We start from the raw sequence: 144,179 nt of genomic DNA on the forward strand, positions 1-144,179 counted from the left end.
AAGTGAAGAGCTGATCCAGAAATGCTGATACAAGCTGAGGTCTTCATAAACTGAACACTGTGTGCACGTCATATTCAGTGAAAAGGCCACTTCAGTATGGTCATCGTACTTATTTACCCTGCGTGCCTTAGATGTTACTGTGATCAAAGAGCCTCAACAACAACACGCTGTTCAAAGAGACAAAGATCAATGCAGATGCACAATTCTACACAAGACCTGAAAGGCTATTCTGAGTACCCCTTACAGCCCAGCACTCTCTGTCCTGGACCACAGAAAAGCCCCTTTGACCACAATGGTTTTAGCCACTCTCTATTCATGAGGGCTACAGCAGAGTTTTACCTGAGGGCATGGGCGTGAAATTATGCCCAATCTGGCCTTTCTCCCTATGGCTCTGCCCCCATATCACCGCTGCTTTTTCCTGGATTGTGGAAATAACAATCCTTTTATATTGAACTTAATTACTTAATTATCCCAATCATCTATATGATCTGACATTTTAGAGAAATTTAGTGATGAGCTCACTAATTATTTTGTTTTTGCATCCCTGTACGGTGTATTGTCTACAGTGGTCTAATCTCGGACTGAACCCTCTGGTGAGCAGAATTAATTACCTACTGTAATTAACAGAAACTGCGCACCCATTGGACCCTCCAGGAATGGAATTGCCCGCCCTGGTCTAAATATAAACCGAAAAAACTTATAATCCACAAATTTCAGTCACTTTTACCTTTTGAAGAGACACATTTGGTATGCTTTGCCCATTCAGAAACATGTCACTGGATCATTAGAGCTTACATGCATTAAGAGGTTAACAATTATTAATCAACTATGGATTCAACCACAACAAATATCTGACCAACAAATCTCTTCATTCTAAAGGTCCATCCACAGCAAAAAATAAAAATTACTGTAAATGCCTATGTTATTTTAAAAACCGCTATAACTGAAGTGGGTGGCAGAGTGCACCCCACAACTATAACGATGTCAGCGACTTATCATTGGACCACTTTCAGAGCAATCTTTTCCAGCTGCTTGAATAATAAATCGCTGACACTGGCATGGAAGACCATGTCCACACACTGCCCGGACTGGGGATGAATCACATGAAAGACCATGTCCACACACTGCCCGGACTGGGGATGAATCGCATGAAAGACCATGTCCACACACTGCCCGGACTGGGGATGAATCGCATGAAAGACCATGTCCACACACTGCCCGGACTGGGGATGAATCGCATGAAAGACCATGTCCACACACTGCCCGGACTGGGGATGAATCGCATGAAAGACCATGTCCACACACTGCCCGGACTGGGGATGAATCGCATGAAAGACCATGTCCACACACTGCCCGGACTGGGGATGAATCACATGAAAGACCATGTCCACACACTGCTTGATGCTCCCAAAAACCCCCCTCAAAAATAAAACACAAAACAGAAAGTCACAGAACTGCCAAAAGACAAAAATCGGAGGTCAAAATCCTTGAATCCTTGACACCCGTGACTTCAGTGACAGCCATAAAACTATGAACAATTATTTCAACAGTTACACAATGGAGTCTGGTCTCTGGCAGAAACACAAAATCAAAACATTTTGACTGCAGAGATTAAGGCAGGATTCTTTTGGGTGTACACAATTATGTTTACAGAACAGAATGTACTTTTTTGAAATTACCACAGACCAAAAATGATTGCTTTTCATTTTTTATTTTTACAAAAATATACTTCTTTTATCTTACACTACAAAAACATGTACACAACCAAAATACACATACAGTATCAGGAAGTAGACAAATACAACAGCTAGACACTTCTATGCTCTTACAATTAATCTTATTTTAAGAAGCAAAACATTTCAGAAAGAATAGTTGTGGCCTATAAAAATGAATGTCCTTCTCACTGGGTATAATACAGCAGGTTCAGTTCTCTATTTCTCTCTAGTGTTCTTTAGGCAGTAAGCAGTCTTTGAAATGAAAATAAATGTAATACATGTGAATCCATTTCTTAAATCTATGGACCACATCTTATTGGGCTCTATGGACCCACCTGAACACATGTTCCAATTGCCAACCAACAATATTTAAAGCAAAGTGTTGTACTAAAAATGACAGAGAGAATAAACTCTCATGATTGAGGAGAATGGTTGGGTTGCTTTTATAGGGGTCTGAGTTATGATGTAGAGCAATCCCAATTATAAATAACATTCCAATTAAAATTCTAACAGGAATAATTGGTGGTACTGTTTTTTTCCATGAAATCAATCAATTAAAGAAAGAATTGTGTATGTGATAAGAAAATGGATGATTCAATGAAGGCAGCAGCAATATTAATATACATTACTGATAGTACTTTTTTTGTTAATTTTTTTATTATTTGTCTTTAAAATGACTAATGGCATATAGTATGACCAATTACCTTTTGTAATGTTAGCTGCATTAAATCACAAGACACAAATTGGTGATTTCAAAACAAATCAACACAAAATATAACAAATTAGTAACTTAGTGTGTACCTATAGTGAGCATTGCTTCTGGAGACAGAAATTACACTGCATTTTATCCATATTGGCAACCCTGCATTCAAGCGCACAGTGTCATGGGCAACGTACCATGTGCTGTATGTCATAACAAGATTTAACAACCTTACTACATTGTAAGTTCAAATATTAATTATAATATGTTCAATTCTCTCTTCAGTCTCTCCGAAGGTGTAAATGAGAACTTGTTCTCCATCAACTTGCCTGGTTAAAGATTGGAACATATAAATATAAAGTATAAGTAGAAAACCATATTGAAGCAGAGAGAAATGTAAATAGCATTGTGACAGCAAGGTGTGGAGATGAGTCCTGTTCATAATCAGTCCCCCAATTAAAAAAAAAAAACACAGAAAGGTGAATCACTGTGGCCACAAAGCAACAACAAGGCCTCACAACCACTAATTCTTAGCCTTGTTGAAGAACCTGAGTGCGAACATAACATTCAAATCATTAACAGGTAACCTTGAAACATTGAACTACCCTGAACTCCAAGAACCTATCGCCATCTTGCTGTGTGCAATACAACAGTAATGTCATCGGAAAAAAAGTGGCTAAATCTATTTGACTGAGTCTAGGAGCATGTCTTCTGTTTGAGGGAGGAGACCTGACTGAACACACAGATTAGTGCAGTAGTTAAAACAATACGTCTAATCTTTCTCCAATACGGATTACTTGAATAACTTGAATGGCTGGCATTTTCACATTTAAAATTAAAAAAAAAATTAAAAAATTAAAATGAATACCTACGTTCATTCTGAACCATCCTAATTTGCAATAACAATATTAATTATTGGATAACTACTTGACTGCTCTGACTTGTGCTCTGTAGAATGTAGAGTCATTGTCAGTTCTTTTATACATGTATTGTATGTTGGATTGATGTGTAGTAAACATACATTACTACAACATACCATCTATCTCACATGACCATGCTGAGTTAGATATTTTCCTTAATTCACTTTCCAGGCTAATACAGTACAGCCTGAGTCAGCTGGTAAAGTGCAACTTAAAATGGTTGAGACAAATTATGATAATCAAACATTTGCGCCATTTTCAATACAAATTATACAAAAAATCATTTTCTGTGACGATTAAGGGTTTTATCTGTAATTTGAACCAAATTTAGAGCAGTGATCCTTTTAAAATGGCCAATGTTTTGATTTGCTTCCAGATCTGAATAGTTTCTCCCTCAAAATCTTTTTTTCTGACTCATTATCCATAAAAGCTGAAGAGGGCAATTTGATTGAGTGCGACCTTCATTTCAGACTCATATTCTAAATGAGGCACTTTTAAAACCGAGTACATGCTAAGATTTCCTTAAACACACAATGAACAGAGATGCACAGGGCTGTCTGGAAAGAATTTATGGAAGAAATCTTCATGAAACTGTCCGTTCACAGTTCACACATACCCTCTATGACAATGCCTTAAGATAACAAACAAACAAACAAACAAGATAACAAACAAACCATGATCTTTATGCTGATCAGTGTTAAGCATACGGTCATAGGAACTATGAAGCAATGTTGATGGCTCCAACATTTTAAGGTTGAATGTTTCAGATAAAGACATTACCTCAACTCCTATGTATTTCTGCTGAAATATTTACTTACTGGATATTGGCCTGCATTGCATCAATAACTTCCATGATTTATGCTTCAAAATAATTGTTGCAAAAGAAACTTGCATTTATTTGTCCAAATTGAGTACTGATTCTACAGTGAATCAATTAAATCTGATCACAAACAAAGAACGACTGCCGTCCAAAGAAGCCAATGAATATAAATATATTATCAAATAATAATAATTCAAGTTTGTCTTGTACAAACAATTCTAGTAATGAAATTGGTTCCACTTATCAGTGCAAGTTTGTCCATGGACTTGGTTCCACAATACTTAAAACAAAATCATCCATCTAGTGTTTAGGTGCACATGGCAACCAAACCAAAATGTTCATGCCTTCCTAATGCTACGTTGTTTGTAAGTTATACCTTAAGCTGTACCTTAATGTTTCAGGGTGTTTCCCAAAATGTTCTTAGTTAAGTATACCTTCTGTAAGAGATGGTAAGGTTGGTCTGGACCACTCTTAGCTATTCCTTATCGATGTTGTCAGCTCACTCTGCTAGTGGCCACCACTGTTCTGACTGCAAGCCTCTGAAATCAGCTGTTGCAACTAGTTGCATCTCAATCTGTTAAGCAATATGTACCCCAATAAGTCTACACTTGTAGTTGACTAATAATGTTACTAAAATACCACATGAATGGGTATTTTAATGTTTTCATGCAAATAATAAAAAAAATGCATGTTGCACTTTATTGAACATGTAGCCTAATTGCCTTTTCAATTATATTTCCCAAACTGGCAAACAATAGTCAATACATAGGAGTTATTATGGTGATGATGAGTAAGACCAAACTATGGCAGCGATTAAATCAAATAGTTGTGCTCAATCAAAGATGACATTTAGCCAAATTGTCCGGAAGAACTGGCACGATTTTGCAAGTGTTGCAAAAGTATGAGGTGCCTGGTTTGGTCTGGTTTGGTCTGGTTTGGCCTGGTTTGGTCTGGTTTGAGAGCATGATCCGGTACCCTCACCTGCTCTAATATCTATGTTCCCCGAGTTCTCCTAGAGTTGGCAGCGCCTTCTCCTCATTATGGGTGAGGGCATGTACAGAGCTGGGCCCACCACCCGTCCTCTCCCCATTACTCCATACTGCGGCACCTCCTACTTTCACAACACCTGTAAAATCATTACCTGCCACTTCTTCCGGGCAATTTCCCTCTCTCTCAGTGGGCTGGAGCTGGATTCTGCCATCTTCCTGGTGATGTTTAACCATAGTTCTTTCTTTGTTTTGTTGGACACCATAGTTGTCACACTGGAAAATAATGGTTACTTTGCAGTGTTGTCTTTATAAAGAACACTGCTTTCAGAACGCAGTCAAGCAGATGCTGAATGGAGTGAATAAACGATTCTCCAGCTGTCGATGTTAACCAATTCAGCACCCTTGCTATGGACAGCGCCTAGTAAGGTCACATAGAAGCTATCCCTTAAGCAACCTCCTAAGGGATAGTTCGGGAAACACGCCTAGAAAAGTAACTTTAGTAAGATATACCTCTTGAGTCTTCGTAAAACACTGAGAGACACCATTATCGGAAACGCGGCCCAGAGCAACATAATTATTTGACAATTTAAATTAAATACAATATTCCAAATACCCTGCTTTGCCAAAATTTTACACCAAAATACCACCTGGAGTTAATAATGTATATAAAACCTACCCCACAGACAATCTTCAGGTAGCTGTTAAAAGGGAAACTTAATTTTCGTTAGGTAATGGGGATAATTAATTAAAAATACATATTGCTATACTATTCATAGCCAGTAAGTACAAGTGTGCAAAGAATAAACAATACAGAAGAAATAATTAAGCCTGTTCAAAGCAGAATACCCATCAGAATGTATATACAGTATGTGCACAGATATTTATCTGAACAGGCATCCATTACCCATCATATATGTACACTGTAAGATAGGTCATCCACACATTGTTCAGTACACCAAGTCAAGAATTCCCCCTCAGAGACCAGGAGAAGTATGCTACCAAATGTTACAATATTTACATGTAAAATATTTTATACAGAAGAAAAACTGAAATACTGCAATACTGTTCCTCTATATACCCATAAGAGAGGTATTAAAACTCAGTAAATGAGTTTGGCTTCAAAATTTCCACAAAAAGCTATGCCCTAATAATCTGTTGGCCGAACTGCGAAAAACAATTCTCAATCTCTTCATGCTTTTCAGATGTTTAGTTGTGCCAAGGGACATCAGCACCTTTATAATGCCAATTATGAGTGAAACCAGGTAGCTCGCCACAGCCGGTAAAAGCTGGGCACCAGCCACCAGCCAACACTGCTGTTTCTGGTGTCTCTGGACCTACATCACTCATCCTTGTTGCAGTGCAGAAGTGGACTTTGAACGGTCAAGAGAGGAATTGCAGCAACCAACATGCTCAAACCACAACACTGAAAATTTTAAGATGGACTTCAACCTGAAACAAGTTTATTTGTGTGTGTCTTGATTACTCTTTCCCTGAATTGTGCTGTAGTAACAATAGACTCACCCCGTACTACACTTGCGGTCACATTTATTTGGACACACAGATCTGTCACACTGTTCTGGTATGCAGTAATGTGAATGAGTCTGGACTGATAAGACTCGGCAGGGCACTATGGTGTGCCCTGTACTGGTGTAACTCTATGGTCCTCTACTGGTGCGACTCTATGGCCCTGTACTGGTGTGAAACTATGGTCCTGTACTGGAGTGAGTCACTGATGCGATCATGCCATTACTATAGCCACACCTTTACAATAACTGTGTGCAGTACAGTAAAGCGGAATATGATTCACCAGATAAATACCCTTTTAGTATCCATGGTACACTGTGTGAAAACACTGTTAGAACAACAGACATAAATATATTCAAATATATCTTGTTCACTGAAAAGGTTTTTCACGTCCTGCCATTTGAATATTGAGCTAAATCAGTAAGCAATGTTGGTAAATGTGTTATATATATGTTCTTGTTTTGTAAGCCATAATCAGTTATTGAATGTTTAATACATCACTTTATCTCGCCCTCTCAGGCACACACACTCTCTCTCTATCACACACATATGCAAGCAGAAACAGGAGGAACAAATGAAGATTGGGTTCAGGTAATTTCTGCTGAAACTGCTCATTGTGTTATTTTGGTTAAATGTGTGGAAGTGTAGGGCGGCACGGATGGTGCAGTGGGTAGCACTGCCGCCTCACAGCAAGGAGGTCCTGGGTTCGAATCCCCGTCGGCCGGGGCCTCTCTGTGCGGAGTTTGCATGTTCTCCCCGTGTCTGCGTGGGTTTCCTCCGGGTACTCCGGTTTCCTCCCACAGTCCAAAGACATGCACGTTAGGCTGATTGGAGAGTCTAAATTGCCCATAGGTATGAGTGTGTGAGTGAATGGTGTGTGAGTGAATGGTGTGTGTGCCCTGTGATGGACTGGCGACCCGTCCAGGGTGTATTCCTGCCTTTCGCCCAATGTATGCTGGGATAGGCTCCAGCCCCCCTGCGACCCTGTTCAGGATAAGCGGGTTCAGATAATGGATGGATGGATGGTGTGGAAGTGTGCAATGACTTTAACATTCCCATATACAATAGGACTCCATTCCTTTTGCGATTGTATCTGGTTACACAGAAGTCTGACAAGCATCTATGAGTCAAACTAGTTAGTTTGCTTTCGCACACAATACAGGAGAGTGATGACCTCGTCTTCCATTTTAAGTGACCTTTCCGGCAAACGTCTAAAAAGCTGAGGATGATCACTAAAAATGCTTTGCCAACACTTGTCAGTTCCTCTGTTTGAGCTGGGAGAAAGTGTACTACATTCAGCCCACACTGATTAAGTGGCATTACTTTCAAGTCCAGGAGTGTGCCACCCTTGTAAAATGTCTACATAGTATGCATACTGCTTTCTCTTCCTGAACACTAAAAAGTTGAGGAGCCGTACGCGGACACAGATTCTTCTTGCTCTTCAGTGTTTGTAGGGAATTCCCTTTGTTAAATATTACCGTACAGTAAGTACAGTTCATATTGATAAAAAGTACTGGGTTACTGTAGCACTGGGTCAGATCTGCACCGGAGCGTTCATCATCTGAACTCGTGTCTCCTGGATACTGCTGATGATCTTCTTCTGGTGCCCAGCGAGGGTCACCCCCACCCGCCTCAGATCACTGCCAAAAACATTGGTCAAAAAATGGTCAACCACTGAGACAATCTTTTTAACCCTTTTTAACCCTTTTAACCCTTTCAGCCGCAAGCCATATATGAAGTGGCTCCACCAAAATCCCAAGGGCTTTTGGCTTCGGTTGAGAAAATGTAGAAAGTTCCGAAAGTTTAGCAGGGTTATAGGGGCTCAAAACAGTAGTATAGCAGTGATTTTGATCACTCTTGGGACTGAAAGGGTTAAGACAAAACCTATGAATTTAAACAATTAAAAAGTAGTAATATATTATTTCATATTTACGGAAGACCTGAAGGGCAATGTGAAAAACAAACAATGACGAGAAAAAAAATTGGGGGCACAATTGTACAAAATACAAATTAATCTTAAATCGTTTACGCTACTCACTAAGTAATTTTAACAACTTATTTAAGTGGTTCAAACAACACAGTAAATCATTCACACGACTTATTAAGAGGTTCAAACAACTTCCTATGTCATTAGAATGACATAAGTTAGTTATTAGTTTTTAGTTAAAGGTAATAATTGAGTACATAATAGGGAGTGCATAATTTTAACCAAGTGTGCTGGTATTGCTGCGGGCCGTTCCACTAGATCCAGTAAAGTAGATTTTTAAATTGCTATTTTGAACAGCTGAGATTAAGGCTTGAGCTAGTTTGTTTTTATCGCTGTGTTAATCACTGAAACTGGTTGCCTACCTGTTAAGTGATTGAATATTTGTTTTAATAGCACTGGAATTTGTCAGTAGATTAGCCTTGATTTTTTATTCCTTGTAAGTGATTTTAGTCAATTGAAATAGGTGTGCTCAGAGCGGCGTCGCTCCATCCCAGTTTGTTATGTTATGCTTCACCCCATCGCAGTCTGCTCTCTCCCTCGCAGACACCCCCTGCGACGTGGGCCTCCATGGCGTCGGAACCCCTTGGTATCCGTTTCCGATAGGGTATTTTTGGGAATAAAGTGGCACAAACTGGCTGTATTGCTTTACTGAGTCTATTTCTTATATAACTACCCCCCGCTGACCCCCTGTGAGGTCCTACCACTGCTCCACTCCTTCGACCTCTCCCTGCAACACTCCTCCAACCCACAAGGCAGGTAATGTCCTAGACATTGCTCATGCTCCAATTTCACGGTTACCCCTCTGCATACATCTAATCACCACTTCATCTCATTCTCCCTCCCTCCCTCTTTCTCCCCATCCTCCCCCGTTCTCCCACCCACACTTCCTCAGCCCGCCGTAACCTCCACTCCCTCTCACCCATCCTTTGCCACTACTGTCACCACCGTACTCCCCCCTCTCGAATCCTTCTCCAAACTCCCCACTGACTCTGCATCTGCCACCCTCCTTTCATCTCTCTCCTCCGCCTTTGACTCATGTTCTCTGTCCCCTTGTCTCAAAGCCAACTCGCTCCTCCCCTCCCAGTCCTTGGATATCTGACACCCTCCTTACCTCCAGGGCCAGCCTCCGCGCAATGAAGAGGAAGTGGGGAAAATCCAGAGACCCATCAGACCTCACAACCTACCAGTCTCGCCTGGCCGCATTCTGTTCCGCTGTCATCCGCCAAGGTAAAATACTATCAAACACAAATTCAGAACTCCACTTCTAACCCCCGGAAACTGTTCTCTATTTTCTTGTCTCTCCTCAGCACACCGCCTCCTCCACCTCAGTCCTCCTTCGCTGCTGATGACTTTGCTGATTTTTTCGATGAGAAGGTCATAGACATCCGCAGATCCTTTGCAACCACCGCCCCCTCTCTGTGCCCTTCCCCCCTCTAGGCCCATCCCTTCCTTTTCCACTTTCTCTCCCCTTACAGACTGTGATGTTTCTCAACTCCTGCTCTCCCACTGCCCTACAACCTGTGCCCTTGTCCCCTCTTCTCTCCTCCAGACTATCACACCTGACATTCTCCCAATTGTCACCTCCTTTGTCAACTCCTCCCTGTCTTCTGCCTGTTTTCCATCATCCTCCAAGAGGGCCAACATCACCCCGTTGCTAAAAAAGCTGGATCCCTCTGTCATCCAGAACTACCGCCCGGTATCTCTTCTTCCTTTTCTATCGAAAACAGTCGAACAAGCTGGTTCTAATCAACTTTCTACTTTCTTTTTCTAGCAACAACCTGCTAGACCCCTATCAGTCTGGCTTCAGATCTGGCCACTCGACAGAGACCGCACTGCTCTCCGTCAGTGAATCACTCCATGCCGCACGAGCAGCCTCCCTATTGTAAAACCCCACGCTAACCCAACGACGGAATTTAGTGAGGGCTGAAGGTATCAGCGTGCTCGTCCTTCTGGTGTTGCTGAAAGAATACTAATAGGGTTAAAAATGAGTGGCCCCTATGCGGAGATTCTAGATCAGCCAATAAATAAACCACAATACAAAGGCAGTAGTACCACTCTGCCTTCCGCTCTTTACTGGTCCGGGCTGACCAAGAATCTCCACAATAGGGCCAATATATTCACCTTCGTTTATCTGACTCCATTTGAATAATAATTTAGATTAGTTGTCCACATTTAGTGGATGTCTTATTTATAATTTTGACTTGATCGTTATAGGAATCCTGTACTGAGAAGAACTCGCTGAACAATCCTCTGCTGGTACCACCGCATGTCACATCGCGCGTTATGTGCATTTCTCACAAACTGACTAGCTATCTGTAGTCATTACAGAGGTCGCAGGAATAGCTACTTTCGGGTATATCTGTTTACAGCCTAGGGACCCAAGCAGACCAACATAGCTACGGCTGTGCTCGACATGAATGAACTACCATGTCGAGGCGAGGGATTTACCAACATAGGTCTACAGGTGCTATACGCCGTGATACAGTAAGTGGAAATAATCATCCTCCCTAGACTAGTTTGAGGGGGTAAACCACGCATTTCCTGTGTAACATTAAGTGTCAGTAAGGAAAACCAAACAGATCAAGTTTTAACAATTTTATTTTACCAGGCAGGTTACATACATGTAATTACATACTAGTTCCAAATCAAAAAACATTACAACGGAAACCAAATTACAGAGTCTTAAAAGTCATACCTGGTAATAAAAGCTACATACGGGAGTCTGGCTACAGACACCCTGTATGTAGAAATTACGTGCACTGTGTGCACGGGAGGCTGATTGCATTCTCCCAGATTGCTTAGTTTACTGTCCTTAAATCCAAAATCTGGCCTTTGAAGTTAACCCTAAAAATTTGTCACCCATCTGTAATTTGGAGCCACGCCTCCCCAGGAAATGCAGGGGGGTTGAGGCAAATGGCTTTCACTGGGGCAGAGCTCCACACAGTTTCTCTCTGGCTCCTGGTTGGTTATGATGTCCAGGGTTTGCTGTTGCAGAAATAAAACCATTGCACCAGTCGCACTGAAACAATCAGAATAATACCAAACATGAATATTATCTAAACTGACTTTGTCATGAAACATCCAATGCTGTACACATCATTTAGTGACTGAGTAAAGAGGGAGAGAGCAATAAAGGGGGGTTCAGGAGAAGGTCAGGGCCTAACAGGCCGTGCCCTCTGAAACCTTCCCGTGCCGTAAAGGATGTTGCCCCGTCGTAACGAGTTTTACGGCTGGAGGCCTGAGTCTTCCCCCACAGGCTCCTGCCCGTATGGGTGCGGAGATAGTGGGGGTTAATGGTGCATGCTCCTGGGTTAAATTACTTTACAGCCACATTTTGCCACAATACCAGAGGAAGCCAGCAAGCTGACCAGCCCTGAGTGATAATGCCAGATATTAATAATTTCCGTCTTACACTCTCCTCTGTCCTCATTCTTCTAGATCTCTCTGCTGCCTTCGACACTGTGGATCACTCCATCCTCCTGTCCTCCCTGTCAGCAATGGGGATTTCTGGCACAGCCCTCGATGCCTGGGCTGGTACGGTATCAACACCTCGGCCCTTTGCCACAGGAGTTCCCCAGGGCTCAGTCCTGGGCCCGCTTCTTTTCTCTCTTTACACTCGTTCTCTTGGCCCTGTTATCACTGCACATGGTCGATCCTACCACTGCTATGCAGTCGATACCCAACTCTTCATCTCATTCCCACCATCTGATACAGAGGTTTCAGCCCGTATCTCTGCTTACCTGAGTGACATTCAGAGCTGGATGGACAACCACCATCTAAAGCTCAACCCAGGTAAGACTGCAATGATATTCATCCCTGCTACTACCTCTCCCCATCTGGATCTCTCCTTTTCCCTCGGGGATACCACACTCACGCCATCACCCAGTGCAAGGAACCTCGGCGGGGTGATGGACAGCAGACTGTCCCTCTCCAAGAACATTGTGGCAGTGACCCGGTCATGCAGGTTCTTCCTTTACAACATATGGAGAATCCACCCCTTTCTCACCCCCTACTCGTCCCAGCTCCTGGTCCAAGTGATGGTTTTGTCCCGCCTGGACTACTGCAACTCCCTCTTGGCTGGCCTCCCAGCGTCCACCATCAGACCCCAAACATTGGTGCTAGCCTTCCAAGCAGTTAAGGGGTCTGCCCTAGCTTACCTCCAAAAAATCCTCAGACCCTACACCCCTGCCAGACCACTTTGTTCCTCAACAGGCCGCTTGGCACCTCCCCCTCTCCAAACTTCCACCTCACGCTCACAACTACTGTCTGTTCTGGCTCCACAGTGGTGGAATGAACTCCCCATTGAGGTCAGAACAGTAGAATCTCTTCCCATCTTCAAGCGCACCTCTTCAAGCTGCACCTCTCCCTGTCCCTCCCTACCTCCCTGTGAACCTTAATTGTTGTGTTTCTGTGATTTACTTGTGTATCAGGATGTTTAGTTTGTCTAGGTAAGCAGTGTTTGGCTAGATAAGTGGTTTGTTTATACATTTGCGTGTTGTGGTATTACGATAAAAAACATTTTTTTTTTAAAGATAAAATAGGCCCTGGTCCTTATCTTTGTTGTGCAGGTAGCAGTTGAAATTGTACTTCCCTCTAGGGTCTTTCCTCACACTCATCCCTGGTTATGGGTATGCACTTTGCACTTTGTAGCACATCGCTCTGGATAAGAGCGTCTGCCAAATGCCATTAATGTAATGTATGTGAGCTTTTAGTGAAAATGCCAAGCCATTTGTACACTGCTATTTTCAAATGCTGCACTAGAGACTCAGTAACTAATCACACAGAATTAAATATCATTTGAATGTAGATTAACACATTAAACACATATTTCTAGAGCAATCTGGGTTGTAATATGCTGTTAGTTTCCCTGCATGCATTGGCTATTTATTGTACGTTCCATATGTTTTCACCTAAATAAAACACGCAGCACCTTTTTAATTATGCTTCTGCCATGTTCCGTTGTGAATGTGAGGTGCACTCAAAAACAAACAGCTGTGCCAGCATATTTGGCGATGTGGTTATCCTTGGTACCCGTTTCCGATAGGGTATTTTTGGGAATAAAGTGGCACAAACTGGCTGTATTGCTTTACTGAGTCTATTTCTTATATAATTTCTTTCAAGGGTGGAGTTTGAGCACCCATTACATTCTGGGAAACACAGGCTGGAGATTCAAGCCAAAAGTCATTGGACGTGTTTGTCCTTATACGTTTTTCTGCATATTTAGGAAAGGGCTACACTGAAGGCAATTTTAAAAAGGCCTACACAAATAATTTAAGCATTTAATTAGAATAATCTCAACTGAAAAAAGTGTGAAAATGTTCCTTTAACGCTATGTCGTTCGTAAGTTATACCATAAGCTGTACCTTAACATTTCAGGGTGTTTCCTGAAACATTCTAAGTTAAGTATAGCTTCTGTAAGTGATGGTAAGGTTGGTCTGGACCACTCTTAGCTATACCTTATCAATGTTGTCAGCTCACTTTATAGATGTTGTCAGCTCACTCTGCTAGTGGCTACCACTGTTCCGACCGCAAGCCTCTGAACTCAGCTAGATACATCTGTTAAGCAATATGTACACAAATAATTCTACAGTTGTAGTTGGCTAATGATGTTACTAAAACACCACATACATGGGAATGTTTTCATGCCAACAATAAAATTGTACATTACGATGGATGCATGTTGCACTTCATTGAACTTTTAAATATTGATATTGATATCATCTGTTATGGTTCAGGCTCCTTTAAGAGCCTCTGTTGATAGGCTATAGTGATGTACTGTGCGTGCTACGTCATACGTGCTTGTAAATGACAACATGCCGGATTAAAGAACTCTAAAGATCTCTCCGTATCTTATTAAGCCAGTTTAACAGTTAAGACACTACATCATCCCAAAATGTTATCAGCTGGCGAACTATTTCGCCACCCATAATGATGTCTAGATTTAAAAAAACTGCTATTCTCCGCATGACTACTCCACTGTGTTTACATTGGATTGAGTAGTTTCCAGTTTCAGCTGTCAACGACTTGACGTCACACCTTAGTCAAGTATTCCGCAATATGTCTGATCAATTAAGTGTTACGGGACCGACACAGTCTGATAAAATAAATGAAATTTACGAGAATGGGAAAAGTTATTTTTATGATATATTGAACAGATCTAGGCATATGCTTGTTTTGGGTACAGGTACCCATGGGTGAAATTTTCCATAATTTTCAACAACTAAATTAAGTAGTTCAAATGACATAGTAAGTCATGTGAATCACTTAGTAAGTCCTTCGAATCACTTAAGTTGTTTGAATCACTTAATAATTGTTTTTAACAAAATAAAATATATTGAATTGTGCCCGCAAATGTATTTTTTACGTTGCCCTTCAGAGCTTCTGTAAATATTTAATTATTTTTCTTTAAAAATATATTGAAAAGACAACAATCACAATAGTGGCGTACCACCATTGTCATTATTTTTTTTAAATAATGTGGTCACTGTTCAGTAGATTTTTCATCTTTGCCTGAAGTTATGTGAATGTAGAGAGTTGCAGCACTACTTAGAAAAATTAACGGGGGTATTTGTTCAATTGTGAAATGGGGATTGCATAATTTACACTCAAAAAAGAATTACCTACATCAAATGCTGAAAATCTGAAAGCAGTTCAGTCACTCTGTGGCCGTAGTTCTACAGAAAGACCATCAGCAGTAGAGTTTAAGTAAAGGTTGCAGTAACTGTAGCCTGATTTTGTGAGGGAAGGTAATGCACATTTTGAAGAACCATACATTGGGGAAAGTTTTTCTGCGGGAAGAAAATAAACTTACTCTGAGGTCATTTGAGTCACCACTTCCAGAGTAGTGTACCCGCTTTCCATGAAAAGCTCTGTGTATCTGCCCATCTTTATGGCTTCTAACCACTCCCCGACCGACCGGTAGATATTGCTCTCTATGGCCCCGTACTCCACTAATAAATTGGAAGACCTGTGAGGAAGACACAAGCCAGCGACAAGCAAATCAAACAACAGTCTCACAGGAGTCACACAGCAGTCAAGACAGGCAATAAAAACTGCAATTTTAAATTTTTGACCAGGGGTGTCAAACTCTGCACTCTCTCAGTCTGCAGGTTTAAGTCTAGTCCTGGAGGCCGCAGTGTCTGCAGGTTTAACCCCAGCCCTGGAGGGCTGCAGTGTCTCCAGGTTTAACTCCAGTCCTGGAGGGGCACAGTGTCTGCAGGTTTAACTCCAGTCCTGGAGGGCCGCAGTGTCTGCAGGTTTAACTCCAGTCCTGGAGGGCCGCAGTGTCTGTGGGTTTAACTCCAGTGCTAGAGGGCCACAGTGTCTGCGGGTTTAAGTCCAGTCCTGGAGGGCTGTAGTGTCTGCAGGTTTAAAATAAGGCCTTGAGAACAAGGTGTCTGGACTCTTTAGCCAAAGACAAATCCATTGCTCCTGCTGAAACATACCAAAAACCTGCAAACACGAAGTTTGACATCCCTGTTGGAGACTGTCATTGTACACGTGAAGTTGCCAAAGAGAGCAGAGTGAAGAGTCAGACGCCCTACTCACCGTTTTGAGGAGTTAATGAGGGCTTTGAGGCTGCACGGGTTGCGGATGAGCTTGTCGAGCAGGCAGACGATCTCCTCAAACCTGGGTCTGCTGCTGCGCTCGTCCTGCCAGCAGTCCATCATGAGCTGGTACAGGGCAGCAGGGCAGTCCATGGGCCCAGGAAGCCGATAGCTGTCCTCCACCGCCTTAATCACCTGGGGGAATGGAGGTCACAGTCATAGCAGCCAATCACTGTATGGCCTTAATCACCTGGGGGAAGTAAAGTCACAGTCATAGCATTTAGGAGACAGTATGACTTCTAATAGGGTAAGAAAAAACATCATATGAACGAGATAAATAAACTGAGTTGTCAACATAATGTATCCTGTCCACATTTTAAACTTTTTTCTGTGATTGTAATAAAAGTCAAATGTGAATGCAACAGTTGTAAGTGCAGTTCTGTTCTTCACTGGAAAATGTATAGTGTATAAAATGTATAAAATATATAGTTAATAATCATAACATGCCAATATTGCCAAAAAGTTATAAGTTTCTAAGAACATTGAAATTTCCATTTAGTGCTTTTCTCAGCTTGATTATGCACACTGGCCCAAGTTTGACCTGTCCTGCATGCACACACAACTGTTGGGAGCATTCTAAGCCATGATTGGCTTACTGGCTTCATTCTCATCATCAACTATTTAATGTTGCCATGAGTGCAGTGTGAAGCTGTGTGCATCCTGTATGCCCTAAAGCAGCTCAGTTTTGTACCCCATTAAAAAAACAAAAAAAACAATAAAAAGTATTGGAACAAATACTTTCAGTGAGTCACAGGAAAGACTGTGGTTCATATCCCAAAGATATCTGAAAAAATCATTTTGAAAGCATTAAATCAAATATAAAACACTTTTCCTGTCCCCAGTGTAAGAAAAAAGACGCTGATGCTGCAGAATAATCATACGCTGTGAATGCAGAAGGAAGGGAAAAAAGAAATCAACCAGTTTGATAAAAACACAACTGGAATGCACACCTCTTGCAGAGACAAATTAGGCAAATAGATAACATAACATAAGGTAATGGTAAGAACAGGCCATTCAGCCCAGCAATGCTCGCCTTTTCCTACCTCTAAGTGTACCAGTGGAGGCTCCTCCATAGAGGTGGAGGAGGCCTGGCCTCCCCAATAATTTGAGAGAAGAGAGAGATTTAAAAAAAACAATAAATATATTTATTTTATTTATTTATTTTAACAAAAAACATATTTTTTATTTTTTATATTCATATTATTTTAGTTTTGTTCATAAATCTAAATTTTCCCATGGCTAAAACCCAATATTGCAATTGTAAAGCAACAGGCCAGATTTCCCTATCAGTTTGTATTAAGGGAGGCCAGGCCTCCCCTAGGAAATTCGCTTTTCATAGAAGTCAATGTAATGCATTTTTTTTTATGCCAATATGTGATTGGCCAGGTCACTGAAAATGGGTGGGCAACGGAGGCCTGGCCTCACCATGCATTGTGTCCAGGGCTGAAAGATTGACATTTTGTTCGTCCAATCACATGCTACTGGTTCATTTGGAATCAACTGTCCTTTCCTTTCCTATTCAACACAGAAGCCATTTTGAGAATTCGCTAGTCACTTCAGTCAAACAAACACTCGCCATAGTGGCTACGAGTGTCCTATCAACTTGTGCTTTTCAGGAAATTTAGAGAACACCCCTGGCTATCATCCCTGGAGTTTATAGCTCATTTGGCCAAACACTTTTGCTTAAAACTACCTCGGAAGTCGGCGAGATTCTAGCGCAATTTGAGATCTTGGGCTGGAGATATGCAGATTCCAGATACTAGGGAGTGAGAATGACATTCAATAGGTCATGTTAGACACCATTTGGGATTTATTGAACAGTTAAGTCAATTTAATAATCTTCCATATCAAATTACCGAATTGTTGCTCTGTGAGGAAATTCACTCTAAATACGAATAGAGTGCTGCCCTCTAGTGGATAACGTTAACGTTAGATAAAGCCAACTGGAACCATATTTTTACATATTTTATATTAAATATATTGAATAAAACTACATATGATAAAGAAAGTGTTATCTTATCTTTTTTATATGCTAAACTTGATTAAATTGGTGATTACATGTTGAAGCTGTAGAAGAATGAAAAATGTAAGCTAAACAAAATTGTTTTTAACTACATAATTAAAATTCCTGCCTTTTACACATGTTCACTTGGCATTTATATTACATCCAAATGTCATTTCTCAGCTTAATTATCAGGCAGGCTCATAGACTTACAGCAATGTCATTTCTTCAGGAAGGCACAAGGCTAAGCTCTGCACAATGAATTTCATCAGCCAGAACTTTCTGACTGTAGCTTACACTCCAAATAGTATGCCTTTGGCCAGCACAAAGACAGATAAGAGAACAGGGAACATTCCATCGCGAGTGAAGTGAGCAAGCGGAAAAAAATGGCCTCCTCAATTCTGGAAGTCACCAGCCTCCACTGAAGTGCACCTACTGCCTAAATTGCTTAAAAGCTAAATAGAATCTAACATCGTAGCAAGCCTGATCTTGAAAGCCCCCAGTGTTTCTGCCTCCACTACATGCACTGGCAAGAATAAAAATAAATAATTACTTCCTAATATCTGTACGGAATTTCTCCTTAGCCAATTTCTACTTGTGTCCTCTCGTTTTGCTAACCATCCATTGCTAAGCATCCTAAGTCTATCCTCGTAACTCTTATCTTTTATACATGGAATCAATCTGGTTGCCCTTCTTTGAACCTTTTCTAGAGCCTCTATGTCCTTCTTATAGTGCATTGACAAGAACCCAAAAGGCTTTTTCCACTAGAGCACTATCCAATTTTGTGCCCCCCATCAAGTAATCCTGCCTTATATTTTTATTTCCCACATGTAGAACTAGTTTATTTAGTTGTATTAAATTCAATTTGCCAGGTTTCCGCCCACTTCTGGACTCCTTCAGTAGAGTCTATACTAGCTAAATATCAGTGGCCCCAGCAACGATCCCTGTGGGACTCCACTTCCCACAATACCCTGCTCAGATAAGGCCCCATTTACTAATACTCTTTGAGTCCTTACCTATAGCCTATTCCAAACCCACTTCGAAATGGCTCCAACAATTCCTACCGTCCTCATTTTGATAATGAGTTTTGTCATGTGGTACCTTATCAAATGCTTTTTGGAAATCTAGGTATACAATATCACAAGCCCTGCTATCATCAAAACACTTGATAGCTTCCTCAAAGAATGCCAAAAGTTTTGCCAGGCATGACCTACCCTTTTGAAAACCATGCTGGCTATCCCTTTGGGATTGCATTTAGAATCATCTGCAATTTTCCTTTCAAATTGCCTTTTGGCTAAACTTAGTTATTTTTTAACCTTAGGATGCATATTACAATATTCAGCTTTATTACTCTCAATGCTGTCCTTTTTATATACCTGATACAGGTTATTCTTTATGCGCAAACTGTTACGTATAACTGTATTTATCCACTGTGGATTTTGTTTTCTGCACCTTAGAAATTAATTTACACTGTGCATCAAGTATAACCCTTTTTAACCTGCTCAAAGTTTTGAAAGTTGGCCCCTTATTGTGGAATTGTCACTTGTCCTGAAAATTCTGCCTGAATCATTACATTTTACCAGATCTAAAATCGATTGCCCTCTTGTAGGCTGACTGACGTACTGTGTCAAAAAAGCTTAGTTATAACATTAAAAAATGCCTCCTCGTCACCAAATTCCAGTTCATATTTGGGTAATTGAAGTCTCTCATGATAATACTCTTGCCTCCCTGGCAAGCTTGTTTTATATTTTTAAAGAGCATTGTATTTACACTACTATCTGAAGCTGGTGGTCAATAACAGATAAATATAGCAGGCCCTGCACTGACACATAGCAATACTACCATTACATTAAACAATGATCAGAAATCAACCACATTTGCACATGAGAACATTTAATGTGAAACGAACCCCAATGGATTACACCACCATTTTGAAACATTTTGTGTTGGGGGGAAATAAAAACAGTCACACCATAGGTCAGCTAAATGTACCGAGGTGTACTCATTTGAATTTCCCTGCATTTTGGGCTACTGTGTGTTTGTAATCACTGGGTATCGACTGGCTCAGAGCATTCAAAACAACCATGCCCTCTGGCATCCATGCGCTATGCACAGCTGCACTGGATACCATGAAATATTTTCACCAGTTAAACAGGGGAATAATAAAATGGACAGATTGGGAGGCTTCTATTCACCACAAGGGCGTTTAACAATCACAGTAAATCAGGACCTTTTGAGTCGCATCAGAAAGACAGTTTCTGCAGCAGTTAAGCGAGACACTGACTATGCTGGGATTATGGATGCTGGGTTTTTCTCCCCTATTCTGACCTAGCAACACCCCCAAAATCTACTGGCAACCTGGATATCCCATTCAAGTGCTAACTGAGCCTAGCTTTACTTAAAATGATACATTTTTATAATTATAATACTCGTCATATGCTAGTCGTGCCATGATAGCACTGTAATGCACTATTCTATATGTGTATGTATTGTTCAGTCTCTGAAAAAGCATAAAAGAGATCTCAGAATGAAAAGCCTGACACATACATAACATGTAGTTGATGGAAAATGAATCAATTTCTATATTTGTAAAGGTTTGTTGACTGTGTGTATAACAATACATTTATTTTACTGCAGGGTCTGAGACAACGGGCAGGTCCACAGCCATCCCCAGCCCAGTGAAAAGTTTGCATTCTCTAAGAATCCTGTCTGCTTTGATTCCTCCCTTCACTAATGCAGACCCTGTGAGACTCACCCAGTGGGTCTTCTTCCACAGAATCAGACAGTTCCTTCATTCCTTTTACATCGTGGTCTCAAGGCAACCCCCCAAATCCCCACTGGCCATGTTCAATAATGCCAATATGGCACGGAAAGTGTCTCATCTCTGATTTCTATTAATAGTGAGCAGCCACTTCTGTCCATTATCCCCCTCCCAGCCATCCAGATCCCACTAAACGATAAGAGACTTCAAAGGCAAAGCTTAAAGAGATACTGCCTGTTCAGTGATGTGTAAGGCTGTGCAATAGAGTTCAGCACCTCTGAGCAGAATCAGACTGCGTCCAGACTTTATATGAATGAACAAACGACAAAGCCAAACATCACAAACAAAGCCAAGTGGCTGATTATGATCATGGACATATGATTCAAATAGCATAGAATGTAACACAAAAATTAGTTGCTTTGCAAATGATGAATGCATTGTTAAAATAAGTTACCTTGCTAAGCAGTTGCTTGTTAATGATGGATTTATTGTGAAAAAATGTTGCTTTTCTAATGATCGATGTATTGTGAAAAAGAGCTGCTTTTCTAATGATGAATGTATTGTGAAAAAAACTGTTGATTTGCTAATGATGACTGTATTCTGAAAAAGAGTTGCTTTGCTAATGATGAATGGATTGTGAAAAAAGTGTTGCTTTGATGGTGATGAACATTGTTGGAATACAATTACTGTGAAATCCTGATTACTTACATCCTGGTTGCTCATTTCCCAGTAGGGTCTCTCACCGTACGACATCACCTCCCACATGACGATGCCGTAGCTCCAGACATCGCTGGCGGAGGTGAACTTCCGGAAGGATATCGCCTCAGGCGCTGTCCACCTGATGGGAATCTTACCCCCCTTCACAGAAGATTATAAAAATACAATACTCAAAAGAGAATCCAGGATTATTACAGCTAAATATGCGGTCCCTATATTCTGCCTGTCTGGCTGCTGCCAGGGGAGAGGTCTGTATTGTGGAGAGTGTGAATGAAGGGGGACCTCACATTGGAGGCCTCAGGTTCAGGCAGCAGCACTGCTAATTGGATACCCCCGAGTTTGTGCTTTCACAGGCTGACAGAGCGAGCTAGCGCTGCCTTGGCTGCCTTGCAGAGACACATCTTAATTTGCAGCCTTGGCCGCCCAGCCTAGGAGATGACTAGAGCACACCATTCACTGTCAGCTTCAACTGCATCTGCCTGAGGTGTTGATTTGGAAGTGTGGATAGAGTGAAAATAATCAGGTGATAATCACGGTTTTAAAAAGCCCAAATGTGTAATTATCTTCTTCCCTTTTCAGGTTTCCAACAATAAGTTCACATTGTAAATACCACTCTGTATCAGGTTTCTTCACTACAAATATCAACTGAATATTGCTACTGGGATGCAGAGTGAACATATTACTGTATAAATCAGAGATCAACTCTGGCCCTCAAATCCAAATCCAGCCCTGGATTCCATTACAGATCGGGAGGTTAGAAACATGTCTGATCTGACACACACACACAGAGACCGATCAGGGGGTTAGAAACAGGTCTGATCTAGCACACACACACACACACACACACACACACACACACACTTATGTAGTGTATAATATAGATGGATCAGGAGGTTACAAAGCTTGATGAGTTTTTTGCCATCAACAGCCTCAGCTGTGTTTCTGCATGTTACTATTGAAGCGAACTCCGTTCTACCCTCTAAACTCGGAGTCGCTCCAATGGACCTTTTCAGTTAAGCTGACCTTTCCCCAAACCCCCTGGACTGTTATAATTTCTGTATCATTTTTTTTTTTAAGTGAGAGAAACAAAAAGGAAAATAAGGAGCAGGTGAGACTTGCATGCAGAAGAATTAGCCCCCCCCTAATACTAATATCGAAACTAACAGAAATTTACCTGACCTCTAAATGGTACAATGTTAAACAGACATTTCTTCAAATTTTAAAGTAAGAATACTTTTTATTTACATTTTAAAATTAATTTTCAAAATAATAAAAAAGGCCCTGTGCAAAAGTTTGGGAACCCTGTCAGTTAGTACTCTAACTCCTCAGGAAACTATAACAGTTTGTAAACTCATCCTGTAGCCAGCTAAAGCTATTTCAATTCTCGCTTTTGGAATTTGTCCCCATTCTTCCTGGCAGAACACCTCTAGCTCAGAAATAGGCTTTGGCCTCCTTGCATGTATGGCATGTTTGAGATCTCTGCACAGGTTTTCAATAATATTCAAGTCTGGGAACTGTGGTGGCCATTCAAAAACTGGGGCGGCCTGTAGCATAGTGGTAAAGGTACATGACTGGGACCCGCAAGGTCAGTGGTTCTAATCCCGGTGTAGCCACAATAAGATCCGCACAGCCATTGGGTCCTTGAGCAAGGCCCTTAACCCTGCATTGCTCCAGGGGGGATTTTCTCCTGCTTAGTCTAATCAAGTGTACGTTGCTCTGGATAAGAGCGTCTGCCAGATGCCAATACTGTAATGTAAAAAAAACCTTAATCCGTCTTTCCTGGAGGTACTTCATGGTTGATTTCGAAGTATGCTTTTGACCATTGTCTTGCTGGAATACCCAACCTCTCTTCAACTTCAATGTCTGGACTGACCTTTGAACATTAGAATTTCTTGATATTTAGTGGAATCCATTCTTCCTTCCACTTGCCCAATATTTCCTGTTCCTCCAGCTTCCACACAACCCCAAAGCATAATGGATCAATCTCCAAGCTTCACAGTTGGCATGGTGTTCTTCTCTATAAAGGCTTCACTCTTATCTTCAAACATACCTTCTTTGATGGTGGCCAAAAAGTTCAATTTTGGTTTTGTCAGTCCGAAGCACATTGTTCCACAAGGCTTAAGGCTTCTTAATGTTTTCTTTTGCATACCGATGCTTAATTTTATGTCATTTATGTCATTATTTCTGGCTACTCTGCCATGTTGATCTTTTTTTTGCCTGTGAAGACTTTATTTAGATAAACCAACATGAAGACCAGAGAGCTGTCTTTTGGAGAAAAGCAAGCCATTTTGAAGCTTAGAAAACAGAGCCATTGTACAAGTATTGGGGGTAGTTTGTACAACAACATTGAATGTCCTGAAAAAGAAAGAAACCGCTGGCATACTGAACAACAGACATTGAACAGGTTGACCAAGGAAAACAACAGCAGTTGATGACAGAAACCTTGTGAGAGCTGTGAAGAAAACCCCCATTAACATGACAAACAATATCCACAGGGCAGGGGTGAATGTATCTCAATCAAGAGAACAGCACTATAGAGGCTATACCACAAGATGAAAACCACTCATCAGTAGTAAGAATGTTCTTCATTATATAGTGCAGTTCTTGTGATTACAATCTGTTATTGTATCGACGGTAGCATATTAGTTTAAAGCAGATCATACTGATAGCCTAGAAACGTTTGCTAACGTATCATAGCCTACTGCCATGATAGGGGATATAAAATTGATAGTCTTCATCATACATTGCAGTTATGGCAATTAGCTAAGTTGATATTGTTATTGATATTGATTGGAGCCAGCGTAAATAATGAAAAATACGTCATCAATGCACACCCAAAGACGTTAAAATAGTTTTTGAAAACATATTTGAGGAACATTGTCAGTTATGTATGTCATTACTTTGACAATGATAACTCAGAATATTTAGCTCAAACAAATAAGCCTCATGTGCATCAGTCAGTTTGAAGCCCCCAGTCACCCCCCCCCCCCCCCCCCCCTTTACGCCCCTCTGTCGGCATTAGAGACAAACACACTAACCACAACACCAAACTTGCTGGGAGCCAGAGCTGCTGTATACAAAGCTGCCCTCTCCATTTTATTTTTTTCCCCTGACTGATTCGCAAACACACAGGCGTGAGATTACAACGCCAGATTATACTTTTGACACGGCTGTCAGGGTGCTGTTGAAGGCAAAAATATAGCTCATCAGGTCATCAGTCTGATCCAACACACACACCCATGTAGTGTATAGCAGAGGTTAGAAACAGGTCTGATCTAACACACACACACACCCGTGGAGTGTATAAGAGAGGTTAGAAACAGGTGTGATCTAACACACACACACCCGTGTTGTGTAGGCAGCCTCAGGGTCATCCTCCAGGACTCGGGACAGGCCGAAGTCGGACACCTTGCACACCAGGTTGCTGTTGACCAGGATGTTGCGGGCGGCGAGGTCTCGGTGCACGTAGCCCATGTCGGAGAGATAGCGCATTCCGGACGCAATTCCCCTCAGCATTCCCACCAGCTGGATCACCGTGAACTGTCCATCGTTCTTCTGCAGCCAGGAAAAACAGCCATGGGTAGACAATGACGTGGCATGCCCAGGCTGGTTTCTACTAATTTTCCCCAATTAAATGTTTTACTTACACCAGGGGTGTCCAATCTTACCCATAAAGGGCCAGGGTAGGTGCAGGTTTTTGTTTTAGATCAGCACTAACACAACTGATTCAACTAATTAACTAATCATGGTCTTCAGTCAAGTAGAATCAGGCACGGATAAGACACGTCTGACTCAGTTGTGGATAAACATAGTGAAAGTCTGTGTATGTCCTTACATCACAGGCTGGCTACTGTTATGTTCCTTTGTTCTGTGTGTTAGTGTATCATTGTTTAGTATTATTTATTCTTGTAATTTATTATTTTTCATATTTCATGTCCGGTTCTGTTTATATTCGTTAGTCTTTGCACTCGTCTTCCCCTGTGATGTCTGAGTCTGAATGTTTTCTAGCCCAGTCACTCCCTTGTCTGCGTGCCCCACTATTTGGGTGTTTAAGGTAGTTCCGGGTTTCAGTCTTCCTTCCAATCTTACATTCCTTACTTCCTGCTTTCTCTCCATTTCATGTTTGTACATAGCACTAATATACTAATCCCAACTAACATAGAATTTGTACAGTACTAATTATACTAACACACTAATATGTTTGTCAAACTAACAAACTAACATTCACTAGTTTTGGGTATTTGTAATTTAAATCACTTAACTAACTTACTAATGCATCTCCAGTTTCAATTCTGTTCTGTAACTCCTCCTCCCTATTCTATCACTGATGACTTGCTTAGTTTCAGCAAAGTATTCGCACCTGTCTCTTTTTATCTCTGCATCTCCTGATTCTCTGAAATTGTCTACTCTCTAGTCCGGAGCCGTTTGTATTACATGTGTGTCATTGTGAATCCAGTCCGCGTTTTCGTTTCCCCCTCGTTATTGTCCTATTACCCTTTCATGTGTCTCACCTGATGTTTATTTGTTAGACCGCCCTCACTCCCATGCCCCGCCTAGTTTGTCTCATTCCCCTGTGTATTTATACCTGTCCTTTTCAGTTGCACGCTGCTAGTTCGTCTTGTCCTGTTCTATTCCCGAGCCCTTGTATTCCGTCCCCCAGTTCTAGCCTCCTTGTTGCCCTTGCCCTTGCCCTTGCCCTTGCCCTTGCCCTTGCCCTTGCCCTTGCCCTTGCCCTTGGTTATCTGGTTATCTGGTTTTCTGGTTTTGACCCCTGCCTGCTTCCTTTGTGTTTTGGATTTTTGTACCTCTGCCTGTTTGGACTAACCCCCTGGATTTGGACCTTGGCATGTTTTTCGACTCTGCTCTGTCTGCCCCTTTTGATATTAAATAAAAATATTAAAACCTGCCATTTTTCTGCACCTCTGTCTGCTACTGGTTCCTCTGTTCCCCCCGGCATAACAGGCTACAGTCTGACATCGTTACCTAACCTTAGCTCCCTTTTTGTCATAGTTGATGTCTCCAACAGTAAGACTAATCAAATGTTACCACATGTTGATACGGTTTGATAGTTTTCTCACTATTACTGTGTCAGATGACAAGTCTCCAGGTTTACACCCCCAAGCAAACCAGCATGCATAACTTCGTTTAGATTGGAACTTAGATTGGAGTATGAACTGTTTTTCATTTTCTAATTTCCCCCGTATTCTCAGGTATTTCACTGAATTGAATTGTGTAACAGAGTACATGAGAGTAATATTAATAAACCATTTTTGATAATAAAAAAAAAGACTTGGCTTACGGATGAATTCAGTTGCTTGACTGACCTATTGACCTATTCAGAACTATAATATTGCCAAACCTATCCCTGCCACAGTTATGATTCTTGTTCTATCATTCTTGTTGTTTGAAAGCTATGGTTTATACCAATGTTACTGTGATTTCATATTTTACAATACGCCTTTAAATAAAATGTGCCAAAAAAATGTACCTTCAAAAATGTGTCAAGAGATCCATTTTCCATATATTCCGTTATGATCATCACCGGTTTACCTGGATGGATTAAATATTATTTTTGATTAGTATGCTTCCTTTTACAGTTTCATCAACTTTACATTATTATATCCTAAATAACGCTCACAAGCTTGAATATGAATAATAGCCACAGAAGAATCACAAATTGTTTTCATAGCACATTTTCCACTTGCTTACCACATGCTCTAAGACTTATTTAACACACTGATCTCCAAAGGCTTTTTTTAAACTTGTGAAGGCTCTAAATAACCAATAATACCATAATAAAATAAAATCGTATTATGTGGAGAATGTATTAATACTTATCATAAATCAATGTGACATACAAGAAAATATTACATTATATTATGATAGTCGCAGCAATGTAATGAAACTTAGAATGTGTGACTACAATATAAAACATCCTGCTCTGCAGAGAAAAACTGGGTCAGTGTGGGAGAGAAAAAAAATACAAAAGTGCTATATCACCAAGATGCCACAGAAGACCCATTTATAATCAATAAGTTACCCAAACACACCAACCACAGTACTGCAAACAGAACCAAACACACCAACATCAGTACTGCAAACAGAACCAAACACACCAACACCAGTACTGCAAACAGAACCAAACACACCAACACCAGTACTGCAAACAGAACCAAACACACCAACACCAGTACTGCAAACAGAACCAAACACACCAACACCAGTACTGCAGACAGAACCAAACACACCAACACCAGTACTGCAGACAGAACCAAACAGAAGTAAATACCACTATACCACTATACTGAAAAGCTGGCCTTACACGGTTATGTCTGTAACTTTACACCAAAAGGAAATCCATAATAAACAAAGTGCCTGTAACTTTATACCAAAAGGAAATCCATAATAAACAAAGTGCCTGTAACTATACACCAAAACGAAATCCATAATAAACAAAGTGCCTGTAACTATACACCAAAAGGAAATCCATAATAAACAAAGTGCCTGTAACTATACACCAAAAGGAAATCCATAATAAACAAAGTGCTTGTAACTTTACACCGAAAGGAAATCCATAATAAACAAAGTGCCTGTAACTTTACACCAAAAGGAAATCCATAATAAACAAAGTGCCTGTAACTTTACACCAAAAGGAAATCCATAATAAACAAAGTGCCTGTAACTTTACACCAAAAGGAAATCCATAAGAAACAAAGTGCCTGTAACTGTACACCAAAAGGAAATCCATAATAAACAAAGTGCCTGTAACTTTACACCAAAAGGAAATCCATAATAAACAAAATAGAACGGCAAAAGAGGGTCATAAGACCCACTGGGCACCTGAAGAGGTGGTCCACCAGTCCACCAGTCTACAGTCTACCAGTCCACCAGTCCACCAGTCTACCAGTCTACCAGTCTACATGATGGGAGGGTTTCTGCTGTTCTAACCACAAAAGGAAGCCCATTGCACCAGCTGGGGCCAGAGCAGACAGGAAACGTGACCCGGAAGTGCTTTAATACACTGCATGATATCAGGAGCCCCTCCACAACAGACCAGCCACTTACTTTTAGTCACCACACCTTCCAGGTGGATGATGTTGGGATGGTCAAACTGGCCCATAATGCTGGCTTCCCCCAGGAACTCCCGCCTCTGTTTATCAGTGTATCCAGCTTTCAGGGTCTTTATGGCCACCAACACCTCTCTTTTGCCAGGGAGTCTGAGAGGCCCGCTGCATACCTCTCCAAATTCACCTGGAGCCCCAACCAACAAGCCCATGGCACACATTAGATTTCACACTGGCTTCTCTCTTCAGGCTGGCATTAAACTGCCATTATACGGGCATAAATTACATGCAGTAAGACCAACGCAAGACTTTTGAGACAGTTCAATGAGGCTCACATGAGCGTTAGATGCTATTAATCATATTTAGAAAGACATCTAAAACTACTGCTCTAAAGAGCTTGCCATCGCTATTTTCAGAAATACAAATGTCCATGTGAGGAGAAACCAATAACTGCTGACTATTCTGATTTATTAAGATCTTTATTAAAAAAAGAACTCACCAGCTCCTATTACTCTCTCGATTGTGATGCAGGACACGTCGATCTCCTTGGCAAACTCGTGCACGGCTTGGTTTGGATCTTCATAAGTGTGAGGATCAATGTAAGTACGTATCCCCGAGAATTTTACTGTGAAGGGAAGAGGCAATATTTTTGTATTCTCTTTGTAGCTTTTACATGGACAACATACATGAAACAAATCTTTATGAAGTGTGTGCGTGTGCGTATGTGTACATGTGTGTGTGTATGAGCAAGTGTGTGTGTTTTTGTTTTATGCCCACTGCATATATACTCATTACTGTATACTCAGAAGTAATTGAGCATGTGGATATGACCCTGGCATTACAGTATTTACTGTATGTTGTACTGAACATGTTCATTTATATACTCTGATAAATGAATGTGTACTGCTCACTCTCATTATGTGAGATGACAATTTATGAACATGACTGGAGTAAATTACCACCATTCGATGTGCTGCCATGTTAAACAATAAGCATTGCAATGATTTCCTGGACTTAATCATAAACTTTACTCAAGTCTTTGCGAGTACCAAGCGGATGACTTACTGTGGCCATTGTGAAAGTGCATCTTCTCCTCATCAGGATCCTGTTTAGCCTTACTGTAGCCACAGCGACTGGAACACAAACAAAATGGCATCACTTTCACTTTAGATAAGATGCTCCAAAAGCAGACTGAAGTTTGGTGGTATTCCGCTAATTGAATCTGCTGAATCGATAGTGTCCAAACTCAATACAATGGAGAGATATGCGAACAATGGCTTCATCTCACACTCAGAGCAGCAAAACAGAGTGGCCACTGATGTCATCATGCAACATATACCAGTGAGAATCCGCTGCTGTTGGGTCTAGATATTAATGTAATAGGAACGGCAGTTGATATTTGAATTTCACTCCAGGTCGCTTACGAGAAAGCAATTCTAGTTTCATAACATGATTAGACCACTGTGTGTATGATCCTGTGCCATAGAGTAAACATCTATTTCAACAGTTTAGCCACTCTGAAGCAGGTAAACTTATAGTGTGTTGTAATTCAACGAAGAAAAAGCTGATTTGAAGAAGCATTTCGTCTATGACTTTGTATACCTAGTCAAAGGGGTTTATTGGTCTATAAATGTCCCTGGATTTCCAACCTACATTTCAATTTATATAATCCCAAATGGGCATATTTTGTACAGGGTGGGCTAAAGCAGTCAATCAGTATGGTGGCTATTTAAAGATTTTGGCATTATTGCAAAACAGATTTTGATATACTATATATAGCATCTTGTACTGAACGGGCCATCTGTAACTTTATTTGGTAGCATTTAAATAAGTCTCCTACAGTATGGCACTGCTGCTACCTACATGAAATTTATATATCGACTTTTATATAATATTATTTATATAATTACTTATATAATCACATAATTCTTCTCAAAAATGATATTTACTTTGATAAGTTTTGAAAATGAGCTTGTCAAGAATGTTAGGACCTGGTCCAGGGTCAGGCCGTGACAGGGTACAGGATGGGGAGATGGAGTGTAGAACGGGGAGGGGGAACAAAACGAACACTGCAGACCAATGAGTAACTCCAGTCCTGTCTGCCTAAACAACTCTATATAACCCTCAGCTAGTCTTTGAAGGTTTACTGGGCTCAAAGTGGCGTGGAGCCAACCCCCAACCCCCAAGTCTCCTACCAGGATCGGCTTAAAAAAAGAAATGAAGGAAAAATAACAAAGGAAAATAACAAACAGTGTCCCGTTGGAAGGATGTGTAGATGCTCTAACTCTGCTGGAGTCACTATACAGCGAGTAGAGGGGCAAATCAAACTCATAACAGGGTTGAGCACAACTGAGGCACTGGGGCGAACAGATCAAAAAGGGCTGGGCAGTCGTAAGGGATGCAAGGGTCAAAATCCAATCAGCAAACAGTTCAAAACGGGTCATACACAAGCCAAATCCAAATCCAAAGTCACAAATGCAAAAATGCTACTCCGATCGGTTGGATTGGCAGAAGGCAATGACCGGCAGAAGGAACAAACCGGAAATTGCCCAACTGGCAAACCGGAAGTAAAACAAGATGGTTGTGCATCCAGCTGAGATGCACAACCTCCAGCACAAAAGCTTACGAGAGATTGTAACAAGAAACAAACTCTCAGAGGACCTCCAAGAATGGACACCAAAACTATTTTCTACCTATACTCCAGTACAGTATTTGAACAGACACATTATTCTTGAGTGGCGTCTAATCTCTCTTGAAGCTGCTGGGTGCTTCCGAGGTGCTTTTCTATGGCACACTGTTTTTTTTCTTTGCCAGTGACAACATGAGATTCGTCAGATTAAGTAGAGTACCCCAGCACAAGGACAAATGTGGAAGGGGACACACACGGGCAGAAAGACACCAGGAAGGGAGATCGGTTTAAACGACTTTCCAAAAATAATGAATTGAGACATACTGTAAACAGCACACGCTTTTTATCTAGACCCCAGTTCCTGATGAGTTTATTTAGGAAATATGTTAATAATATAAGATTTATGCAGATGATTAGTATAAAATAATGTAACTATAATTGTGTCCCAAAATGAATTCCACTCATAATGATTTTGTTTAAAACTTGTGTATTTGTTTGCCCGCTTTTTTTCCCCCAAAAATATGCATTTCTGCATTTTTTTCTAACTTTGGGGGAATGAGTACAGGGTAACAGGGAAAGATGGGATCTTAGTACAGAGTGTGTCACAGGGTGGTACATACATGGGCTGGGAGTTCAGTTTATTCTCAATATGTGCTATATGCATAGACAGAACTTCAAACAATAATGGACGATAGGAATTGGTAGGATAGGAGTATTATGTAGTATAGGAATTATACTACTGTAGTTGGCTCATTGCGAGACTGTGTGAATGAGTACAGTGTAACTCGTGTTACCTATACTGTCATACAGTGAATTAATATGACGTTACCTATACTGTCATACAGTGAATTAATATGACGTTACCTATACTGTCATACAGTGAATTAATATGACGGGTCGTTTTCTTACACTGAAGGACAAAGCCTAAAGGCACTAAATAGCTGTAGTAATTGGAGTTTAGAGCAGTTTAAGAGACATTAGCTGAGGATAACAGCAAATGCTGTAGCTACAATTTTCAAATCAAATTAGCTAGTTAGTTTATGAATTAGCTTGGTAGATAGCAATTTCATATTTTATGGCTTACAAGCTGTCTGTTACAGTACATAACTTAAACACTGAGATAAACTTGACATAATGGCCTATAAATTCAACTTTAAGCTCACACTTGTGTAACAGCTACAGTAGCCATCAGTAGAGCAAAATTTGAACATTTTAATTAAACGTATATTTTCATTTCAAATGAATAATGGTACATTTAAGAAGCAGCATAGATGTATTTTTTCATCTGATCATGTTTCAGAGAAGAGCTAAATCATCCCCCAACTCTGTAATGGTGTTAACCACGTGACAAGGGTTGCAGATTGTAGAATTGTGTTATGTACAACAATGGTATAGCAATGCTACCTAAGACACCTTGTGTGGAAGAGTCTTAAAATGGTGACATCCCAACGCGAACTAGGCCATTTCATGCTAACTTTATGCTTCCTGTTTGGGATTTGTAGAGCATAAGCATGAGCACAATCTTTCAATAGTGTCTCTAATACAAGACTGCGGCTTTTCATTTCCCTGGGCAGTCCAGACAACAAACGCAAGGAATAACAGATTGGTTTTCCTTTCTGGTCATTTGTGTATACAAGCAGGCATATAATACTACTGTGAAAACAAAAGCATAACCTCTGCTTTCACTTCAACAGTGTTGTAGTCAACCATAAATTGGGTATTTTATGTGCTATGGGATAAATTATAGAACGTGTGTATGTGCATAGAACACATACAAGCAGACTAATAATTGGCCATTTCAACTCCAAACATTCAGATGTAACATATATGTAAATGGTTGGCATTTATATAGCACCTTTATCCAAAGCGCTGTACAATTGATGCTTCTCTTTCACCCATTCATATATACACACACACACACACACACACACACACACACACACCAACGGCGATTGGCTGCCATGCAAGGCACCGACCAGCTCATCAGGAGCATTTGGGGGTTAGGTGTCAGGGACACTTCGACACAGCCCGGGTGGGGGATCGAACCGGCAACCCTCCAACTGCCAGACGACTGCTCTTACTGCCTGAGCCATGTCGCCCCCGACATGTTTTTCCACAACTGTTTGGCTCTACCCTCCTTAGTTATCTCTGGATTGGCAATCCTCTTTGCAAAACAGAGACAGTGGCAGGAGATAACAGATCTTGACAGATTTTGAGAAACTGTGTGAACACAAACTTGAAAGCTATGAGAAACTAGAGTTTCTTCACTCTCTCCAAGTGACTACACAGTTCCCAATTCACTTCCATTCATTTTTTTTCAGCCAGTAAAAGGCTGAGCACTCCTTTGTAGCAAAATGACCCACAATCCACAGTGTGGCTGTTCATATTTAATAGCTTAACTGTAGCTAGTAATCGGGGGGCAGTGTTACCGTCCGCTCAGCAGGAAGCCTGTGACGAGGGCCAGCAGAATGACTCCTACGATGACAGACACAGCCACAATGGGAGCCTGGCTCTGGTCACTGGATGCAGCTACTACTGGAACAGATAGAGCACACAGCCCTTAGGAGAGAGAGCGCACAGTATTACAAGAACAGAGCACAGCCTTTAGGAGAGAGAGAGAGAGAGCACATACTAGTACTAGAACAGAGAGAGGACACAGCCCTTAGGAGAGAGAGAGAGCACACACTAGTACTGGAACAGAGAGAGCACACACTAGTACTGGAACAGAGAGAGCACACAGCCCTTAGGAGAGAGAGAGAGCACACACTAGTACTGGAACAGAGAGAGCACACAGCCCTTAGGAGAGAGAGAGAGCACATACTAGTACTGGAACAGAGAGAGAGCACAGCCTTTAGGAGAGAGAGCACATACTAGTACTAGAACAGAGAGAGGACACAGCCCTTAGGAGAGAGAGAGAGCACACACTAGTACTGGAACAGAGAGAGCACACAGCCCTTAGGAGAGAGAGCACATACTAGTACTGGAACAGAGAGAGCACACAGCCCTGAGGAGAGAGAGAGAGAGAGAGAGCACACACTAGTACTGGAACAGAGAGAGTGCACAGCCCTTAGGAGAGAGAGAGAGCACACACTAGTACTGGAACAGAGAGAGCATACAGCCCTTAGGAGAGAGAGAGAGAGAGAGAGCACACACTAGTACTGGAACAGAGAAAGCACACAGCCCTTAGGAGAGAGAGAGAGCACACACTAGTACTGGAACATTACATTACATTATTGGCATTTGGCAGACAGAGAGAGCACACAGCCCTTAGGAGAGAGAGAGAGAGCACACACTAGTACTAGAATGGAGAGAGCACACAGCCCTTAGGAGAGAGAGAACACACTAGTACAAAATGGAGTGAGAGCACAGCCTTTAGGAGAGAGAGAGAGCACACACTAGTACTGGAACAGAGAGAGGACACATCCCTTAGGAGAGAGAGCACAGCCCTTAGGAGAGAGAGCACAGCTTTTAGGAGAGAGAGAGCACACACTAGTACTGGAACAGAGAGAGCACATACTACGACTGGAACAGAGAGAGGGGATGGTGCAGGTTTTTATTTTATGCATCCAACATAATGATGCCTGATCTTCAATCAAGACCATGATAAATAAAATGAACGGTGTTAGTGCTCACACACACGCACATACACACACACACACATACACAGACACACACACATGCACATACAGACACACAGACACACACATACAGACACACACATGCACACACAGACAAACACACACACTCACAGACACACACACACACACACGCAGACAAACACACGCACACACATACTCACACACACGCACACGCACACAGACGTGCACACACGCACACACGCGCACACGCGCACACACGTACACGTACACACACACACACATACACACACACACGCACATACAGACACACACACGCACACATACACACACACAGACACACACACATACAGACACACACGCACACAGACAAACACACACACACACACACACACTCACACTCACACTCACACTCACACTCACACACACTCACACACACACAGGCACACACACAGACACACACACACAGTGTATTCACTCACGGAAGGGGCTGGTCTGGAACTCAAAGCGCCGGCTGAACCCGCCGTATCCCGCGGAGGTGCGCGCGCGGATCTGAAACACGTACACGCAGGAGGGCTTCAGGCCGTCGGCCAGGACCTGCGTCTCCCGTGACTTGATGATGGTGTAGCTGGTCTCCTGGTCCTGCCGTTCCCCCCAGCACAGGACAAAACACAACTGTGTGAAACTGTCTGAAGGAGCACTCATTCACCCCACAGATAAACCACGAACATGAGCACCAAAAACTATTTTAACGCACAACACGGTAAACAGTGTACTACAGCAGAGTTAACCACGGTGGCATAACTGGTACAGCTGGTGCCGCAAGTCGGCAGTGCTAGTCAGGAGTTCCTGGTTCCTGGTGAACTTCCAGGCAGTGTGCAGGCAGTTATTAAACCCAGAAACGCAGCGCAACCCAGCCTGTGTGTGGATTCAAGCTGAACAAAGAACACAGCGATTCATCTGCTGCACGACACTCATGGCGAAATAAAAAAAAAACATGAAACGTAATCCTTGACCCTTTCAGTCCCCAGAGTGCCATATGGCTCTCAGGCGTAACTACAGTAAAACCCAAGCTCAAACTTATACCTTTTCAACCAAATTACTGCTATACTATTGCTAAATATTAAAACCCTACACATTTTTCTCAACTTTCCCAATTTTCTCAACCAAAGCCAAGCCTTGGGATTTGAGTGGAGCCACTTAACATTGGGCATAGGAGTGAAAGATTTAAACTAATTAACAGGAAACACACTGATTAGAGGTGATACAATCCAGAAGGTGTCTATAATTATTTTTACCTTTTCAAAGTATTTAATCTCGTACTCCAGGATGATCCCGTTGGGCCGGTCGGGTTCCAGCCATGACACGGCGATGCTGTTTTTCGCCGTTTTGCCCTTCCTAACCACGCTGACCGGGGACGGAGCTGAAAAACAATTATATTAGTTGTACTTTTCAGTTTTATTTATTTGTATCACGCTTTCCGCAGAAGATTGTCCCAAGGACGCTTTACAGAGTAACTGAGGAGAAAAAAATATGAGGCAAACGACTCCCGAGTGGGAGAAAAAACCTCAAACAGTTCAGGAGGAACCCGGCTATAGAGGGGGATGCCCATCCTTCGCTGGCCTATAGGTTAAGATGGTAATGGTAAAGGGGCGTGAGTCTGTAGCTCCAGGATGTAGAGCAGGGGTCTCCAATCTTATCCTAAAAGGGCCGGCGTGGGTGCAGGTTTTTGTTTTAACCCAGCAGTAACACACCTGATTATACTAATGAACTAATCGTGGTCTTTAATCAAGACCTAGATGAGTAGAATCAGCTGTCTTAGTCCTGTGCTAAAACAACAACCTGCACACACACCGGCCCTTTCTGGATAAGATTGGAGACCCCTGATGTAGAGTATGCAGTTCAGAGGGGAGGGGGTGAGTCTGTGTTGGATGTAGAGTGTGCAGTTCAGAGGGGAGGGGGTGAGCCTGTAGCTCCAGGATGTTTTAAGGGTTTCAATTGTTGTCACTGCGGTTGCTTTTCTTGTTTAGAAGGCATTGGCCTTCTATTAAAGATATATGCATTTGGAAATGTCATTTATTCAATCAGCACACATTCTTATCCAGACCGACTGAAGCAAGTACAGAGTAAGGAACTATGTAACCTAGGTGAAAATAGGTTAAAATAAATACATACTTGAACTAATAATAATAAAATACATCTCAACATTTTACATTTTGAAATAGATATCCTGTCACTTTAACAAAGTGCAATTGTCCCAGCCAATCAGAATGGCTGTAATGTTCGCTCACGCGTGAATTCAAAAACTGACGAGATCTTTGGTAAAAAATAAAGACGCCATTGAAGTCGAACCAGTGAGCAACAAAAAGTTAAGACCTGAAACTATACTGATTGTTGTAAACCTTTATTTTCCATTTTTGGAAGTGTTTCATGTTACCGTTCCGTCTATAGAGGTAGACCATGTTTTATTTGAACTACGATATTGGTTGTTTGACTGAAGAATCGTTGAGTAGCCTAGAATTGCTGAAGCCGCGTTGCGCTCAACGAGAGAAGATGGCGAGCCTTTCCCAGTAGAAGAAACGCGGACAATCGTTGGCATCTCCCAGCTTCATCTGCATTCCGGAGAAGGACACACACACTGTTCAAATAAAAGTTGTGGTAGAACTGCTAGATGCCATCATCATTATCTCGACTACGAACGAAATATATCGCGGTAAGGGTGGACTCATTCACTCAATACACGGATGGACTGCACAACGTGGTCAGCTGTTAGCATAGGTTGATTGCACCGACTACAGTGTAACTTGAACTTTAAATTTAAGCTCGAATGCATTTACTACGGTTGAGTGTTATTCTTGAATTGCTTAACTGTGAATACTATCTGTGAATGTTATCTTCACGATTGTTATTTTTCTTTCATTGCTATGCTTGCTGGTAATGCAAATGCATTTGATTATGTGCTAGGACTAAACTGAAGCTCAAAGGTTTCATAGATAACTAGCAAAAGCAATACTTGACCCTTGATTTGAAAATAGGCCTGTTGAGAAAATTACAATAACTTGATGTTATTATATTAGATTGAAATTATATTTTGATTTAAATGAGAATTTGATTGAATTAAGATTTAAAACAAGATCTTTAGATATTAAGATAAGATATTAAGATAACAAATCTTAAACTTAGAGATTATTGAACTTAAACTGAGTTAACTCTTGAAATAGAAACCCAAATAGACTTAAAAGTGAAACTAATGCTAAGAGAATCATCTCATTCTATTCCTTAAATAGAATGCATAGTTTACACTGGATAAATAATTTACACTGGATCCATTTGCAATTGGATGCAAATATTTTGAATATTTCTCAAATGTTGTGTATGTAAAATGTTTAATGGTACCAATTTCTGACTCTTTCTACTTCTAAATCTTTCTAAACTTCTGTATAAACAAACCGGCCTTTAAACTTGCCTGATGGTCTGTGGTGTTATTTTGCTGTTATTACTGTTTTAACTACTACTGTTCCCTATGAACCTAGAGACTGGTCCTAACTTACTCTAGCTTAATTACAGCTCGTAATAAGTGCTACAACTACATACTGCAGGAAGTCAGTTTGCAGTTTGAGAAATGTTTGCAGAGGTTTTCCTGCAAATGCAAATACCTCTCCCTCAATTAACTCTCCAGGGGATGGTACTGCACAATCACCAAATCGCAATAAAACTAAAAAGTGCAATTATACACAGTGATAGTATTCTAGAGCACTCAATTAATCCTTCTTTTTAGTCTATATTTTTCCTCGTTTATCAATTAAAAAAACAAGAATTAGGTTAGGCGAGGAGACATTACAGGTTTGCTCATTGGCAGTGACACACCGCTGAATTATAATTCCATAGACGGGAGATGACATTAAGATGGAGTTTGAGATTCTAAAATCACTTCACTAATAATGTTAAACTATATTATATGTATATGTATATTATAAGCTATAAATACATTCCTATTGTGTGCCAGAGACTCTGAATGGTCCAGAAGCACAGAGACCTGCCGCACTTTTCTTTCACTTCAGTCTGGAATGCTGAAATCTGATAACTTTCTATGTACCTCAGTGAAGTGTTAGACTGTAACCGTGAGATAAAGAGGATTTAAGCACACTCAAGTGATCCCCAGGGTGAAGATAGCAGAGCTGCCATTGCCTCTGAGCTCATATTTATGCTACAATACACGACTGTACAGGAGGAGAGAAAATATTCCCCTTTTTTTCTCCTTCAAACAAAGAGTAACTGAATCTCCCAACCCGGACAAAGCTACAATCGTTCTGATCTTAAAAGCCTGAAACAGAACCCTTGGCAACGTGATATGGAGTCAAGGAGTAAGGCGATATTGGGGAAAAGCTTTTTTTGTTGAGGTTGGATAAGCAACTTAAATGGTTTGGCAGCCTGTTTTCAGTTTCTCAGTCAACTGGGAGACACTGCTTTGAGTTATTTATTTTTAATAGTCTCTAAGGCGAGCAGCGATTAATCAGAAAAAAAATACAATACAATGTTTTTACAAAAATAGGCCAAGTTTCTAGCAGATTTTTTGAACAGGAAATTATCTTTGCAAGGTAAACAGCATTTTCTGCAGCATTTCATAACTGGTATTCTGGTGCAATAAACATTACATTTCATTGCCCTCTATAAAATGTAAAGGCATTACTTTATGCCAGTGAAATAATTGACTCTATAATTTTTGGATTTTTAAACGTAACATTATGACCAGGCAGTGTTATAGCATTGTTTAATTGTTAAACCCTTTAAAAATGATGATATAGCTACTGAAAGCTAATATAATGTAATACTGTATAGGACAGTACACAGGAAAGCTAGCCAGCATCCTGCTAATCTAGCTAGCCAGCATCCTGCTAATCTAGCTAGCCAGCATCCTGCTAATCTAGCTAGCCAAACAAACATAATCTGCTCTGGAAAATGTCTTGTTTATATTTTATTGCGATCCACAAAATTATCATTGACAGAAATCAGAGCAAGCTAGCCAGCAGGCTAAACTACAGTGGGTTGTTACTAGCAATATTTTTTAAAAAAATTAACGGTTAACAGCTCAATGCCCGTCCATTTTGGACAACACAGATGAATGTTTTTGTCCTCCAGGACATGTGCTGCTAGCCATACGGGGCAGGAGGCAGTGCGGCGTGCTGAGACCAGGCAGGTTCTGCTGAGTAATGACTATCAGAGCTTTGCTCTACGGGACTCTCAGGCACAGCTGTTCCTTGGCATGGTCGAGCTGCAATTTGCTGCAGTAAAAGTGAACGAATTAGCAGGACATACCACCTGTACACTCCTGTTTGCTAGCAACATGCACACATTTATTTTTATTGTGCTAGACTACGCTGCTTGACAACAGAACCTGCAAGCGTTTTGCTAATGAGAGAAATGGGTGAAAGCCTGGAGGCAGGTGAAACGTGATCCAAAGTGCTGATTTTCCCCCAGAGAGCAGGGCCAGGACGTGTGACCCTGGGGTGAGATTGGAAAGGTCATTCGGGCCCACGCGTTTTTAGTGATTGAACACCCGAGCCATTCGGACAGCTTCAATGTGAGAATCGTTAGCGCACATTTATGCCACCACTGAAGAGGGCACTTTGCTGGAGTCTACTGACATATCCTCCTGCTTCAGCCAACTCGATACAGTGCCGCAGAGGATTGTGGGAGAGTGCCTGATATCTGTCAGACAGCCACTACAGACAGATCCTGTAGGGAACAAGAGGAGGAGGTGAGGAGCTCTCAGTGCCTTTCTCCCCACTTTAGTGTGAGACCCATGCAGATATGCAGTTTGACTCACTAGTAACATAACATAACATTAGCCAGCCAACAGGTCTTATATAACTTACATCTTGTCACTTGACAGAACAGTTAACTAACTGAAGACAACAGTTCCTCATTTGTTTGTTTTTGGCTACACGCATGCAACCATTTACCACTTTTAAAATAAATTTTCAAATTATTTAAAATCAAACAGAAAGGGCAGAATTATTTAAGGAAGTGACACAAACAAACTAATGCTGTCACAAACTCGTTCTGTAACTTAAATCGGAAAGAGGAAGGGCAGTGTTTCACTTGTTTGAACAAAATAATAACTCTGATCATAACAATAAATAACCCTGAAACATAGCACTAGTTTTGGTATGTTTCAGATGCAGATAGAATATCATAGTTTTCTTAAGTACTAATTTACAAGATGTTTTGCAGCAAACAGTTAGGAAATTTAAGTCTAAGCTTACTCACTTAACACATTTTTATATTTCCTGTGGGGCCATCATTATAAATCTTTACTGTATTCTGATTCATGCTGCCATTTTGAAAATTGAAAGTGATAAGGTTTCAATTAATTCCAAGTCCACATTTTTTCACTCAGTCAATTAACAGATAGAACACTTGAACTCCACAGGAAACATTTCAGTGAGTGTGATAACACTAATTAATGGCTTTGATTAAAATGTGTGGGGAATTTTTCCAAAAATATCCTGTAGCTCTGCAGCATGAAGTTACAGAAGTCCTGAGAACTAGCAGCCACACACACACACGCGTGTTCATGTGTGAAGGGACTGCTAACAACTAATCATGGAGAAGCACAGTGTGTATTTCTGGAGGTTTGTGGAATAAAATACATATATCAGTTGTATGTGTTATGCATGCATATGTGTGGATATATGTTCAGTATGTATGTGTATGTCTATCAGTGTTATGTTTACATGTATGTATTATGTACACTCAGTGTAAAAATGTACCTTATATAGTGCTCAGTGAGTGTATATTTAAGTGTTATGGAACTAGAACCCGTGGTATATCGTAGATATTGGCACAGCTAGTGGTTAGGCACGACGCAAAGCGGAGTCCCCACAGCATTAACGTTAGCTAACTTGCTAGTTTACGTTACACCAGATGACACACACAAGTCATTTGTTTTTGTTGTACACATTTATCGGGACAATGCCAGATGATGTGCAGTTATTGAAATAACTCATTATTGTGTCGTTATTAGTCATGATTTGTACTCCTACTCCTTTCCAAATCAAATGACACTTTAAACTCATTTCATTTTACTTTGGTAGGCTACTAGTGGTGAGATGATGATAACGTTGATGCATCCTCAAACATACCTCAAACTCTTAAGTTCAATAAAAAATAAATCAAATTCCTCTAATAACCAGCACTCCTCCCTGTGTGCTACATCCCACATGACTGGATGTGAACCTGGACAGCTATATAATGAATAATGCTGTAGTTCTGACACACAGCCCTCAGCTAAAGCTATTTATTCTCCAGCATTGCACAGCAATCGAACCAGTTCCACAGCAAGCACATTTCTCCTCTCTAATGGACGGCAGGTTCGGGGTGATGTTTGGACATATAAACCAATGATTTCCTTTGCCACACTCACGAAAACTACAGGTAGGAGACCCATGGAATTGACCTGTTACTCTCAATGTGTAGTTGTTTTAAAAGAAAACGCAATAGCATAAAATTCAGAGATTCTATTAATTTGCCTTTTGACATGCACATATTTAAACGAACAGTCAGTATGTTATGAACTCTCTTTCATATTGAAGAAAAATAAAACGAGAAATTATTTATTATTTGTAGTTTGTTATTTTTCTTACACAGCTAATTTGAGAAGCCATTAAATGATAAAAGAAACATAAAGCCGATAGAGCAGATGGAGCATTATGCATCTCTATCACTGCTAAAAAGTTAAAACATTAAAACTGATTATGAAGTGTAAAACTGATGATCACTGTAGAAATGATTTAATCATGTAATCTGACTATAATCACTGCTGTGTATGTTCCAGAGTTTAACCTGAGAAAAGAAAGAGGGTGTTCTGACAGCCTGAGCTGAAACTACATCACTGATTAAATGGTTCCAGGTGAATTATGGGATTTTCTTTAGGGATGGATATGCACTACACCACGCATCCCTGGTCTCTAGATCCTCACTGTCAGCTGCTTAAAGAAATATCACCTTAATAGGGAAGGACCACCCATATCCATGAGGGGAATTGCTGATCCAAGAAATAACTCAGCGTTAGACTCGCCGTTAGATTAATGAACCACAGACACCTCGAGACAGGCCTTGAACGTAAGTAAAGGTATTACTCAGAACAACGACATTCAGATTTTTCTTTCCTGGTTAGTCTTTGTTTCACCTCAATTATGCAGCTCTTTTGATTGAATTACCCTCAAGTAATCTCCACGCTACAATTGTAATTCTCTACAGCTGAAAGATGCATGGGAACAGATCACATGGACATGAACAACCAGTTCAACGATACAGGTGGATTAAGACTGTCATATGGAGACCTCTCAGCAACCAAACCATGGCATTCTTCTCAAACCACATTGACAGAATGGAATAAATATTGCACAACTCTGCAAAAAAAGTCAATAACTTGATCTGTTTTGGCAAAGTTGCTCTGCTGCTGTGTTAGTGGTCGATGAAACAGTGAGATATTCAATTGAAGGCTTCTGCTAAGCTAGTCTCACTGCTGCAAAGCCCAGTAGCTGCATATTCATACAGTATAATTCGGTATGCCAATTACAGCACGTCATAACCAAGCCAGTCATAAATATATTTAATATTTTAATAAGACATGTAGCGCAATCTATAGGGCACCTGACTCTCAAGCCAAAGGAGTTTCCCCTGTTTGATTTGGGGTTTGATTTTCTGCCATGGAACCTTCTGAGCAGTGATGTCTCTATCCCTTACCCTCTCTGCTTTCTATCTATCTCAATACAGCAAAAACATAAAATAAATACATAAATGAAAGGAGGGTGGAGTGTTTTTGTTTCTATAATATAGATTTTGATACAAGAAAAGCCTAAATTCACTGTGGAAGAACTTATGGATATTGTAATACCATCAGAAAATCAGCATTCCAGGTAGGAAATAAAAAGTATTGGAACAATGTGTCTTTAGGCGAGGCCTAGTTGTACAAACAGATGGGCGTGGCAGGTTGGTGAGGCTATTAGGCTGGGCCTGGTCCTACTCACCAGCCTGGTTAGTGGTGACGTTGAGAGAAACAGACGGGCGTGGCAGGGAGGTGAGATGGGAGACTCCGTTGACGGCCTCCACCAGGAAGGTGTAGTTGGTGTGGGCGAGCAGGTCGGCCACCATGACAGAGCTGTTCCGCAGGCCCTGCCGCTGGGGCAGGTAGCGCACCTGGCCCCCGCACTCCTCGTACCGGCTCCAGTCCGCCGCCATCTTCCTGCACAGTATGTTATAGCGCACGTCCTTCCTGCCGCCCGTCTCCTCCGGCCCCACCCATTCCAGCAGCACGCTGGTCTCGTTCACGTTGGAGATGGCGTTCCGGGGGGCGGAGGGGGGCTCTGGGGACAGAACCGGGGTCAGTCAGGGGTCAGTTATTATACGGACTGAAAACCCCACAGGTTATTCCAGGTTATTCCAGCCACAGATCAGCTTTAACCAGCGAGAGACCAGTTACAGATCAGTTACAGACCAGCTACAGACCAGCTTTGACCTGCCACAGACTAGCTATTACCAGTTAAGAGTTGAAAACACATCTTAGCATTCCAGCTGGTCTTTGCTGGAATTTTCAGCAGGGAAGGGTAGTTATTATACACACCATTGGTTATACATGAGTCATATGCAGAACAGAAGCAAGTTCAGGGCATCAGTCTGTTATTATTGATACTGAAATTATACAAGGGTTATACATATACTATTAGTTTATTATATTCTGGTGGTAAATCTTGTATAATAATCTAATAGTCATGCAGTCATAGGGAATTTACAGACTAAAAGAGCAATGGTAGATCAGAAATCTTACCTTTAAAAAGGTGTCATCAACCTTTTTTATTTGTAAACAAACATTCCAACTAAGCTGAATCATGTATACACACATGCTAGTAATTCCCATAATCTTAGATGTGCATTTTGTGGTCACAATTTCATTTTCATATTGGAGAACTGAGTCTTTGGATTCACATCAGGTATGTATTTGTAATGCATTTTTAAAAGAATGTGTTTTTCTTACTTTCTTACTGCAATGTTCACTTGCTACTGCCATTGGTATTGTCAGGGTTCTGTTCTGGACCCTGTGTCACATTACTGCACTATGAACCAATGATTTGACGAGCTTTAGCTAGGTACATCCCAGAACCCCTCCAAAATCCTTCATGAACAGGGCTGTGCGGCCCTTACTTGTGCACGCCATGTTGGGTGGATCAGTTTCCATCCGATAATAGTCGTCCTCACACTGGCAGGCTGTAGATGCCTCCAGTTTGGTGTAGCTGTATGGAGGGCACTTGCTGCAGCTTAGACTCTGAACAGATGATCTGAAGAATCCAGGCTGGCAGACTTTGAAGTAAAAGAATGAATACACTGATTAGGTTAAATGTCATATTAAAATAAATATATTAAAAATGTTTCAATTAGTAAAATGTACATAATCTCTACATTTGCACATGTAGAGATTATGAGTCATGTCATATGTGAAATGTCAACAACAATCATTCAGTTGACTGTCAATCTTCTCCGCTGAAGACTCAGGTGTTTGGGAAGAACTGTGCAATAGTTACAATGTTGGGTAACAGTCACTGTAAAATGAGGCAATATGGAGTGTCTTGAATATCCATTGCTAAAAATTATTCAAATTACTGATAATCAGTCCCCGTGTGAGCTGGCTAGAAACTACTACACTTAACACTCAACACAAACATGGATCTATTGCAGTGATTGGTCCGCTTTAAACAGCCAACAGAACATCTGATGAACTGCTGCATTGAACAATCCTTTTAGTCAACAAGCGTGAAGGAGTACGGTTATTATTATTTTTTACCCGCACTCAAAAAGTTTTAGGTCTATTTAAATATTTGCACTGTGGTCTAAAGAAAAGTTACAAGATAGACAAAATAATGTATATTCATCAGCAAGCGATGTACCAGTAGGACATTGTTTTACTTTGTCATCAGTTTTGAGGTTGTTTGCATCCATGCTTTGCTTCCCCCAATCCTCTCTGCAACAGCATAATTTAATTTCTGCACTGATGAGCACCTCGTAGGTCCATAGCTGCATAATTAGCCGTGTGCCTTTGCTCATTTATGTGAGCTGTATTGCAACATGATGGCGAAAGCACCGGTCTTGGAACTACAATTCCCAGGCACTCTGTTGTACCCTTGAGCAAGGTGCTTTAGCAGAACTGGCTCAGGACATTTCCAGCTGCGAAACTGTGAAAGAATTAATGAGAACAGTAGGCTGTGCAAGTCACTCTGCTAAAAAGCCAAACAAATTCAAACGAGTGATAAAGGTTCTTGACAAAAATTAGTGTAGTTAGTGTAATAAATATATTGTTTATAGAGCACTAAATATATGTGTGAAGTTTTACACAAAAATACTGTTTGAAAGTATGAAAAAATGCACAATTTAAAAAGGTTGTATTTGCTTGGAGCCCATTCACTTTGATGTCTTTGAAGCTCAATATCTAAAGTCCACTCAGAACACAGATGGAACCTTTTAATTCCAAGGTCACGATTAATGTACATGTCCGTTATCCAAGCTATATAATCATATTTTGACCAGTCCTATCCCAGAGGGCTTCACACCAAATCACTTAGTCCAGTTCTCTCAATGTACGGCATGCCACTGCTACAGTATGCAAATGAAACTAAACTCCTTCCCCCTCATTTTCCTCCCTGCGACTCCCCATGTTCAGACCCGTATCTGGGAGGTCAGGTTGCTGTTGAAGCCTCCTGAAGCTGAAGCCTGGAGGACTCGCTGTGTCTCCCGGGACCGTCTGCGGAAGCCCCCTGTTCTGCAGGCTCTGCCTCCACAGCATCAGGGGAGCCCACCCCTTCCTCACACAAGCATTACAGTTTTTACTGTACAGTTATCTTAGGTGACGCTTTTATCCAAAGTGACTTATAGTTTGGAAGCAGGGGCCAATCCTCCCTAGAGCAATGTGGGGTTAAGGGCCTGGCACTGATCTTATTGTGGCTACATTGGAGCTTGAACCACCAACCTTCCAGGTTCCAGTCATGGATAAGAGTGTCTGCCAAAAGCCATCAATGTAATGTAATGTAATGTAATCATGTATCCTAGCCACTAGGCGATAGGCTGCATATTTGCTCCTCCAATCTGTTAGAATTCCTCGTCTGAAATACTGCAGTACCCTGCTGGCCAGCTTGCAGCCCTGTGCCATCATAAAGCTGGTCCAGAATACTGCTGCCTGTCTGGTCCCCAGCCAACATAAAATCACTCATAACACCACAACACTTCAGTACTTTCCACTGCTGCCTGCACTGCTGAAATGTAAACTCTAATGCAGGTGATGAACACATTCATTTAACGGTCAGATTTTACCCAGTCAATCCCAAACACAGCACCCCCTGCCTGCCACACTTGTCAGCACAGGCAGAGTTCTCCAGCAGTCCCTTAGCGGAACCAGAAGCAGACACAGGGGTGTGGAAAAAATGGCAGGTTTAATGAAGGCAGATGAAGGGGCAGACAGAGCGTAATCCAAAACAGGAAAAATTTCAGGTCAGGTCAGTCCAAACAAGGCAGAGGTACAGATACCCACAAAAACCAAAGAAGAGTCCAGGGAAGCAGGCAGGGGTCAAACAGGAAATAAAGATACAAAAATCGACAAAACAAGACGGGCTTGGGAACAAAGGGGCCAGAACTGGGGGGAAGGAATAAAGGGCACGGGACTCAAAAAACAGGACAAGACGAACTAGCAAGGTGCAACTGAAAAGGACAGGTATAAATACACAGGGGAATGAGACAAACTAGGCGGGGCATGGGACCAAATAAACATCAGGTGAGACACATGAAAGGGTAATAACACAATAACGAGGGGCAAACTAAAACACGGACTGACACACAAAGACACACATGTAATACAAATGGCTCCGGACTAGGGAGTAGACAATTGCACAAATCAGGAGATGTAGAGATATGGAGAAACAGGTGTGAATACTTCGCTGAAATTAAGCAAGTAATCAGTGATAGAATAGGGAGGCGGAGTTACAGAACAGAATTGAAACTAGAGATGCGTAAGTTAGTTACGTGATTTAAATTACAAATACCCAAAACAAGTGAATGTTAGTTTGTTAGTTTGACAGAACATATAAGTGTGTTTGTATAATTAGTACTGTACAAATTCTATGTTAGTTGGGATTCATATATTAGTGCTATCTACAAACATGAAATGGAGAGGAAGCAGGAAGTAAGGAATGCAAGATTGGAAGGAAGGTTGAACTACCGTAAACTAGCGTAAACACCCGAATAGTGGGGCACGCAGACAGGAGTGACTTATAAACATTCAGACTCAGACATCACAGGGGAAGACGAGTGCAAAGACTAATGAATATAAACAGAACACGATAATAAACAATGATAAACTAACAGACAGAACTCAGGAACATAACGAGAGGAGCAGATGGGCGGGGTTTACACTTTTAGAATAACTTCATTTGTTCCAATACTCCAGGCACCAAATGCAGAAATGTATTTAATTCCAAAACAAACACCATTTGAACCCAGGTCTTCAAACAAATTTGCTAAATTCTGGCAGTCCAACAGCGGTAACTGATGATGGTACTCAAGAGGTGCATCCATTCATCCATTATCTAATCTGCTTATTGCTGGTCAGCTCCCAGCATGCACTGGGAGGTAGAAACACACATCATTCACTCACACAATAGGAGCTTACTGGAAATAGGGAATTTCATCAACCTTAAAAACATATCTATATTTAATTAAAACACAATTACACCATCAGCCATTAATTCAGGCTCCAACTTCAGACATTCTTTTTTGAGTTCCCCAGCCGTAGAGAGTTAAAGGTACAATAGAGTCAAGAGAGAAATTGCAGCAACAAACACCCTCAAACCACAACACTGTTTACTCACACCCACAGGCAGAGGGTGAGCCAACATGTCAGTGAGCATTTTTCAATAATAGGAAGGGATTTACAGTGGTCTTGTAACAATGTTTTAACACAAAAATCTTACCTATTGTACCTTTAACAGAAGCGAATCAGAAATGATTGGCCCCTGGCTCATGAGCACAGAGATCTTGTGCTTGGTTAAACCGTTTCAGACAGCCGATACTTACGCATTCCACTCATCTCCGTGCCAACGTAAATTTAGATAATCTATTACCATGGAGAAAAGGAGATTATCAATGCGCTCTGCAGTCAAACGTGCAGACAAAGACATTAATTAAAGCTCCATGGTTACAGATTGGAAGCCTGACGGCGAAGGTGTTGTGTGGCTTCAGTCCACGGTAATGCAGGGACATCAGCCAAACAGTCAATTCACACTCTGGGCTGAGAAATGAACCAGCCCGACCCTGGCATTCACATGAATGTGATTGGATGACAGTGACGGCGGTTGTTGGAGCAGGGGTTCAGATCTTTCTAGAGGAACCCTGAAACCGTTATGTACATCCCAGGGGAGGATACGTTTTTACACATCGCTGCTCATGACACAGATGCACAGAGCAGAATAGCAGCATTAAATATAAAAGACAGCTGATGACGTTACCAAGTCCGTACCTCAGATCGTGAATGTACACACAGAATTTATGCCACATGATTAGACTAAGCAGGGGACAACCCCCCCTGGAGCAATGTGGGGTTAAGGGCCTCGCTCAAGGGCCCAACAGCTGTGCAGATCTTATTGTAGCTACACCGGGGTTTGAACCACCAACATTGCGGGTCCCAGTCATGTAGGCCACAGGGTGCCCCATGTTCTGCCATGTTAGCCACGGTCCCAATCAACTTTTAAACCTACTCAATGATGTGCAATAACAGTGTGTGTCCATATGATAATCACAGGGTATCAATGTGCTATGGCTATCAGTATATGTGTATGGTGGTCCTTCCATAACAACTGTCTTTTTTCAGATTTTTTCCCCTTTTCAACCATTTTGATTGCCAATTCCAGTCCTCAGTGTGCAAACTGATGCCTGCATTAAGTCTGTTTACAGTCATGCGTACACAATGCAACAAAGGATAATAATATTTCAATAGAATGTTCACTTCTCACATCTACAAATTCTATGAACAGAATAGCAAATCATTTGAAATAAATAATATTTGTCACAGACACCCAGAAAAAATGCCTCCTATACCATCACAATAAAAGCATCATTTATTTTCAATCAACGAGGCCAATAATAGTAACCCCATCAGTAGCTTATATTACCCCTGCGTTTTCTCCGACTGGAAAAGCCGAAGTTCTCCTCTTTAGTATGTGTGGCACGTCAACTCCTCCCGGGGTAACATGACACACATTTTAAAGGCAAACCGAGTCACGCCACCACATCTGCAATCTACGCAAGTTCTCCAGAGCCAAAGACACCCAACGAATTACAACAGGTAAAAACTCAGATCTGTAGCAGTAGCACAGAAGTTGTGTGCATTACGTCCTAATCGGCTAGCATATCTTCTGTTTATCAAATATTATTCCTTCATGGCCAAAACTACAGTAAATCCTTAACCTGATTTTTGTCATGGCTGGGAAACCATCACTCTCATTCAAGGGTTACATGCTGTGTGAGACAGTATTACAGGTGTTGTACCAGTAATCAATGGACTGAATCACACACGGGGCACTCTGCTCGTGTATGTGTGTGTGTGTGTGTGTTTGTGTGTGTGCGTGCATTTAGGTGTATGCGTGTGTATAGCTTTCTCCATAACCAGAACCAGGCAACTTTGGTTCTAGAACTATAAACAATGCAAGTTCAAATACAAATTGTATACAGTGCTAAAACAGTGAACTAACTAAACACTATAAAAAAGTAATATGGATTCAAATGGATGCAGATGTGCACCATTTCTGCATGTTGCAAATGGCCCCATTCTTTTACTGTGTGCTCCTCACTCACCCTCTGTCCACCCCGCTACAGATGGTGGTGTGTCCATGTGCTGTGAAAGTCATACTTCACCAGGATAACCCACTTCACACAACACGGCACTTACCGTGACCTTGCAATTACCATCAGCCTACCTCCTGCCGTGTCAACTGACAAATGGCCATTCGAAAATTAGACGTCGCACATTCCCAAGATGCAGTTCATTGGAGTCGCTCCTCAGGAAGCTGATGGAGAGTGCACGGGGGACGTGTTGGTCCAGACACTGATGATGCCTCCACACTGCATTACAGGTATTGCATAGTACGTTGCACAGACTTGCATGTTGAGGCTTTTTTGTTTGCTTTATTGGATATTCCTTGCAGTGGTTGAAGTATTAAATAATGCCAGTGTATTGGGAATCACTGAACAATAAACTGTTCATATAAGGGAGAAGAAATACATTTTTTATATTGGCTGCGTTTATTAGTGACCTGAAAATCAGCTAAGCTGCATATCATGCAAGTGGAACAGATGGTGTCTCCTTGAAAAGCCAGATTTGATTTTCACGGCCCAGTTCTACTTGAAGTAGTACTACTTCAGTATCTTTCCTGAAACTTGGCTTGGCAATGGACAAAATGCCACCCAGGAAAGTATTCCACAGCTTTGATGCTCCCTCTAAATGAACATTACATAAGTCTTAGTTGCCATAGAAAGCTAGTCAGTAAGCCTGCTCAATGTAGCTCAACCAAATTTTGTATCATTACTTTATTTTCTCATTGTTCTTTCAGCTAGCTAGCATGTTCATTTATATTATTCCACTTCCACTGTTAAGATACGATGACTATGAGAAGACCGATTGCTCCTCAGCCATATAAAACTCATATTGCTCCAGATATGAAAACCATTAAATTAGCAAAGCCCTTGAATGAACACCCAATAGCTGGCTCAGGAATGATGATGGTTTTCAAATAATCGCTATGGTAACACAGGTTATCCATCACAGAAGTGACTCAGCTGAGGTCCACTGAAGAGTCATTAAATTTATACGGTTTAATATACAGCACACTGCTTCTGTAAGCACTTCATTTAAACAATTCAGCATATCAGTGCGCTATATATTCACATCATAACGCTGAAACACTTCAAATGCCATTTTCCTTAGGCAGTGATGCAATGCTACAATATGAAGGCACTTTCTAACAGAAACACGCCGATATGAAATTACATTACGTCCTGTGTTAGGATGCGATAAAGGAGTTGCAGGCAGTTTATTGGATTACGACGGGGCAGTGCATTGCCAAGTGGCTTATTGATATTTAATCTAATTCTCAGTGCTTCCGTAACTCAAGATTCTATTTGCTTTTACAAGCCCATTTTCCTGTAGAACACGTTACTGCTCGTGTAGTTTACATAACGTTTGCGCTCATCATAAATTCTTTTCACTTTCATTCTTACAAAAAATATATTTTCGTAGATTAGGAGGTACATTGAATCCTGTATCAACAATATTTTCCATGGTCTACAGTTCAGCACAAACTGGCATTTTAAATATATCCTTGCTGAAACTTTACTGCAATCCTGTCCAAATAATCTGTGCAGAAGGAGGGCCTTCGAAGGTGGTAAACTGATTGACCTTGACAGAACCTCAGTTTGTTGTCGTGAGACATTAGACCTGAACTGTCCGCTGAACTCCAGCCCAGCAGGTTTGCGGACATGTCAGCATCATTAAGACCCGATGTGCTGCGTATTCAGAGCCACAGTCATTCGCTTTGTTCCGCTCGCCCGTCGCCCGTTCCCAGAACTGTCGCCTCCGCTCTCCCGCTGCCAGGGACATTGTAATCTGCGCGGAGCTTGACGCGCCACACTTTAATCGAACACAGCAGTGCATATGGAAGCCGCAATGCCAAAACAAATACATTAAAATCGCATTAACATCTGAGCAACCTCAATATGATTTCATTTACATCTTATCTCGCACTGTGTTCCTCTTTCGTTGTGCGTTTTCGGTAGGGGAAATGTTCGACCCTCAGATCGCTTGAAATGATAAACACCGGAATTATTCCTCCACTCATTTCCCACACGGTTATTTGCATGCGGATTACTCTGAGTGAAACTGTCTGTGTATTCAAATCATATCATTAATTATTCATAATAACCAGACATGACTTGTTGATTATTCATACAAGGATAGCTCACCTCACCCCAGTATGGCTTTACCTCGGCCTATAGCTCAGAGATGAAAATGACAGGCCAAATGAACAAGAAAGCATCAAAATCAACAACAAAATCTTTTTCGTAATAAACATTGATAAAATATATTTTTGATTTTTTTTTTTTACCATTATACAGCGCCATCCATAATTTTTGGGACAAAGACCCATCATTTGTTTATTTGCCCAATTTGTTGGATAAATGGCTCAAACTAATGTGCTGCTGCCAGATACGCAGTAGATATGAAAAATGACAAATGTTCATGTTGAACCCAATGGAATAAAAACACTTATTTTCACATTTACTTAATGTCTGGCAGCACAGTGGTTTGAGGCTCATTTCATACCTTGGACCCTTGATGACATAAAGCCATTTAGCCAACAAATGTGTACCATCCCACAGAGTATAAACACTGCTGTAATTTCTACATGGTGAAAACAAAATGTATAAAAATGTCCTTTATTCAAATCTGACAATGTGCACTTCAACCATTTTTATTACAAATTTGAAATTGTTGAGCACAGACGCAAATGAATAAATGATGGTCGATACACTGCGGTTCAAAACAAGACAGAAGGATAAAGCCAGAGGCAGAAGTGGAAAACAAAGCAGGTCGTAGCAGGTCAATCAGAATATAACGCTGGAGAGGATGGACACATCTGCCAATGAGTTTTTCAAACAAAGGGGTTTAAAAACACAGATAACAAGAGGGAAATGGCAGTCAGGTGTGGGGAAACAATCAGGAAGTGAAACACAGGTGGAACGAATGAATGAGGTGACTGAACTGACATACAGACTACGGTGTGCACAGAGGGTAACAAAACATGGAAACACTGAACACTTGGACAAAGACTAGACAACAAAAAATATAGAACCTGACAGATGGGTCTTTGTCCCAAACATTATGGCAGGAACTGTATATTAAAATATATTTCTGCATCCACTGTCCATGGCACACATACAGAAACAATCTGTTGATGAAAGAAAAACATCTTCTGCCACTGTTTGCTCCTGAAGATGATTCCCTCCTGGACTGTGATCAGAAATGATTTGGGGGGGAATTGGAGCATTTGAGCTGTAGCATACCCCTGATCCCCACCGCACTCTGGATCTTGCTCCTTTCCAACACGCTCGGGGAAAATCTGAACCTGTACCAATTCATCACTGCCTCCCCGCACCCCAGTCAACACCATGAACTGAAACACACTCTATAGAATCTGCTTTTTATGACACAGGCTCTGGGCGGCAGTTCAATCAAGCACTGTCAGAGAAAAAATGACCATTTCTGACTGGGGAATAATATAAAATAATAACTTGTGAGAATTACCTTGAATAAGGTAATATGCATATAGACATTAGACATTCTGCAAAAGTGTTTTCACTATCTTTCCTTTAGTACTGGACACAGTGAGTTGTGTTTATGGAGGTTTCAGGGGAGCACACTTAATATCTGCACTGATAAATGTATGAACAATAGCAGCAGTACGTTGAGCTGAATAGTTAAAATCACCTGCTCATCTGACGTCTTCTTCACTTCAGTGTTCCCTGGCTAACTAACCTGCTATGAACTCTGTCTGACCCTGGGCTGTTCTTGGTCTGTAGCTTTCAGTTGGTCTGTAATGTCCATAACACAGAAGGATGAGGCAAATCATTGTTTTTTGTGAACGTCCCATTTTGTAAACAGTTAACCGTGTACCCAATACTATTTTTGGCCTCTAGGGGCCGTACAGTGGCGGCAGCTATTTATGTTTTTATGGGCCCTTCCTCTGACAAAAAATGCCAACCAAGATGCAGGCACGTGCACGCAAACGTATATAACCACAGGCGTGCTCATGCACACACACAAACACACACACACAGTACCATTAGACAGATATTTTAAAGACAGTACTTTGGATTTTATTTGCTCATGAGTAACTTTGGTTATTGGGACCCAGGCTACATGGTTTACCATACTTTAGAACATTTGTATTAATCAAGTTAGAACCATGGACCAACGTGAATGGTCATAGAATCAACAAATCAACTAACGATAGTTGGGATGTTTACATAACTAAAGCTTAGGCCTATGCTACTCCTGTCAGTATAAGAGGAAAAGCACAACACAATAAATTCACTGAATGTATTGTTCCCTGTGTTCTGATGCCTAATTCACAGAATGCATTTTTTACAATAAAATATTAATTAATATATGAAAATAATATATTTTCTTAGTTTTTGTTTTATCTTTCAACTTGTCATTATTATTTAAAAAAATAACAGAATGTTATTAGGTACTTCTTATGATGGATGTAACTCCTCCTTCAGTTGACAAAACTAAATGGACATATGTGGTTGCTTCCTCCTTGTTAAGCGATACAATTTATACTTTCTATCTCATTGGTTTTTTGAACAAACAAATCTAATTCATGGTAACTGCTGGGAGAATTAGCAGCTTCCTTGGTTAATTTGAATGCAATTCAATGCAATACGAGTGAAGTATATTTATGGACTTATGAATAATGTTAATGAATGATTAATGTAAGAATGAAGTTAGCTCACATTAACTTTACTGCATTGAGCAAAATAGGAATGTAGACATCCTGGGGGTGGAAATATAGGTTGAGAGACGTTTTGACATAAAGACGGACTAGGTTAACCGCAGTACAGCTCAGGGTTTACCTGGATATAGCATGGCGACGTCCAAGTTGCTAGAAAACTTCCACTTTTCAGCCAAATGTAGCCAGATTTTCTCCTGAAAAAGTACAGTAGGCTAATGCTAGATCTAACTTGCTGTCCAACCTGCAAGGTTTCTCCGCCGTCAGGTGCAGTGATGGGCAACTGCTACTGGGAACAGCGTAGCAGTTGAGCGTTTATTTTTTTTAAAAGGCATCCAGTTTAGGTAGTTATTTCATTGAATAGTTTATACATGATAGCCTTTTTTTCTGTAAAATAGACACACCGTATAAATTTTGCATGATCACATACTGTACAAAGAAATAACCATGTAATTGTAATAACCATGACCGAGAGTGCTTATTGAAGGATATATAAACACACACCATTATTAAAGCATACGTAGTCGTGTTGTTTTCCGGTGAGTGGTTAAAACACAAAGACCTGTAATTATACAGAAGTACTGACATAAGATGCTAGAGACATGGGACCTCCTACACCAGGGGCCCGGTGCCCAGGGGCCCCCCCAAACCAGGGGCCTCAGTGCCACTGCACCTGCTGCACCTTCTATATACCCCGCCACTGGGGCTGTATTTAATTGCATTTTTAAACTTTACTTAATAGTTCCATTTAAATGTCAACATTGTAAGTCAGATCATTGCCGAATGAATTAGCCAAATTCAAATTATAATTGTTCATGCTTTTATCCCTCTTTTTTTCATAGCAGTGGTATATAGGTATTTTATCAGATTGCGAGATTTGTCCTGCCCGTTTTATAATTATTTATTTATTTTTATGTAGATCCGGAATAGTGGAAAGCTACATTCAGTTTGCCGGTATTTTGAATTTGCATGTCAACATGCCATACAATAAGCCATAAACCAACATCTACAGATTTAAAACCCAAATAAATTATTTGATAACTACAATGCTGAAGTATTCAATTCCCTGCGGTGTTTGCATTCTTAACCCCCTGAAATAGCTAGCAAGTTCAAAGATAGCTTGCTAGAAATATCTTGTCAATTGCTAGTTTAGAATGTAAACAGCTTAACAGGAATACGCAGCCATAATCAATTGTCTGACCAATTTGTGTGTTTTGTTACTGGTGGTGAACACACAATTATTTAAAACTGAGTTTACCATTACTTTTCAGCTTTAGAAAAAAAAATTGGTTATCAGTTACCAATTTTTTTACCCTCACTGGTGAAACAGTGCTTAGTCTAATCAACTGTACGTCGCTCTGGATAAGAGCGTCTGCCAAATGCCAATAATGTAATGTAATGTAATGCTGCATATGAAACGTCTTTCAGTGACTGCACTGAGTAGCTATGTACAGCTCCATATCAGGCACCACACACCTCAGCCTGGTGCCTCACCCGAATGTGAACGGAGAGCCAACTGCAAAAGTGCACAATCCACAAATCCAAGTCAGGAGGGTGAGGCAATGTTCTAATAAGATCCTGCTCATCTCATTTCATTCTTGGTTATTAATTTAAACTCAGATTACACATAGCACTTTACAGTCCGCAAAATCACTCATGGGCATGGCTCCTAATTCTGGGAATGCCAGGGAATACTTTTGTCCTGCACTACACAAAGTTTTGGAGAACCTGCTAAAAGACAATCATACCATCCATCCATCCATCCTCCCATCCTACCCCCAGACTTTAATCAGCAGAAATGGAGCTCACTGAAGCACTGAATGCCCTGCCCAAAAAATACTTGAATCAATATAAAACAAAAATGACAGGCCAGACAAATCCCTGATTCCCCAAAATAAATCTGGAGTTGAACCCCGGCCACTTTCTGGTGTAAAGCATCTTAGCTCTAAAGACATCGCAGCTTTCCACAGCATCTTAGCTCCCCATAGCATCTTAGTGCTCCAAAGCATCTTATCTCTCCATAGCATCTTAGCTCTAAAGGCATCTCAGCTTTCAATAGCATCTTAGCTCCCCATAGCATCTTAGTGTTCCATAGCATCTTAGCTCCCATAGCATCTTAGCGTTCCATAGCATCTTAGCTCCCATAGCATCTTAGCTTTCGATAGCATCTTAGCTCCCCATAGCATCTTAGCGTTCGATAGCATCTTAGCGCTCCATAGCATCTTAGCTCCCCATAGCATCTTAGCGTTCGATAGCATCTTAGCGCTCCATAGCATCTTAGCTCCCCATAGCATCTTAGCTCTAAAGGCATCTCAGCTTTCCACAGCATCTCAGCTCCCCATAGCATCTTAGCGTTCAATAGCATCTTAGTGCTCCATAGCATCTTAGCTCCCCATAGCATCTTATCTCTCCATAGCATCTTAGCTCTAAATGCATCTCAGCTTTCAATTGCATCTTAGCTGTCCATAGTATCATAGCACTCAATAGCATCTTAGCCGTGCTTACCATACAGATGTAATTGCTACTCTGAACACTTCCTCGGTGAAACCTGGGGCATGAAATTGGAGAATCAGAGCTTTTATGGCCGAACCCCCCCTCCCCACCCTCTCTAAGATGAGATTAGATTCTGTCATGCCTGACTGCTGGGGCTCATTTATGATGCATACTGGGCAGCCAGCTCTGACCCCCCCCCAGCCCCTGCTCAGAAATTTCAGTCAGGGTGTCACTCCAATGACAAGGCATAAAAGGACACTCTTAATTTGTTGCATAAAGGCTAATAGGTAATTAATATGGTGCAGACAGAGTTAGGCTCGGTGATTAAAGTGGAACTTTCACATTATTTCTCTCAACTGCAACAGATTTTATCATCAACGGTATTTGAAGAAAACTTCAGATAGAGGGATTGCATGGAAGAGATATAGAAATAACAACAAAAGGTTTCAAATATATTGTGTAATGTGAAGGTCACTTGAGAATTCACACACATCCAGGCATTATTATTATTATTATACACGCGCAACCTTAAACCTTAAAATAAGTTTTAAATAATGAAGACCATTTATTTTTGATGTGGTCATGGAACAAGGCTAATGAACAAAAAAAGAAGTTAATGAGCAAGATTATACACAGTAGTACAGTAGAATTATTACTGCTTCATTTGCAGGTGCACTTGAGAGAATATTACTCAAATAAGCAGGACATCCTACTCAGGCTAGCAGGTCACACAGCCATGCTACTTCATCTCCAGTAGTCTTGAGTGAATATGGAAAAATTACAGGTTCACTACGCCTGTGATAATAACATAGCTATTCTTCTGGTTGACAGATGTCCTGACAGACTCTTAATGACATCTGAAAGCTCACTTAAACCCCAGAACGCAGGTGCTGGAAGCCCACACAAATGGATTAATTTCTGCCTTTTATAAAGGACTCCCCTATTACTGCTGAGCAAATTCATCTTAACCTGCGCTTCATTTCAGCTGTCTCACACTCATACACATAACGCACACACACACACACACACAAACACACACGCGCATACACGTAACGCACACAAACAACACACACACACGCCGCTTCATTTCAGCTGTCTCACACTCATACACATAAACATGACACACACCACACACACCACACACACTCACACACACACATGATACACACACACACTCACACACATGACAACACACACAACACACACACCACACATGACAACACACGACACACACACGACAGCACACACACAACAACATACACATTACATACACACACACTACAACACACACACTCACACGATGCATACACCACACACATGACAACACACAACAACACACACACACGACAACATACACATTACATACACACGACAACACACTCACATGACACACACACACACTACAACACACATGACACAAACACACACAATAACAACACACACATTACACACACGACTACGCACACACACATACCAAGTGGGCCCACCCACACGAGTGATTGGCTGGCTGGATGATTGATTGATTGATTTCCTGTGTTCAACCTGCACTTCACTGTACGTCGCTCTGGATAAGAGCGTCTGCTAAATGCCTTGTAATGTAATGTAACATACGACACACATGACAACACACACACACATTACACACACATACAACACACACGAAGCACAAACATGACACATACATGTAGGGGGCGACATTGGTTCAGGAGTTAAGAGCAGTCAGAGGGTTGCCGGTTCGATCCCGCCCTGGGTGTGTCAAAGTGTCCCTGAGCAAGACACCAAACCCCCAATTGCTCCTGACGAGCTGGTTGGTTAAAAAAAATAAAAAATGAAAGTGTATTTTGAAGAGCTTAAATGTTGATGTTGTTCAATGAATACAAGCACAAACAGAACAACCCTAGTTAATTTTGAATGGAGATTCTACATATTTAGTCCAGGACTAAGCCCTACATAGTCCTGTGTCCATCTTTAAGGAAATTCCAGTCCATTACATGTTCCTTCTTTTTCGCATCCTTGCACATAATTCTGCCACATCTGTAACTGACAGGGCTTCAAACTGACATATGAAGGAGCAAGGACATTCCATTTGCCTAATTCACATTCGCGATTCTCCCGTCTTGTCCCGGACTGGAATGAGCGGGAATTGTTGCTAGGGTTCAAGTCACCCAGAGGTATCCCAGAAATTGTAAGTGTACCGTTTTAATTTCTCTGATGATCAGCTAAAACAGATTAAATGTGTTCCGATCAAAGGCTGTCTAAATACCTGGCTTCCGGCATTGTAGCAGAACACTCTAAACTGTTTGCTTTGATGGAAGTGTCCTCAGAACTAGCGAGTTATTCATATTTTCTCAATGACTGGGAAGGTTGAAGGTCGGATAGGTATCACATTTTAACCACCCTGGCTCTGTGAGAAAGGCTCTCACATCTTTAAAACAATCCACCGCATTCATTCGGATTCTGACCTAATCCATTTCTCGATAAGCATCATGCATCTCATAAATATAGCCTAATTAATTTTTTACAATGTGCAACTAGCTGGAAATCCTTTAAAGTTTATGTTTCTTTAAGAAAAGTGATTTCAGAGTGTCAAAATTCAGCCAATGTTTCAGTACTCTAGCTTCTGAGCTGAAGAGAAGTGTCAGTTGGAGTTTTGTTTTTCGCTTTCCCTGGAGTAAAAATGATGAAGCCATCAAAAGATTCTTCAATATTGCATAAACCAGTGGTTCCAAACCATTTTCCTGGATATCTGCCATCCTACAGGTTTTTACTCCAACCCAACTTCATGCACCAACTAGAAATCTCATTGAGCTGCTAATGAGAAGAACCAGGTGTGCCAAAGTAGGGTTGAAATGAAAACCTACAGGACAGTAGGTCTCTGGGAACATGTTTTTTGAAATCACTGGCCCAAACTGTGCAGTAATTCTATAACATGGTTAGCGTGGGTAAGTCTGATATTGCAGGCTCAAAGCTCCTGTGAACAGCTTGCAGATATAAACCTCCTGTGGCCAGCACTTTCCCTTATTCCAGCCCAGGCAGGCGTCACACGCAAACGCAGAAAATTAAATGTGCTGCCAGTTAGCCTCGCCTGACTTTCTCCCGTTTAACACACTTTGAGAAAAACATCTTCATCAAGCCACCCATGGGGAAATGCTTGGAGCTCTCATGAAAACCTGCTGCAAATGAAGATAACAGAATATTGAGTTTGAGTGATATTGACGAAACAGCCAGAAGTGTTCTCTCTCATAAAGAGGAAGAATTATTACACTAACCTGCCTGGGTGCCGTTTCCAGTCATATAATATGTTTTATTGCTCCTGTTTTGCTATAAAATGAATGTGTCTGGTGTGAAAGGAGCATAATGATGCAATGTAGACCAAGTCAATTGTAAAAAGAGAATGTATAGTTGTGGAGCTGAAATATTAAGCACTGTAAGAGTTAAAAACCCTGCAGTTATTTCTGACATCTCCGAGCCTTCAGCCATAGACAGTGAGGCCTCCATCTCCTCGTGGCAGTGCTGAGCAGATCGAGTTTGACATTTCCTGCAGTAATGGCTGACAGGAATGAAAATAGAGAGGGGATCATGGGAGATCAAGTGCTTTCAGAAAGTGTTCATCGAGGTCTCGCGTCTGAATCCCCCAGAGACGATGGCATTCCGTCCTTTTAATTCACAGCAGAGCGCCTCAACGCCACGGTCCCACGGCCCCCATTCCAGTGGGGTGCCAATTAGCCCAACGCAGTCCTGTCCGTCTGCGTGAAGCGCGCTACACTACCGTCGCTATGCAGAACCGCACCATGGCTATGCAGAACCGCACCATCGCCCGTCGCTATGCAGAACTGCACCGTCGCTACGCAGAACACTATGCAGAACCACACCTGTCACTACACAGAACCGCACCGTCGCTACGCAGAACCGCACCGTCGCTACGCAGAACCGCACCATCGCTACGCAGAACCGCACCATTGCGACAAGAACCGCACCATCGCTACGCAGAACCGCACTGTCGCCCATCGCTATGCAGAACAGCACCATCACTACGCAGAACCGCACCATCACTACGCAGAACCACACCATCACTACACAGAACCGCACCATCGCTACGCGGAACCGCACATCACTATGCAGAACCGCACCATCACTATGCAGAACCGCACCATCGCTACGCAGAACCACACCATCGCTACGCAGAACCGCACCATCACTACGCAGAACCACACATCACTACGCAGAACCACACCATCGCGTCAAGAACTGCACCGTCGCCCGTCACTATACAGAACCGCACTGTCACTACACAGAACCGCACCATCGCTACGCAGATCCGCACCATCACTACGCAGATCCGCACCATCACTACGCAGATCCGCACCATCGCAACAAGAACCACACCGTCACTATGCAGAACCGCACCATCGCTACGTGGAACTGCCACTGTCACACTTTTAAATCCTTCCACAACAAATAAAACAAGTAAAAGCTAAATCAAACAAACACTTATTTTAAGAGTATCTGATAAGCATGTTTGAGCTAACATATAAACATATGAATCAGATACTGCCAGTTAAAACAGGTTTTTACGAATGGTAATTGCATATTATATCCATTACATGCATATAATTTCAGGTTAAATAATATTTGACACCAAGGCACCATTACACATCCAATGAATGCCAACAGTACTGTGAGTAAAGAGAGAACAGAACTCACACCTACAGTGTATTTGTTCAGTTGACTCCGGACACTACTTTGCAACATGGTTCAAATGAAACAATTTGGCCATTTTACCTGTTTGACACAAAGAAATAAAGCGATGATGAGCACATTTCAAAAAGCACTTAACAGGAGTGCAAAAACACAGCGTAATCGCTGTGGACGTCAAATAGTTGCCAGCAGTGATCTTTAAAAGGTGCACGGCGTAACGCTGAATAAACCGTCAGCAGCCGGAGATTAATAAAACATTTTCTGCAAACAGCCGTGTCAAACACAGCCCTTCAGAATGAGTGGAGCGCTGGCCAGGCTCTTGTGCTTGACCTACATTTACGGATAAGGCACGCTCTGCTAGAGCGGAGTTTAAAACCCAATAAAAACAAACACGCAGAATTCAAACAGAGGAATGCCAATGTGCTTTCATGTTCTTCAACAAAATGGTACAATTCCAAGAGATCATCTACAGGACTAAAACGTGCTATCAGGTGTGTGTAGTGTGGCCAGAATCCCTGCTTAGCTATTCTCCCGATAGCCCACACTTATCACACAGCAAACCCCAGGCATCCGATTGGCCTTCAGGCACAACAGTGCAACGAGGCAGGTAACTGCTTAACTCTCCCTCCCTGAGTGAGGCTTTGGCACAGCCAGTGTCGCTGATTTCTGTAAGTAAAATTACAATCAAATTAAAAAAGAAGACTGCAGCTCACGGCTTGGTGCCTTCTCGGTTAATAATGTATTTGGTCAAAAAAGGTCAGCAAGCCAGCCAAAACATCAATTTATGTCCATGGTTCAGTGAATCATATTATTTTCCCTGCAGTCTATTACCCAATAGCAGTCAAACTGTAACAGAACGCTGCTCATATAACCAAATCGTCTCGGCTAATCGTGTATATACTGTCGGCAATCACAACAGTGCAGCAAACAATTATAATTTCACAATACTACAAAGGTAATAGCAGCATCCTACTTCTGCCTAATATTTCAACATGAAAATGATGTATTGTGCTTATTCCAGAGTTTGATGAAAATTGGAGGAGGGGCAAAAACAGTACATCTTTTACATGTTTTAGCGTTAATTTCCTGCCTTAAACACTGTGAAAAAACTTCTTCCAGTTGGTGGGTGTAGTTCATTTTGAAAATATCTGGTGCTTACCCTTTAAGAACAGTTTACCCTGTAATGCGTAATAAGTAAAAAACCTTTACCATGCAAACTGTTTTCGAAATAGCCTCATTCATCCAATCACATTCCCGTGACATACACAACACAGTATGCATAATGACTTAACAGCTCCATTTATCGACTGTATCTCAGGTGCGTTAGAGTAACAAGCTAGCAGTAATTTTCTCGATGAAAATTAGCACAAATATAATATACAGCTGCAGCCGTCACACTTCATTAATCTGGAAATTGTTACGGCCTAATGTAGCGTCCAGTGTGAAGACACGCCGTCCTCCAGACAGCGTTTCACCGCTCTGCTTCACTGCTCTGCTTCAGTGCTCTGTTCAGTGCTCTGCTTCACGGCGGCCTTGCCTCCCAGTCCTTTGGCTGAGTACAGACACAAGCATCCAGCCCTGCCTGGCCCCATATACATCCGTTTTCCAGAGCAGTATTAGTCATGTTGGGGACAGAGACTGGTGTTAGGAGTGATGTACTCTGTAAGGGTTCAAGTTGTATCTATGTGATCACTCTAGGACTTGGAACTGTACTCTCCTCTAGGGTCTTCAACACACTTGTCCCTGGGTTCGATTTGCACGTTATTGTACGTCGTTCTGGATAAGAGCATCTGCTAAATGGCTGTAATGTAATGTCATGAGTGGGAGTTAGCGGTTAGGCATGGCTATGGGTGAGCAGTGCCCACCAAAAATGGCTGTCTAACTCCTAACAAGATTGCCATGACATCGTAGTGGTTAGGGGTCCTAATTACAGGAGGAGGTGGACAGACATGTGTCACAGAGAGACCGTGAATGTCCGCTTTTGTGATGGAGTACTGTCGGGTACTTGTCTATAGATAAGTAATGATATCACAGCAATGCCTCACATATCCCATGACCACATTTTCTGGAGATGGTGTTGACATTAGACCATAACTTTGGAGAAAATTTTACAACATTTTAAAAGATACTTTTTTTAAACTAAAATATTGGGGTATGACACAATATGAAAGATAGAGCTGGTGAAGATCTACAGTATGAAATGATCCAAGAACCATTTCTCTACTGCAGTAACTTTGTTAGCCCATATCTGTTTTGTCTGTATTTGATTATGGGGATATTATCTATGGGCATACTACTGCTACAACTCTAAAACCGCCTTGCGCTTCATTACACCATTGTGTTCTTTATGATTACATTACATTACATGATTGGCATTTGGCAGACGCTCTTATCCAGAGCAAAAAGAAGAGAATGGCACTGCATTGTGTTTATACATAAGGCCCTTATCATGAAACGTCCCCCTTTCCTCTCAACTTTAATCACACTGAAGGCCAATAACTATTCCACAAGATCCCATTATTTCATTTTAGACACCCCACGTTTGAAAACCAAGTTTGGTCAGTCCTGTTTTAAATTCTTTGCCCATTTTATCGGGAATTATTTTCAGGACGCACAAGCACATAAACAAAGATCCCTTGTCCCTTTAAATAATTTTAAGAATTAAAATTAATATAATAATAATAATTCTGTATGTAAATGCTTCGATTGATTGTATGATGTTTATTGTTATTTGTAAAGGATGAGGCAGCCGAAGCTAACAGCTTTCTAGCAGCTCTGACCGCTTATAGTTGGCTGTTTGAATAGGTACTCCATGGCGAATGACTAGGGAGAGGTGTAGAGTTGTGCTGCCATGAGATACTGCTGTGTGTAGTCTCTGCAGCACGTCAAAGATACCTTTCTCCCAATAGTCAATGGATTTCTGGACATAAAGCTATCAGAGCTGCTAGAAAGCTGTTAGCTTCGACAGCCTGGTACTCCGCTGTCTGTCTCTCTTGCTCACGCAATTCTTCCTCTGTATATTCCGGCTCAAAACTGTAAGGTTGTATTTCTTTGTAAAAGCTCGTCCTCTAAGGGCACGGCTCCACTACAGCCATCAACGTCAGCAATTGCCATCGGACACCGGACTCTGAGGGACGAATCCATTGTAATTAATGACAGCGGCTCTACTGTAGCCATCATGTCACATTTGATGGCAGTGTCAAAGTTATAGAATCGCCTATGTTCATTTCTCAATGGTTGACGTGGGCATTCATTCCCATATAGTGAATTGATTTTAATGAGAAATTTAGTTGTTCTGCTTGTTTCTTCTCATTTAAATCCATACAAAGTATATAGCGTCAGCTATGTCATCCCAGTCTGTAATTTAGCTAGCTAGCTAGCCCCAGTCTCTCATAAGAAGGGCTAGCTGGCTAAATTAGCTGGTTACAACTGAACCAGAGCATCTTTACTTAATCTAATGAGTGAAAACATCATAGCTGTTAACATCCAATGCAAAGTGGCTATCAAAACACAACAGTAAGCTGTCAGATTGATTGATGTGGCAAGCTCAAGTGAAAAAAGTGCTCCTTTAAATTTGGGTTTCAAAATATGCAGTTAAGGAACTGACGGACTTCTAATCGCCACAACCAATGGCGTTAAGGATTCAGACCCTCCCCTTCTCTTACCCATGCATAGCGCTATCAATGCAAGGCTCTAGTCCAGGGATATCCACTCTTATCCAAAAGGCCGGCGTGTGTGGGCTTTATTTTGGCCCACCACCGAGACACCTGATTCAGCTGATCATGGTCTTCAGTCAGGACCCTTACACTCACCGAGCACTTTATTAGCCTATCCACTTAGAGTTATGATGCATTGTGTGTTCAGAGATGCACTTCTGTATACCACTGTTGTAATGTGTGGTTATTTCTATTACTGTCATCTTCCTGTTAGCTTTGACCTGTCTGGCCATTTTCCTCTGACCTCTCTCATTAACAAGGCATTTCTGACTCCAGACCTGCTGCTCATTGGATTTTTTTTTTTTGGACCATTCTTTGCAAACTCTAGATACTAGTGTGTGAGAAAATCCAAGGAGACCTGAGATCTTGAGATATTCAAACCACCCTGTCTGCCACCAACACACTTAGATAACATTTAATTGATGTGAACATTACCTGAAGCTCTTGACCTGTATCTATATGATTGTATGTATGCTGCCACACAATTGGCTGTCAATTGGCTAATAAAGTGCTCGTTGAGTGTAAGTAGAATCAAGTGTGGAGTTTTGACACTCTGGTCTTTTCATATCACATTATGATTTTTTTAGTCATGATGTTTATGTGTCGATCATCATGACTGAAAATAAAGAAATCTGCCCCAGACAAACACAAGACTGCTCCACCGTGTGTCTGTCTGTCTGTCCTCAGCGCTAATCGGCGCGCCAGCCATCCAGTGCCAGCTGCAGCTCTCTCACTTCAGTCGCACCGTGCCGTCCCATCTCTCTCTGTCTCTTCATCGCCACACTGACATGTTTGTAGTCTCCTCTCAGCGGCAGCTCCTCATTATCACCTCTTTGTGACTAAATAAATATCGCTGCTAATGAGCTAACAGAAATGCCGCTTCCTCTGCGAGGAGCTGGGAAATGTATGCAGGAGAAAAAGCGTATTTAGTGATGATGAAAAGACCGAAATTGTGTGCGAGAACTCATGTTTATGTGATTGATACATCCTGCATCGTTACCAAGCACGCAGAAGAGAAATGTTGAAGAAGATTGTATGTATTTAGCATTAACAGGCAGTGTAAAGACTGAATACAGCTCTGATTAAGGCACAGTACAGAATGATCGAATGTTTGAAGTTTTGTTTACCATCTGAAAAAGCAAATCATAGGTAAGTGATTCATCTGCACACACCCACACCAACACACACACACACACACACACATAGACATGCACACATGCATGCTCATTCTCTACAATAAAAGATCATTGCTGTTAACTGATTTGTGTACTTAATAGTGCACCAACAACGGTCAACTGCAAATGCATTAGAAACCTGATCCAAGTTGACCATACAAAAATCTGAAAGTCAAAGCCACTATCATGCAGGAAATGCATGGATTTGATTCCCTTTGCTTGGTGCCCCCAGACAGACAGACCCCGAGACAACCGCCCTTGTCGCCTATGTATAGAACCAACCCTGCCTAATACTCTCAGCACCTTAACAACTATAATGAAAAACTGTGTCTTCAGACTATCTTGTTTTGAGTTTCGGGCAGCCGTGTGAAATTTAAACCCATTTATCAGTTACAGTGGTTAGAACAGGGTTTATACTGCTGGGAGACTGACCTTGAAGAAGGGGAAAAGTCTTTTGCTTTTTATGTTTCCTTTTTGAGTTATTTTCCTGGCATTTTACATGAAAAGCGATTGTAAAGTCACATCTATTTAAGGCTGGGTGACAGTATAAACCAGACCTCTATTTAAGTTTAGCCCAGACTAAGACATTCTTCTTTGTGACATACTTTGTGCTAAAGGGTTCTGAAATGCATTAGCATATCAGTGTTGTTTGTTGTCTTTAGCTTCAGGTGTTTCTTCTTCTTTCAAAAGCAATTTAGAATTATTACAATTAGCAACTGAAGCAATTATGAATATATTTCTGAGATAAATCATAGCCATTCTGAATTTAAACACTCAAAGAAATTAGGTATGTGGACAAAATCTAATTTGAGCTGAGGCTGGTGAACGATGTTACTATATGATCAGAAACAACAACCAAACGATAAAGCTGCAAGATACCACACATTTCTGAGACTGACCTCCAGACCTGGGTCAGATGCGTAATTGTTTCGAATTCAAATATTTTCTGTGTTCGATTGATCTTGCCTGACGCAATTGAGCCAACCACGAAGACCAGAAAGCAGGTTTTCCACCTCTGAGAGTATTTCATAGGTTCTAATTGACCAGAAAATCTCAGTAAAGCATAGAAAAGTGTTTCAAAGGATCAAATTACCCAAACATAAATGAGTATGTTTTCCAAGCAAAAAAGGTACAACTTCATTATACACTCAGTGAGAACATTATTAGGTATTTAATAGACTTATTTTTTATACTTCTACCGCTGTAGCCTATCCACTTAGAGATAAGATGCGTTGTGTGTTCAGAGATGCTCTTCTGCATATGACTGTTGTAATGCATGTAATTTGCGTTACTGTCACCTTCCTGTCAGCTTTGACCAGTCTGGCCGTTCTTAACAAGGCGTTTCTGTCTGCGGAACTGCTGCTCATTGGATTTTTCGTTTTTGTTTTTATGCAGCATTCTTTGCACACTCTAGAGGCTAGTGTGAGTGAAAATCCCAGGAGATCAGCAGTTTCTGAGATACTGAAACCACCCTGTCTGCCACCAACAACCATTCCACGGTCAAAGTCACTTAGATCACATTTTTTCCCCATTCTGATGGTTGATGTGAACATTATCTGAAGCTCCTGACCCGTATCTACATGATTGTATGGTTGCACTGCTGCCACACAATTGGCTGATTAGATAATCACACAAATAAGTAGGTGTAATAAAGTAAAAATGTTCCTAATAAAGTGCCCGGTGAGTGTATATTGCTGGCTAGGGGTAAAATTTTATGTACCTACAATATAGGGTGCCAAGCAAAAGACTTACCTTGACAGGTGTCGTTCACTTCCTCATAGCCTGCCTGGCACACACACTTCCCAATGGGAACCAGCCACTCCCCCTCAGCACTGCAGTGCATCCTGGGAAGGTCCTCAGCCATAGAGTTGTTGACGCAGGTGCCTGAGACCTCCAGCAGCTGGGAGGAATCTGCCCCGGTTACGGTATCCGGGAACAGGACCAGGTTTCTGACAGCCGAGGGGCACTTCTTATAAAAGACCCGCACGGACACCAGAGCTATGCAGGCTCCCACATCCTGGAAGGCCAAGTAGAAGCCCTTCCGGGTCAAAGGTCCCACGTCCCGCAGCTCGGTGTTGAGCTTCATCACCCGGTCACCCAGGTCCAGCTCGGTAAAGCTTTCGTCCGCCGCGATCGTGTCGATCTTTGAGTACTGGCTCTCCCGCACGTCCATGTCCTCCTCCTCGTCCGACTCGAAGAAGTAGACATTGAAGGTCTCCTTGCAGGTCCCCAGACCTCCGGGCAGGCTGTTGCAGTCCCGCAGAGTGAACTTCAGCTCCACAAAGATCCTTTGTGCCCCTTCATTCAGAATCCAGCTGGTCTGGAGCCAGTTGTTCTGGTTGTGTTCCATCACCTTGCACACCTGGTATGTGTGAATGGGAGCGTAGTTCTCATCGACTTCTCCGATCTCTTCCCACTGAAGGACAAGCAAAAAGACATCCCAATCAAGGAAAAATAAGAAAATACTAAAGGACTATTCCAGGGAGACATTTTGTGTTGGCAAGGTGTCGCAGTGTTATTTATGGTCAGTTCGCAATACAAATTAATCAAGAATTAAAATCTAATATGCTCGTCTATACACATATTGAGAGGCATTTAGAGAATTAAAGAATAGTTGAAGAATGATTTACAGTCAGGTCCATAAATATTGGGACATCGACACAATTCTCCTCTTTTTGGCTCTATACACCACCACAATGGATTTGAAATGAAACAAACAAGATTTAACTGCAGACTTTCAGCTTTAATTTGAGGGTATTTACATCCAAATCAGGTGAACGGTGTAGGAATTACAACAGTTTCTATAGGTGCCTCCCACTTTTTAAGGGATGGCTAGGCAGTGATGTTCCCCTGTCGCAGTCCTTTCACATATAAGCGTGGTCTATAAGCGTGGTCTGTAAGCGTGGTCTATAAGCGTGGTCTGTAAGCGTGGTCTATAAGCGTGGTCTATAAGTGTGGTCTATAAGCGTGGGTCTATAAGCGTGATCTATAAGTGTGGTCTATAAGCGTGGTCTGTTGAAATGGCTTCTCCCTGCTAATTCGGCTGCATCCTCCTGCATGCGGCTGCTACACACTGCCAGTATAAACCCCCTCCGTCACCCAGGCTCCTCCATGGCTGCCGGCTCTGTTCTGTCTGTACCCCTCTGGGGGGTGGCTCCCTCTCTTATTCATGCTTGTATAGATGGCTGGGAGGGCTTCCAGCACAGAGTCATACCACTAAATGTAACTATGTCACCTTTTAAAATTGATAATAAAGGTTCAACTTTGATGATAGTGGTCCGAACTTGCCACTACATGACATGGTTTTGTAAATAAAGACACAATTGCACTAAAAAAACTTGAACTAAGGTGTGTCTGCCGCTGATTCTTTTCAGTCCTCTAGCTGACCTCTCACACACATCGTGTCAGAGCAGTGATGGCTGAGAGTATGTTTTTATTCCAACCAATCACGACACCTGCTGATTTCACTAATCACTCCTCTCTGGTTGAAGGTATGTTAATTAGTGAAATGAGCTGAGCACCTGAGCACTGAGAAAGAGAAGACACTGCATGAACCATTTTAGCAGGTACTGTGGTTGCCCTACTACCTCTACCATAAAGACCAAATCAAATGTATTTACTGCTGCAAATCATCGCTCAACTATTCCACTTGAAAGATAATACCACCTTTTGAATGATTACACCATTAGTATAATTATTTACCATTTCTATATTCTAGTCGATTTTCTGAAAACCTGATTTTGGAAAACATAAAAAATTTTCTCAGTGCAGTTTGCATTTTCTTCCCATGTTCACGTGGGTTTCCTCCCACAGTCCAAATACCTGCAGGTTAGGCTGATTGGAGAGTCTAAATTGCCCGTAGGTGTGAGTGTGTGAGTGAGTGGTGTGTGTGCCCTGCGATGGACTGGCGACCTGTCCAGGGTGTATTCCTGCCTTTCGCCCAATGTATGCTGGGATAGGCTCCAGCCCCCTGTGACCCTGATCAGGATAAGCGGGTTCAGATAATGGATGGATGGATGGATATTCTAGTCGATTTTCTGAAAACCTGATTTTGGAAAACATAAAAAATTTTCTCAGTGCAGTTTGCATTTTCTTCCCATGTTCACGTGGGTTTCCTCCCACAGTCCAAATACATGCAGGTTAGGCTGATTGGAGAGTCTAAATTGCCCGTAGGTATGAGTGTGTGAGTGAATGGTGTGTATGTCCTGTGATGGACTGGTGACCTGTCCAGGGTATATTCCTGCCTTTCGTCCAATGTATCCTGGGATAGGCTCCAGCCCCCCTGCAACCCTGTTCAGGATAAGCGGGTTAAGATAATGGATGGATATAAAATCTGAAATTTCTAGAAAAAATACTATTGGGTACTGGTGACAGACTAATCGCTCAAAAATGTTTGAATTTGTTATTTTGTAGTTTTATTAAAGTATGCCAATGAGCTAATTGACATATTTAGCCAGAATTTATCCATACCTCATGATAATTGAAGTATGCTCTGGAAGACCAAAGATGGGTTTTCGGTGGAACATAACCTTAATGCAATTTCTGTATGGAAACATCCTTTTTTTTAAAAAAGCTTCCCTTGTAGAGTCAGCAGCATGAGAACTGTAGGACCGATCCCTCAGGAAACCCTGCTCATACAATCCTCTGGGCTATACGGGAAGCCTTTCCTCTGAAGTCCAACAGCTTCCTCTGCTGCCGACAGTATAAGGGACTCTTAAAAGGGTACGTATTTAAAAAGGAATGCTGAAGAACATATCTATGATTCATACCTACCCCTCTCAGGCATCTGATAGAGTAGGTATATGGCTGAACGCATGTAGTTGACAGTATGCTGCCAACGTATTGACCTAAAAATTGTAATGTGGTACCAGTGCAAATAAGTAGCCTTGAGCAATCATTCATTAAATGCCAGAAACTGAGTAAAACCATGACTGTTTATATCCACATTAGTAGACGTTGCCCACTTTATATTTAAAAATAGATTCAATATTCATTCAAATCTCAACAAAAGGCCAGCATAATCTTTCATTATATTTGTGTAGATAATCGAAGGTGCAAGTATTCTGCTTTAATTTCCAAATATACTGCTGCATACTATATCACGGCAGCAGTATAGTTTGGAAGGTTCTATCTGAACTGGAAAAAAGTTTTCACTTCAAGGCAAATCAATCTGGATCAGATAAGCAGAGTATGGGTCATGATTCAAATGACCGAAATTCAAATCCTTGAGATAAAAAGATCATTTCATGCATGAATTATTAACTGGAATTTTTTATGAATTCTGGGAAAACCAAACAGTTTAACAAGGTAGATATTATTTTCATTAGATATTCTGAATGTGTGAAATATTGACTTATCTGCAAATGAGGACACAGTAGATGCTTAAAGATTTAAAATACCTCATTGCTCACATCTTGGGATGCTCACAAACCTCAATGTGTATTTGGCCACAGATTTTACCTAAAATGCCCTTAGTACTTAAATCTACAAAACAAATAAGGAACAACCAGAAGATTCTTTGAATCCACAGAGCACAGTATGTATGAGAATGCACAGAGCGCAGTATGAGAATGCACAGAGCGCAGTATGAGAATGCGCAGAGCACAGTATGTATGAGAATGCACAGAGCACAGTATGAGAATGCGCAGAGCACAGTATGTATGAGAATGCACAGAGCGCAGTATGAGAATGCACAGAGCGCAGTATGAGAATACACAGAGCACAGTATGAGAATGCACAGAGCACAGTATGAGAATGCACAGAGCGCAGTATGAGAATGCGCAGAGCACAGTATGTGGGAGAATGCACAAAGCGCAGTATGAGAATGCACAGAGCACAGTATGAGAATGCGTAGAGCGCAGTATGATAATGCACAGAGCACAGTATGAGAATGCACAGAGCACAGTATGTATGAGAATGCACAGAGCACAGTATGAGAATGCACAGAGCGCAGTATGAGAATGCATAGAGCACAGTATGTATGAGAATGCACAGAGCACAGTATGAGAATGCACAGAGCGCAGTATGAGAATGCGCAGAGCACAGTATGTGGGAAAATGCACAAAGCGCAGTATGAGAATGCACGAAGCGCAGTATGAGAATGCACGAAGCGCAGTATGAGAATGCACAAAGCACAGTATGAGAATGCACAAAGCGCAGTATGAGAATGCACAGAGAGCAGTATGTGGGAGAATGCACAAAGCGCAGTATGAGAATGCACAGAGCACAGTATGAGAACGCGTAGAGCGCAGTATGAGAATGCGCAGAGCACAGTATGTATGAGAATGCACAGAGCGCAGTATGTATGAGAATGCACAGAGCACAGTATGAGAATGCACAGAGCGCAGTATGAGAATGCGCAGAGCGCAGTATGTATGAGAATGCACAGAGCACAGTATGAGAATGCGCAGAGCACAGTATGAGAATGCACAGAGCGCAGTATGAGAATGCGCAGAGCGCAGTATGTATGAGACTGCACAGAGCGCGTAGCTGCATGATTGTTCTTTGGCAGAACGGCAGGTTCAGAAGCATGTCAGCCAGCAGGCACCATTTTTACTGTGTATTCCTCTCCTGATGACTTCCTCCCCTGTACTTTCCATCTCATCTTTCTTCCCTTCAGCAGAGAGGCGTCTCAGTGGGCCACCCTTCTCCTCCTCTCTACTCTGAGTCTCTCTTTCTCCGCTCAACCCTCAACCCATCTCCTGGTCTCCTGTGTCTGTTCCACTGTACCCACCGCACTACCCCGCACTGGTGCTGTGGCTCCCCTGTCCTTCTCAGGATCACCTCGGGTCCTGAAACTCGTACAGCACTGCTGCACACACACACGCCTGGCCTGCTCATTATGAGGTCCACTTCACCCGCCGAAGGCAGGCTTCCCCGCCAGGGCTCAGGGATTTCAGAGACTCACTGGCCCAAAACTGATAATAATGTGTCATAACTTACTGCTTGTGTCATAACTTACTGCTAGCAGTGAGCAATGTGACTGCTCACCATTTCTTTCTGTTTACCGTTAGCAGTGAGAAATACAACTCCTTACCCTTTCTGTCTGTGTACCGTTAGCATTAAGCAATACAACTCCCTACCCTTTCTATATGTTTACCATTAGCAGTGAGCAATGTTTACAGTTAGCAATAAACAATACATTTACATTTACATTTACATTTACATTTTTGTCATTTGGCAGACGCTTTTAATCCAAAGCAACTTACAAGTGCATAGGTTCTACCACAAGTCAAAGCATCACATCCAGAACTTGGAAAATACACATGGAATGCTGTTCTAAACATATAGTCGTCATCATAAGTGCAATTTCTTTTTTTTGGGGGGGTTAGACAAGGATAGGGGTATCAGAAAGGGGGGGGGGGGGAATCAGGAGGGAGGACTAAGGTAGAGTTTGAAAAGGTGTGTTTTGAGTCTGCGTCGAAATAGGGGGAGGGATTCTGCTGTCCTGACAGTGGTAGGCAAGTCATTCCACCACTGAGGAACCAGAACGGAAAACAGGCGTGAACGTGCAGCTCGACCGCCAGGTGCTCGTAGTGAGGGAACCATAAGGCGACCAGAGCTGGCAGACCGGAGTGGTCTAGCTGGGGAGTAGGGAGTGATCAGAGATTGTATGTAAGGTGGGGCAGTCCCCTTAGCAGCCTGAAATGCCAACACTAGGGCCTTGAAACGGATGCGTGCAGCAATAGGAAGCCAGTGGAGGCCAATGAGAAGCGGGGTGACATGAACCAACCTGGGCTGACTGGTGATCAGGCGGGCTGCAGCATTCTGGACCAGCTGGAGGGGCTTGATGGCACACGCTGGGAGACCGGCTAGGAGGGAGTTGCAGTAATCCAGGCGGGAAATGACGAGCGCCTGGACTAGGAGCTGGGTGGCTTTCTCCGTCAGGAGATGACGGATGCGGCGTATATTATACAGAAAGAACCTGCAGGTTCTGGCAGTGGAGGATACTTGTGGAGCCAGGGTGAGGCAGTTATCAAGAGTCATCCCAAGATTCTTTGCTGTACGGGAGGAGGAAACTACAAAGTCCTCAACAGTCAGTGAGAGGTCGATTGACGGAGAGGACTTAGCAGGGATGTAGAGAAGCTCAGTTTTGGCAAGGTTGAGCTTCAGGTGGTGGGAAGTCATCCACGCAGAGATATCAGCCAAGCAGGCAGAGATCTGTGTGGTGACTTGGGTGTCGGGGGGGAAGGAAATGAAGAGTTGGGTGTCATCAGCGTAAGAATGATAAGAAAAGCCATGGGAAGAGATAACAACCAAGAGACATGGTGTATAGGGAGAAGAGGAGAGGCCCAAGAACGGGGGCCAGTTTGTAGGGGGTGAGGGTCAGAGACTGAGCCCCTCCAAGTCACCTGGTAGGAGCGATCAGACAGGTAGGAGGAAAACCAAGCGAGTGCCGACCCTGTGACACCCATCCCAGACAGCGATGAGAGCAGAATCTCATGGTTGACTGTATCGAAGGCGGCCGACAGGTCGAGGAAGATGAGAACAGAGGAGAGGGATTTGGCTTTAGCAGAGTGGAGTGCCTCAGTGACCGCGAGCAGGGCAGTCTCTGTGTTCTAGAGAAGATAAGTGGACAGTTGGGAGCAGACCGCCCATTCCAGAGTTTTAGCGAGAAAGGGAAGAAGAGAGACAGGCCGGTAGTTGTTCAGGGCAGAGGGGTCAAGAGTAGGTTTTTTGAGCAGGGGAGTGACTCTGGCCCTCTTCAGGGAAGAGGGCATGGTGCCGGAAGAGAGGGAGGTGTTGATTAGAGAAGAGAGAAAAGGGAGAATGTCATTGGATATAGATTGTAGGAGGGGAGAGGGGATGGGGTCAAGAGGACAGGTGGTCGGGCGGTGGGATGTAAGGAGTTTCAATGTGTCGGCGTCAGAGAGGGGAGAAAAGGAGGCTAGGGAGTTGGGGAAGGTAGGAGGGTCAGCAGGGGGAGAGGGTTGTGAGAAGGAATTGCGAATGGCATCAACCTTCTTTTCAAAGAAGGAGATAAAGTCATCAGGTGTGAGTGATGAGGGGGGTGGGGGGGAGGGGGGCCAGAAGAGAGGATTAGGTTGAAAACAGTTTCCGGGGATTAGAGGTGGCCGCGTTAATGTTCGAGTGAAAGAAGGAAGATTTTGCTAGAGAGACAGAGGAATGGAAAGATGACAAGAGGGCATGGAATACAATGCAATACAACTCCTTACCCTGTCTGTCTGTTTACAGTTAGAACATACTGTATGAACAATACAACTTCATGAAAAAAATTTTTCAGCGTATTGCTCATCCCCACAAATACATCACATTGACACATTCTTTGTCATATCGAGATGAAGGTCCTGCGTGGTCAAAACCGGGTGATTTTTTTAAATCTTCGTATCAGTAAATATGCTGTTACAATAAAGGCTTTCTCACATGCCTGAAGATTCAAGTAAGTCAAAATAGTTATTATCCCCCCCCCCGACCCTTCAAGAGCACCTTGTTTTGCGTTAGCAACCTGTAGTTTACCCAGAACCATTTCTCACTGCTCTACCTTCCCTCTTATTTAGTCATTTCTTTCCCTTTAGTGAAAGTCTGCTGCTTGGGCAGGATGGCGGTGTGAGAGAGGGGGTCAGATATGCCTAATAAACCAGTGGAAGGCACTGGAGGGCAATGCAAAGCGGGGATTTAGCTGAGCTCCTGAAAATCACTCAAGTGGGCTCAGTCCCAAGCTTTTCACGTCACATGCTCACGGCTCTGTGTGTAAGACAAATGCTCCTGTCTGATGCTGCCTTTGTGAGTTTTAGGGTGATGTATGTGTTGGATTATCCCTTTCACTCCGTGTCAGGACAGGAGGTGCCTCAAGGCCCATTTTTTGGGTGATAATTACAGTTATAATCCCCTTAAAATAGCAGTTCTTAAAACCTGATGATAGTGAAGGAAAACTCTTGGCCGATAGGATAAATACTCCTGATCCTACTTTCGGACAGTTTGATCGACATGGCCCTAACGCATCCATTTCACTTAAGTCATATATTATTGGGTCATTATAATCCTGTTTTTTCCCTCAATTGGAAGGGCCAATCATTGAGACATCAACATCTTTGATCAACTTTTCCTTCATTTTCAATGTCCTCTATTGACTTAAGAGGGCATGTATCAGTGCATTCATGGCAGTGACTTAATCCAGCTAGTTAACTTCCCTCTGCAGTCCACCAGCTAAGCTTGGTAACCATTTTAATAGACACTTTGGTCTAACCAGTCTGTAGGCACCAGACTGACTAGACGAGTTACTAATGCACAATATGGTCGAACACACCCAGTCAACTAAAACCCTCCCTCCCCTATGGAATATTTTTGTCACCCTACCAGCTATGGCTGACTTTGGAGCAGTTAGGAATCAAATGTGGAACTGTGGACTACAGCACTGCATATTGCTTACATGGCTGTGAAAATAATATTTCCACATATGCATTGAATATTGTTTTAAGTGTTTAACTTATTTATGGCAGTACAGTAGTACTAATTCTAAAGATTTTATATTTGTTGATAATAATTATATATTCCACCAGAAGTTAAAAACAAAATCACAGTTAGGAAATATTTGCACCAATATACACTTGGTGAGCACTTTATTTATTATTTATTTGACTTATTCTTTTGACTTTCTGTCACCATCCTGTCAGCTTCGACCAGTCTGACCCTTCTCCTCTGACCTCTCTCAATGTGTTTTTGCCCGCAGAACTGCTGCTGACTGGTTTTTCTTTTGTTTTTCTAACTCTAGAGACTGTTGTGTGTGAAAATCCCTAGAGAACAGCAGTTTCTGAGATATTCAGACCACCACCAACAATCATTCCACAGTCAAAGATCATATTTCTTCCCCATTCTGACATTTGTTCTGAACAAAGGTTGAACCTCTTGACCATGTCTGCATGCTATTAGGTCTACTTAATAAATTGCTCACTGAGTGTTCAAATGCGTCTCTGTTTCATTTCCTGATCTCTTATATGTTCTTTGCTTTGTCTAAAGTGTCACTTCTCAAATTCTCTTGGGGTTCTGTAAGTAATCTTTATCTGTAAGTACTCTTTAAATTGTAGTTGATCACCCATAAGTTCATCAAGCATGTCCCCAAACTCTAAAACACACATTTTAAATACAAAATAAATGACTGCTGTATTTGGTGCCAATTCTTCATCAAAAGGAGACATACATTTTAAAGCTGACAGTGCATCCAAATGCATTATAATGGAGCACACTGCTCTGGGACTGCATGGTGCTCTAACCTGAGAATGATTAGTTTGAGTAAATGCTCGATGTAATTAGAACACAGGCCTGTTGTCTCCCTGAAGGTATCCCTTTCAGTAAATGTCCCTGCTCCTGGTCTGCTGTTTCTCTTTATCATTCTTTACTTTAATTCTGTCTCTCCTTTGCTCCAGGGAATACTAGACCTTGAGACGTACCTCGGAACAGAGACGGCTAATGTAGTTTGCGGTCGGGTTTGAGTGGTAAGACTTACCCCGTTCTTTGGATAGGCTATCCATCCCAGGTCGCCCATTACTGATCGCGAGTCCAATAAATTCACTGTAAGAGCACAGAGTGAAAGCAATCAGTTAGCAATTAGCAATAGCTGCCTGTTTCTGCGGCTTTGAGGCAGACAAATCTCTTCCACATTCCGTGTGTTGTGGATGATGGATTTAATAAATACAAAACGCATATAGGTAAGGCTCTCAGGAGGTCAGACTGTAGCTCTCAGGACGTCATACAGTAACAATTGCCAGCTGGTTGTTTGTTTGAATCATGGACAGGGTGCTGAAAAACCAATGCCTTTGACACCTATTTTATTGTTTCATTTTATCATAACATTTGTTTCCCAATACAAAAAACTACATACAAACACCATATAATACACAAGGTACAGTGGTGCATGTTTGTCACACTTAAATGTTTCAGATCATTTCAGATCATGCAGTTTTTAAATGAAGGTTTTTATTATTAAGGGAGAAAACAAGTCCAAACCTACATGGCCCTGTGTGAAAAAGTGATTGCCCCCTAAACCTAATAACTGGTTGGGCCACCCTTAGCAGCAACAACTGCACTCAAGCGTTTTCGATAATTTGCAATGAGTCTCTTACAGCGCTGTGGAGGAATTTTGGCCCACTCATCTTTGCAGAATTGTTGTAATTCAACCACATTGTAGGGTTTTCGAGCATGAACCGCCTTTTTAAGGTCATGCCACAGCATCTCAATAGGATTCAGGTCAGGACTTTGACTCCAAAGTCTTCATTTTGTTTTTCTTCAGCCATTCAGAGGTGGACTTGCTGGTGTGTTTTGGATCATTGTCCTGCTGCAGAACCCAAGTTCGTTTCAGCTTGAGGTCACGAACAGATGGCCAGACATTCTCCTTCAGGATTTTTTGGTAGACAGTTGGTATGATGTTCTTTTTCTGAAATACGGTGTTACTTTTACGCCGGATGTAATGGGACACACACCTTCCAAAAAGTTCAACTTTTGTCTCGTCAGACAGTATTTTCCCAAAAGTCTTGGGGATCATCAAGATGTTTTCTGGCAAAATTGAGACAAGCCTTAATGTTCTTTTTGCTCAGCAGTGGTTTTCGTCTTGGAACTCTGCCATGCAGGCCATTTTTGCCCAGTCTCTTTCTTATGGTGGAGTCATGAACACTGACCTTAACTGAGGCAAGTGAGGCCTGCAGTTCTTTGGATGTTGTTGTGGGGTCTTTTGTGACCTCTTGAATGAGTCGTCGCTGCGCTCTTGGGGTAATTTTGGTCAGCCGGCCACTCCTGGGAAGGTTCACCACTGTTCCATGTTTTCGCCATTTGTGGATAATGGCTCTCACTGTGGTTCGCTGGAGTGCCAAAGCTTTAGAAATGGCTTTATAACCTTTTCCAGACTGATAGATCTCAATTACTTTCTTTCTCATTTGTTCCTGAATTTCTTTAGATCTCGGCATGATGTCTAGCTTTTGAGGATAATTTGGTCTACTTCACTTTGTCAGGCAGGTCCTATTTAAGTAATTTCTTGATTGAGAACAGGTATGGCAGTAATCAGGCCTGGGTGTGGCTAGAGAAATGGAACTCAGTTATGTTTTAACAGGGGGGGCAATCACTTTTTCACACAGGGCCATGTAGGTTTGGATTTTTTTTCTCCCTTAATAATAAAAACCTTTATTTAAAAACTGAATCTTGTGTTTACTTGTGCTGTCTTTGACTAATATTTAAGTTTGTTTGATGATCTGAAACATTTAAGTGTGACAAACATGCAAAAAAATAAGAAATCAGGAAGGGGGCAAACACTTTTTCACACCACTGTACATACATGTGAAGTATCTAAAGTTTGTCATCTTTGGAAGTATCTCACAGCTGTACATGTAATGTTGGTGTATAGAAAATGCAGCCGCCTTTATGTTTGACCAATAACCTGCTGGGTATTCTCAATTTGCTGAAATTCCTAATCACATTTCACTGAACAATTCATTTTTTGGGTCATTAACCTTCCTTTAAATGTAACAGCTCTGCAAAATATCATAAGTTCCAAAAAAATTTTTTTTTTAACAAAACGAAAGACCTGAGAACACAGAATAATGCGGCATTGTTTGTGAATAGATGAACTGGGAAAGGCTGAGTTGTGGATGAGATGTAGAGAAAACACTGGCCTTTGAGACAAGGTGGAAATAATTAGATGTTGGACAAATGTATTCACCTGGGAACCTCTCCATTTCATTTGCAGTCCTTATGAGATCTGCAGAAATATTGTTAACGCTGTCATTGCTAAGTGGAGTGGCATATTCATAATGAGCAGCACCTCTGTGTTTTTGCCTTGCCTGTGTGTTTGTGAATTTGACAGCTGAAAGAATAATGGGTGCATTTAGACGATAAGACTTGGAAATCAATTCTGGGGAAGCTTTTTAGTTTTGTACATTGATAAGGCTTTTTTCATGGATGTGATCTCATACCAGAGATTGAGTTCCTTTAACTTGAGCAGAGTGTTTATTAAGGCAACATTTAAGGGCAGAATAGGTACGCACTTTGATTTCTGAGTCTTGGCTTAATTTTAGAGCACAGAAGAGTGAACAAATGTGTCCGCCCAATGAGAAATGATGAAGTGATTTATCGATTTTGATGCGTTCATCATCTGTGGTGATACAATGCAGTCAGGATGAACAGCAATGTGGCTGTAAATGCACAAAGAGGCAGTACAAATACATACATACATACATACTATAAGTACTAAGGGAAATGTGTGGACAGGCATCGAAATGAATTAGGAGTAAATGGTAAATGGTTGGCATTTATATAGCGCCTTTATCCAAAGCTCTGTACAATTAATGCTTCTCATTCACCCATTCATACACACACTCACACACCAACGGCGATTGGATGCCATGCAAGGTGCCGACCAGCTCGTGAGGAGCATTGCATGAAAAAAAATTTTTGAATGGGGGAGATGCATTGTTTTGTTATTGAAGTATCTTTGTTTTGTTATTTAAGTACTGGTGTTCATGATCATGTCTATCTTATCAGGTGCTCCAGGACCTATTCAAAATGCATATATTCCTACATAAGTTTCACCACATGCAGTAGCGTGTAATTCCAATGGAGGGAAGAAGGGTGAAACTGATGTAGGATTAGATTCCATGCATTTTTAAATGTGGTCATTATTTTTTTAAATATGAAAAATTCTACAGGTCCTGGAGCACCTGCTAAGATAGACATCATCATGAGCACCAGTATGTACCAAGATATTTATTTTCATGAACAACTTTTGAATGCAATTCACTTGTGATGATTGCTTATATAAGTACACATATCATATATGAAATGTTAAGTGTTTATAGACACGTTTATGCAGTTTAGGGCATTTGTTTACAAAGTTTTTGCACCGTTCTTTGTAAATAATGAAAATACAGGTTCAAGCAGGTGGTTTTAATGTTGTGGCTGATCGGGATGTATGTATATAGATGTATTATTATATTTATATATACACTTAGTGAGCACTTTATGAGGTATTCATTAGACTTATTTTTTAGACTTCTACTGCTGTAGCCTATCCACTTAGAGTTATGATGCTTTGCGTTCAGAGATACTTTTTTGCATATCACTGTTGCAATTTGTGGTTATTTGCATTACTGTCACCTTCCTGTCAGCTTAGACCAGTCTGGCCATTGTCCTCTGATGTCTCTCATTAACAAGGCTTTCTGTCTGCAGAACTGCTGCTTGCTGGATTTCTTTTTGGTTTTTGCACCGTTCTTTGTAAACTCTAGAGACTAGTGTGCATGGAAATCCCAGGAGATCAGCAGTTTCTGAGATACTCAAATTACCCTGTCTGCCACCAACAATCATTCCATATACAGTACTGTGCAAAAGTCTTAGGTACCTGTATAACATTCTGTATAGATAAGATTCCTTAATAAATAATTCAATGAAAGGTCCGAAAAAAACGTACGATACATTTTACATGACATTTTAGTAATTTGGCAGAAAACTGAATCAAATCAATATTTTTTGTGACCACCCTTTTTTATGACCACCCTTGTTAAAACTGGATCACTTCTCTGGGATGTCCAACGCTGTCCTGCAGTTCTATAAGACAATCAGCAGGGAGATTGTTCCAAGCATGTTGGAGAACTTGCCACAGTTCTTCTGCAGACTTTGGTTGGCTCCTTGCTTCTGATCCAGAAGCCTTGATCAAATTTTGATGTAAAAAGTAGTCAGTTGCTTACAATAATATGTTACTTTTTAATATTAAATACAAAAATGTCTCTGTAATATTAAATCTTTTGGAAAATGAATATGTGGAAATCCTGGTCAGGGCACAGGACTTGCTGGAGTGAGAGGCAGGAACACAGCCTGTACAGGTTGCCATTCCATTCACACATTGTCATACCTAAGGTCAATTTAAAGTCCAATTAACCTAACCTGCATGTCTTTGGACTGTGGGTTTCCTCTCCTCATCCAGAGAGACAGAGGCAGGTTGCCTTATTTTTACAACGTGTTTATACCGTTATACAGATATCTGACAGAAGAGGCGCAGGTGAAGCTCTTTAAAATGGCCGCCCAAGGGCAAAACGGCAGTGACTCCGACCTCATGGTCTCTACCCATCATGCTCCACTGCTGACGCTGCGATACACACAGGAGTTTATATACTGTGTGGTGTTTCTATTGGCGGTTTATATTCAGTACAGTGTTTCTAGTGGGGGTTTATATTCAGTACAGTGTTTCTAGTGGGGCTTTATATTCATTACAGTGTTTCTAGTGGGGGTTTATATTCATTACAGTGTTTCTAGTGGGGGTTTATATTCAGTACAGTGTTTCTAGTGGGGGTTTATATTCAGTACAGTGTTTCTAGTGGGGGTTTATATTCAGCACAGTGTTTCTAGTGGGGGTTTATATTCAGTACAGTGTTTCTAGTGGGGGTTTATATTCAGTACAGTGTTTCTAGTGGGGGTTTATATTCAGCACAGTGTTTCTAGTGGGGGTTTATATTCATTACAGTGTTTCTAGTGGGGGTTTATATTCATTACAGTGTTTCTAGTGGGGGTTTATATTCAGTACAGTGTTTCTCGTGGGGGTTTATATTCAGTACAGTGTTTCTCGTGGGGGTTTATATTCAGTACAGTGTTTCTAGTGGAGGTTTATATTCAGTACAGTGTTTCTTGTGGGGGTTTATATTACATTACATTACATTATTGGCATTTGGCAGACGCTCTTATCCAGAGCGACGTACAACAAATTGCATACCCATAACCAGGGATAAGTTCGCTGAAAGACCCTAGAGGGAAGTACAATTTCAACTGCTACCTGTACAACAAAGATAAGGACAAGGGCCATATTTTTTTTTTTTTTTTTGAACAAGCAAACAAACAAACAGAGCAAAAGTGACCAAAGTTAACTATCCAAACACTGCTTACCTAGCCAACTAAAAATACCGATACACAAAGCAAGTCACAGAACAACAATTAAGTTTCACAGGGAGGTAGGGAGGGATGGGGAGCGGTGCTGCTTGAAGAGGTGCGTCTTCAGCTTGCGCTTGAAGGTGGGGAGAGATTCTACAGTTCTGACCTCAACGGGGAGTTCGTTCCACCACCGTGGAGCCAGAACAGACAATAGTCGTGAGCGTGAGGTGGAGGTTCTGAGAGGGGGAGGTGCCAAGCGGCCTGTGGAGGCTGAACGAAGAGGTCTGGCAGGGGTGTAGGGTCTGATGATTTTTTGCAGATAAGCTGGGGAAGACCCTTTAACTGCTTGGAAGGCTAGCACCAATGTTTTGAATTTGATGCGAGCCATGACAGGCAGCCAGTGGAGGGAAGTAAGCAGGGGGGTGACGTGTGAGTATTTGGGAAGGTTGAAGACCAGACGAGCTGCTGCATTCTGGATGAGTTGGAGGGGTCTGATGGCGGACGCTGGGAGGCCAGCCAAGAGGGAATTGCAGTAATCCAGGCGGGACAGAACCATCGCTTGGACCAGGACAGTGTTTCTAGTGGGGGTTTATATTCAGTACAGTTTTTCTAGTGGGGGTTTATATTCAGTACAGTGTTTCTTGCGGGGGTTGATATACTGTACAGTGTTTCTTGTTAGAGACCGTTAGAGATGCTCAGGCAGACATCTGCGCATTTGTCCTCTACATTTGACCCATCATAGTTACTAAGGAGCAGTGGGCAGCCACAGTGCAGCACCCAGGAACCAACTGCAGTCATGAGGCCAGTGCCTTGATCAAGGGCAACAACAGGAGCACACCTAACCTGACATGCATGTGTTTGAGTGTGGGAGGAAACTGTACCCGGAGTGAACCCACACGAACATGGGGAGAACATGCAGAGAGAATCGCGCATTTAAAAACTCCATTTGCTTGCATTTTCCTATACTGCTACTGTACTGACAGGACAGGCCTAAAACTATGAGTTTTTTTCTTTTTATAATACTAGATAAAGGGTAATTTAGCAGACACCAAATGAGTGCTTTAAAGCCCTTTCTTGTGTGTTACTTATGTGGCATGTGTCCATGCTGTAAGTGGGATTGAGCACTCTGCTGGTGGTGCTGGGTGGAAATAAATGAGGGGTGAAAGTGTCCTCAGCTATGCCTCTGGGGCTAATCACACCACCCGGTCACACTTATTTTAATATGGCCCCTGGACACATAAATGCACACACACACACACGCATACACATGCATACACATCCGCATGCACACTCACACACACACACACACCCACATCCACACTCACACACACATGCATACACAAACACATCCACACCCACACCCACACGCACATGCACACACACACATCCACAGATACATCATCCCAGTCATAACACACACATGTGCACAAAGAGACACACACATGTACTTGCACATACACACAAACACACTCGCGCGCACGCGCACACACACACACACACACACACACACACACACACACACACACAATATCATTTGGTTTCTTCTGAGCTGTAAAACCTTAAATGTGCCAGTTCACCTGTAAACCCCTGGGAACTGAATGTCATCTTAAATTTAATCTTGCATTTTCTGAAATGTTTGTCCAGTGAACCTTAATGATTGATGGCCATTTTCTATTAAGTCAACGTTTTTAGATTAGCTTACTGTTGATGGGAGCTTTTTATGATGGAATGACATATGAATCACTATAAATTATGACATGGTATCACCAGATTCAGTGTGGAAACATATGCTATCAACCTATTATGTGTTAACAATAGTAACAATAGTAATAATTTGTTATTTAGCGACTTGATGAGACTAAGCAGGGGAAACCCCTCCCCAGAGCAATGTAGGGTTAAGGGCATCACAGCTGTGCTGTGACCCTATGGGTCCCAGTCATGCTGTATTTTATACTACCCAATAAAACTACAATATCAGTCAAAACTATGCCCAGCAGAGTAATATTAATCAACAAAATTAAAATTGTCCATTAAGAAAAACGTAATATAATCTACAATACTCGATGCCCTTAACCATTAGAATCCTTGAATTACATGTCATAATACTCACTAGATTCTTATTAAAGGGAAATAGCTTTTTCCCTTTGAACAGTGCAGTCCCTTTTCAACTAGTTTTGTTACATTATTAATGCAGAACTTAATACAGTCAGAGCCCTCTAACTCAACGTTGTGCATTTGCATCCGTTCCCAGAATGCTTTGCTATCTGCTATATACATCTATGTTCATTCATCCACCCATCTATCCATTATCCAACCCACTTATTCCTGTTCAGGGTCATGGGGGCTGCTGGACCCTATCCCAGCATGCATTGGAGCATGCAGCCTATCCATCACAGGGTACACACAGCTTCAGCTTGAATTCTAGTTCATTCTGTTATGAGTTTGTGAGCAGTAATGGAACAAACACAATGCACATTTATTTCCATTACAGTTTTTTACAATCGTTTTCACACTTTGGTCTCAATACCATGTCCACTTCTTCAAAACTCTTCACACAGTGTGCTTTTGAAACACGCACCTGAGCACATCAGTTAACCTTTGGTGCAAAATGCTGCCATAACTAATGCTTTGCCTCTCACAATAGATGCCATGACTGAGTGTGGTAAATTTACAGTGAACTGTAAATGAATTAATGTTTTACTGTATCAGAAACCCAGAATAACAATTTTTACTGTGTAATGTAAAACAAAATATTATAAAGACACAAATCACAAAAGCAACAATATTCTTCACTGGGTTTAGTGTATTTTGCCATTTGTTCTCACAGTGCAATATACTGTAGTTCGGAATCAATAACTCAAAATACATTACAATCAATAACAAATACATACCAAATCGAAATATTTTCACTATATACAGTAATTTGCACACATATGGTCTGCCTATCAGTATCAGAAGTCTACTGTTGGCCTGGTCGAGGAAAAAGTACATATACAGCAGTAATAGTGGAAACTTCAGTGACAACTACATCTATATTTTCCATATATACATGCACATTTCAATTCAAATATGACCGCTTTTGTATAGATAAATTCAGAATGATCTGTCTTAGGTATTTCAAGCATATAGTTTCACTTGGGGCGGCACAGATGGTCCAGTGGGTAGCACTGCTGCCTCACAGCAAGGAGGTCCTGGGTTCGAATCCTGGTCGGCCGGGGCCTGTCTGTGTGGAGTTTGCATGTTCTCCTTGTGTTTGCGTGGGTTTCCTCCAGGTACTCCGGTTTCCTCCCACAGTCCAAAGACATGCAGGTTAGGCTGATTGGAGAGCCTAAGTTATAGTATGTGTGTGAGTGTGTGAGTGTGTGAGTGTGTGAGTGAATGGTGTGTGTGCCCTGCGATGGACTGGCGACCTGTCCAGGGTGTATTCCTGCCTTTCGCCCAATGTATGCTGGGATAGTCTCCAGCCCCCTGCGACCCTGTTCAGGATAAGCGGGTTAGGATAATGAATGGATGGATAGTTTCATCTGTCTGTCAAAATGCAACATATTTCCATCCACAGTGATCAGAGTTTTGAACTGAAAGTTAACTGTTTTGAACAGAGTATCTAAATTTGCTGTATTTGTACAGACTCTTGCTGGTAGTCAGCACTGACTGAGAGAGGTATTCATGAATTTTGGAAGATTACATTACTGGCATTTGGCAGACGCTCTTATCCAGAGTGACATACAGTTGATCAGACTAAGCAGGAGACAATCCCCCCCCCGGAGCAATGCAGGGTTAAGGGCCTTGCTCAAGGGCCAAACGGCTGTACGGATCTTATTCTGGCTACACTGGGAATCGAACCGCCGACCTTGTGGGTCCCAGTCATGTACCTTAACCACTAGACCCTACACCTGCACTTGCAATCTTTCCCTCGGAGCTTCCTGTTGGTATTACCTTGGACACTGTGGCTTGCACAAGAGCACAAAGTTGAACTATACTGGGCACTAAAGGTCCTCCAAAAGCCTTCCCATCAATCACTTCTCCGTAGGAAACATAGTTATTAGCGTGGAGGTTTGTTCTGAATTTTTATCTGTGACATTGCGTGTGCATAAAATGTTCTTCACTTAATTAATGGATATGCCACATGTGACATTGTGACATTGCGTGTGCATAAAATGTTATTCACTTAATTAATGGACATGCCACACCTGACTGGTAGGTGTTAATTAGCATTTACTTGTTGTCATTCGTTAATGCTCTACAGGAATTTCCATTTTTGTTCACCGTCTGTCAGCCAGTCATGCAAAATCAGACGTTTTGTTTCATCACTATCGTTACTGAATGATATGTTAGTGTAGCATGGTTAGCTCAGCTAGTTCGCTAGTAAGCACGGATGGTGCAGTGAAAGCGAAGGCTGGTAGCAGGTTATCGCGACAACACTCCCCGATGACGTAACCCTCAAATTAAAAAAAAGAACGTTGTTGCCCTTGGCTAGAGGCGAGTTCGTCTTTAGCTGACTGGTAACGCGTTCGTTCAACAAATATTTGGACAAGTGAGAGGCCGGGGTTCAAATCCCACCTCGGACTCAGGCAATTTCTCACCTGTTACATTAGCATCACAAAGGTGATTATTATTTTGTGTATTCTTTAAGTACGCATGCATGGGAAAAAGTGAAAATACTAAAATGGCAATTTTGTCATAGCAGGGCAAATGCATTTAGTTATAACATAAACTTGCCTACCACTTATGTTAACCCCCAGGCACAGTCAATACACAATCAAGTGTACATAAATTGTTTGGCCATCCAATCACCCGTTTGCTGTTTTTATTTCAAAATAATTTATTTCTGATTTTGGTTGCCAATTGTATCCTATCTATTCCAATTACCCCTATTAGCTAGGATACACCATCTACAACCCATCCCCTGACAGCCTGAGGAGATTTATTGATCCTCATCTTGCGACTGTGATTCCGAGGTGATCGGGGTGCTGTTGTATGTGGGGATCCTCCCTGCCGATATCCAAGCCCATCCATGCCTCTGCAGTGTAGGGTCAGACTCCACAGTCTGATATCAAAACCTATCTGTGCCTCTGCAGTGTAGGGTCAGACTCCACAGTCTGATATCCAAGCCCATCTGTGCCTCTGCAATGTAGGGTCAGATCCCAAAGTCTGATATCCAAGCCCATCAGTGCCTCTGCAGTGTAGGGTCAGATCCCACAGTCTGATATCCAAGCCCATCTGTGCCTCTGCAGTGTAGGGTCAGACCCCACAGTCTGATATCCAAGTCCATCTGTGCCACTGCAGTGTAGGGTCAGATCCCATAGTCTGATATCCAAGCCCATCTGTGCCTCTGCAGTGTAGGGTCAGACCCCACAGTCTGATATCCAAGTCCATCTGTGCCACTGCAGTGTAGGGTCAGATCCCATAGTCTGATATCCAAGACCATCCGTGCTTCTGCAGTGTAGGGTCAGACCCCACAGTTTGATATCCAAGCCCATTTGTGCCTCTGCAGTGTAGGGTCAGATCTCACAGTCTGATATCCAAGCCCATCTGTGCCTCTGCAGTGGCTGTTAACCCTGCAGGCTACTTTTCTGTGCTCCATTAATCTTGTCTGGTGCAACTGAGCCAACCAGGACCAGAAGGCAGGGGTTTGCACTTTTTGGGAGTATTTCATAGGTTCCAATACACCAGACAAGCTCAGTAAAGCGTAGAAAAGTATTTGAATCCAAGATAACATATTTGACATGAAGTGTACATTACATCCAGCATCACCTCCTCATGAAGTGTACCGCACATCCAGTACTCATCACCTCCTCATTAAGTGTACAACACATCCAGTACTCATGGCCTCCTCATGAAGTGGACTATACATCCAGCATGGTACTCTTTTCATGCAGCGATGTATCAAAGTAGCAAAGCTGTTCTACTGCAGACCGCAGAAAGCACAGCTAATGTGCATGTTATCTGTGCTGTCCTGACTTAGGATAATGTTCAAGCAATGGGCCTACAAATGGCATTCCAATTTAGGATACAGAAATAAATGTTTCATTCCCACAGAAATATTCATGGTTGGGTTAATGACTCGTGTGATGTCTAGTTAGCTCACAAAATTTTTCCTCCTTGCCTGATTATTTTTTATGATAATAGCAGTTTTCAATGCTTCTGAAAAGCAACCCAAGTGAAAAAACAAAAACAAGAACAGTAACACCACACAATGTTTTGGAATTATCAAAATTAAGCTCCAGCAAAAGATTTGCTGAATACAAGTTAGTTGTTTTGACCATTTGCACTCATTGCCTTCTCCTGTGAGAAACATACAATCCTGAACAGAATCTGAAATGAGATGTTTAACATCCATCCATCCATCCATTATCTGAACCCGCTTATCCCGATCAGGGTCGCAGGGGGGCTGGAGCCTATCCCAGCATACATTGGGCAAAAGGCAGGAATACACCCTGGACAGGTCGCCAGTCCATCGCAGGGCACACGCACCATTCACTCACACACTCATGCCTACGGGCAATTTAGACTCTCCAATCGGCCTAACCTGCATGTCTTTGGACTGTGGGAGGAAACCGGAGTACCCGGAGGAAACCCACGCAGACACAGGGAGAACATGCAAACTCCGCACAGAGAGGCCCCGGCCGACAGGGATTCGAACCCAGGACCTCCTTGCTGTGAGGCGGCAGTGCTACCCACTGCACCATCCGTGCCGCCAGATGTTTAACAGTTGTTGCTAAATCAAATGCATCTTTTTTTTCTGGGAGTACTAAGGAACAACTGCAGTTCTCAAGATGAGTTTGGGAACTTTGGAAGTGAATGAATTAAAATTGATACTTTTCCCCTACAGAAGACAGATCCAGTGGGGATTAGGCCCCGCTTACGATGCAGTTGATAAATGATTAACAGATACACGCTCCAATCACGGACCAGTAATTACAGCACACTTTAACATGCCATCCTATACACAGTGATGACACTGTGTGCTTCATGATGTAATCTTCTGTTTCTAATTAAGTCCACTGTGTTTAAAATACCACGAGAGGTCAGAGAGAGAGGTTAGTGAAAACAGCAATCCTGTCTCAATAGAAATGCCTGTAAATGATGCAATGTGTTTGATACAGTTTTCATCACATTTCTGCTAATGCTTCTCCTTTGTCCTTTGTGTCTGCATAGGACCTGATGATGCAAAGCCCTTTCTGCCAGAAAAACAACAACAACAACAAAACAAAGTAAGAAAAGATAGAATAAATGTTTTAATAAAATGTACAGAAGACGTAGCTATGTATCACTGTCTATGAGGGTACATTAAGTCAGCACACTACTTCCACTAATTAATGGTCAGAAGAAGATGCAAAGCAACTTGAAATGTTACAAATGTTTTTATTTTTAGATTCCTTCCCATTGTGCAATATAAACAGCACTCCATAAATATATAAATAACAATAGTGGATAAATGACATGGTGGAACTACCCTCAGATGTCACAGAATGGTGTTGCAGTAAGGGTCAGTCATTTATAAGTTGTTAGGCACAATGAGTCAATTCTACATCCATCGGTATGACCTTTCAATGAGACGTGCTTATACTAAAACAAATGATTGAATCGCAGGAAGGATTTCGGCTCTGCGTTCTTTAAACGTTTTTCTCCATTCACATGGCCCATTCACGCAAGCTAATAGTGTACAATCAGACTCCTGGAGCTATCGTACATTTCTCAGTTTAATGGCCAGCCATACTGGACAACATTACATGCATATTTTGTGATTAAATGGTGGGGCATTTCAGTTAATAGCTATGAGGCTGGATAGGTACACACTGCTTGTATTTCTTTAACTATAAAAAACATACAGTAGTTGGAAAGCCCAAAGGTCAAGGGGAGACAGTCAGATATTGCTCAAGCTTCAGACAATGACAGAAAATGGGTTATTTCCTTTAATCTCATTTACACTGGTATTGCACTCACTTTCCAAACAGCAACATCATTTATGTATATTTCAACAATATGACACATAATCCCATAAGCAGATATGTTTCTAGAAGCATAACATTTACATTTGATCCAAATACCCTCCAATACATTTTGGCTGTATTTTGTCAAAACACATGATGAAATATGGAAGACATAACATATGCGACTATATGACTGACATTAAAAATACATGTTTTTCCTGTTTTTCTTTTGTATAATTTGGTGTTTATATTTCCATATTTCCATATTGTATTTCAGGCACATGTGTTTTACTAATTACAGCCAAAACATGTTGGAAAGTATGAATTACTACTGTACATGTTATGCTACGCTTGAACATACTGTATAACATTGGAATATACATAAATTACGTTGCTGTTTGCAGAAAGTTAGTCCAATACCAGTGCAATATAATGCTGTATTTCTTTGCATACCATCTAGTCAACTAATGTAGCTATTGAGACAGACGCTATATTCACAGAAAATATAAAAACAAAACAAAATACTTTTGAAATAAAAGAGCAAATATTGGCAATATTTGCAAATAAATAGAGGCTATTAAAATTGAAAGGAGTTTTTGTTAACTATTCAAATGTTTTTGTTTTTTTACCTTGTTATATAATAATAATAATCATAATAATCATAATCATAATAATAATCATAATATAATTAAAATAATAACAGGCAATCAGCAGTAAGTTGCTCAGCCATTCCGCATCGCTGTCGCAGATGACAGTTCTTTGTTGTGCTATATTCGATATAACTTTTACGGAAGGATTATAAAGTCTCGTGAGAACCCTACCGTGGGTGTTAACTCTGATTAAGCAATATTGTCCTGTGTGGAAATGCAGTTCTTTCTCCCGGTACACCTGAGGACACGGGAAAGGACAGACGCAGTTTCCCCAGCTCGGAGACTCGCCGTGCGACGAGCGGAACGCTTACCTGAACAGGCGCTTTGCGTTCATGGACTACTCCAAGTGCACATCCGTGTGCAGCGCTATTTCATATGAATCATGTAAACGTTGCATGTTGACAGTGCACGTAGATCATGCAATTCCGACGAATGTCTTTTGGTCAGCTCATGCCGTCAACTAGTAGGCTTCATTCATATCCTGTGCAACTATGGTTATGACGTTTAATTTTGGTGCATATTGCGCGGAAACAACGCGTAATTATGGATAGTCTTGTCTGAGAAAGTTTACACATAATCAATAGCACAGTCTCTTGCAGTGCTGCGCCATGTCCTTACAGTCACAAACCGACCCAATATGATCTGTCCAAATTTGTCACATACTGGACAGCAACTTACTAATATTGTATAACAAAGGAAATGCTGATACGAGGTATTCCATGTGAAGTACATTTCACTCTCGATATTAGACAGTAGATGTGTCCTGTGCAAATATAATTGAATGCACGTGTGCTCTGATTCCGCTATCGACAATGACATTTATATTACGCTGATACTAAGGTTCAAAAACTGTTGAATTACGCGCTCCACTACATCATGTAAAAATCGTTTGTCAACACATCCCGTAATGATGTTTTCAAATGACGAAGGCAAGCAGGTAGTTAAAAGTAATGCGCGACTTACCTTCATTATCTGGAATGCCAAATGTCCTGAGAATTACCAGGCAAAGGAAGCAGATCCACACGTTAGTGCAATACAGGCGCCGTTTTACATAACTCCACTGCGCAAACATTTTGGTGTATTTTGCCCTCCTTTCACCGTCAAGCAACGATAACTGAATGCATACGTCGGGTTTCCAACTCAATACCGAAGCCTTCCGAGAGGGGAAACGGAGACATGAGTGTACTCGGCTCGGCTTTGTGGACGAATCCCCGCACAGTGAAACGCGCAGTCCGCTCGCAGCCGCACCGTGTGCATGAGTGGAGTGTACTTGGATTAGAGACGCGGATCAGTCGCCTTCAACACAGGGGGAGGAGTGAACCACTACAAAAGACACTGATTCTAACAGCCCAAAATTATCTCTTATGACAGAAGTATGATTTAGATGAATGCATAGGCTACAGTTTTAATGTGTTGCTGTCGAGCTCGAATCAAAAGACGCTTTGGAACTGCAATTCAGTCAATGACACACATTTATGTTATTTAATATCCTATTGTTTTAGTTACATTGACATTATACATTCGTAAACTATTATACATTCGTAAACTATGTGCGGATAGAACTACCATAATTCTACGATCTGTATTCTCTAAGATCTCTAGCTCTAAAATACTGCAATCATTGTTTAATTATTATTATTATTATTATTATTATTATTATTATTATTATTATTATTATTATTATTATTAATCGTAAACCACTGTAAACCAGACATTTTGTAAACTCTACAAATATATGAATAGCTACCAATAAAATTAATGAAACAGGTTAAACATATTATTATTAAATAAATATAACTTCATATTATTGATTGAAGTTATATAACACATATTATTGATTACTCTATTAACTTACCCTTAATTATATTGAGTAAATATGGGTGTCATTTTTTACTATAAATATTGTATAAAGTCCCATTAACTGAATATTAATGAACATTTTTGTTTATTGTGTTTTTGTATATTGTGGTTTGCATGATGATGAGTATTATTATTATTATTATTATTATTATTATATATTATTATTATTATTATTATTATTATTATTATTATTATTATTATTATTATTATTATGACATTTGCTAAAGTAGGGTACATTATTCACAGAGGGCCAAGAGGATGGAACCAGCCAAGGAGTCAACAACAGAACAAATTCCAAAAATGTACTATTTAGGAAAGGACTATCACCAGCAGGGCTCTGATATGAATCATGAGTCATGTGTAGAAGAATAAAGCTCTTTATTGAAACATAAGATTACCATCTCAGGGCACAGCTGGTAGCCACTTAGCGACTGCCCAAACAGAGACGGAATCTGGGGGCTTTGTCGTTTCTCTAAGAGGCAAAAGTAAGTAAAATGATCCAGGAACATTGATAGTGTGGAAGACCATCTTATCAAATATCGCTCAGTCATTCAGCACTAAAAGCCATGGACCAGGCTTACTGAAACTCTGTAGGCCAGACCAGGGTGAAATACGTCATTGTTAAAAATACTATATGCTTTAATGAGCTTGCCTGGTGTGTTGGAACTTATGAAATACTCACAAAAGGTGCAACCCCCCCCCCCTTTTTGGTCCTCTTGGCTTGGCTCAGATGTATCAGGCAAGATCTATTATGTTTGGGGTCAGTGTTTGACATCTCTTAAAAAACAGTTAACCTTCTTTTCATAATTATACTGTATAATTTTTCTAATTTTCTATTTTGGTGGTGTTAAATAATAACCATGCATCCATCCATGAGTCCTGTACCAAATTGTTAGAAAATATACAACAATTTTTTATTTTAGCTCAGATTTCTTTGTGGATCATTCTGGTGGCACTTTCCCACACAGGTGCTACATTTTCACTTACTGTACCATAGGCTCTAAAGTGAGATGTTTCTCACAGATTTTTTATATTTATGGCTAGTCATTTGGGTGACAGTAAGGAGGTGACACCCAAGGTGTCAAAATATTTCTATTCCCAGTAATTTTGTGTTTATTTAAACTGTCAAGCTCAATTTGATGCCAAACGTAAAGCCGGTGATAAAATCTTAACAAAATATGAGGGTTAGTCAGATATTAATTACTGAACTGATAATATTAATTAAAAGAAGCATGGTGGAGTGAGAAAAGCCTCAACACCACAATGTTGGTACTTTTCCCCAATGTGGTTTAGAGTGAGAAATGTTTTATTCAGTCAGAAACAAAGGTGAACTATTTGAAATTCTAAAGGGGTTGTTTTAGAGACACGGCAGACAGTGACTCTGGATTGTGCATATTGGTTTAGAGTTTCACCTCAGAGAGGAAAATGCGTGACCATGTTGTGGTACAGTGCTGGGCTGGTTCTAGGCAAATTATTTGATTATGGTCATGTTATGTATTCCAAAGTAGGGTATAACAAAACAAAGATGGGTCTGCCTTGGGATAATGGAAAATGACCGTCTGTTCACGGACCTCAGACAACATACGGAAAACGTCTGTCTGTCTATGGAAAGCGTTCATAGGTGTATGGAAAATGGCCCTCAGTTGATGGAAAATATTCCTTGATCTATGGAAAAAGGCCCTTGGTCTACGGAAAACATCCTTCAATCTCAGATGTACTTCAGGTGTGGCATGCTAACTGTTGAAAATAACGAATAACACCAAATTTAACCAGCCGGTGACGACATCAGCAGCTGCGTTACAAAGCCAGCTATCCTAGCGTTAGCCACGTTAATGTTTTTGTAGCGGTGGCTATTGTGTGCACGTTCAATAGTATAGATGTTACTGTTTTGTGGCGAGTTAGCTAGCCATCGTTATCTTTGTGGGACAAACTGCCATATTTGTTTACAATTCAGAGACATTCTGTCAAGCGTGACCCAGAACCGGAAGTAATAAACAATTTGAAGTAACATCACATTCAGTAAACATGGAAAATCTTGAGAGATCCTTTTGTCGAGTAGGCTATGTTTGAAAATATGGCATGGTTAAACAGTTAAAAAGTAAATCTAATCAATATTTGTTGTGACCACCCTGACTTTAAAACTGGATCAATTATCTTAGGTACGTACAATGTCCTGCAATCCTGCAGAAAATCAGCTGGTAGGTTGTTAATAATAATTATTATTCTGGCTGTCTCGCTTGCTTCTGGCTCTCCAGGTAATCCCAGACAGCATTGATTGCATTTTTATAGGTCTATTCTTTCATATGTTACTTTATTTAACATATAAAAGCAACATTTTTATTGTAACATTCTACTGCTGCACTAATGCAGAATTATTATATATATTTTAAAATATTAAAGACCAAATTTCTATTAAAAAAATCTAGAATGTCTTAAAACTTTGTACACTGAGAACTGAGATTCAGTTCCTTAAGAGCATTGAATACATGTTGACAGATGGATGTGCTTGTTAAATAGTTTGCTTGCCTTGATAATACATGGCTGAAAATAGAGGGAACTGGAACCAAAATCAAAAGATATTCAACAAAATCCAGCCTTACTTTCTGTAGCGTGCTCCGGAGTGCTTCAGCACCCTGGACAGCAGCTGCCTCACCTACATTAACACTGGAAAGGGTGACTGGAACACAGCGACAAATACATATTTACATACTTACATACAAATACACTTGCATACGTACATACTTATATACCTAAATGTATTCATACTTACAAACTTAGTTATATACTTACACTGAATTAACACTTTATACAGTATTTATGAAATTTTTTAGACTTATTAGTCTTCTGCTGCTGTAGCCTATCCACTTATGATGCGTTGTGTGCTCAGAGATGCTCTTCTGCATACCACTGTTGTAAAGTGTGGTTATTCAGTGTCGACCAGCCCTAACACGTTTTGCCCACAGAACTGCTGCTCACTGGATGTTTTTAGCGCCCTTTATCAGGACGAATAAAGTCGTCTATGGCTCATTAATGCGACGCTCTGTGCTTTGATTACTGAACACCAGACACAGTGAACATTCATCGGCTCCATGGAATTTTGCCTATTTTAATACATCTGGCTTCACTTGCATACACCTGTCAGTCAAATTCCAAGAAAACGCTGACATTTTAGGATAAATATGATGACATTTTGAGTTCATTCAATTAATTTAATCCTACACAGGGTTTTGATGAATCTTCCGAAACAAAATATTAACACTTTTAATCCAGCTTTGTGATTGTGACCCACCTATTTTCTCTCCTGGCAGTGTTTCAAGTGCAACCTGTTAACTCAGACAGAGAGGGAGTTCCGCTGCCAAGCAGCGACGTTACACCTCATTACACAATACCCTCGCAGTTCAGCTTGCAAATTAATCATGTGAGCCTCCAAATCCCACATTCATGCCTCATACTCCAGAGGAAAACAGCTCAAATCAATGCAGATAATACAAACTGCCATTCCATAATTTCTCTGTCACAGAAAATTGTTTTTATTTATACACATTTTATTCTTTCACGTTTAAGTGTCTCTTCATCTCGTAATGTGAATTCACGGAAGGAATCAATTTCATAGTAAATAAAGTCAATATCCAAATCAAGATGAGGCATTACTGTACGTTTAATCTGCAGTTGGAGCCTGACTTTGCCTGCTGTCCGCAATGATTTCCACATTAAACCATGAATATTTAAATGAGCCTATTACTTTGTTCCTGGCACAGTACAGCTTACAGGAAGGCTAAGGGTTCACACTGATACAAGGGTTCACAGTGATACCAGGGCCACAGACAGATCTTCATTTTCCATTGCTTTCCAAATTTTATGTATTTTCATGGTCCTCTGTCATATTGAAGGACAAAAACAATGAATTGTGATCAATGATGAAAGGATGGACAATTATAAAAATGAAATATGTTGCGCAATGATGCTCACTTGAAAACTTGTATGTGACAGGTGCACGCAAAATCAAAAACGCTTCCCTCCAAATTTGCTACAATAGCAATATTCCAATATGCCATAAAATAATGATACAAGACTTTGGGAGCCTTTTTTTTTATAAACCAAAACATAGTTAACTGACTACAATATTTCTGCATTCTAAAGGCCACCTCAGTCCTTAGACTTGACCTGATCAGAAATGTGTGGCGTGAATTAAAACAGTCCAGCTTAAACTAAAGGATCTTAAAATAGATTATATTTGTAGAAGTGGTGAAATATTCACTCCCCCAGTGAGATCATTATTATCATAAATACTACAGAAGAAGACTTGGTAGTTTCTACTTTTCCTGGAAAGAATAACACAAAATGTGCTAATGTATATAATTCCAATTCAGCCTGTCATACCATTAAATGCACAGCTAAAACCCTACATGCCACGGAGGGGTCTTGTTGGTGTATAGGTCTTGATAAGGGATTGAATATACACAGGGGCTGATCCTTTAACTGCCTGGTATGCGAGCACCAAAGTTTTAAATTTGATGCGAGCCATAACAGGCAGCCAGTGGAGGTTGCTGAGCAGGGGGGTGACATGTGAATGTCTGGGAACATTGAATACCAGACGGACTGCAGCATTCTGGATGAGTTGTAGGGGTCTGATGGCAGATGCTGGAAGGCCAGCCAGCAGAGAATTGCAATAGTCCAGGCGGGACAGGACCATTGCTTGAACAAGGAGCTGAGTGGAGTAGGTGGTGAGAAAGGGTCGGATTCTCTGGATGTTGTACAGGAAGAACCTGCATGCCCGGGTCACCGTAGCGATGTTCTTGGAGAAGGATAGCCTGTTGTCCATCACCACTCCAAGGTTTCTTGCACTAGGGGATGAGGTCACTGTGGTATCCCCTAGTGAGATGGAGAAATCAGAGAAGGGAGAGGTTAAAGCAGGGATGAAGATCACCTCCGTCTTATCTGGGTTGAGCTTTAGATGGTGGTTGCCAGCTCTGGATGTCTCTCAGGCAGGCGGAGATACGGGTAGAGACCTGTGTGTCTGATGGGGGGAAGGAGAGAAAGAGTTGGGTGTCATCGGCATAACAATGATAGGAGATGCCATGAGCAGAGATAACGGGGCCAAGGGATCTCGTGTAGATGGAGAAGAGAAGGGGTCCGAGGACTGAGCCCTCCTGTAACAAGGGGGCGAGGGGTTGACACCTGGGAGGACCGGCCAGAGAGATAAGATTGGATCCACTCTAAGGCTGTGCCACAGATCCCTGTAGATGCCAGGGAGGCTAAGAGGATGGAGTGGTTGACCGTGTCGAACGCTACAGAGAGGTCAAGAAGGATCAGGACAGAGGAGAGAGAGGTTGCTTGTGCAGCCTGAAGGGACTCGTTGACAGAGAGGAGTGCAGTCTCCGTCGAGTGGCCAGGTCTGAAGCCGGACTGGTGGGGGTCCACCAGGTTATTCTGAGAGAGGAAGGAAGAGAGTTGGTTGGAGGCGGCTCGTTCAATGGATTTGGATAGAAAAGGAAGGAGAGATACCGGACGGTAGTTTTGAATGCAGGAGGGGTCAAGAGTGGGTTTCTTTAGGAACTGTGAGATCACCACACAACAGAGAAATGTTCATCCACATCCACTCAGATAACATTAATTGCATTCGTATGTTTGAGAGTTTCCCAACCACATCCACTCAGAACACATTCATTACATTAGTATGTTTGAGAGTTTCCCAACCATTTCCACTCAGATAACATTAATTACATTAATACGTATGAGTTTCCCAACCACATCCACTCAGAACACATTCATTACATTAGTATGTATGAGTTTCCCAACCACATCCACTCAGATAACATTAATTACATTAGTATGTATGAGTTTCCCAACCACATCCACTCAGAACACATTTATTACATTAGTATGTGTGAGAGTTTCCCAACCACATGGATGGTGGTGTCAGACAGGAACAATGAACCATGTGCATTATACACCAGCCTCTTCACTGCTGGCATTAGCTGCACTCACTAAGACCATTCCTCCTACTCTCTTGCCAGCAAAAACTAAACTGAAAGGCAAAAAAAGGCACACACACAAACAGCTGTCATGTATATGTAAATGGTACATGTCTGCCTTTATATAGCTCCTTTATCCAAAGCGCTGTATAATTGATTCACTCATTCACACAGGTTGAATACATTTGGGGCAGAACCAAAGTCATTTGGGGCTGATCGGCGAAGGGGCGTTCCAAGCATTTTACCTTTACAGGTTAAATTACTGTAAGGTTTAGCAGTCTGTATGTATAAATATAATAAACAATGAGCCTGAATGAGCCTGCTTTTTCCCGGTGGAGATTTTAACGAGGGGAAATATAGGATATTTTTACCCCATTGTTTTTCTGAGCCAGATGTTTTCAAATGTAGGATAATCTCAAACAATATTATAGATTGGCCATCAAACTAATTTTGACATATCTACTTAATGTAGTAGGTAAGTTCATATTGCTAATTGCTATTTAGTGCTTGCACAATCTGCAGCAGTGGTTCACAAGGGTCCCCAGAAATGTTTTGGAGCCTTACATAGCTAAATACTTTACATAGCTAATGTTAACATTAGTTACATAGCTAGCGAAGTAAAATGCTAACAGTACACTAGGTTAGCCTCATCGTCTTTTCTGGACGTGACGTTAATTAACTTAGTCCCTCACAATTGACACCACTTTTAACAGTCTTATCATATATGTTTTTTAAATTTACCTTTTCGGTGTAATGAAACACCTTCTTCGATCATCACGTGGTGTCAAGATCACAATATCACAGCTCATGCTGCATTCCAGACAACTCCGTAGTCTTTCCGACCTCATACTAGGAAAAGTGCGATAGAACATCACACAAAGTCGAAATTCAAATCCATCTACCCCGACTTCATGATAAGCAGTTGTCTGACATCACATAATAATGGCAGAACCCATGGAGGCACACATTGTAAATAGTAAACCATCAACTAAAAGCCTGCTGAGCTTGTAAATTGATATAAAACAATTTGCCAAAGTTATTATAAAGCTGATTATGGCAAATGATCTCTGAAAGTTATCTTCTCTACTCAAAAGTTATTTGAGAAAAAAAAAAAATGCCAAAAAAAGTGAAACCATTTGGAAATATACCATTTACTGACTTTTGCCGATTAGCTACTAATGTAAGTAGACCGGAGCACAGTTAACGAGTGGTATAATTTCTGCTGTTGGGTCAATGTAGAATGTGGACAGTTCATGTGGTTATACACTTGCCACATAAACACCACCATTTTTTCATGGTCAGCCATATTTTTTGTTTACGTTTGGTGTCATGCATCTGGAACACTTGGAAATTTCAACTGGGAAAGTTCGACCTCCAAAGGTAAATGGAACACAGCATAACTAGAATCATGGAGAAACCGGGAGAAACGTCTCAAGGCTGGAGTCATCCCTGGCAGCCCGCCCACAGTTGGCTCATTGGCTGTCCGCAATGTCAATCACAGGAGTGTGTCACGTTCCAGGTCTGTCTTGCCATGTTTTATGTTTATTAATTTTGTCTTAGTCACATATTGTCTTATCATGTATTATGTTAGTCTAGGTTCGTCATGTTGTTTAGTTTGTTTCTTGTTACGATTTATTTTCTTGTCATGTCTAGTTATGTTTCGTTACGATTATTTTACCTTGTTATGTTGAGTGGTTATCGTCTTAGTTCATTTAGTGTTATGTTTGGATTCATGTTTATTGTTACGCAGACTGGTCACTGTTTAAACATACACTTTTACATGTCTTTCCGCAAACCTTGCGTTCCGCATTTCTCTCTCTCTCTTTCTGTCATTCACACCCTAATTGTTTCTATTTGTCGATTTACTAAAACTACTAATGCTAGATCAGGATTGGGTAGAACTAACAAACTAATCATGTGTTCATGTTACCTTACGTTTCTCGTGCATGTCATTTACTAATTTACTAATGCTAGGGCAGGATAGGTTTATTACTAACGATTACTAATTACCTTGTTAAACTTGTCATCCATCGCACCTGTTTTCCATTCCCTTGCTGCTCTCTAACTAATTGTCTACACCTGTCTACACCTGCATTTATAGCCCAGTCGCACTACTGTTCTTCGCAAAATTGTCTGCCTCTTGTACGTCAAAGCAACGCTTGAGCATTACTGTCATTGATTACACATTAAGATCCAAGCCTGTCTACCGACCATTGTTTATTGATTTCTGTTTCGTTGACCATCGTTTGTTTTTGACCATGTTCTCGCCTACCATTTTTGTACCTTTGCCTCGCTGTTTGTTTTATGGTTTCGACTTCCGCATCGCCCTCGACTACGACCCTGCCTGCCGTCCGTCTGTACTTCTGCCCCACTGACAGCTCTCCTGCTACCGGACCTCCCTGCATGTCTACCGACTACGAGTTCGCCTCTTCCCTCGGCACCATGCTTTTTGTTTGTTTATTGTTTGTTTGGCTGGATCTACGTGTATGGACTTTGCTTGTTTTGACTACGCTCCTGGGATTCGTCCTGAATAAAGCCCTAACGGGACTTAATCCAACTATTGGTTCTGAGTCGTGCATTTTGGGTCCAACCCCCACGCACCCGTCTCAGAGAGTGGACAAAATCGGTGATTATGTTTTTATCACTCAACAAGATTCCCGGCTGAAGCCCCGGTGGGTGGGATCGAACCGGCATCCAGACTGCCAGACGACTGCTCTTACCTCCGACTGCCAGACGACTGCTCTTCGCTCCTCTATTACAGGAGGTAATACACATGTCATAACTGTAAACCTCTGTGAGGACATCCCATAATATTTTCCATCTCCTTTCTTCCATCTGCAGTGGAGTGATGTGGGTACAATTCAGTCAGAGCAGAAACAACCAAAACAAACCAAAACAAAAAGAGATTACCCCTGTGTGAGCCCCACTGGCATGCAGTCTCATATTGCAGGCAGGAATTAATCAGAAAAGTAATATGGATGCAAATTAAGGAATCTGAGTCATGGGCAGGAGGAATCTTTGGAGAGAAATTCCAAATACAGCTTTTTTAAATAGCGGGTAATACAGTAGAAACTTTGAACCATAACTGGATTGGGACGAGAGGTTATTTTTTTGAAAGTGAGATGATTATTTATTTTAAATCATATACCACCACAACTGTGGCATTTATGACAGGGAACTCTTTTTTTAACCTACATTTTAACCCTATAAACACTGAGTTATCGACATCCCAAATGATTGTTGATATTTCATATGAAATCAACTTTGATGTACCGTAAATCCTCAAATTGTGTCCGGGGTCTTTTATTTACTTAGGCTGCACAAAGCACAGGCCTTTATTTGGGGCAGGCTTGTATTCGAGGCAGGCCTTTATTTCTTATTAGGCTTCTGTTGTCAAATTTTATTCTAAAGTAAAAGGCTACACTTAAAGTGGGCCAACACTGTTCAACACTTCCTGTAACCGTTCAGAAATCAATTAGTGTAGGCTAATCAGGAAACACCATTTGGTAAATCATAGTGTCAGTCTTAACAGACTTAGTTTATTGCAAATATTCTCAAACACAATAAATCACATGCAAGTCCAGAATCCATAAAATAACAACTTGCCAGACACGCCTTCATGAACAATAACAAATTAGCGTAGATAACAGCAAGTTAAGGATCTTTTTTTCCTATAGTGCGTTTTATTGTGAGACATGCGTTTCGTTTGGAGCAGCATACCGGTAGGCTATCAAAAGATTTTCGCTTTGGTTTGGGATTTAATTTACTTTTGGACTGTTTGATTCTATTGCTAAATGTTGGGACTGATTGGCACTGAAATCTGGGGGGTATTTGATGGTTCACCGTTAAGTTTTCTGTAGTTGAAAGAGAGTCGGGATTTCCAAGCCAAGGAAGCCGCTTTCATTCATTCATTGAACGTGCGCTGTGCTGTAAATACATGGAAACCTTATTGCGTAGCCAAGTGGCCTAAATTGAGTTCATTTTTTATTTAGCCTGATTTACTTTTTATTAAATTCGTAGGCTGGAATGCCTCACGGCAACAATTGTGTTTAAATGTATACTGCTTCAGCCTTTGGCAAGCTACTTAGAAGGGGGCGGCAAGCGACTGGTAGCTTGAGAGCAACGTGTTGGAGACCCATGGTGTAGGACAACGACTTTTCAATGGCAACAGTATTAAACCAACCAGCAATATAAAATATTAAGAAGAGCTCTTTTATTTAATTGAGTTAAATCGATCAATGTCTTCTAGTGCTCATGGACTGATAGCCCTACTGGTAGGCAATATTACCCCGGCTTGTATTTGGGGGCCGGCCTTTATTTGTCCAAATCGGCCATGCCCCCGGATATTATCCGAGGCCCGTCTTCAAATAGAATCCCGGACACAATTTGAGGATTTACTGTAATAAAATGCAAAATTTGCTGCAAAAAGGCATAGCCAGATTGACTCTCATCTAGCGAGACAGAAGTTTAGACTCTTATCAGCCTCTTATTTGCAAAACAGGGCAATAAAACTCCAGCCTCCCTCACCCCCAGTGTTTCTGTCTCCACTACATGCACTGGCAAGCTATTCCACACATTGACCACTCGCTGTGTGAAAAAATACTTCCTAATATCTGTACAGAATTTCTCCTTTGCCAATTTCCATTTGTGTCCTCTTGTTCTACTAACCGAACTCAACCTCAAGAATCCCCTACAATTCCCTTTGTTAATCCCTTTAATGAATTTAAAAGCCTCAATCAAATCCCCCCTAAGCCTCCTTTTACTAAGCTTAAAGAGATTAAGCATCCTACGTCTATCCTCATAACCCTTATCTTTTATACATAGAAGGTTGCCCTTCTCTGAACCTTTTCTAGTGCCTCGATGTCCTTCTTATAGCGCGGTCCCCAGAACTGCACACAGTACTCCAAGTATGGTCTAACAAGAGTATTGTATAAGGTGAGTATAACTTCCCTGGACTTATATTCAATACTACTGGCTATGTATCCTAACATCCTATTGGTCTTCTTTGCTGCTACCACACATTGACTAGAACCCAATGGCTTTGGTCATCTATGACCCCCAAGTCTTTTTCCACTTGAGCGCTATCCAATTTTTTCCATGAAGTAATCCTGCCTTATATTTTTATTTCCCACGTATATAACTTTTTTAGTAGAGTCTATACTGTTAGCTAAACCTCCTAGCTTTGTATCATCTGCAAATTTAACTAAATTACTTTCAATGCCCATGTCTAGGTCATTTATGTAAATGAGGAAGAGCAGTGGCCCCAGCACCGATCCCTGTGGGACCATACCCACCATACCCTGCTCAGATAAGGCCCCTCCTACTAATACTCTTCATGTCCTTTCCCATATCCTATTCCAAACCCACTTCGAAATGGCTCCAACAATTCCTACCGTCCTCATTTTGATAATGAGTTTGTCATGTGGTACCTTTTTGGAAATCTAGGTATACAATATCACAAGCCCTGCTATCATCAAAACACTTGATAGCTTCCTCAAAGAATGCCAAAAGTTTTGTCAGGCATGACCTACCCTTTCGAAAACCATGCTGGCTATCCCTTAGAATGTTATTCTTTTCAATAAATAATTACAGTTTGTCCCTAATTATAGATTCAAGTATTTTACATGTGATACAAGTTAGACTGACAGGCCTGTAGTTTCCTAGATCGGTACTGTCCCCTTTCTTATATATTGGTAATATATTACCTTGTTTCCAGTCTTCCGGTATTTCTCCAGTTTCTAAGGACTGTCTAAAAATACTTGCCAGTGATTTAAAAATGATCTCACTTAACTCTTTGAGTACCCTTGAGAATCTGGGCTTGCTGCCTTATTTGTCTTTAGTTTATGTAATTTATCAAATTTTTCTTCATCCCCTTTATTTCCTTTCAAATTGCCTTTTAGCTAACCGTAGTTATTTTTTAATCTTAGCACGCACATTACAATATTCAGCTTTATGACTAAGTGATGTCCTTTTTATACATCTGATAGTTTATTCTTTTTATTTTTATTTTTTTTACTCTTATGTATAGCTGTATTCATCCACTGAGATTCTTTTCTCAACTTACATTTCTGCACCTTAGGAATTAATTTACACTGTGCGTCAAGTATAACCCGGTTGAACCTGCTCCACATTTCATTCACAGTCCTGCCATCAAGAACTTGCTCCCAGGCTACATTACTTAAATTTGATCGCAATTTTTAAAAGTTGGCCCACCTAAAAATCCAGGACTTGGAGGGACTCCTCTTACTTTGCCAAAATACATCAAAACTTATTGTTGAATGGTCACTTGTCCCAAGTGGTTCCATTACCTCTATCCTGTAAATTGTCTGAATCATTACATATTACCAATAATTGTATACCCCTCTATATTATAGTCATCCCCATCTTCATCCCCAAGCCATGTCCTGTAATCCCTACAATGTCATAGCTGGTCTGTGCGCTCCCGGATATCTCCTACCTGGGCACTGGGCAGGCAACACATTCATTCATTCATTCATTATCCTAACCTGCTTATCCTGAACAGGGTCACAGGGGGGCTGGAGCGTATCCCAGCCTAAATTGGGCGAAAGGCAGGAATACACCCTGGACAGGTCACCAATCCGTCTCAGGGCACACACACCATTCACTCACACCTATGGGCAATTTAGACTCTCCAATCAGCCTAACCTGCATGTCTTTGGACTGTGGGAGGAAACCGGAGTACCTGGAGGAAACCCACGCAAACACGGGGAGAACATGCAAACTCCACACAGAGAGGTCCCGGCCGACGGGGATTTGAACCCAGGACCTCCTTGCTGTGAGGCGGCAGTGCTACCCACTGCACCATCCGTGCTACCCGCTCACACAAATGGTAAATACTTGTGTTAGCGGGTAATACTTTACAACCACCATATGATTCTGACCTACTTACTGTTGCCATATTATTGTAGCTGAGTTTGTGCTGAAAACAAAGACATGAAACACTTTGGAATCACTAAATAAAGTTGATTAAAATGACACAAATGTCAGAGCATGGCACAGTCACAGTTTTCCTCATTTTGCCCTCAGACCCCAGAGGGTTAAGCGGATGAATGGCTAAGACATAAATAATCATGGCAAACCAATGCAGTGGTCACCAGAAGTAATATTGCCATTGTCTCCAGCAAGCAAATCTTTTTTGCAGAGCTGGTTTGGAATATCTAAGGGCACAGAATTACTAGTCATTTAGGAAAAATACCAATTAACAAGGATGATATAGAAATATATGATATAGAACCAAATGCCCCTTTCTTTGATCAACTGATTAGCTTCTCCTCGCCCTTGACAAAAACATCAGAGAGATGAGTGCCCCTACTGCTCCACCAAGAGCTCTTTTTGCAGGTCTCCTAGCCAAGCACCAATCGAAGGCTAATGCTGCTTCGCTTCAGCTATTTGAAATGTGAAGGGCCAAGGTCGGTGTGGCTGCTAGCCTTAATGTTCAAAGCCATGACATGACAACAGATTCCATTGAAATTAACTTGTGTGCAGACGATATCCAGTGCTTGTACTGAGTTGGATAAATTTGCCTGAGGCATTGCAACACAGTGCACTGTAAGCATTAGCACAAAATGTCCAGGGTTAATTCAAATCTAACAGAATACCACTGAGTCCAACAGGGACCATGTGTACTTTGTAAGAGTTGACTTAACAGTGAATGTTTTACTGTAAGTTGGCTTGCTTGCATGTTTTATTTGAATACCAAACAGATAAGCTCCAGAGGCTTATTCATGTAGATTAGTATTGTTTTCAGCATTTTTTATTTTGTGATGCCATTTGCATCCCAGACACTCTCGATCCTGCAGTATGACCAATATTTTATTTCTGTTGATCTTCTCTTTGTTCACTTGGCCTGAAGGTCTGTCCAATAGCATGCCCCATTACTGCAACCTAATTACTATGTCTATAGAGTCATATGCAAGTCATATCCAAAATCCAGGCAGCCAGAAGCTGGTCTCCACACTCCACAGTGTACTGAGCTATGCAGTCATTGTGCTGGAGATCACTGACACAATTATTTTCCCTCAAAGATAATGCTCTACAACTGTGCATTGTTCTGGTCACAATAAACCATTCATTAAGATTACATTCTGGATCTTGGGTGCATGTAAACACACAGAAAATACTGTAGCTAGATGGGGTAATTGTCACCTTTTTTATGTGTGTGTTTCTGTTTGTTATCGATAGAATGCGTTCTGTTAGCTGTATGTTTACGTGAATAGGTTCATCATAATTAGCGTATGTATAGCGTTAAACTAGCATTTTACGCACGTAGCCTCTCTTTTCTCACAGCTAAGCCTCTAACACTCCCACCCAGAGCTAACTACCCAAGCTAACTACCCGTTACCTTTGCTTTGTTCAAATCAGTCAGAACTACATTTTTGGTTCAGTAGTTTAGATAATAGTATTTTATGAAACTGATGACATTTTCCAGTTGCCTACTGCCTACATAATTGGCGCCATACATGAGGATTAAGACGGAAACGTTTTAATAATCAATCCTCACAATCTACACAGCGTGTAGAGAGGCATATCGCCTACATTTTTGATGCTCCGTTTGAGGGCTGGGACGTATGTTTCAAATAGTCATCGTCAGAATTTCGTAGAGCTAAAAATCCCTACAGAAACCATCTGTATGAGACAATTTATTCCAAAAGTCCAAATAAAGATTTCGAAGGGGAACGCTGAATGACTCTCTTAATAAAAGATGCAGCCGTATTGCTTGACAGACCCTTTGCAGAGACGGGGAGGAAGGAATATTTTAACTTCAAAGGGGCAAAGAAAAAAAGAGAAAGATGGCTGCTTCTGTACTGCCGCGTGTGTTTACCCGTTTGGCTTGACGGCTCTGTTAGCGGTTTATCCTGTGGAGGAAGCTGGCTGCGGAGGGCGTTTCGGAGGCTGTGGAGGGCTGTTAACCGCGGTAAAGACACCGTTTCCCAGCGCCACACAGAGCAGGGGCTTCATCTGCATAATCCCCGGCCGTACCGCGGGGGAGAGGGTGGGCGCAGGGCTCCTGCGAGCTGCGAGCGAGCGGCGCCCTGTCATCGCTGACGGCTTTATTAACCGCGCAGGCGTGCGCTGCTGCACAGGGCACACTCGCCACATTCTGCAGCCGGGCCCCTGCAGAAGTGCGGAGGCGTGATTTTGGCTGGTTCTGCTACAAAAGCACAGCAAAGCCGGTCTACCCCTGACAGCTCCGCCACGCAGGGCACTGAGTAAGCCCATAACGGGGTATGATCAGCAGCTGCCGCGGGTTGAGACACCCGCTAAAATTGAAGTTAGAGCACTAGCTTCTGTGATATGACGTATATCCGAGTGATAGGGATATTTCATGGGCTGGGAGTCGATTTGACGGATGTCAAATGAGGATGCGTGCCACTGTTTGAAAAGGATATTGATTGGAGGGGAACGAAAAATTGACAGCCGTTTTATGGACATACTGTACATTAAAATTGTTTACCAGAAAGTTGATGGAGAAATGCTTCAGTCGGAAAATACAAAAGTATTACAATTTTATTAATTTTATGGAATACATCATTTAAGTTGTGTTTGTATGCTTATGAAGAATTGCGTAATTGAGGAAAAAATGATTTCAACTTGTCTTTAACAATCCATTTCCTATTAAAACTAAATGATGTATTAGAGGAAATAGGTAGGATGTTCCATAACTACTAATGTTAGAGCAAAAGTGATTACTGACTGTTGCAAAGATGATCAGTCATTTGGTCTTCAGACACCGCAACTGTCATGAAAAAACATGTCTTGCTTTTAGCAAAAGACAGATTTATCATGGCTCTTGTAAGAAGTCACTGTAGCTGTCGCTATTTTGAATGATTGACTGATTGATTTTAAAATATACTGTACATAGTGTCAGTAGCCCTAAGGCGACAACCATATACATAATACAATTATCAAGGAAAATTGTAAATGGATTTTAGATTTTAGATTGATGTGTAATATTGAACAGTATAACCAAATACAGGAGCATTTGCGGCACATTGTACCTTTAACCCTGACATCTCAACTGCGCATGCAAAAACTTCACTGAGCCTATATGATTTAACTAATGTAATTCATTACATAATTTGAAAAAGTAGTTATCTAGTCTAAGAGTTTAATAGAATTATGTTTGGAAATATAGCATATTACAGCATATTGTCCTGTATATCAGAGTACTTTTGTAATATCACCCAGTTCTTATTACAGGCAAAAGCTTTGACTTCGAGGTCAACAATATGCTTAATGAAACATCCAAGTACAAGACTGCGTCACACATATTAACAGAGAGCACAAAGCTCTGCACAGCACAGAAATTACAGCAAATACTAGACATTGTTTTCTAAAATTATATTTTATTGGTCCATTGGGGCATCTTGCTTGTACAAGGAAAAATCAAACACAGTCATATTTTTTTAAGTCAAATAATTATACCAAATATCTCATTAAATGAACCTAGATGGAAATTGAAATTTCATTATTTTAAAAACAAAGCACAAAGGCTTCTGAACCAATTCTGAAAGAGTTGCCTCCAGGTTTTCCTGAAAATAAAAAATAGCTTCAGTGACCTAATTGAGTTCCAGGGTCTGGTGTTATTGGAAGGATGAACAAGACAAAGATAACACCTTATTCACTACATCAGCACATAAGACGTAATGATGTCAAGGGTATTTGGAAGAGATTGGTCTATGTCAGTAGAAAAACGAATGGTATTCCTGGTATGTTTCTTATACAACGTATGTGTATGCAAAAAACTGGAAATATAGAGAAGTTATATTTATATACGCTGAATGTTTTAATTGCATTCAAAATGGCTTCCGGTGTATTTTATTGTCCTGTCACGCATATGCATACCAAAGTCAGCTGAAAAAGTATAACAACCACCAACGATATATACATTTTCATCCTCACAAACCCCCTTAGTTACGGACCCTCCCCCCCAATCCAGAGGTGCTCACAGTTATATTTCTAATCTGGTTCAGAAATGGAAAGGTCTTTTCCCTGGCTAACACCCAAGGATAATACCCAAGGCTAATATCCAGAGGACAGAGTGATTCAGTCTTCATCCAAGGCATCTGGCTTGGCTCAGATCTGAAAAAACAGTGCTGTTCTGTGCTTACCTGGCTCTGGTATGTGTGATTCTATTTTCCCATGATGATTACATGGCAGTGTAAGCTGTTTGGGGCTGTTTGAAGTCTGCAGTCTCTTGGTTCCCCTTGGAGTCATTTTGTTTGTGTTTTCTTGTTTATACTGTGCTGATAAACAGTCTTCACACATGTATTGTAGTTGTGGTTTCTCACGGATTAGTTTCAGTGAACGCCATTTCCACACATTAAACCGGAATGGGAGGCATGCAGTCAGCAAAGTTTCGCTCTGGAATGGCAAAACATTCCATTTGGTTATCAGTGAAAAAAAACTCGCTTTTGTACAAGGTAGTTAAACTACAACACAACAAGCATTTGTGGTAACAATATTCTGCTCATTTGTCCCAGATTCCAAAAATAAAGGCTTGTCTGAACCCACTTTGTGACTATGTTGGCTACATAAATTCCAATCATTTACCATTACCATTTACCATAAGTCAGTGTCATGACAAAAAGTGCATGTTCCAACTGAGAATAGGCTAGAGTTCTTAAACATTCAGATCAGATCAAGGGACACCGTCAGAATTAAAAAGCCAAAGGCCGGATTGCTTTCCTGTGATTGCCTATCATTATCATACCTGCCCCTACACGCTTCACTAGTTTACATACTTCTCAAGAGTTTGTGTTAATGAGCCAGAGGACTTCTTATCTTGCATAGACGTGAGGCGAATATATTTACAACCCCCTGAATAAGAGATAACTTCACCCTTACCACATCCATTACCCCACAGCATATTGATTTTAAATGGGGCATATTTCTATTCAAGGACTGCCAGACCTCTAAAGTTTCAGAGAAAGTGAGAATTGATGATCTTTATTCTGACCTATGACTTTGTCTTTGATCTTGGCACAGGAAACCTCCATAATGTTATATTTCATACTTTTGAAAAAAAACAAAACTCCAATACAAAATAAATAAATAAATATAAATATTTATTTGTATACCAATTTTCAATAATCTGTTTAAAAAAAATAAAATAAAAATGGTGTTCCTTCCCCCAAAGCGTCAAGTGTAGGGAGAAAATGACCTCAGCACAGTAAATCTCTCAAATCAGATTCTCACTGTGCCAGTAGCAGCTGTGGGTGGCAGCCCTGTGGAGCAGTGCATTATGGGATGAGCTGCGCCATCTTGATTAGGGAGGCGGAGCTTCAGCGCAGCAGGTAGATTTCTCCCCATCGTATGCAGAAACCAGTCACGGCCATTTCAGCACAGATGCCGCTACATGGATTTACACTCATACACAGTGATATGCATACATTTTACAAATGTTTGCAGGCAATTGAATTTCTAAATGCTAATGTATATGAGGTACGCAGCGAGTGTGGACTGTGTGTACAGCCAGAGGGCGCCACTGAGCACGTATACCCCACAAAAACTACTACAGTTATTTAGCTGATGCTTTTTATCCAAAGCGACTTACGGTTGATCAAGTTTACAGTTGATGCTAAACGTGTCAGCTGCACCTGGGCAATTACAGCGTTATGAATGTGACATTTGGACACAAAATGAAAAGAAAATCCCTCTCTTCTTAGATGATAAAAAAATGTTAAGGCATGTTATCGTAGCACTCACTTGGCTGAGGGGAAGGGCAAAAAAAATTATTGTAAAAATATTGTTAAAAATTGCACTTACAGGGCTATGCTAAACATGTCAGCTGCACCTACAGGGCTATGCTAAACATGTCAGCTGCACCTACAGGGCTATGCTAAACATGTCAGCTGCACCTACAGGGCTATGCTAAACATGTCAGCTGCACCTACAGGGCTATGCTAAACATGTCAGCTGCACCTACAGGGCTATGCTAAACGTGCCAGCTGCATCTACAGAGTTATGCTAAACGTGTCTGTAGCATCTACAGAGCTATGCTAAACGTGTCTGTAGCATCTACAGAGCTATGCTAAACGTGTCTGTAGCATCTACAGAGCTATGCTAAACGTGTCTGTAGCATCTACAGAGCTATGCTGAACGTGTCAGACTTGTGCAGCACAGCCCGTAGATTGCAGAGAGAAACAGGGTGGACAGCAGGGTGCATGAGTAGTAGTCTGCCCTCTCCATTATGGGATGGATCCAGTTACAACTGTAGTGATATTATTCACACAAAAAAACTTACTGAGCCCTCTGAAAGTATGGGAAAAGTAGAGGGCAATTTATTACTTTTCTCCGCTATCACTACGTTCCTTACTCTGTACAATTGTCTACTCCCTAGTCCGGAGCCGTTTGTATTACATGTGGGTCTTTGCGAATCCAGTCTGCGTTTCCGTTTCCCCCTTGTTATTGTATTATGTAGTCAAAGCTAATAAATCCAATGGTCACCTCATCACAAAGCGTAATTTTAAAGATTTTATAGAACAAGGCTTCCTACATGATTTATCCCACTCTGATTTAGATAAATTATGCTTAATCCCTGATCCCGAGTTAGCTTCTGACCACTTCTCCCATATTTTTAATTCCATCACTAATAAGCATGCTCCTTATAAAAATCTCAGAGTAAAAAATCGCTCTAGTCCCTGGATCTCTGAGGAAGTCATCGAAACCCTTCAACTCAGAGACTCCACCTGGACTACTGCCAGATCTACTGGTAATCCGACAGACTGGTTACATTTCAGGAAAATGCGGAATAAAAGTACTAGTATAGTCAGGAAAGCCAAATCTGATTTCTATTTATCTTCATTTGCAAATGCCCAAGGAAACTCAGCCAGTTTTTGGAAAACTGTAAAATCACTTAAATCTGGATCCACCGCTACTCTCCCACCTCAAATTAGCTATGAGAATGATGTAATTTCAGACAAATCAATAATGTGCGACGCATTTAACCAACATTTTGTAGCTTCTGGCCTTCTATTTGATAGGCTATCAGCCAATACAGTCTCGCCGGGACACGTCCATGACCCGTCATTGGCCGAAAACCTTTCGGCCCCCCCCCCTCCTGCTAATAGATTCTCTTTTAGACCGGTTAGTGACTATGAAGTTTTCATGGCACTCTCCCATCTGAATATTAAAAAGTCTAAGGGTGAGGATGACATAGCCCCTTATCTTTTGCGTCTCAGTGCTCACCTGGTCGCCTCCCCGCTTGCTCACATTTTTAATCTAACTTTTATCTCCGGTGAAATCCCAACGGTCTGGAAGTCCGCGCAGGTCGTGCCCCTGCTTAAAGGGGGTGACACCAGTGACCTAAACAATTATCGTCCCATCTCTAGACTGTGCTGCCTAGCTAAGGTTTTAGAAACCCTGGCAATTGAACAGCTGCGGGCTTTTTTAGACGCATACAATATCCTACACTCACACCAATCAGGATTCAGACCCGGTCATAGCACTGTTACTGCCACTTCCCTCGTCATTAATGATATTGTGAATGGTCTTGATAATCGCCAACATTGTGCTGCCCTCTTTGTCGACCTGTCTAAGGCCTTCGACACTGTTGATCATGGTATTTTGTTAAGTATGTTAGCTTCCATTGGCCTGGATGACCTTTCTCTTAGTTGGTTCTCTACTTGTCTGGGAGAAAAGCAGTCAGTTGTTGCTGGCAATCTTAGATCCAGCTCTTTATCTGTTGTTAAGGGTGTCCCACAAGGGTCCATTACTGATCCAATTTTATTCACTCTTTATATAAATAATATTCTTTTCCCTTCTGTACACACTAATGTCCATTATTATGCGGACGATACAATAATTTACTGCTTTGGTCCCACCCCAGCTCAGGCAGCTGCAAGCCTGCAGTCAGCCTTCGACACATTCCAACGATCTCTGCATGATCTCAAATTAGTCTTAAACTCAAACAAAACTAAATGGATGTTTTTCTCTCGATCGTCAATTGTTAACAATAGCCTTTCTCTCCACTCTCTGCAGGGAGAACTAATTTATTGTGTCGACTCATTTAAATATCTGGGTATTTGGTTGGATACCAAGCTCTCTTTTCGCACACATATTGAACATCTTATAAAGAAGCTGAGGGTTAAAATTGGCTTTCTTTACAGGAATAAATCCTGTTTTTCTCTTCAAACCAGGAAATCCATTGTTCAGTCCCAAATTATGTCTGTTTTTGATTATGGTGATATTGTGTATATGCATGCTTCTCCTGCCATTTTGAAGCTGCTTGATGCTGTGTATCATAGTGCCCTGCGCTTTGTAACGGGTGATGGTTTTCTTACTCACCGATGTGTTTTGTACAAAAAATTGGGTTGGTCGTCCCTAACTGCACGAAGAGAGCTACATTCGCGTCTATTCATCTATAAAGCTCTAATTGGTAAACTCCCATCGTATTTATCCTCGCTCCTCATTCACAACTCTATGAGTTGCCGAACACGCTCACAGTCACACATCAGATTGCTCATTCCGCGCGTGAGGACGGAATACGGAAAGTCTGCTTTTTCTCACTATGCTCCGGACAAGTGGAATAGGCTCCAGGACACTCTAAAATTGGATCATTTTGTTTCTCTAGACTCTTTTAGAGTGCTCCTCGTGGGTACCATGATTGAGAACTGCTCGTGTTTTACCTGATTTTTAGTGTCTTATCACTTATTATCTGTTTTTTTATAACTTGTTTTTTGTCTGCTCTTATCTTGTCTGTTGCAACCTGTATCTTTTATATATGTTTTTTGTAAGCAGGGCACCCTTGAAAATGAGAGCTTGCTCTCAAGGGACTTCCCTGTATAAATAAAGGTCAAATAAAAAAATAAAAATTTATTGCGCATTCATGTTCCTCACCTGTTGTTTAATTGTTTAGCCCTCCTCACTCCCGTGCCCCGTAACTTCCCTTCATGTATTTATTGTTGTTTATCGCCCCCCGGGTCCTCTGGGGAACCTCTTGGATGAGATGGACATCCTCCTCAGCTCCTCACCAGTCAATGACACCCCCCTGATCCTCCTGGGTGACTTCAACCTCAACTCAGAGTCTACCCAGTCTACCTTTCTCTCCTTCCTCTCTTCTTTTGACCTTACCCTCACTCTTTCCCCTCCCACCCACAAAGCAGGCAACCTTCTTGACCTCATCTTCACAAGGAGCTGCACAACAACCAACCTCTCTGTAACACCACTCCTTCATCTCTTTCTCTCTTCCACTCTCCTCTTACACCCATCCATCTCTCCCACCATCCACTGTCACCTGTCGACAGAACCTACGCCACCTGTCTTCCTCCACCCTCTCATCTACAATCCTCTCCTCCCTACCATCCGCGGAGTCTTTCTCTCGACTGTCTCCCGATGATGCGGCTACAACTCTCATGTCCTCCCTCTCATCTTCCTTTGACACTCTGTGTCCCCTCACCACCAAACTAGCTCGGGCCTCCCCCCCCAGTCCTTGGCTTTCTGATGCTCTACGAGCTGTCCGAACCGAACTGCGGGTGGCGGAGAGAAAACGGAAAAGGTCCTGTCTCCCCAGTGATATGGCTTCCTTCCATGCCCTCTTATCATCTTTCCATTCCTCTGTCTCTCCAGCTAAATCTTCCTTCTTTCACTCGAAAATTAACGCGGCCGCCTCTAATCCCCGCAAACTGTTTTCAACTTTCTCCTCTCTTCTGGCCCCCCCTCCCCCCCCCCACCCCCCTCATCACTCACACCTGACTCCTTCTTTGAAAAGAAGGTTGATGCTATTCGCAATTCCTTCTCCCAACCCTCCACCCCTGCTGACCCTCCTACCCTCCCCAACTCTCTAACCTCCTTTTCTCCCCTCTCTGACGCCGACACACTGAAACTCCTTACTTCCCACCGCCCAACCACCTGTCCTCTTGACCCCATCCCCTCTCCCCTCCTACAATCTATATCTGATGACATTCTCCCTTTTCTCTCCTCTCTAATCAATACCTCCCTCTCTTCCGGCACCATGCCCTCTTCCCTGAAGAGGGCCAGAGTCACTCCCCTGCTCAGAAAACCTACTCTTGACCCCTCTGCCCTGAACAACTACCGGCCTGTCTCTCTTCTTCCCTTTCTCGCTAAAACTCTGGAACGGGCGGTCTGCTCTCAACTGTCCACTCATCTTCTCCAGAACAATCTCCATGACCCCAACCAGTCTGGCTTCAAGAGTGGCACTCCACTCTGCTAAAGCAAAATCCCTCTCCTCTGTCCTCATCTTCCTCGACCTGTCGGCCGCCTTCGATACAGTCAACCATGAGATTCTGCTCTCATCGCTGTCTGGGATGGGTGTCACAGGGTCTGCACTCGCTTGGTTTTCCTCCTACCTCTCTGGTCGCTCCTACCAGGTGACTTGGAGGGGCTCAGTCTCCGAACCTCACCCCCTACGAACTGGAGTCCCGCAGGGCTCGGTTCTTGGGCCTCTCCTCTTCTCGCTATACACCATGTCTCTTGGTTCTGTTATCTCTTCCCATGGCTTTTCTTATTATTCCTACGCTGATGACACCCAACTCTTCATTTCAAGGCCCTAGCGTTGGCATTTCAGGCTGCTAAGGGGACTGCCCCACCTTACATACAATCCCTGATCACTCCCTACTCCCCAGCTAGACCACTCCGGTCTGCCAGCTCTGGTCGCCTTACGGTTCCCTCTCTACATGCACCTGGCGGTTGAGCTGCACGTTCACGCCTGTTTTCCGTTCTGGTTCCTCAGTGGTGGAATGACTTGCCTACCACTGTCAGAACAGCAGAATCCCTCCCCCTATTTCGACGCAGACTCAAAACCCACCTTTTCAAACTCTACCTTAGTCCTCCCTCCTGATTTCCCCTGCCCCTCCTCTCTGATATCCCTATCCTTGTCTAAACCCCCCCAAAAAAAAAAAAAAAAAAAAAATGCACTTATGACAACTATGTTTAGAACAGCATTTCATGTGTATTTTGCTAGTTTCTGGATGTGACGCTTTGACTTATGGTAGAACCTATGCACTTGTAAGTCGCTTTGGATTAAAAGCGTCTGCCAAATGACTAAAATGTAAATGTAAATGTAAACCCCAGTCTCTGGTAGAACCCTTGTCAAAATGTCATCTTCTCAGTGTCAATTCATAGTACGCCTGTTTTGTATGAGATTCCAGAGACACACCTTTGCCTGACCTTGAGTTTGCCTTTGCCCATTTGTTTTGTCGCTTTCTGAGTTTGATTTTGATATTCGTTTTTGTATTTTTCGACTTCCCGCTTTTGTATTTCGGCTTTTTGGATTTTGACCATGGACTATTTATTTACTACTCTTTTGGATACTCGATTTGGAACTGTTGTGTATTGGATCTACTGGCTTTGACTGCTGGACTTAATAAACCATGTTTCTGATTATCCCTTGGTCAGCGATTGGGTCTCTGACCGAACGTTACAATGCTCCCATGTTAATTCTATGCATATAATTGGGTATAAATGAGTCTTGTTCTGCACAAACTGAATATAAGCGAGCAAGTTATCAAAGATTTGGGTTGATACCTTGATGGAGCAGGCTGATGAGCATTAGTAAATTCCTTTTGATGCTTTCAGCGGGAGCGTGTCTATGTTCCCACAGCTCTATGTTCCCACAGCCCTATGTTCCCACAGCTCTATGTTCAGTTGACTTCACACTCAGCAGGCTGCTTGCATGGGACCTGAAGAAATCCAGTGTATGTTTGTGCAATTTAGACACAGTACACGTTCAATTATCTATAAGTTTTTAATGAACAAGCAAACAAGCGAAATAAGAAAAAAAAAAAACACTTTATGCAGTTCACTTAAAACTGGAAAGGGCTCTACATCAGTACTTTTCAACCTTTTATGTGCCAGGAACAGGCATCTGCAAGTGCTGTCCTTTGAGGACTATTTTGACATCTAAATATATAAAGTTCAGTTTACGCGATCAATAATCCATCCATCCATCCATTATCTTAACCCGCTTATCCTGAACAGGGTCGCAGGGGGGCTGGAGCCTATCCCAGCATACATTGGGCGAAAGGCAGGAATACACCCTGGACAGGTCGCCAGTCCATCGCAGGGCACACACACCATTCACTCACACACTCATACCTATGGGCAATTTAGACTCTCCAATCAGCCTAACGTGCATGTCTTTGGACTGTGGGAGGAAACCGGAGTACCCGGAGGAAACCCACGCAGACACGGGGAGAACATGCAAACTCCACACAGAGAGGCCCCGGCCGACGGGGATTCGAACCCAGGACCTCCTTGCTGTGAGGCGGGTGCTGGCCATATCAAGTTATATCTAGTTATCCAATCTAGCTCAACATCAGTTAGCCACGAAGGTCCTGCTGAAAAGATAACCGTAGTCACCCCAGATCACACCCAATGTAACAGTTAGCTAACATTAGAGCTAGCGGTTACATTGAGCTAGAGCTACAGAAGCTAACTAACGTATTATTCTACAGACAATTATGTTATTGATATGCATTCCAAGAGTTCACTGCAGCTTTGCTTTGCCGGGGTTCCTGTCTTTAGTCTGCTCTTCAGCAAGTGAAATGGATGCTTGATTGAATCATGTGACTAACTTAGCCAGCCTATAGGCAGTGTGCAGGAGTGCTGGATGATGAGGTTGGAGGAATTTCTTTGTACATAACTAGTTAAAATATGTCTGTGCACAATTCATCCTATTGCTGCCATCCCATGTTACATCATCAATAAAGATGATTGGGCCTGTTCCAGAAGCAGCCATACATAACTTTGGGCCATGGGCTATTTATTCTTTTTTCCACACTTCCATTGCTTATCTAAAGGATTATTTTGGTCTTGTCTGTCCATAAAACTGTGTTACATAACTCTTCTGGCATGTTTTTGTAGTTTCTGGCAAATTCTAATCTGGCCTTTTGATTCTTGCTGCTGATCAGAGGTTTGCATCCTACAGTGCAGCCTCTATAATTCTGTTCTCAAAGTCTTCTTGTGATATTTTCACCCCTACCCTCTGGAGTCTGCTGGTGATGTCACTGAATGTTGTTTTATGGTTTTTCTTCACAGCTCTTCGGATTCGTCTGTCATCAACTGCAGATGTATTCCTTGCCCGGCTTTGATTTTCTTTTTTCAAGACTTTTCAAACTGCTGTGCTGTGATACACCCAGATTATGCGCTATCCATCTTAATTTTTCTGCCCTCCAAACTTTCTGTTTAGTTTAATTTTTCAGCCACAGTTAGTCCGGTGATCTTAATGATTCACAGATGCTATAGAGTAGACTCTTACCTGTGAACAATCCAGTCCATGCAGAAGGAAACATTATTTGTAAACATGCAAACAAACTATTCAAATGTAAGTCACCACTTAAAAAATAATTCAAAGATTCGCAAAAAAAAGCCAATGCACAAACACACATCATGACTCACAGATTCTGTCCAAACACCATTGGCAAATCCAGATATTTTCCATATAGTTTCATTCAGCCAAACCTGCCTCAGGTCTTTCTCTCTGTCTCTCTCACCACAGTTATAGATATATATTGCTGCCATTGGCAGCATTCTTGTTGTCTGGCATTTGTACAGGATGTATTACTTTTTGTTTCATGTAGAAATAGGCTGGGAAACAAACTAGCCAAGTTAATTTAGGATTTATAAATCCCAATAGCAAAGGTGTAAACATGTCCAGGAAGACATGTGTCTTTTCATTATATTCACATTCAAGGCATTTAGCAGACACTGTGATCCAGAGTGATTGATATACATACGCTCCATTTATACAGCTGAATATTTCATGAAGCAAACTGACTGGGAATTGCACCTATAATTTTGGAGCTCAGTGCCCTAACCACTACACCTGCTAATTCCCCAGGAGCTGTGTCAGCTGTGTGTGTGCATACCTGCGTGAGGGTATACCCTGCTGTAAAATGCTATGCCAGCAGGACCAGCTTGAACACTGAGCTGGTCAATCTGCACATAGCTGGCTGGGCATGAGCTGGTCATAAGCTGGTCTAGCTGGGTATGAGCTGGTCAACCAGCTAGTGCTGGTAGCCTGTCTGAGCTGGTAGCTACCAGCTGTTTCAAAACCTAGCTTGAGCTGTTTTTTCAGTTGGCCAGGAACTGGGAATTGAAGCTATAACTTTGTATCTAACCCTTACCATTCCCCAGTAGATGTGCTAGCTGTATGAGCAATACTGAGCAGGGAGAGGAGCAATAATGTTCAGGGAGATGGGTAATAATGAGCAGGCCGAGGGGCAATAATGAGCAGGGAGAAGGCAAATCATGAGTAGGCAGGGCACAATAATGAGCAGGCAGAAGGGCAGTAATGAGCAGGGGGGTAATAATGAGCAGGGAGAGGGGCAATAATGAGTAGGCAGGGGGCAATAATGAGCAGGTACAGGGGCAGTAATGAGCAGGGAGAGGGGCAATAATGAGTAGGCTGGGGGCAGTAATGAGCAGGGAGAGAGGTAATAATGAGCAGGGAGAGGGACAATAATGAGCTGGGAGAGGGGCAATAATGAGCAGGGAGAGGGGTAATAATGAGCAGGGGGGTAATAATGAGCAGGGAGAGGGGCAATAATGAGCAGGGGGGTAATAATGAGCAGGGAGAGGGGCAATAATGAGCAGGCAGAGGGGTAATAATGAGCAGGGAGAGGGACAATAATGAGTAGGCAGGGGGCAATAATGAGCAGGCAGAGGGGCAATAATGAGCAGGGAGAGGGGCAATAATGACTAGGCAGGGGACAATAATGAGCAGGGAGAGGGGCAATAATGAGCGTGCAGGGGGACAATAATTAGCAGGGGGGTAATAATGGGCAGGCAGGGGGGTAATAATGAGCAAGGGGGTAATAATGAGCAGGCAGAGGGGTAATAATGAGCAGGGAGAGGGGTAATAATGAGCAAGAGGGTAATAATGAGCAGGCAGAGGGGTAATAATGAGTAGGGAGAGGGGTAATAATGAGCAAGGGGGTAATAATGAGCAGGCAGAGGGGTAATAATGGGCAGGCAGGGGCCAGAAATGGGCCCTTCATGTACAGCCTCATGCAGAGATTGAGCAGGCAGATCAACAGGTGGGCTAGCAGCTGCTGACATGGGGGACAGGTGTACAGTATCGGACCAGGCACCATCCAGGGGGTGGTGATGAAAATAACGACCGGAACAGACCGAAAGAGTCTGCTGAGGATGAGACACTGCTGGAGAGCCAGTGTATGGTCCTAACAATCTTACTGAGGCTAATTATCATCCATAACCAGCCACTCTAGGCCACCAGGTCATCTCTGTGCTCTCAGTCCTGGAGACGATTGTTATCAGTATTTAATAGGTATCAAAATAATGTGATCACGGCAAATTACAGCTCTTTGCCACGACTCTTTTGTGAGTGATCATTTTTATCTGATAAATGTAAGTGCATCTACGTCACTAAATGCCACATATCCTTGTAATGCAAACACTATCAAATTAAGAGTCTTGTAAGCAGACACCGCTGTAATTTTGCAAATGACTGCAGTAAACACTATGCAAGGCCAAACTCAGACTCAAAAGTAGAACACATCAGCAATAATATTTGAAGAGCAAGAAAAGTCTATTACGTGTAATCCAAACTATTTTTAATTACTCGACTCTAATGGCATTTTAAACCTCGATGTCTGAGATAAACAATGTGATATGGGGAGTGTTTTCAGCCAGTGACCACAGAGACACAAGTCTGTAACATCTCAAATAATATCAGGAAATTACAATATGAAGTCAACAGATTTTAAAGGGCCTGGAGATTTGTAATAATAAATTTACATTTACATTTTGTCATTTGGCAGACGCTTTTAATCCAAAGTGACTTACAAGTGCATAGGCTCTACCATAAGTCAAAGCATCACATCCAGAACTAGCAAAATACACATGAAATGCTGTTCTAAACATAGTTGTCATCATAAGTGCAAAAGTTATTATTTTATTTTATTTTATTTATTTATTTATTTTTTTGGAGGGGGTTAGACAAGGATAGGGATATCAGAAAGGAGGAGCAGGGGAAATCAGGAGGGAGGACTAAGGTAGAGTTTGAAAAGGTGGGTTTTGAGTCTGCGTCGAAATAGGGGGAGGGATTCTGCTGTTCTGACAGTGGTAGGCAAGTCATTCCACCACTGAGGAACCAGAACGGAAAACAGGCGTGAACGTGCAGCTCGACCGCCAGGTGCATGTAGAGAGGGAACCGTAAGGCGACCAGAGCTGGCAGACCGGAGTGGTCTAGCTGGGGAGTAGGGAGTGATCAAGGATTGTATGTAAGGTGGGGCAGTCCCTTTAGCAGCCTGAAATGCCATCACTAGGGCCTTGAAACGGGTGCGTGCGGCAATAGGAAGCCAGTGGAGGCCAATGAGAAGCGGGGTAAATGGTCACATATAAGCTCAAGCAGTCTATCCAGGTCATACTGTATAAAGTCATGGTGAAGTGAAATACATGTGTTTTCATGTAAGTTTTAGAGCCAGAATAAATAAAAATATACCCTATCTGATTGTGAAGGTATTCAAACTCAGGAATTCATTAATGTAACTTTCTACCCTAGAACCTTAATGAATTAAGTGTGTGAGCATGCTGGAGGACGTGTGTGCATGGGCATGTATGAGTTGTGTGTGTGTATGTATGCATGCGTGTGTGTGTGTGTGTGAGTGTGTTTCATTCTACTAAATACAGTTGGGTACATTTAAACTCAACTACTCCAGTAAAGATTAAACCTCAGTGTGGACTGAAAGGTTCCTGCCTGGTGAATCCCTTCACTGCAAGCTCCAGGAATCAGAGCAGAGAAGTGAAAAGAGAGCAGTGTCTTCGGTCCTAAGAATAGATTCTGCCCCAGCACTGTGAACATCTTCTGAGCAAATGTGGGAACTTTGTTTATTCCCAACATGCAAACAGATTTATCGTTTGTGTTTGCCACCTGTGAAACACGTCTCTTCCTCTCGGTGTGTGAGTGTTTCTGCGGCGCAAGGACCGAGCTGGGTCCCTGTGGGATGCCAGAGCTGCCGCGGTTGTGTATCCTCCGTGGGGAGAGAGAGGGAAAAGGCTCTCCTCTCACTGCTATCAGCAGGATATTTCAGGTCACCCTGCTCTGCTCTTCAGGGAAAACCTGCCCATCCTCTGACCTACTGAAGGCCCAGATCTCTATAACACACTCAATTCACAGTCCTCCTGACCTTCCCTCTCTAACTAAAGGTCCTATTTATTGCGTCTACATGGGTGTCGCCTTTTGTGGATTTGGTTGGAACATTGGCATTCCTAAGGTATACTATTCAGCAAAACTCCTATTGTATTATAAATACAGTTCAAAAACATTATTATTATGGATTACAATAATTTAAGGACCTACATTAAAACAGCTATGGGCAAAAAGCTGGATATGAATGTATAGTAATGTAAGTCTTTATTCAGTGTAGCTTTTATTAGTTTGGCTTGTTTCATTGTCATTGTTGTGAAATGGACCTGATGTCTGACCATAATGATTTGACCAGTATGCAGTGTGTGTACACAGAAGTGATTGTCAGATCTATTGTTGTTTACTGTATGGCCCCTGACAAGGTAATTACTTACCCTCGCTAGAAGCAGCATTGCATTTTTCCAGTAAACAACTCAACTAAATCACTGGACTCTTGTCGTTATTGCGAGTGCCTCCGGAGAGTGTGAGTAGTTTTATTCCTCATTAATGCATGGGACTTAGCACCCAGCTAGCAAGAAAGCAAACTACTGTAGCCAACGTGGGATAAGGCTAGCCACCCACAAAGAGTCGAATATGACCAGTTCTTTCTTCACCCCCCATTTCTCTCTCGCCAGGGTCTTATTTTGATGGAAGTCCAACAACACGCTGTGTTGGAGGAGGTTTTGGTTCCTCCTCTGGAGAGTGACCAGGTCTACAGATGTTTTTTGGTAGACCTTGATGTTCCTCGTCTCCCACAGGACCTGCTTTACGGTGTTGATGATCCTCCACTGATGCTGGAGCTTGGTGGTCTTGCATCTCCCCGGCGGACCGTAGAGGATGCCCTCAGCCATCAGGGAGGACCTCGGCAGGAGACAGAGGAACAAACAAGGCCCCAGACCCGCCTGACCGTGGAGCACTCCCAGAACAGATGGTGGATGTGTTCTGAGTCAGTGCATCCGTGGGTGCAGCGTCCAGTCAGGGCCAAGTGTCGGCGATACATAAATGTCCTAGTGGGGAGACACCTATGGGCTGTCATCCAGGCAATGTCTTTTTGTTTGTTAGTAAGACACTTGTGTGTCACATTTGGCCAGATGACTTGCGGATCCCGGTCCGGCACCCCCTCGGGAGCGTTACAATTTGGGCAGATCTTAAATAAGCCATAAGAAGCCATAATCATCTTATAGCTCCACGAGGTTAGGCCAGCCCTGGGCAGACCCATCCTGTAGGCAAAGTCCTTCAGGGGTCAGTAGACATAGGGGGGTCCCTGCTATAAGCTATGGTGAGGTCCAGCACACCCAAGCCCATTGCTCTGAGGAAGGGGGTGGCATAGTACCTGGCAAAGGTACCAGAGGCCTTACCCACCCCTGCGTTCTGGACAAGGGTGGCCAGACCCTGCACCATAATGATGGTTACGATGTCTGGGACCCCCCGCCCCCCATTCCGCTCCTCCTTGAGGAGGGTGACGTGTTTAAGCTTTTCCATGTTACTCCATGTGATTAGCTTCCCGGTGGCTTTGTCTATGGCAGGGGTCAGCAACCCAGGTCCTTGAGAGCCACAGGGTGTGCTGGCTTTCATTGTTACTTGGCATTAATTGATCAATGAAAGCCATTGATTACACAGTTAACTCACCTCACCTGGTTTCTTGGGTCTGAATCGGTTGCTTATTTCAAGGTGGAGACGAAAGCCAGCACACCCTGCGGCTCTCCAGGACCAGGGTTGCCGACCCCTGGTCTCGGGGAAACACCCTCCCCACATAGAGCAGAATGGGTAGGACTATTGCCTTCAGGACAAGAATCTTACCCGCTATGGTCAAGGGCCGTGTACTCCAGCTCCTGATTTTATTTTGGACCTGGCGAAGGGCTCCCTCCCAGCTGGCTCTCCCTCCTTCATCAGCCTGGAAGGTCAGCTCCAGGAGCTTGATGGTATTCCTACGTACAGGGAAATAAACGGTCAGCTCCTCACTCCATTGTGGAGACAGAAACAGTTTACTCTTGTCCCTGTTGACCGACAGAAGTCGTCCAACACCTTGACGGCCCAAGCGATGGAACAACTATCTGTAGAGATGATGGCAATGTCGTCCACGTACGCCATCACCTTCAACCATTCCCCCCCAGCTCCAGGTAGTGGATAGCCCACCACACCTGGATTGGCCCTGATGGCCTGGAGGAACGGTTCCAGGTAGATGACGTACAGGAGAGATGCTAGAGGGCACCCCTGCCTGACACCAGACCTGACTGCAAATGGGGCAGAGGGCTGCTGATTGACAACCACTCTGCCTGTTATCTCTGTCAGACAAATTTGTGTCCAGCGCAGGAGGGGGACTGAGAAGGCACAAGGGGGACCTCCGCCTTCACCATGATCTTATAGTCGACTGAGAGGAGGTTGGTTGGCCTCCAGTTACAGAGGTCCTTCAGGTCCCCCTTCTTTGGGACAAGAGCTACTGAGGCACCTAACCGCCCTTCCACGTAAGCAGCCCTGAACACTTCTGCCACATCCTCCTTCAGGAGATCCCAGTGAGCCTGGTAGAACTCGGCTGGGATTCCATCAGGGCCCGGAGCTTTGTGTATCTATTTAGGGAGTGCACAGCCCTGGTGAGCTCCTCTATGCTCAGCCCCATCTGAGGGCCTCTCGCTATAAAGGCCCTCATAGAACTCCCTGGCCACCTCCAGGACCTCAGCCTCTTCAGACACCACCACCCCTCTGTTGTTATAGAGAGACAAGATGTTATTTGTCTTGGGCCGCGCCCTGCGGAAGAAGAACCGCTTGCACATCTCATCCTCCTCGAGACCCTGGAGTTTGGAGCGGAAGGTCTGTTTCTTCCGCTCTTCCCGGTAGAGGGTAGTCAGGCTCTGCCGAGTTTGCGCGATTTCACTGCTAACATCCAGGCCTCGGGAATGGAGGAGGCTAAGTCTTGGAGACAACTGCCATCCTTTCCCTCGCCTTCCTACGCCCGACTGCCTGGAAGTAGCCCCGCACTCGTTCCTTCACCATCTCCCACCACTCCACTGGGGAGTCAAAGAGATGTTTCAGACTCACCCACTCCAGGTATCTTCTCGAGAAGGAGAGTCACACCTGGGGGTCTTGGAGATGGCTGATGTTCATTTGCCAGAGCCCCTTACCCATGGTTATAGATTTCTCCCAGACCAGTGACACGGTTACCATATGGTGGTCCGAAAAGTGCACTGCCTTGATGGAATAGCTGTGCACCCTCAGGCCTGGGGAGAGCAGAAACATGTCAATTCTGGAAGAGGAGGAGCCAGAGGAACTCACAAACGTGTGCTGGGGAGGAGAGGCACCCTCGGAGTCGCAGAGGGAGAAATCCTCTATGAGGGACCGCAGAAAAGTGCTGGAGCGATCCGGCCTTGGTTTGCTGCGCTCCTCATCTCTTAGAGCAGAGTTGAAATCTCCCCCTATGACGATGGGCATCGTGCAGTGTAGCAGTGGTGAGAGTTTAGTGAAAAGGGAGACTCTTTCGGCCACGCTGGAGAGGCCTTACACGTTGATAACTCTAAGTGGGGAACCCCCGACCTCTAGATCAGTGACGAGGATTCGCCCACTCTCCACAATGTTATGTGCTGTGATTTCAACAAAGGGATTCTTCGTCAACGTGCCGACCCCATCAGCTCTGGCGATGTTTGAGCCAGACCAGAGAGAGTCTCGCATTCTCCATTCCCCCCCCAGAGCACCATCCCACTCCCGGAACAGAATGCCACATTCCTGGAGCAGGATGATGTCTGAGGGGATCTGTGAAAGAATGGAGAATACAGTGGTGGGGATGTGACATACCCCCCCAATTGCAGAGGGGTCAGGTTCCAGTTGGACCAGTCCGGTCCCGGTCCATCCTCATCCAGGACCCTCTGAGAATCAAATTGTAGGAGCTGATCAGGGAGGTTACAGTAGGTATGCTGCAGTGTGGGGTTATGGGTAGGGAGGGGTGTAACAGTAGGTATGCTGCAGTGTGGGGTTATGGGTAGGGAGTGAGGTTACAGTAGGTATGCTGCAGTGTAGGGTTATAGGTAGGGAGGGGTATTATAGTAGGTATGCTGCAGTGTAGGGTTATGGGTAGGGAGGGGTGTTATAGTAGGTATGCTGTAGTGTGGGGTTATGGGTAGGGAGGGGTGTTACAGTAGGTATGCTGCAGTGTGGGGTTATGGGTAGACTAAGTCTACCCATAACCCTTTGGGGGACTTCCAAGGAATCTTTCATCTCTTACTCGAGTACTCGAGAGAATATTTCTGAGGAAGACAGTGAAAACACCTTTGGCTCCACAATAGCATTTTCATTGACATGACGCCATCTTCTCGACCAGTTTCTACCTGAGGAGACCACAAGAAAAGGGAGAAGTAAGGGAATAGGCGGGGGAAGTGCAAAAATTATTTCAGGATAAAAAGTTTTTATTTATATAATTTAGTTAGCAAAATATATAGTATTTTACATGACATAAGACCCATAATATCATTTAGTTTCCATGTGTCCTTTTTGGAAAACTGCTTCTGTAAATTTGATTTAGTAATACTTAAACAACCCCCAAAGGATTACCTTTCAGAAGATACCAGGATTATGCCTGTAGTCAAAAGGGTTCCACAATAGTAGCAGATTTCATTTTGGGTATGTCATTTTCAATCTTTTGTGGAGAAAGGGGTGATACTTAAGGGGTTAAAATGAAGTTAAATAAAAATAAAAATAAAAATGTAATTGTAACACAGATTGGGAGATTCAGCTATTAGATTGAAACATTTATTTATTTATTTATTTTACCAGGTTTGCAAAGAAAAGACACATCTGTATTTATGTACAAGTCAAAGCTGGGAAAATAAATACAGGTCATTATGTCCTTTATCATACATACATGGAGTACATTTCATCATGTGGATACAGCGATTGCTCTGCAGACTGAGATTATATCCAACGCGTGCAGCGTGCGCGTGGGCATCGCCAATTATCGCGTGCGTTTACTCAATCGACACTCTCAGCAGCGCACTACACTGTGAGCTGCTGCTGTAGAGAGAATACCTCCCCCTCCGGCTACAACGGCAAACAGAAAGACTGCTGCACCCTTATCCGCGGCTGCTCATGCCTTCATTCCAGAGCAGGTTCACTCTTCACACAGGAAACTGGGACATCGAGGTGCAGTCGGGTCGCCTCCGCCACGCAATGTTTAACCGCTACGGAAAAATAAAAAACCTCACCGTACATGTTCATCTAAATTTCTGTCAAACAATCCTCCCCCACTCCTCGCACAAACCTCCTCTTTCATTGCCTTCAAATCATCAGCAAACTCCACAAGGCATTCTCCACAGCCCTGCATCCGCGGCCTACTTTCCGCAGACCATCATGAATAATGTGACGGCTCATGAATGAATCATTTTCAATGATGAATTATTGATCCTACAGAGGAATGTAAGCGTAGGTTACAAAGTATGTTTACCCACAGAAAGTTAATCGTTCCGGGTTATTCATTTTTCGCTGCGAAAGAAGGAGCTGTGATCTATAATTGCTGACCTTCCGTTTTAAAGGACGCCCTTTCAAAGCAGGTAAACATACCCCAACGGCGCTCTGTGTGAATGAACTGGCTTTTCATTACTTCATATTAGCTAATTCAGTGGGTATGTCTCAAACAAGGACTTTTATATGTGTGTAACATTGCTAATGATTGGGATAATTATAGATCTGAGGAGTGAAACTACAGGGTTCTCCCGTTAATAATGAGTCAAACAAGTGCTCTGCTTCCCGAGTGAAGAAGACATACAGTACTTGCCAGCTCTGCTGAGTTCTTCCTTTTTTTGTAGGGGGAGATGTTTTAATAAAATTTAACCCATGAGATAGGTTAGAGACTCTACCATTTTCAACTGTAAAACACAGTTACCAATACACAACGTAGTCAAACGATGCCTGTTGATTTCGACTGGGTGTTGAGATTCTCACTTTGACATTTGAGTCAGCAGGCAAAAAGATATGATTCCCATTAAATGAATTCAATAATTAAAAGCAGAGCTTCACTGAAGTCACACCTTTAATCAAACTCCTCAGATGAGGTGTGGTCTATGTGGTGCAAATATAAATGTTAAATATAAATATAAGGGTATGGGAAGGCATTACTGACACAATCCTGCATCTCTGTTTAAGAATTATGTATCTCCATGAAATTCTCTGTGCTTGCAATTGGAATTTGCATACCTGTGATTTAATCCTGTGAACCTCTACATTCAACTTTGTGGCTGTATTTGCGATGTGTTAGCACATCGCAAATACAAGTCTTCAAATGTATAATTTAACCTTCACAAACCTTTTTTGTCAAGCCATTTAAAACTTTATCAGAAATGAAATATGAACTGAATTTTTGGAAATACATCACTGCCTAGTCGTACAACTGGGGTATAATCATTTCTTTAACCATTTTTTATTTAAAAACTCAATATTTATTGATCTTTTCACTTATAATGAAACATATAATATGATTCACTTAAATAATTCAGTGAAATGACCTTCAAATCTCTTATGTCAAATAAAGCATACTCAAGACTCGAGACTTAATTAAATGAAATAATATAAGCTACGGTATAAGGAAGTGCCAGCAATCAGAAGTCCACAAGATTCTACATCCGATTGCAGTACAAGGGATTAAATCACAATTCTTTATTATTTTCTACATAACAGAGCGATTATTATGAACGGGGGACAGTGGTATATAGAATTTCAGATCCTGAGAAGATAAAACGGCATGTAAATTGAAATGAGCGGCAAATGTAGCTGCAACATTCAAAGCTGTGAGGGGTTCCTTTGTGGGAGACGAAGCAGATAAGACTATTTCCCCTCTCCCATCTCCTCTGCGCTCTATCTCAGCTCCATCTTGGAATGAGTGATAATGAAGCGGGCATTCCTCTGGGTGCTGGGTTATATCAAGGTTTTTCTCTGCAGTAGAAGGAGGTTCTGCTGCAGTCTGCTCGGGCTGAGAGACCACGGAGGCTCCACGGCTGCCTCTCCAACACACCCTTCACTGAGGGTGACATTCACTTATTGGGGTCAGCATTCCTGTGGGCCTGAATGGAGGCCAGACCAAACAGGAAGAGAGAGGAACACGCGGAAGCCATTTTGCCTTCCCATCTGCGCCCTGTGACCTTGATTGGCAGGTCCGAGAGGACAGAGCGGTCAGACTGGCAGCTGAGGCTGAAAGCTTGACACCGAGAAGGCCATACACGCTGACTCACTCATCCAGCATGCTGCACCCTGTCATATTTCAGAATGTATGATATCTATCCCTACATAAGTTTCACCACTTGCGGTACCATGTCTTTCCAATGGAGGTAAGAAGGGTGAAACTCATGTAGGATTACATTATATGCATTTTGAAATTTGCCAGGTTGTCTTAATTTTTAAGAAAATATGAACAATTATACAGGTCCTGGAGCATCTGTTAGGATAGATGTCATCATGAATTCCAATACATACCGAGATATTTCAATAACAAAACAATGCACCCCCCCTCCAATTTAGCTTATAAGATTTCCATTTTCATTTAAAAATTAAACTTTTGAATGCAATTCACTTATGATTATCTGCTTATGTAAGTACACATATCATATAATTAAATATTAAGTGCTTATAGACAAATGTATACAGTTTAAAGCATTTTTAATCATGAAAAAACTGGTTTAAGCAGGTAGTTTTAATGTTGTGGCTGATCGAGGTATGCATATAAGTATGAAGTGCTTAATTTCATGTAAATTCATTTGTTTATATTCATACATATGCCAGAGCAAAAAAAAGAGTCAAGCCCATTTTTCAGTTAATTAAGAAGATGTTTTCCTCCATGACCCAATCATGCCTGATGCTGGGAGTTTTTGGGTCTTATCTGTTTGGTGTCCTGGGTGTTGTTTCATTTTCTTTGAAATAGAATTCCCTCTGAAAATCACTTTAAAAACAGTTAAAATGTGTTCTAAATGCAAATAAAATGAGAAAGGAGCAACCTTTGAACTGCTAAAATGTAATATGTAAGGCACAGTGATTGCTTATGGAATGCTCAAATATGATTAAACAGAGAAGAATAATTTAAAATAATTTAGAAAAAAAAAATTATAGCAGTTTTTCTTTTTCGCTCAAATTGGCTACCCTAGGTAGCAGCCGGCTAGATTTTAGACAGACTGACAATGCATGTTGCAGTACAAACATTTCTCCTAATAATTATTATGTACCTTTGCCATTATGTCTGTTTTTAATGTTATTTTATTCATTTTTAGGTTAAATGTAAATGTCTTTTTGATGATGCTACAGTCACAAAATGTGGTATTTCTGTTACCAAAGCCAAGTCAGAGAGCTCTGTTCATCCTCAGACAGAATTTATACCGGAGATTGCTTTCCCACTGTAAATATCTACAGACATAAAAGTCAAACATGGAAGACGACAAAGCCCCCAGGTACGGTATATATGAAGTTGATAATAATGACAGAGGTGTTGTCATAAATTTCCGCAGCAGTTTAAAGGCAGTTGTCTTCCCTCTCCGGAAGGCTGTTAATACATCCAGCTGACAAGGCTGTTTAAACTTTTATAACATCAGCTGCGATAACTCAACCCTGAATATTTCATAGTGTTGTACTTTTGAGGTGTGTGCAAAACCGAGGATCACAATATAGAACAGTCAGAGATACAGAGCTTTCTCATATTCATACAGTGCTTACTCTACGCACTCCTTGTTTTCAGTAAACTTCTTGAAGTGGTGTTTGTGGGGAAAATCATGAGGGAAAACATGTTCTCAACCCTGGAATACAATTCAGATCTGAAGTGGCTAACCGACCCATTACAACAAATAGGTCTTAGAAGAGTGTGACACTAGCCCAAACACATGATAATGTTATGTTTTTGGTTGTGAAACATGCCTTTTTTGTCATCATATCAGCTTTCATTTAAGATTAATCTTCTCTGTGACATCATAGCCTGTGCATCATCACAGTTGCCTAAATAAAATGAAAAGCACACACAAACACAAACATGGCTGTCAAATGATCTCCCAGTTCACAGAGAAATTATGTAAATGAATGATTTTGCCTCACTGCTTATTTTGAAGTTGAGCAAACACTTACTCAACAAAATTAGTTTGGAAACTGAATTACCAATTTACTAGGGATGAATTCTACTTTGGCATAGTAAATAATGTATCAAAAGTACCTACAATATGTCTGAATACACAGGTGGCAAATTCAATGTCAGTACACGACTCAAGCATTGAATGAATCAGCCTGTCAGGGTCTGTCTCTGTAAATCCGAAGAAGGATACCCTAGAACCCTATGCCTTCACTTGCAACACTAATATGTTAGCGGTATCTTTCTCTTCCAAATATCACAGCTGCCATGGTCATTGGGAAGTTTGAATCCATACTAGTAACTGTAAGCTAATTTACAATAATGTTTGTGAATTGGACATACCCTGTATTGAGCATGACACATTAGATATATTTATTTTGGTGCTGAAGTTCATGTAGGTGACGTATTATAAATATACATTACAGTTGGCATGTTGCAACATCCTCTTCACCACTCCATTAATATATCTTTATTTTACTTAATAAGAATAAAGGACACAAAACAAGGTTGCCAAGACACCTTAGATTCCTGGCACCATGATAAGAAATTGGAAGAGCCAAATCTTACTGTTTCAGCCAGACCATCTCTGGCATGTTGTCAACAGCCAGTGAAACTAAAGAAGTGAATTGCAGTTGTATACCATATGATATTATCTGTTTTGACAGGGATGCTCTCGATTATAAATTGTCTGGAAGAACATTGCTAAATCAACTGAGAGAGTTTGCTCTCAAACAAAGGCTGATATTACCGGCACCGATGATACGGAAGTACTTCTGTGGCAACAAAATCAGAGCAATTTATTTCGCCCTGTCATATTGATGCACTTTTTAAATGTCTCTATTTCAAAAAATGTGAATTCATATCATGGAATGGTGAAGAGTATATCATTTATGACACTGCTTTGCTGACAACTGGCTGATGAGTTGGTGTTTACACATACTAAGGAATACAGAAAGTGGCATCTGGAAACAAAATTTATTTATTTACACGTGCATGGGTCTTTGTTTGTTTTCTTTTCGATCATGACGGCACATCTACCAATAAAAAATGTAAAAACTATAATTCCACACAAGGTATATTCAAATAAACAGACCAGCCCATCTCATCCCATTACGCATTATTTGTGTAACCTTTTTAGCCTCACAACTGTTATTAAAACATTTTTACGAACATCACAAAATAAATAAAACTCTTAATTTCAGTAAGGATGGTGTGTTTTTCAGTTATTTTTTAATCCAGCATGAATGTAAGCATACATACACTCACTGAACACTTTAGTAGGTGTTCATTAGACTTCTTTTATTAAGTCTTCTGCTGCTGTAGCCTATCCACTAAGAGGTTTGAGGCATTGTGTGTGGTTATTTGTGCTACTGTCTCTTTCCTGTCAGCTTCAACCAGTTGACCTCTCTCATTAACAATACCACTCTCTGCAAATGTTAGAGACTGTTGTGTGTGAAAATTCCTGGAGATCAACAGTTTCTGAGATGCTCAAACCATCCTGTCTGGCATCAACAATCACGGTCAAAGTTACTTAGATTACATTTCTTCCCAACATTTGTCTGAAAAACAGCTGAACCTCTTGGCCATGTCTGCATGCTTTTATGCATTAATTGCTGCCACATGATTGGCTCATAAAATATTTGCATTAACAATCTGGTGTACAGGTCTACCTAATAAAGTGTACACACACACACACACACACACACACACACACACACACACACACAGAACAACAGACAGACAGACACACACACACACACAGTCAGAAAGACAGACACAAAGATGTCCTGAACCACACCACCTGCTCACCAAAACCACCGAATGACCCCACGGGACAACTGACAGGATTCACGATTGATGTTTCATTATTTCTATAAATCACAATTGGTTAAATACATGTTGTTTGTTACAAGAACTATTTAACCTTAAATTACATTACAATAATGTAAAAAAAAAGTTTAATGAAGTGTTTTAAATCAGATAACTTTTCTAAATAGGTTTAAGTAAGAGTATGCCAACATTGGATAAAGGCCTAGTAATGTTGCTTGTGATGTCTTTGTGTTTGCTTGTGCTTTGTGAAGGAATAAGCTCAGTAAAATATGCACTTGCAGAGTGATTTTATCTTTCTCTGACAATGAACATTCATTTATCATCAATCTAAAATGCGTGGGTGTGCGGCACGAGTGTGTGAACTTGCAGCTCCATCGCAGCAGATGGAACCGGCTGTTAAAATTCCGCAGAGTCACCACAAATGAATAAAATCTGATTAGATATCAAGTAGTCCGCACCTTTGTCTTGGCTTTTATCAATTTTCTGCGAATCGCATCTGCAGTCTTACCTTTTCCTAATTAACGGTTAATCTGCCCCATATTGGCTTTACCAATCTGTCCCATATGCCCGCCTGATCACCAGTCAGCCCAGGTCGGTTTATGTCACCCCACTCCTCATTGGCCTCCACTGGCTTCCTACTGCCGCACGCATCCACTTCAAGACCCTAGTGTTGGCATTTCAGGCTGCTAAGGGGACTGCCCCACATTACATACAGTTCTTAATCACTCCCACTTACAATGACTGTATTTTTGGTTTAGAACAGCACTTCATGTGTATTTTACTTGTTATGGATGTGATGCTTTAGCTTGTGGAAGAACCTATGCACTTGTAAATCACTTTGGATTAAAAGCGTCTGCCAAATGACTAAAATGTAAATGTAAATACCAAACTGCCCCATATGGAGGCTTTTTGACTTAATAACATAAGAGTAACATGCTCAAAATGAAAGCTACAACCCAGGAGCCAGATTTAGATGATGCCAGGGCATGGGTGGCCATTCAGCCTTCCTGCTAATCTGGCTTCAGCCATGTAATTAAGAAGGCAGGCTAATGATATACCATTGACACAATTGTAAATGCACCTGCCATTAGTAATAGGGCGGCCTGCAGCGTACTGGTTAAGGTACATGACTGGGACCCACAAGGTCGGTGGTTCGATCCCCGGTGTAGCTACAATAAGATTTGGGCCCTTGAGCAAGGCCCTTAACCCTGCATTGCTCCAGGGGAGGATTATCTCCTGCTTAGTCTAATCAACTGTACATCGCTCTGGATAAGAGTGTCTACCAAATGCCATTAATGTAATGTAATAGCATACTGTAAGCAAAGTCTGAAATGCGAATCTCCACTGTAACACAAACCTGCGTAGAATGGGCATTCCCACTTGTCCACTTTTGTGAAATTGTAGAGCAACCACTTATTGTTTGCTGCTATACCCATATTTCACATCCAAATATAATTAACACAATATCACATATTGACCTTCAATAATCATGGTGTGAAAGACAAAATGTTGTCATGCATAATAGTGAGGATAAGTGATGTATTGAACAATAATATGAAATTACATATGGCTTCTCTATAGTCACAGAAAATATCCTGGTGAACAGGCATACTGGATGTTTATGTTTTACAAATGTTGAAACATTTTAGGGCAAAGTTAGTATTTTGCATTGCTTGCTTCTCTAACATGCATAAATATTGAGTCATAGCAACAATCCTCGCAACATTACTTTTTTACTTTTCTTTATCCATTTCTCTTTAGTGACAGGCCCACCTGGGGAAGGGTCCCTGATGCAAAGGCACGATCTCGCCTTGTTAATAAAACGTGTTCCGCGGACCAATGGGATTTGACACTGCATGGCATGTGATGGAGGTACTGTAGCCTGAGGTGACTGTGGAGGAGGCCATGTTTGCGTGCGAGCCTTCACTTAGGGCAGAGGAGAGCAGCTCAGCTGATGTTCACGGGAGTGTAAACCCAGCGCGAGCAGCGCAAATGGCATGAGAAGTTACATCACTCAGATGGCCCGCCGCGGCAGGGTAATGTTTTATTGAAAGCCGGCTCCTCGGAGATCTTAAAACTCACTCAGCGCCTGCGGAAGTCTGTCTGTTTTGGTTGTCGAGAGCGGCTCCCAATCACGAAAAGATAAAAACATCAAAATAAGCTAATGGAGATCTTCCCTGCAATCTCTTCCTCTGAGGACAGTTGGGCTGTGTGTCAAGGACGTACAGTCTCCCCCCACTCACTCCTCCCCCCACACACTCTGTCTGTGTGCCAGGGATGGCTTCAGCACCAGTGCACATAACTGCAGACAGGCTGCTGGTGGAAAGCCTTTGCAACCTTAGCTATTTTTATTATTATATTTCACTGTATTTATTATTTTTACAGTCTAGGGGTTTTTCAAAGCGTAAGGCAGCATTAATTCCATTTAGTTTAACTGGAATATAGATATTTAATTGAAGATGAACACTGTATCAGTCATTCTGTTACATGCATTGTTCTCTCTATTGCAGTAAATGCTATAGTTTTATACTTAGTCCTTATGTCGATGAATTAACGTGTTCCTACAAAGTTAACAAACAGCATCTAAGAGTGTTCTATTATCACCTTAATGTATAAACAAACATTGAATTATGTACCATTAATCTACTAATTGTCAGTCCAAGGTCACTGACTTATGAATGGGTTTGAATTAATGTGAAAATATAAAAGGCAAGCAGCTGTATCTGATGAAAATAATGATGTTTATTTATGTAGATGGCCTGTCATTGCATTCCTGTTTTACCTCCACTGCTCAGAATTCTACTCTCACTGTTACTGGACACCTTCTGGACACATTAACTACATTAATGTGTAACCTTTCCCTTGTATTTAGTAACATCCATTTTACACTATAACCTTGTATTTAAAACTTGAAGGGCCTGTTTGACAGACAATGGTTAAGTTCTTTTTTCTACAGTTTCAAAATAAAAAAAAGGAAAAAGGCTCTGTGCAAATGTTTGGGAACCCTGTCAATTAGTACTTTGTAACTCCTCCTTGGGCAACTATAACAGCTTGTAAACTCTCCCTGTAGCCAGCTAAGAATCTTTCAATTCTTGCTTTTGGAATTGTTCCCCATTCTTCCTGGCAGAACACCTCTAGCTCAGAAATATTCGTCAGCCTCCTTGCATGTATGGCATGTTTAAGATCTTTCCACAAATTTTTTATAATATTCAAGTATGCCAAAACCCTCTTTCACATCTTTCCTGGAGGTACTTCATGGTTGATTTCCAGGAATTATTTGGATTATTGTCTTGCTGGAATACCCAACCTCTCTTCAACTTCAATGTCTAGACTGTCCTTTGAACATTAGCCTCTAGAATCTTTTGATATTTGGTAGAATCCATTCTTCCTTCCACTTGCAGAATATTTCCTGTGCCCCCACCTGCCACACAACAGCAAAGCATAATGGATCCACTTCCATGCTTCAAATTTGGCAAGGTGTTTTTCTTCAAAACACATTGTTGAGCACATTGTTCCAAAAGGCATCGTTCATTCTGGCAACACTTTTTTTGCAGCTCTTTTGCAGTGATGTGTGGGTTCTTCTCTCCAGGTCTCAGGCCATTCTATCTGAAATCTTCCTGACCTTCGACTGTTCCATTTATCTTCCATTTTATAATAATATTTCTGACAGGGGAGAGTTTTTGTTGGTGGAACCATCTTCACCTTGACATCCTTGGATAATTGTTAATACCCATGGTTGTTAACACCAGAAGAACAGCCACTGCAGTTGGATACTTTAGAAGTCATGAAAATTATGGAATTACACTCACCTGAGTCATTGAAGCCCTAACGAGTAAATCACCTGGGTCTGGGCCTTAGTAATCATCTTTTTAAAAAGTAACAGAATAATCCAAAAGCGTTCCCAAACTTTTGCACAGGGCCCCTTTCCTTTTTTAATTTAATTTACAAACAGTAAAAAATGCAAATAAAAAGTCTGTTTAAAAATGAGCAGAAAGGTCTCATGTTCAAACTCCATTTAGAGTGCAGGTTTGCTTTTGATCACGTACAGATTCATTGTAACAGACATTTAAACCAGGGGTGGCCAAATTTTAGCACCCCACTATATATTCTGCAAAAAATATACACTCACCGAGCACTTTATTATACCTACTTATTCATACGATTATCTAATCAGGCAATTGTGTGGCAGCAGTGCAATGCATACAATCATGTAGGTCAGCAGCTTCAGGTAATGGAACCATCAGACCATCAGAATGGGGAAATCTAAGTAATAGATCTAAGTGACTTTGACAATGAAATGATTGTTGCTGCCAGAAAAGCAAAAAAGAAATCCAGTGAGCAGCAGTTCTGCAGACAGAAACGCCTTGTAAATGAGAGACATCAGAGGAGAATGGCCAGACTGGTCAAAGCTGACAGGAAGATGACAGTAACGCAAATAACCAACAGTGATATGCAGAAGAGCATATCTGAACACACAATGTGTCAAACCTCTAAGTGGATAGGCTACAGCAGCAGAAGACTTAATAAGTCTAAAAAATACAGAATGAAGTGCTCACTGAGTGTATTTGCCTTTTTTGTACTGGCAGCAGAACCTGACTATAACAGATGCTCTACGTTTCAATACAGAGAGAAACAGAAATGTGTTCAAAGGGAAACAAACGACAAAACAGGCTATGTGGCCGACACCAGGGAAAATCCTGCAGCTGAACTCTAGTATCTGACAGGTATTACAGCAGACCCTGCGGCTATTTCACAAACCGTGAGAGCACTGGCAGTTATTCAGACAACAACCAGCCTGGGAGGTATCGGTCACACCTAGCACCTTCTAGAGCCACCTTAAGAGTGAGGACTTCAAATAAATGAACATACATAGTATACAGAGCATAATTAACCCATTATGGACGAAGGCGCCCAATAGAAAACCCATAGAACGGCCTAGGAATCCCAATGCCATCTAGAAAAATGGTCATGTGATCAAAAACAACGCTGGTGTCACATCCGTCTGTTAAGGGAGATGTAATGCACAGGTCACATCCGTCTGTTAAGGGAGATGTAATGCGCAGGTCACATCTGTCTGTTAAGGGAGATGTAATGCACAGGTCACATCCGTCTGTTAAGGGAGATGTAATGCGCAGGTCACATCCGTCTGTTAAGGGAGATGTAACGCTGGTGTCACATCCGTCTGTTAAGGGAGATGTAACGCACAGGTCACATCCGTCTGTTAAGGGAGATGTAACATGCACGTCACATCCGTCTGTTAAGAAAGAGGTAATATGCAGGTCGCATCATCCTGTTAAGGGAGATGTAACGTGCAGGTTGCATCCGTCTGTTAAGAAAGAGGTAATATGCAGGTCACATCCGTCTGTTAAGGGAGATGTAACGTGCAGATCACATCCGCCCATAAGTGATTAAATATGCTTCAGGCTATTTACTTTATATGTACTCGTACATTTGGTTTGAGAAAACTGAATTTACTCGGTCATGAGCTATTGCAGTTATAGCTGGTACAACTGGTTCACTGTAAAAAATGTTTGTGTCCCTGCTTCCTTTTAAAAGTTAATTCAGCCATGAATAAAATGAAATGATGATGATCTCCAAATTTACACAAGGGTGTACAGTATTTTTAAAAGGATGCCTGGACTTCAAATGTTCATTTAAATGTTTCACAAGACATCTATTTTATGATTTTTCTTCATGCAGTTCCACAATTATGTAGATGAATCAATTGATTTAATTAAATTTTAAGTCTGCAGTTATAACACTATTATAATCTACCTCTTGAGAAAATGCAGCTTTGCACAGCAATATCGAAATGCTTCTGTCAGCAGGAAATGGGCTCGCTCAGAAAGACTTCAGCCAGGAAAGACATCAATAACGGAGCAATTATGCACAGACAACATGCTGGATTAACTCACTGACAAAGGAAACTTGACAGAGATCACATTACATTATCTTGATTAGAAAGGCAAAACGACTACTTATAAAAGCATCAACTAGAGCCCTGAATACAGAATGAACACTGATTATACTGAAAGAGCATTTGCACATATTCCACTGAATACTATACCATTTTATCTTCAATACCTCCAGAATCTTTAATGTTATGCTGAATTGGGTTTCTAAGGGTATAGTGCCTTTATCATTGGGGGAATATTTAGGAGGATAATTATAAAAGTTGCCGGTTGATATTGGCTTGGGTTTGGATAATAAGTGCTGGTCCACATGCATGAAATGAAGGAATCTGCAGCAATTCTGCACAACGTAAGGAGAAAAAAAGCAGCCTGTTTCAAATTAAAAAAGAACAGTCAATTAGTCTCCAGAACTATCTGCAGCCTGTGTTAGCTGCCCCCCGTGTCTGGTGTGATGGCTGTCAGTGAATCTCCCAGATGAAAGCAGGGGAAATTAGACCACCACTGAACCGGAGCAGTGAATGCAATGAGCGAACCATCAACGGTACGGTGATCCTATTTGCCCTCTCATTCGCACCCAGAATACGCCATTCTGCTCCGAGATTACACCCATTTAAGACGAAGCCAATGGAGGCCCCTGGAAGAGCCATTGTTACTCACATTCTGGTAAAAGGACCTAAGTATTCAAGACGACCCACGGAATTACATTTGGGATGAGTTTCAATTGTGAAACACATTATTGGAGAAATGTAATCTGGGCTGATTTTACATTGCATATTGAGGAAAATGACCAAGGCATTTGCAAAACTGTTGTTCAGATCAGTAACTATGGAATAAAAATAAATAAATAAATGTTGGACAATTTGAACATAAGTATACTGCACACGGAAACTGGTACACTTTTTAGTACTTCATCAAAAGTGCCTGCTTGATCCTCTAGCCCAGTGATACTCAGATCCCGGCCCGTGGGCCACTTCCGGCCCGTGACGCAGTTTTGACTGGCCCGCCAATCGAAAAACATAAGTAGGCCTAATAACATCTAATAACGCATTCCTCACTCGAAAACTGTAAGTCCTCAAACAAATTGGAAAATGGTAAAGCCAGCCAATACACAACAGCAAATGGTCAGTAGAGAGCAGCAATTTGGTTTGAGCTCTTACGCGACCTGCCGCCTTTGAGTGGTAGGGTAGGCGGCGAGTAGGCTACCAACGATCAGGGCCGCGATGAGCGTGAGCAAACGACGGAAGGTTGATGCCGAAAACCGGAAGTTTCATCCGAAATGGACAGATGAGTTTGGTTTCATTTTACCATCGCACGCCAATCCTTTACCGCTGTGTTTGATTTGTCACAATATAGTGTCGGTTATCAAGGTTGCCAATATAAAGCGGCATTATGAGACTAAACATGCCAGCTTCCAAACTCCATTCCCGCTCGGTAGCAGAGCCAGACAAGAAAAGATTGCTGCATTGAAATCATCGCATATCGCCTCGACAACAATACTGACGGTAGCTGCAACAGCAACCGAAAAGGCCACCGCTGCTTCACTTCGCGTGACTTGGGAGCTAGCAAAAAAATGTAAGCCATTCGTTGATGCTCAAGTACTGAAACAGTGCACTTTGGGAATGGTGGAGGAATTGTATGCTGGGAAGAAAAACAAGTCGGAAATTATCAAACGTGTGAAACAAGTCCAGCTTTCTGACTCAACGGCGATGCGCAGGGTTGAGGTTTTATACAAGACTTGCTTTTCATCTTTGCTGTCGGATCTGAAATCTGAGGAGATGAAGTACATGTCTATTGCAGTGGACGAGTCGACGAATCAGACGGATACAGCTCAACTATCGGTATTTTTAAGGTATTTTGACGGGAAGTCTTTTAAAGAGTTGCTAGCGGCAAAATGCACAGTAACTCCTAACACAACCAGAAAGGCCATTTATGCTGCTGTTACGCAATTTTTTAATGACAATTCTTTGGACCTTAGTAAAATCAAAATTAGTTTTCCTCGTTTATGCAAGATTCCGAGTTTATTTCCCACCTGGCATTTCTCTGCGATATCACAAGACACCTTAATAAGCTTAATCTGCAGCTGCAAGGTGCATGTGCGAGTGTCGGAAAATTGTTACATAAAGTGAATGCATTTCGAGCTAATTTGGATGTATTCCTATCTGATTTAAATGACAGGAAATTGCACTTTCCTACTTTGCGCAATGTCCCTGCAAATGCAACGGCACTG

General features: G+C 41.8%; 1 protein-coding gene across 7 annotated transcripts; it reads right to left on the reverse strand.

The window, feature by feature from the left end:
• Window positions 1–7,694: 7,694 nt before the first annotated feature.
• Window positions 7,695–79,246, reverse strand: LOC133142531 (ephrin type-A receptor 5). Of its 7 annotated transcripts, none has more exons than XM_061263807.1 (17): window positions 79,187–79,246; window positions 69,475–70,138; window positions 45,238–45,393; window positions 44,067–44,402; window positions 36,330–36,454; window positions 35,534–35,673; window positions 34,122–34,147; window positions 33,865–33,970; window positions 29,878–29,939; window positions 29,306–29,431; window positions 28,808–28,993; window positions 27,231–27,292; window positions 25,088–25,297; window positions 21,734–21,883; window positions 16,204–16,397; window positions 15,467–15,622; window positions 7,695–8,308 (listed from the first exon to the last, which is right to left on the reverse strand). In XM_061263807.1, exons 1-17 carry the CDS (start codon window positions 79,223–79,225, stop codon window positions 8,203–8,205), a joined length of 2,844 nt encoding a protein of 947 aa, XP_061119791.1. In that variant the 5' UTR covers window positions 79,226–79,246; the 3' UTR covers window positions 7,695–8,202. The 7 variants fall into 7 exon arrangements, with proteins under 7 accessions (XP_061119791.1, XP_061119789.1, XP_061119785.1 ...); XM_061263805.1 differs by having other exon boundaries at window positions 29,872–29,939; XM_061263801.1 differs by lacking the exon at window positions 34,122–34,147 and adding an exon at window positions 33,459–33,506 and having other exon boundaries at window positions 29,872–29,939; window positions 35,514–35,673.
• Window positions 79,247–144,179: the final 64,933 nt, after the last annotated feature.

Source organism: Conger conger, chromosome 12 (genome assembly GCF_963514075.1).
Source record: "Conger conger chromosome 12, fConCon1.1, whole genome shotgun sequence".
Classification (NCBI taxonomy): Eukaryota; Metazoa; Chordata; class Actinopteri; order Anguilliformes; family Congridae; genus Conger; species Conger conger.

What these genes read in the sequence shown, in the direction of transcription:
- LOC133142531 (XM_061263801.1), bottom strand. Translation starts at nt 79,225, where the DNA reads ATGGGCGACCTGGGATGGATAGCCTATCCAAAGAACGGG. An exon ending in GGGAAATGAGCAACCAGGAT is followed by an intron (nt 16,398 to 21,733) that starts GTAAGTAATCAG and finishes CCATTCCCCCAG; the next exon opens with GTGATTAAGGCGGTGGAGGA. An exon ending in CTCATTAACTCCTCAAAACG is followed by an intron (nt 15,623 to 16,203) that starts GTGAGTAGGGCG and finishes TCTTCCTCACAG; the next exon opens with GTCTTCCAATTTATTAGTGG.